This window comes from Ascaphus truei, chromosome 2, assembly GCF_040206685.1.
Source record: "Ascaphus truei isolate aAscTru1 chromosome 2, aAscTru1.hap1, whole genome shotgun sequence".
Taxonomy (NCBI): Eukaryota; Metazoa; Chordata; class Amphibia; order Anura; family Ascaphidae; genus Ascaphus; species Ascaphus truei.
The window spans coordinates 226,011,918-226,156,096 of NC_134484.1; the positions used below are offsets into that span (position 1 = coordinate 226,011,918).

Here is a 144,179-nt window from a genome sequence, read left to right on the forward strand (position 1 = left end):
CTCTATTTTTCCCCTATGGAGTACAAATGTAATACATACTCAACACTCTCAAACAATCACATGCAAGGTCCTCGTCAATTTAAATATGAACCAAAAAATAATTATATGTCAGGAGAAAATAAAAAGTGATGGTGTAGCAATGATACCTTAAATGTTTTTTTTTATTGTATTTGTAGGAAGTCTACGTTTTACACTTATTCCTCTTTTTCATCCTACTATTTTAATTTTTAACTTGTTTGTTTTTTTCTTTACAAAAAGGATGGAGATGAGAGATGAGCAAACGGTTTGTGCGACTTCGCAAACATTTGCCTTTGTGACACAACAACAATTCGTGAAAAAGAGGCAGATTAATTTTTTTTTGCAGGCAAGTTCCGTGATCAATGTTTATGCCACATCGGTCATGTGACCCTACTTTCTTTTTTTTTCTCACTAAATGCAAATATTTGTCCGAAATGTTGAAATGTTGATATTGAAAACTGTACATTTCATGAAACAGATTTCCCAATGTGCTGTAGTGCTCCAACACCATTACACTAAAAATCATTCTCAAGAATGGGCAGAGAAGAGCAAAGGCAGATGTGCATCAGCTACTAAAATTACATTATTTTTACTATGTTTAATATGTATATATTTAATTTATGCCGCACACCTATGAAGCAATTGACCTATATGGCGCTAAAGATGCAATAATAGAAGATATGTTAAAGTCAAGCCAAACCTATAGGTGAATGCAAATGAACTCCGCCAACTTCTAATGTCCAGAATTGTCTTGATGCAGTCTCACTCGATCATACATGTGTATTAAAGACAAGAAAAGAGTGTACAAGACACCAATGCTGAATTACCCTTGATGATAATTTAAATTATCTAACTAGAATATTTAAAAAAAATGCTAACCAGTACAATATGGCAAGAAAAAACTCCTAATGGAATATATTTATTGATATAAAATAACAATATGATATGCTGCATAAGCTATAAAAGCTTGGAAACTCCTATTGGAATCAGAATTCTCCAAGATTGATTAAAACTGGAATCTTACTTATGATCCGTCCGGAGGACTTGTGCTTCTAAGTAAGAACCACTGTTTGAGCGTTCTCCCCTGGTGGTCTCTCCTCATTGCAGTGGTAGTAGTCCTAAGCGTTATCTCGCTGTGCTCGATACACAGAGCCTCGTGGCGATATGCCTTTGAACTTTAAGTACATTGGGACTTTCACTTTTATTAATATTTTGGTGTTTTATTAATATTTTGGTATATTGTATGTGTAGTACTACCGCTTATTCACTAATTTTTCACTATGCCACACACCTGATACCATTTACGTGCCTTATATTAGCATCCACCGAACAAAGATCTTACTTGCCTGGCTCTTTGCCTTATATGGTACATTATATTGTATCTCCCCCTAGAAGATACATTGGTAAAAATGAAATCAAAGCACTATGTACAGTAAAGCATCAAATCTATCATTTTCTGTGCTAAATTAATTTTCTTTGATGCTACTTCCCTATAGTTATCCATTGATCAACTTCATCCTATATGTGTCAAGACTCACTGTCTCAGGTGCCGTGAAAGTCCATGGTGCCAGAGGCCATGTCGGGGGGACGGGGGGGTCCATGATTCCGGATCGGATCCCTCCCCCACAGGGTTAATCCTTTGTTGCTGGGTCCACCGCGATCTCGGTGTTGCTACATCTGTACTTCTGTGGCTCAACTGTAGTTTGAGGGATACTATAGTTTGAGAGATAGTGTAAGGTAGTTGTACATGCTTATGTCACAAACATTATGTGTTGCTCTGATATGTTTTAAACTTGTGACATGCTTGTGACTAACGATGTGCAAAATGTTTGCAGAAGCTTGAAAATGAGATGAAATTTGCCTGTTTGTTGCGGCTAAGAGATGCACCATATTGTTTGGGCAAGCATTAAAAGTCAATGTGCAAAGTCACGTGGCCTTCGACATATTGCAATTTTATGGCTATTTTTGCTAAATGCCGGTGAAAAGTGATGAAATCCTGGTGAAATGTTAAAATGTAACATTATGTGAAAGTTTTAAAATATAAGAAAAAAATGTAATCAATTCCATTAGGAAAGTTTGAAGATATTTTCACACAGTATGTCTACTTGTGGGCTTCCAAAAGTTAAGATTAATTTGGGAGATGATCTTTCAGTTAAGGATGGAAAAATGTGTTAATTTCTGTAAGCAGGGTCTGTAAACTGTAGAATGAAAGTTGTAATGAATAAATAATACTACTGTGGCATTATTATTGTTAAAATATATTTTACCAAGAATGATGCACAGAGGGTTAAGTGTGACGTTGAGCAATTTTCTCAATCTTGACAAAGCAAAAGTTTTAGTTTGAGTCATGTGCTCATTCTCCATAAGTATGAAGCTACACTATCTAAAATCTGACAGATTACATTTATAACTCTACTCCATTATATTGACATACAGTATACATGATACACCTCACTATAAGTTTGCTCAAAGCAATTCCCCCGGCAAGTGCTCTAAAACTTCTCCCCAAATTGTTAGCTGATGCAAGTAAAACAAATCTGATGCAAAACACCTTCATAGATTGATGTAAAAGTGACACACTGTCAAAATGGTGCAATGTGATAAATTATTTGAGCAATTATCAAAATTTACTCCAATTGTGACACGTTACTTTATAATTGTGCAAGTCAATGGGGAATATTGGGAAACAATGGTGGATTCGGCGCAACTGCGCATGTCTGAGTCAGAGAGGCTCCTGGAGTTCTTCAACAAACTTTATTGGCAAAACACACAAGGGCTAACACGGCATTCTCCCCCTCTATGCGTTTCACCCTCAAGGATAGGGCTTCGTCTTGGAGTGGGGAGAAGCGGAAGCTGCCTGATTAAATACAAAAAAAGCCCGCGAAAACGGCATAAAAGATTAAAACATTAACCCCCTCAATGCCTATGCCTGTTGACAAGTTCCCCATATAAGGTGATCCTATAAATAAACTGTTGTTGGGATACCATTTCGTTGATTCTTGGAATGTCCTAGCATTCATAATCTAAGTATGTATTGAATTAGGCTCAGGTTACTCATTAGGGTATATAAAGAAAATTAAAAAACTGCTGAAAACACTGCTAGTACCTGGTTGAATCCCTTAAATCAATATTATATATTGCTTAGCAGCCTCATACTTATATAATGTGTGCATGCATTTCATTACAGAAAAACCATAAACCGCACACTCATTAAGTAATGAACATATAAATTTTGCTGCTTCAACATTGTATATTAAGCGCAACCAGGTAAATAAAAAAAGAAGAGAACAAAGGAAAGAGGGGCTGGGGGGGGGGAGGGGAAGGGGAGCTGCAGGAAGGTGGGGGGAAGGGAGGGAGAGAGGAAAAGAAGGGAAGGGGAGAGGGGAAGGAGGGGGGGGGGAGGGAAAGGGGTGGGTAAAGATGGGGGGGTGTGTGTGGGAGATACAAGTTAAGAAACAGCCACAGAGGCTCAAGGCATAATGAACAAAATAATTGCATAAGTTTAAAGCAATCCTATCATAGGATATACTAAATGCACTCCCCCTAGAAACATATGATCCTGATAATCTTAAAGAAAACAGCGCAGATCCCAATCAATATTGAGTCCGTTGGGCTGTAGAGAGTTTAATGTATATATCCAATGGGCCTCTCTCTGATGCAAGATCTTTATTCTATCCCCTCCTCGAGGGGGTAATGCAATATGTTCAATGGCACAACATTGAAAATTCTCTACAGAACCCAACGGACACACATTGAAATGCATTGGTACCGGATGTGTCGTGTCGTGATTTTTAATAAGTCTAAGATGTTCCATGATGCGGATTTTTAGGACTCTACTTGTTAGCCCTACATATTGTTTATTACATCCGCATTTTAGTAAATAAATCACAAAATTGGTCTGGCATGATATAAAGGTTCTGATGGGGAATCTACGTGTTTCATCGTGGTTTGAAAAATGTTTTGTCTTAAGCATATTCGGACATATTTTGCAATGTCCACATTTGAATGAACCAATTAATTTTGGAAATAAAGACATTTTTGTTCTGTTGCGGTTAGTTGGTTTTAGCATACTGGGTGACAAAAAATTACCAAGTGTAGCTGCCTTGCGAAACACTACTTTCGGGCCTACACAGACCATCTTGCGCAGCAAGGGGTCCAGAGATAGTGTGGCCCAGTGTTTGTGTATTACTGCTTTAATGCAATTGGCTTGCTCACTATAGTTCGTGACAAAAAAGGGGGTTTCAGTGTCCTCGACTTGAGTGCCCTATTTTTTACGGCTGACATTCATATTTATGAGCCGTTCTCTGTCTGTATCTAACGCATTCTGAAATGCCAGATCTAAATCTTTGATGTCATATCCCCTTGACAGGAATCTCTCCCTCATCTCGTTCGCCCTGTGGACAAAGGACTCCAACGTGGAGCAGTTCCTGCGTAACCGCAGGAACTGCCCCTTCGGAATACCTCTGACCAGAGGGCGAGCGTGACAACTTTTTGCGTGAAGCAATGAATTCCTGGCATTTTCTTTCCTGAAAATATCTGATTGAATTTTGTTCTCTAAATCAACATACAAATTCAAATCCAAAAATTGTATTTGGTGTTTGTCATATGTGTGAGTAAATCTCAGATTGAGTGTATTGTTAGCCAGGTATTCAAAAAACTTCAAAAGCTCTGCCTCCCCACCACTCCAGATCAAAATCAGATCATCAATGTAGCGCTTGTAAAACGCTACATGATGTCTGAATGGATTGGAATCTCCAAACACGTGGGACATCTCCCACCAACCCATGAATAGGTTGGCGTAGGAGGGGGCAAATGACGTCCCCATGGCTGTCCCACGTGTTTGGAGATAAAACTGGTGATCAAACAGAAAATAGTTGTGCGTGAGTGAGAACTTAATACTATCTAAACGAAAGGCTACATGTGCTGGAGAAAGGGTGGAGTGATTGTGCAGAAAAAATTCAGTGACAGTAAGGCCATGTTCGTGCTTGATAATATTGTATAGGGAAGCTACATCTAGAGTCACCCAGATGTAGTGTGAGTGCCAAGTGATGGATGTGAGGAGTGATAATACATGTTTGGTGTCTATGATGTGTGAAGGTAATGAGTGAACAAGTGGCTGTAAATAATGGTCTATATATTGTGAAAGGTGTTCACCCAGTGACCCTATACTAGAAATGATGGGTCTACCCGGGGGTGCAACCAGTGTCTTGTGAATTTTGGGTAAGTGGTGGAAGATGGGTGTGATGGGATCTGGAGTGGTGAGGAAGTCTCGATCATTGGGTGAGAGAACGTGTAACATCTCACCTTCATCCAAGAGATCCAAAAACTCTCTGCTGAATTGGAGGGTGGGATCCCCGCCAAGGGTACGATAGGCTTCTGGGTCACCCAGCTGACGCTGTGCCGCTGCTACATAATATTCTCTGTCGAGCACCACAGTAGCGCCACCTTTGTCCGCCTTTCTGATAAGAACAGAATCATTGTCAATTAGTGATTTTAAAGCTGCCCTTTGTTCCACTGTTAAATTATTCCGCTGAAGTCCCCTGGTTCCTATGCCTTTGGCCAGGAGCGACAGATCTCTTTCAATGCCTTTTTGGAAGATATCAATGTACTGCCCCCTCACAAACGAGGGGTAGAACACGGATTTCTTTTTGAACCCAGAATTGGTACTACCCAGAAAATCTATCGGGTCATCTATTGTATTATTTTCATTGAAGAGATCTATGAGATCCTGCTCTCTGCACTGGTCTTCAAAACCTAGGGGAATTGGGACAACAGGGTTAGTATCAAATATGGGTAACATTGCATTGGGATTGTTGTTCCTAGAGGAAAAAAATCGTTTCAGGGTTAATTTGCGTGTAAATTTAAACACGTCCACCATAGTTGAAAACAAATTGAATTGTGTACTGGGTGCAAAAGATAGTCCAAGGTGCAAAATGGACAGTTCTGATTGTGTCAGTTCATGTTTCGAGATGTTAATAACATTGCTGGTCTCCATATTTAAATCTTTAATCTCTTGGATGGCATCCCAATACACGTTCTTTTTCCTGCCTCTTCTCGTCCTTCCCCGTTTTTTGAGGACTTCTGCGTGGCCGGTCTGTTCGAATGGGTCATCTCACTGGATCCCGCCATCTCATCCCCTGATGAGGGGTTGAAGTCACTCTCAGAGAATGAAAAGGACACAGCATGTGAGGTTGATTCACTGACTTTGTTTCCCTTAAGGATGGATTTACCCCCTCCTTCTTTGTTTGTTTTCTTGTATTTGGGTTTACCCTTAGATCTAGAAGGTAACTTCTGCCACATGTAAATTTGGTGCAACTCATAGTCAGCCTTATCTCGCTCAAATTTTGTCTGTTTATTGAGCATGATCGTTTTTTCTTGCTTGTTAAGCTTGCTAGCAGTTTTCATATTTAGCTCTTTAAAGTTATCCATAAGTGAGAAGGCATTCAACTTGTCTTGTAATTCTAAGATTTGTTTGGACACTAATTTGTATTCTTGTGATTTATGTCTAATGATTAGGTCCATTAGTTTAAATGAGCAGTCCTCAAGAATCTGGCACCATTGCTGCTCAAATTCTACATTGACAAAACCAAAAGGAGGGTGTTTTAGTATGGCGTAAGCCTCTGGGAATGCGTTTCACACGATTATAGTTTTCCATGACGCATTCCCAGAGGCTTACGCCATACTAGAAGTCCTCAAAAAACGGGGAAGGACGAGAAGAGGCAGGAGAAAGAACGTGTATTGGGATGCCATCCAAGAGATTAAAGATTTAAATATGGAGACCAGCAATGTTATTAACATCTCGAAACATGAACTGACACAATCAGAACTGTCCATTTTGCACCTTGGACTATCTTTTGCACCCAGTACACAATTCAATTTGTTTTCAACTATGGTGGACGTGTTTAAATTTACACGCAAATTAACCCTGAAACGATTTTTTTCCTCTAGGAACAACAATCCCAATGCAATGTTACCCATATTTGATACTAACCCTGTTGTCCCAATTCCCCTAGGTTTTGAAGACCAGTGCAGAGAGCAGGATCTCATAGATCTCTTCAATGAAAATAATACAATAGATGACCCGATAGATTTTCTGGGTAGTACCAATTCTGGGTTCAAAAAGAAATCCGTGTTCTACCCCTCGTTTATGAGGGGGCAGTACATTGATATCTTCCAAAAAGGCATTGAAAGAGATCTGTCGCTCCTGGCCAAAGGCATAGGAACCAGGGGACTTCAGCGGGATAATTTAACAGTGGAACAAAGGGCAGCTTTAAAATCACTAATTGACAATGATTCTGTTCTTATCAGAAAGGCGGACAAAGGTGGCGCTACTGTGGTGCTCGACAGAGAATATTATGTAGCAGCGGCACAGCGTCAGCTGGGTGACCCAGAAGCCTATCGTACCCTTGGCGGGGATCCCACCCTCCAATTCAGCAGAGAGTTTTTGGATCTCTTGGATGAAGGTGAGATGTTACACGTTCTCTCACCCAATGAGCGAGACTTCCTCACCACTCCAGATCCCATCACACCCATCTTCCACCACTTACCCAAAATTCACAAGACACTGGTTGCACCCCCGGGTAGACCCATCATTTCTAGTATAGGGTCACTGGGTGAACACCTTTCACAATATATAGACCATTATTTACAGCCACTTGTTCACTCATTACCTTCACACATCATAGACACCAAACATGTATTATCACTCCTCACATCCATCACTTGGCACTCACACTACATCTGGGTGACTCTAGATGTAGCTTCCCTATACAATATTATCAAGCACGAACATGGCCTTACTGTCACTGAATTTTTTCTGCACAATCACTCCACCCTTTCTCCAGCACATGTAGCCTTTCTTTTAGATAGTATTAAGTTCTCACTCACGCACAACTATTTTCTGTTTGATCACCAGTTTTATCTCCAAACACGTGGGACAGCCATGGGGACGTCATTTGCCCCCTCCTACGCCAACCTATTCATGAGTTGGTGGGAGATGTCCCACGTGTTTGGAGATTCCAATCCATTCAGACATCATGTAGCGTTTTACAAGCGCTACATTGATGATCTGATTTTGATTTGGAGTGGTGGGGAGGCAGAGCTTTTGAAGTTTTTTGAATACCTGGCTAACAATACACTCAATCTGAGATTTAATCACACATATGACAAACACCAAATACAATTTTTGGATTTGAATTTGTATGTTGATTTAGAGAACAAAATTCAATCAGATATTTTCAGGAAAGAAAATGCCAGGAATTCATTGCTTCATGCAAAAAGCTGTCACGCTCGCCCTCTGGTCAGAGGTATTCCGAAGGGGCAGTTCCTGCGGTTACGCAGGAACTGCTCCACGTTGGAGTCCTTTGTCCACAGGGCGAACGAGATGAGGGAGAGATTCCTGTCAAGGGGATATGACATCAAAGATTTAGATCTGGCATATCAGAATGCGTTAGATACAGACAGAGAACGGCTCATAAATATGAATGTCAGCCGCAAAAAACAGGGCACTCAAGTCGAGGACACTGAAACCCCCTTTTTTGTCACGAACTATAGTGAGCAAGCCAATTGCATTAAAGCAATAATACACAAACACTGGGCCACACTATCTCTGGACCCCTTGCTGCGCAAGATGGTCTGTGTAGGCCCGAAAGTAGTGTTTCGCAAGGCAGCTACACTTGGTAATTTTTTGTCACCCAGTATGCTAAAACCAACTAACCGCAACAGAACAAAAATGTCTTTATTTCCAAAATTAATTGGTTCATTCAAATGTGGACATTGCAAAATATGTCCGAATATGCTTAAGACAAAACATTTTTCAAACCACGATGAAACACGTAGATTCCCCATCAGAACCTTTATATCATGCCAGACCAATTTTGTGATTTATTTACTAAAATGCGGATGTAATAAACAATATGTAGGGCTAACAAGTAGAGTCCTAAAAATCCGCATCATGGAACATCTTAGACTTATTAAAAATCACGACACGACACATCCGGTACCAATGCATTTCAATGTGTGTCCGTTGGGTTCTGTAGAGAATTTTCAATGTTGTGCCATTGAACATATTGCATTACCCCCTCGAGGAGGGGATAGAATAAAGATCTTGCATCAGAGAGAGGCCCATTGGATATATACATTAAACTCTCTACAGCCCAACGGACTCAATATTGATTGGGATCTGCGCTGTTTTCTTTAAGATTATCAGGATCATATGTTTCTAGGGGGAGTGCATTTAGTATATCCTATGATAGGATTGCTTTAAACTTATGCAATTATTTTGCTCATTATGCCTAGAGCCTCTGTGGCTGTTTCTTAACTTGTATCTCCCACACACACCCCCCCATCTTTACCCACCCCTTTCCCTCCCCCCCCCTCCTTCCCCTCTCCCCTTCCCTTCTTTTCCTCTCTCCCTCCCTTCCCCTCCCCCCCCCAGCCCCTCTTTCCTTTGTTCTCTTCTTTTTTCATTTACCTGGTTGCGCTTAATATACAATGTTGAAGCAGCAAAATGTATATGTTCATTACTTAATGAGTGTGCGGTTTATGGTTTTTCTGTAATGAAATGCATGCACACATTATATAAGTATGAGGCTGCTAAGCAATATATAATATTGATTTAAGGGATTCAACCAGGTACTAGCAGTGTTTTCAGCAGTTTTTTAATTTTCTTTATATACCCTAATGAGTAACCTGAGCCTAATTCAATACATACTTAGATTATGAATACTAGGACATTCCAAGAATCAACGACATGGTATCCCAACAACAGTTTATTTATAGGATCACCTTATATGGGGAACTTGTCAACAGGCATAGGCATTGAGGGGGTTAATGTTTTAATCGTTTATGCCGTTTTTGCAGGCTTTTTTTGTATTTAATCAGGCAGCTTCCGCTTCTCCCCACTCCAAGACGAAGCCCTATCCTTGAGGGTGAAACGCATAGAGGGGGAGAATGCGGTGTTAGCCCTTGTGTGTTTTGCCAATAAAGTTTGTTGAAGAACTCCAGGAGCCTCTCTGACTCAGACATGCGCAGTTGCGCCGAATCCACCATTGTTTCCTGATCATTTCAAGACGGTGGCACGCAGGAGCAGCCGAGGTGAGCGGGTCCCAGACCGGAGATGCAGGTGAGGTAAGTTAACAATATCCCCCTGCACCGGTCGATTCTGTGGCCAAGCGGAGCTCCCTCGTGTTATGCCCCAGTGTCTGACATTATCAGATTGCTGCTCTGCACACGGAAGCGCAGGACAGACTCTTTGACAATTCAATGGGGAATATTGATCTATTCCTTGTTTATTTGCAGTGTTTCTTACATAACAATATTGTGGCCATATGAAAATTCAATAATGTGTAAAATATGAAAGATTTTGTGAAATATGGACAATGGCACAGTTCTTATTTTGTCATATTAGTGTAGCCAGGTATCCTTCTTGGCTACTTATCTGCCCTGCCTAACACATAAGCCTTGGTACCAGTGCAAGCAGTGTTAGGGTTAATCCGGGCTTTCCCCTGCAGTAAGCAGCTCCTTGAGTGACATGGGGGCGGGACTAGGCCTGTGTTCTGCGCTACCAGGGATCAGAACTAAGGCTGCGGTCCCAGTAACAGCCTGTGCGCACGGCGCAGCGTGCACTGTGCGTGTAAGCACCTCCCCTCAATGGGGCCAGCCCAGTACGCACCGTCACGCAGAAGGTGCAGCCGCGCCGTGCTGCAAGGTTTTTCCCAACTCAATAAAATTGAGTTTACTCCTAGCGACGGAGGCATGGCCATGCCCCCACCGGCGGTTCACCCAATGAGGGCGAACCAACCGCGTGATGTAATGGCCACGCCCCGCAAATCCCCGACCACGCCCCCTCCCATCTCAAGATTCTCCTTTCCCTCACAGATCGCGGTTAGCGCTGTGCACGCGCCGCCCCCCCTGCTGGGCGCGCTTGTCACAGATATTACTGGGACCGCAGCCTAAGACTCTCCCTCTGGGTACATAAGGGGCTGCACAGTAAAATTAGGAGGAGTTCTGTGGAGAGATCCTCTCCCTCAGTGGAGTGGTATAACTACCCTTCATTCCACCAGGAGATGAGGGAAGAGTAGAGGTATGACCCTTGGGGTCTCAAGTCTCCTGGGTTGATTCCAGGGACCATCCAGAGGAGGGAAGAGAAGTGTACCATGTATGCTGATACCCTGCTGTGTGAAGCATAAAGCCACTCCTGTTGTTTTATACTCCGGTCTGAGACAGCAATTAATCAGGGGGAGTAAGAGAAAGAGAGTTCTCCTGCAGGGATTGCATCCAGTGCTACTGGAGCCTGCTGGAGATGGAGGCGCCGCACCAGTGAGAGAGAACCAACCATCACCCCAAAAAGCCTGTCCTGTCTTCCCCATTAACAATGGCGGAAACTCAGTGATTCTGTGAGCCAGCAGGTAACCAGCACAACACACCATGTAAAAGTGAGATCTCCCAGAGGGTGGGGGAAACCTGTTACATTAGACTTGTGCGAAATGGTGATTACTGGCTCTAGACAACACTCAGTGGGGAAATAGATTAAGATTCATTTTATGCTACCCTGAATGATGTATATTTAAGTGGCTAGAGAATACAGTGTCTTCGAGGGCCCAGGTCAGCAGGAGGTGGAGGAGGGTGGCCTAGGGGTCCTGCGAAGGATAACAACATCAAAAGTAGGTTGGGCACGGCCTGTCATTCTGATTCTGAAAGTCTGTTCCGACTTTCGGTCTCTGCCTCCCTGCTCCACATATAGGAACTGTGGGTGGTGGTGACTTTTGCATGTGAAATGGAGAATGGGGCTAGAGAAATAAAATGACAATATAGAGTGAGAAAGGACGAGAGAGAGAGAGAGAGAGAGAGAGAGAGAGAGAGAGAGAGATAGAGAGAGAGAGAGAGAGAGAGAGAGAGAGAGAGAGAGAGAGAGAGAGAGAGAGAGAGAGAGAGAGAGAGAGAGAGAGAGAGAAGATGAGAAAGAGAGAGAAAGGACGAGAGAGAGAAAGGAAGAGAGGGAGAGAAGGGGGTGAGAGAGAGAAAGGGATGAGAGAGAAAGGAGCGAGAGATAGAAAGGGGCGAGAAAGAGAGAAAGGAGGAGGTGAGAGAGGAAAGGGCGAGGGAAAGGGGCAAGAGAGAAAAGAGGGCAAAAGAGAGAGAAAGGGGTGAAAGAGAGGAAGAGTGAGAGAATGGAGCGAGAGAGAGAGAGGAAGGGGTGAGAGAAAGGGGTGAGAGAGACAGACAGAAAGGGGGCATGAGAGAAAGGGGTGAAAGAAAAAGAGGAAGAGAGCGAGACACAAAGGGAGAGAAAGGGTCGAGAAAGAAAAAGGGGGAGAAGAGAGGTAGGGAGTGAGGGAGGAGAGAGGGGTTCTATAAATTGGGACTTCTCCCCGGGCACAAAAATACCTAGTTCCAGGTTGGAATTATACATTTTTTGCTTTGTAGATGTGAGATAAGGAGAATATGATATCCATTTTAAACCAGTGAGAGTTGTGTGTGTTTGTTGCAACAAGCAAAATCTCCAAAGATTTTTTGTTTGTATTTTCTTCAACAGCCAGTACATCCCTTCATGGCCTACCATTTGTTATATCTGTGTTCAACCAACCACAAAATCATACTCTCTTCTCATGTTATGTAACCGCAATATAACTGAATAATAACTAAAATCCACAGAATCTTATGGATGTTATGAAGATGTGGGATCTATTCTCCAGACAGAAAAGCAACAACAGCAGGAATAGGAAGAAAATAATGTCAGCAATAGAGAGGAAAATAGATATTCTATATTAAACAATGAAAAATGTTGCACATATTTATCTGTTTCCGTTTACTTAATTAAATAAAATTAAGATTTTCCTTCACAAATCTGTGGATTTTTTCCCCAAGCCAAAACTGATATAAACATTCCTTTAATGCACATATTTACTAACCATTTTGCTAATAAGTTACAGTTTTCTGTTGTAACAGTGCATTTACTATTATTTAGTGTCAAGGTAACGGTCTATAGCAGGGGTGAGCGGCACTTACAGTGGCCCCGCACTCTTCCCCATGACATTTAATTTAAATGCCAGGGCAGGGCTCGAGGCCTCTAAGTCCCTTACCTCGTCTCCGGCGTCTTGGTGATGCATCACCATGGCAACGCAACGTCACATGACATTGTGAAGTCAGAGAAAAGGTAAGGGGGATGGGGTGAAGCGAGCATGAATAGGCAGGGGGGCCCAGACCAAAAAAGTTTGTACACCCTTGGTCTATAGTAGAATTCTTATGTATTCTTCCAATAATTATGTACTCTATAGTGATGATAATGTGATTATAATTTTGACTTTTATTTGGCTGCTGCACAAATGACCTACTAAAGATTCCCAGTCTTTTATGCTACATGTTCCATATTCATTTAAGTACAGAAATTCATCGTTCATCTTAAAGTCAATCCTAGTTTTTACGTATGTAAACTGTACCAGATGACAAAATTAATGTTTTTAATATTATTCTTAAATTCCAGCTTTATTATCATTTTTAGTGAACCGACTTATATAAAATCTGAAACCACTTTTTAAAATAAAAATTGTGAATTTTTGTTAGTTACATAACATGTTAAATTCCAAGTATAACTTTTCTTCAAAGCAATACTTATTCAGGTACCACAAAGAACTGGGTGAAAGAAACACCACTAATGTTTGAGTTTAGGAGTTGTCGAGTGGTGTTTAAAACATAAAACATACAAATATCCACAAGCTAAAAGAAAAAATGAATACAATAGTAATCTGCATTCATCTGAAATGTACATAAGAATTATTTAAAAAAAATATATATATAAATAATAAATTCACTCACCAGCCTCCGACAATCCTTGTTGTTCTTTTAAGTCTAGCATTGTGATTTACATTGTACTTAGGCCATGTAAGTCAGTGCTAGGCCAATAGGCTATAAACAGAGTTGCATCATCAAAAGGTCAGTGCTGAATTTGCAGGAATATATAGAAATACATGACAATCCTGAGAAAAGCCTGTTCATTACAATGCAATACATTATACTATAAATATAAAAAAAAAAATCTTGAAGCTCTTAAGGTAACTGCAATTATTTAGAAAATAAAAATTGCGAGGTGATGGCCATTTCATTTGAAACAAAAGCGGAAATTGTACTCACTGATAGTTTATTTTCTGCTGGTCCATCCATGGCAGCATGTGACATGAGAGGAATAGGCTCCACCCATCTGGAGGCAGGACACAGACTTCTGACCTGTTCGCAGCTTTATTAGTCCCTCCTATGCCTGCTTCAGGTCAGCTGTACAGCTATCCAAGCTTAACTATATACATACACAACCAATGAAATATCTGTGCAAGAAAGGCAAATAGAGGTGGAACCAAGCATACGCTGCCATGGAGGGACCCGCAAAGAAATGAATTATTGGAGAATAAAATCTCTGTTTTCTCTCCTGTCCCTCCATGTCAGTGCACTTTCCTTCCAAAGACAGCTTCTGCTGATGTGAATACATTTAGCTTGTAATGTATATAGAGAAGGCCAAGTTGCAACTTTGGAGATGTCCTCTTCTGAGTCCTGCTGTTTCATAACCAAGGAAGTTGCGATCACTCTGGTAGAGTGAACATTCAAAGAAATTGGTGGTGCGTTCCCTGACACTCTATAAGCCTGTATAATGAGGTTTCTTATCGATCTGGCTATGGTTTTCCCTTTTGTTGCCATGAAGAGAGGAGAAATACACTTCTAGGTCTTCTAAAGGATTCAGTTCTGGAGATATAGCCCTTTAGCATTTGCACAACGTCTATGGTGCAGACATTCTTCCTGCTGATTTGTGGGGTTTGGACGGAAGGAAGGCACCACAATTTCTTAGTTAATGTGAAATGATGAGAACCTTTGAGTGAAAATATGGTAGTGTTCTGAAAATAACTCTATCCTGGTGGAAAATGCAAAATAGAGGGGGTCACATGATAGTGCTCCCAGTTTGTGCACTCTTCTGCCTGGTGTTATTGCCATGATAAAAACAGCTTTCAATGTTAACCATCTAATTGGTATTGAAGGTAGAGGTTTGAAAGGGTGAGTCTGAAATGCCTGTAGCACAAGCTTTATATCCCACAGAAGGACTGGATCTATGACCCTACTGTAGGTCTTATTTTTCCAGTTGGCTTTAAGAATTGCTGAATATATACATTTGGTTTGCAATTTGATCCTGAAAGAAGATGTGGAGTGCTCCACTTGGACTTTAAGATATCAGTGACTAAAACCCATATTGAATCCCTCCTGAAGAAAATCTAAGCTGTTCGGAATTGTGTGTTCATGTTATTGTTGACTTTGGAGAATATCTACACATGTAGTCCAACCCTCTCTAACTGGGTGGTTAGCTAAGCTAATTACCAGCCCCAAATATATATACATTTATACAGATATACAACAGTCCAATAAGAAAGTCTTATCTGTTTCCTGTAACTGTAAGGGAAGGCCTCTCTGTTCTCCTAGGTCAGCACCCTTGTGTGCAAAAGCAATGTCTGTCCAGGTATAAGGTCTGCTCCCCTTTGTCTTGCCCTCAGCCTGCAGTCTCCTTGCTGCTCAAGACATCTGTCCTTCCTTGGTTCAGCCCCCAATTGTGAGACTCTGGAATCCTCTTCCTGTGTCTCAGAACAGGCTTTTTTTGACAGAGTTCTGATTAGGCGGGTGGATTGGTTGATTGTAGGTGTGCAATTAACAGGGGTAAGTCCCTGTTACATTAACGCACCAGGATCTGAAAATTAACCAAATTCTATCATTGATTTAGGATGTTACTGGTTTTCTAGCCTTGATCAGAGTGTCTGATACTTGCACAGAAAAATGTTATCTTCTTAGGATCTCTCTTTCAGTCTACAAGCTTTAAGGTGCAACATTTGTAAGTTTGGATGTTTGATTATGCCCTGAGTGAGACTGCCCGGGAAGATTGGAAGCGGCAAGGCAAGTCCACTGACATCCCTTTTAGCTCTGTGAACCAGGATCTTCTGGGCTATTATTATGGCATTTATGCCCTCGACTTTGATTTTCTGCAATATCCTCTAAACAGAGAAATTGGAGGGAAGACATAGACCAATTGCAACTGCCACTTGCTGGTGAGAGCATATACTGCTGATGCGGTTGTTCCCTGTGTCTGGAAAATAAGGTGTGGCATTTAGTGTTGCGACCTCTTGCCATGAAAGTCATTGCTGGTTGGTTAACCACCAGTGAGCAATGTTTTAGGAACATTTTCTGATTTCGAGACCACTCTTCTGGATCTATAATTTTTCTGCTTAATATATCGGCTTGGACATGTTGGTGCCCTGCTATGTGAATCACTGGGATGGCTGGAGTATTGAACTCCACTCATCTTGTGCCTCCCTGATGATTTAAGTAGGAAATCACTGGGATATTGTTGGAGTATTTTTAGCGGATGACCCTGCGAAAGATGGGAAAATGACAAATGAGCTTTGATGATGGCTCTTATCTCCAGACTGTTGCTTCAGAGTACTGCCTCAGTTATCCAAATTCCTTGGACAAACGTTTCTTGGCTGTTTGTTCCCCATCCAAACCACCAGGCCAAGCTACCAACCTTTTGCTAAATTGCCTTCTGCTGTCCATGTCAGTTTTTGATAAGTGTTCTGGTAAAAGTGTTCCATCTGGACAGAAAGTTGGCTTGAAGCTTTCTTAGGAGGAATATAGCCCACGATTCTGTTTTTATCAATGCCCCTATCTTTCCCAATACATATAGTATTGTGCAATAGGATGTTGTAGGCATATTATTTTTCTGCATAAATGACCTATATAATGCTTCTTTTTTGCGGGTAAGTGCATTACCAGAATTCTGCATGTCTGAAAGGGAATGAGTCCGCTCATTTTTTTAAATGAATCAACCGTTCATGTTGAGATAATGTAAATTACTGATGTCACCTGTCTTTTTGCTCTCTCTCTGGAATTGGCCCTTATCAAAATATTATCCATATTTGGGATTAAAAATATTTGTTGCTCCCTGATGTGGGCGATAAGGGCAGTTATTATTTTAGTAAATACCCAGAGTTGTTGCAAGGCCACTATGAAGGGCTATGAATTGGTAGTGTCCATTGAATTCACGCCTCCTTGAACACTTTAGCCTGCCCCCTACCGTCTCCAGGAAGGGGATCAACTGGATTTCAGAAAGGGGCATTTGGGGAAGATGGCTGGCCTGTTGCATAGCGTATTCTTTCTTTACCGAATTGTCTGTCTAATGTGATCTTTTCCCTGTTTGATGATTTTAATCCTTTGAATGATTGGTAACTTCAAAAAGGACAGCCTCTGTTATCTAGAAGAAGTTGGAAAACAGGGTCTTGAGGTAGGAATTAAGCTGTTCTCCATGTATTCCTCATGATTATGGTCTCCAATTCTGATATCCAATATGAAATTATACGTTTTTAACTATATCTGCCTCTTCTCATAAATAAGGATCATTTAGTCTAATCCTTTGGCCAAACTATTTTTAAGCCTGTAACCATTCCAAGGTGTACCATTTTTACAGGTCCTACCACTATCTGAATAGTAATCTTAACCTCTGTAATGGAGAGAGAAAGGTCTTAATAGACTGGTCATTTACAGCTGCATAACAAGACCCCGCTATTTAAAAATGGTATACCTAGACGTAGTTACAGGCTGAAAAATATTTTGGCTATAGAATTGGGACTTTTGTCTTTTGTTGTATATATTAGGTCACAATCCCAGGAGCACGCCTTTTGACCCCAAATATATATGGTGTGGTGGGTTTGGGTTCTGAGCTTGCCGGGGTTGTGTTTTTGAATTCGGGAAAACCAGAGCTTCATCGTTCTTACTAGAAAAGATGATGCAATCATCGGCTTGAGGGATGCTCCTAAAGTGGAAAACTGTCTCTTTTTGTTACATTTTGTCATAGTTCAACTTTTGTGGTCAGGAAATTTTAATTTCCTTCCAATTAAATCCTTTAAAACCTCATGGATCGGAAAGATTCTGCCTTTTTTCTTAGATTCATAAAATATTTTTTCCAGGGTATTAAGGTCTTCCTTTTCCTCTGGTAATCCTAGGGTTGAAGTTATTTAGTCAGATTGTCAAGATTAAATCTGGAGTGATCTCTGACATTTGTCTGAGGATCAATGCAGATAAGGTGATGTACAGTACTTTCTTGGTCTGACTGCTTCATAGGATTTGACATGTTTGGGACTTTTGATTGAAGACTACAGGGCTTCTTCCTTGACTTCTTTGAACATTTCTACCAGGGAAGTTTTCAATTAATTGAAGAACTCTGACAACTGTGCAGGTGCTTCCTGTAATGCAGGTTTTTTCGGATGCAAGTCTGACATTATTTGCCTGGGTAACCAACAGGAAGCCTTTTGCCCCAGTCCATGCTATTTAGATGTCAATATTTAACAGCACACTTTTTTGGTCCAACTCCGTGGTGCTCAAGGAGAGACTCTAGTTTACTGCCAGAAGAAAATAGAAAAAAGGGAAAATAGCTATTCCACCACTAATCCCACTAGAGATAACCTACTTGTACCTCCAACACAGTATGAATCTGCCGCTCCTGTTAGGTTTGTGTGTAAGAGTTTCCTGTCTCAGCTGACACTTCGCTCTCTGGAGCGCGGTACCGAAGACATCATCAGCGCTTCTGCCTATACGAAATCTCCCCTCTCCACATGGTCACCAGCCACATGTGCAGCCTGCCAGCTGACTGAGTGGGTGGTGGCTGCACCCGGAAGGAAGTGTGTAGGTTCTCTGCTTCTGACTTCAGCAAAGGGAATCAGGTACACAACTGTGTGAAGGGGGCTGTGGGGAGAGAGAGTCTGTACCTGGTGCCAAACTGGAATGTATTTGTCCACTTTAGTGGTACCTTGGACTGACCAACAGAGTAATTAGAGCAGATCCTGGGTGGGTGTAGGGCTGTGTTATTTTCCTCAAACACGGTTATGATTCTCTGTGTATTATATTTACTGGGTTTATGGCACCCTGCATCTCCCCACTCCTCGAGCAATGTATCAGCGAGCGTGCAGAAACAGGTCAAGCTTTGCCGAACCCATGTCCGTGCAAGTTGGTCATGCCTGGTCATGTTGGTCATGCCTAGCACATAATATAGGCAGCTGTTTTGTGTTTCCAACTGTTTATTTTACCCAGCAATCATGTTTTGCTGACCCTATTGAACAGTGGAGTCAGTCCTTCCTGCTGTTTCCCGTGTGTGAAAACTGCACCGAGCTTTAGATCTGAATGAGAATTGCAAAACCAAGTCACACCTGCAACTGGTGATCGGGATCAGCCTTCCTCCACACCCCCTGCTGGCGATCTCCCCTCTTCAATGGCTCCCTGGTGCACCATGGGACGCGTCGCCGCACGGAAACACCATCCTGTTGTAGCCCCTGCTGGCTGACACGTAACAGTACGCAGTGAGCCAGGAGGGACCGGGGACAGCCAGGAAGAAGATAAGGAGCTGGTGGGATAAATAAATAATTATATATTTCTATTTCTTTTCTTTTTTTTTTTATGGACTCTTGAAATGCACTGCACTACACAATTGCAAAAGTTTCTGTATGAAAAAATAAATAGCAAAAACAGATGAATATTTTTTTGAACATTTTTACTGTGGTTTCAGAAATCTGAGAATGTAATGCAAAATAAGAATGTTTTTTTTTTTTTTTTTGAGTGGGGGGGTTGAGGTAGGGGATGCAACATTACTATTTATATATAGAACACAACACAAGATTAATAGTAGTGCAAACAACGGTCATGAATCACAGAGATACCACCACTCACCACAGAGTTGTTGGTGATTTATGATGCAGGCATTATTGTAAAGAAATTAGTCTTTCCCATGAACTGCAAAAGTGTTACTATTGAGAGCTACCGTGTGAATTCTAATGTGTTACACAATAATTAATGGCAATGAATCAATAACCGTTGATGGTGTGAAATCATAAATATATTCATGTGTGTAATTTGTACTACTCATGAAAATAACCAAATCACTGTGAAACAGAAATTCCACTCAAGGAAATAAGTTATTTTGGAAGCACACCATACATTATAATAACATTTTACATTTAATCCTAAACTGAAAACATCACTCTGAAAAACCATTAAAAAAATGTTATTTAATTAAAAGAGGAAACCACACAGATGAGTATCAGTATGGGTTACACACCTGACTAAACTATGCAGGAATGACCTGTATACTCAAATGCAGCGAGGTGAATTGTATGGGCTAACTCCTATTGGTTAAATACACTCTGAATGGGGATATATATGACAATGCAGTGGCGAGAATCAGCACACGAGCGAAAAAATTGCAAAGTTGAGTTAGAGGTGCAGGGAACCAAAAGGAGCCGCTGAATTCCTTAGTAACAGTGACACAACAAACATGGGAGGGAACTCGCACACTCATAGAAAGAGACGCTGCAAAGTGGGTAAATCAAAAATGGGCAAGTTTACTCAAAAAAGTGTAATATAAATATAAAGACACAATAGCAAGTGTATCTATACAAATAGTGAGCTCATAATGATGGCAAAAGGCTGTGAAAATGATAGCAATAGATACTTGCCTTGAGCTCATATGAGATGCTGCAGGACAAAAAAGCAAGGTGACTAGAAAAAGGGAACAAATATTGGTAAAGTGGTGGATCACACTGGGGGCAGGGGCAAGTCCAGAATAAGGAGAGAAAAAACTAAATGAGGCAAGAAAAAATGGGGAGGTAGTTTTGGGGTGGAAAAATAAAGGAATCAACAGAGGGGGCAATGTTTCAGAAAAAAAAACCATCTTCAGGCCTGTTCCTGTAGGTTGTGATCCACTACAGTACTTCCCTCAGAAATGCCTGTGTGATGATTCTCAAAAAAAACATTTGAAAAAAATATTACTAAATACCTTATACAGCAAATAATTCAGCAAATATCAGGAAGAAGCAAAGAAAGTCCTGTGCGGTAAAGAATCAGTCCAAACTGCAGTCTGTTAAATATATGGGTCCCTATATACTGTATATGTGAATTACTGCCTGGTCTCCGATTTCAGAGCTCACAAAATTGGTTCAAGATCAGCCTTTCATTAGCACCCCACCCACTCCTAAGGTTACCCTGCAGTATATTCAAACCAATGCAATTATACAATATATCCAGTCCCTAGAAAGCATATATCACTGAGCACCCGCTAGGCTGTGAGACATACAATATAGTCAAAGTAATGTAGTTATTTATCTAGCTCCTAATGGCTTTTCTCATTGGTATTCTGACTCAGCCCTGTGCTCAATATCTACGTTCCCTTGAAGTAATCAATTATCCACAGCACCAGATAGGTTATGAGTCATACAATGCCAGATATACATTATAATAGATCCAATATAACTGCATATCTAGCGCCTAATGGCGTGTAAATGTACTCACCTATCATGATGTCACACAAAATGCCCAACATGTTTCACTCCTATTACAGAGCTTCGTGAGGGGAAAAATCAGGGGTTTACGTCTGACAAAGCTCCGTAATAGGCGTGAAACATGTTAAGCACTTTGTGTGATGTCATAATAGGCGACTAGTTGTAAGAAGTGAAAGCACTACGGAGGAGATCTGACTGAGTTACTTCATACTTTAAAGGAGTTAAATATATACATTTACAAGCAAAGGGCCGAGTCTATGATATATATATATATATATATATATATATATATATATATATATATATATATATATATATATATATATATATATACATACATACATATATACATAAAGATAGCCATTAGGAGATAGATAAATAACTACATTGCTTTGAACATATTGTATGCCTCACAACCAATCTGGCGCTCTGTGATATAGGCTTTCTAACCATTAGGGGGCAATACTCCTACTTTGGTTTGAATATACTACAGGGTACCCTGTGGGACTTGGTGCTCTGCTGATATTTAACCAATTTTGTGAGCTCTGGACTCAGAGACCAGGCAGTAATTAGCATATGTAAGGGGGTCACTCTCGGTTCCCCTGATCTTCCCAAGTGTAAGGGGGTCACCCTAGGTTCCCCTGACCTTCCCTTGCCCCTGCATTACCTCTGTGGCAGTGGAGGAAGGGAACAGCGACTTCTCCCGGTTGGCGCCGCCATCTTGGCCATCACCTTCGGAGTCCTGGGTTACATGCATGCGTGTGGCGGGAGGCTCTGGAACACCTCCACTAGCGGGCGCCGCCATGTTGGTTGGCGCCACCACGTTGGGGATGCTCGCGCATGTGCGGAGGGTTGCGCGTGCGCAGATAGCCATGGCGGCCATCTAAGAACAGGTTTGAGAGGAGCGGAAGAGCGCGCGCGGCGCAGCGGCCCCAATAGTTCTCACAGGCATGGGGAGGCATTGCGGCGGCCATTACAGGTAGCGCAGGCGCAGAGAGGCATAGGCCGCCATTAGCTCGCAGCCCACACGGTCCTCATAGGCAAAAGCCTCACAGGGAACTACAACTCCCAGCAGGCTTAGAGGCAGATGAGTCATATGATTGCAGGCAGCCAATAGTGTTTGTAGCTTCCCTTGCAGAGAGTAGATACATTGTATGGGCAATGTGCAGGAAGTCAGTCAGACTGAGGAGACAGTTGAGGAAGGAAGGGGGCAGAGAGCTGCGAGCTTCTTCCTAGGCCAGAAATACCCCAGGCAAGAGTTAAGGCCCTGACTCCCCCACTAGTGAGGGTGGGTGTTCATAGGGACAGACCCTTAGGTAAGGATCCTGTGCCCCTTCAGCTGTGTGCTAGGCAGGGACCGAGTGATAGTGTCTGCTGCAGTTCCTTAGTGCGGGGACAGAGAAAGACCCTGCTGCAGTTCCTTAATGCAGGGAACCAGTATGGTGTCTGCTGCATGTCCCTGTATGCTGTGTTACTGATCCAGAGACTGTCCTTATGGTGGGACGTCCGGCTGGACCCCATCCCACGTGGAGGTAAAGATCAGCGCTGGACCAAGCGGATCCGGTAGACCCTTTGCGAAGACACCCAGGTGCCGGGGCCTTGCTGCTCACATGTGACAGGCCTGTTCACACACTTGGGTGGGCTTGGACTCTGGACACGAGGTTGGGTAGGGGGTGCGGGGGTATAGCCCAGTTAGGGGCTAAGAAGGTTACAGCCCAGTTAGGGGCAAGGTTATAGCCGCCAACTAGTGGCAGAGGGCGGCCTATACTGTTGTGTATGCTGATGTTGTTGCACTGTTATATTATGATACTGTGTGTTGTGTTGCTCGTCCAGTAAACCTTTTAGCCATAACCCTGGTGTATGTGGTTTCTGGGTGGGTTCCTATGCTAGGGCCATTCTACATTCCTATAGAATCCTACATAGATGGAGGCGCAGACCGACGAGAGAACGTTCCAGAGAAGCACCCCAGGTTCCAATTAGTGGAGGCTCAGGCCTCCTGTATACGCAGGTATATGCACCACACCTGGTAACATGTAATTCCTTGCACCACCCACATCTGCGATTACCGGGGGGGACAGGAGGGAAATGCGTTACACATACCTGTATATACAAGGAGCTATATATGTATCTCTATGCGGAGTGTTTTTACCAACAGGAGTTAGCCTACAAAATTCACCAAGCTGCATTTGAGTATACAGTTCGTTCCTGCATATTCTAGTCAGGTGTGTAACATATACATATAACAAAAAAAAAATCATATAAAACCCACCCAAATACATATAAACAAGACCCCAATGCATCTAAAAAAAATACCCCAATACATCTAAAAACGCGCCCAATCCATTAAAAAAAATAAAACAATACATATATAAAAAAAACAACCCTCCCCAATACATATTCAAAAAAAACCCAACTCATATAAAAATACCCCAAGCCCCTCAATATATATAAAAATACAGACTTACCTTGGGTTAAGCCGGGCTGGTGTCGGCGGGGGTCCGCTGGCTGGGGGGGCCTGGCCGACCTGCCGGCGATGCAAATTTCCCACGACCTCTGGCAAGGCCCTGCTGCTGGTCAAGGCCAGGCCCCGACTTGGCTGCCTGCTGGACCTTTACGCTCTCTGTCCCACGCCACTGAGCTTCCGCTGCCGGCACGTGTTGGGGCTCTGACATCAGCGCGCCGGAAGCTAGGCCAAGATTACTTCCAGCACTCTGACATCAGAGCTTCGTCACGTGCTGGCAGCGAAAGCTCGGCAGCATGGGACAGAGAGAGGGAAGGTCCTGCAGGCAGCCGAGTGTCAGGGCCCTGCTGCAACCGGCAGCAGGGCCTGGCAAGAGGTCAGAAGAAATTTGCAGCACCAGCCGGCCCTCCCCAACCAACGGGCCCAGGACCAGCTCCAGCTGTCGTCCCCCCCTCTCTCTCGGCGGCCCTGCCCATACTAATACTCCTCTGCACTGTTTCCTCTTTTAAATACCATTTTTTATTATTTTTAAGTGATAACATTTTAATTCTAAAATGAAAACATATAAAAGTTTTATTATCATGTATGTGGTGTGCTTCCAAGAGCACTTCTTTCCTTGAGTGGAATTACGTTCACTTTTTGTTTGGTACATTTAACATAAAGTCCCAGTCAATAATCACTGTTACTTATTCATCGTGTGAATATAGGGATCCATTTAGTATAACTTAAGAGTTCCTCATTTCCCATCTTGTGTATGTTATTATCATCTTATTTAGTCATGAAAATAAATCTTAAGATTTTGCATTCTTCAATCATGACTATGCAAATTCATTTTTTATATCCAAAAGGGTATATGTAAAAACTGTCCGCTCAATTTCCTGTAGGCAAATTATACAATGAATACAAATGGGAAAAGGTAGCTATTTAATGCTGCCAATGTTAGACACATCTTTAAAGGTCTTAATTAAGCGTGCAACAGTGTGTTATAGAAGAGATTGATGCACAGTCCAACTGCTTTGTAGTTTCTAGCTGTAAAATTGTGTTCTAGATGTACTATAACCTCCAGAATCAAATTTAAAACCCTAGCTCTGATTTACAAAAGCTCTATATACAAGTAATGCTGATCCCCCTCTCACATCCCTGCCCTCATCCCCACACATATCTAAATGCCCCCAAAATATATACCTAAGCGCCTGCCTACGACATCCTCCTTTCCTTCTGCCTGATCACCTCCTCTCACTCCTGCCTGCAAAAATTCCTGTGCTTCCCCCTCTCTGGAATTCCCTACCACGCACAATCAGACTCCCGCCCCAGCTTCTACTCTTTTAAAATCTCCCTGAAAATTTACTGTTCCAAGGAAACCTACAGTATCTAGCATACCCTCAATACCATCCCACCAACCCTATTGGTACCACCTGTGCTGCAAGACCAATCCCCCCTATCTATTTAACACCACCTTAACATTCACACTCCCAAATTTTATTGGGACCAGCTGTGTGGCTGGACCATACTCTATCCTGAAGCTACTCCGTCCTACAATGAGCCACTTTACCTTTTATTTTAACATTGTCCCTCATTCTTTCTAGACTGTAAGCTACACGAGCAGAGCCCTCATTGCCATTTTCTTGTGTTTGTCCAAATTTGTATTTAACCATTTATACAATTATCAAATCGCTGCATCCCCAACTATACTGCAGAATATGTTGGCGTTTTACAAATAAACTAAAATAAGACTCTTTTGCAGACAGCTTCTATTTTCAAATGTACCACAATATAAAACGAAAAATAATAAATATAATCTAGCCTCTGAAGAATAATGCAGAATACAGGGCAGGAAAATGATTCAACTATTAAAGCATTTTTTCTTAATTATTTAACTTTTATTACTGTTGCACCATTTATACAATTACATATATTTTCAATGCATCCATTTTACATCTTCCGTTGTTTTTGGGATTTTTTTTATTTATTTATTTTTTTACTTTTTTTTTTTTCCAATGAGTGGTGTGTTGGTGTCTGTGACATAGAATGGAAGAAAAACTGGAACTGCAAAATCAACGCAGACTTTTTTTTTATTATTATTATTATTTCCACTGACCAATAAAACAGAACTACAGGTGCACCCAACCACAGACATGCATTAATTCATCATGAGAAATCTAGGTAGACTAAGTAAGATGAGGATGCTTGTTACTCCCAAAATATCTAGAGCGGAATAAGAGACACAGCTAGAGTGGGTTCTGTTGTAAAAGTTTGGCCGTTATCCACTGCATTTAAAAAAAAAAAAAAAAAAAGAGAGAGAGAAAAAAAAATATTGGCTGCAAATCAAAAAACTATTCTTCTCTTAGGAAAGATTTGATTGCCTTGGCACAAGTCCTATGGGCAAATTCAAAAACATTTCTCCTGCAATCTTATTGCAGAAGCAAAAAGGAAAAATGTGTTGGGTTGGCTGGCGGTTTTTTGCAGTTGTTGTTCAGATGTAAAAGATTCACTTCGGTTACAAACATCTGCCTCTAAGATCCAAGATATTCTTGATTAATTATTAATTGACAGAATTGGTGGAATGTGTATTTTGTACATTTTCCCAAAAAAAAAAAAAAAACACTATTTAGATTCGTATATCCTTTCTGGGCATTACATGTACTCATTTCATCTCTAAATCAAGTTTGTTAGTATAGCTGAAAAACAAAAAATAATCAAAAACAAAGACGAAAATCTCATTGCAGGTTAAGTGGTTTTTTCAAACAGGCTGTCCATTTACTCTTGAACTGCTACGGTTTGATCAGAATTAGCTGCTGGAATCTCGGACACTTTAACTTCATCAGCCGGTCCTGCAGGCTCAGTGGCCTTAGTAGAAGAACTAGGTGCTTCTTTTTCTGGAGACTTCATGGAAGATGGAGCAGCCTCACTGCTAGGTTTTGAGTCTGAAGCTGGGGCGACTTCGCTTTTGGCTTCTGGGGCTGTGGGAGCCTCAGTCTTTTTGGCATCCCCATCCTCTTTGTTCTTTTCCTCCACTTTACTTGGTGCTGGTGCTTCTGAAGGCTGGGAAACTTTTGCCTCAGTGCTGGGCTCTGAGGCTTTTGGCCCTTCACTGTTGGTAGCTGGAACAGGAGCTGCAGCAGACGGCTCAGCTTGCTTGGATACTGGTGGTTCTGTGTTCTGAGGTTCTACTTTAGCATCGGCACAAGCCTCAGTCTTCTCTGACTCTGTTTTTTTAACTGCATCATTATTTGGGGCATCTTTCTCCCCTTCTTTGATTTCTGTTTTGTTCTCTGCTGCTTGGGAATCCTTATCATTCTTTTCATCTTTATTTTCTTTTGCCTCTGTGTTCTCTACAGCAGACTGGGTCTCATCGTTGGCTTTAGGTGCTCCTTCTTCCTCTGTATTTGCTCCCTCTGCTTTTTTGTCTTTATCTTTAGCTTTGTCATCATTTACATTGTATCCCTTCTTCTTCTTGCTCAGCTTGCCTCCCATATTCGGAGACCTACAATTAAAACAAGATTTAAAAAAAAAATGTTACCTATATATAAAATAAACTTTTATAAAAACATACATACTTTTATTGTTAAGAAAGCAGACATAAGGAAGAACATTCCAAAACATATAGGACCATGTTTACTAAGCAATGCTACGCTGCAAGACACCTTACTTGAATGGGCCAGAAGGGGTCTTCTGGTGCTGGATGCTGTCTTATTTCATAGTACTTCTTCGTAAACATGGGTCTATATATCCAATATTGGCATAACCAGTGATTTCTATATATAACACAGACTTGTGTTTATAGTATGTATATACAGTGTTACTAAAAGCTATATTGTAATATTGATGCACCGAAGAATAACATTCACGCGTCTTTGAGCGCCAATGTATAAAACCGGTGTGTGTTGTGCAGCAACATTTTTTTGCCCCTAAAAACATATATATGAGGCTAGGGGGTGGAGTTAGAGACAGAATGTGGAGGTTGTCAGTGGTACACATATGCAAATTATATGTATAAAGAAAAATGTAAGCATGAGCCACTTTTGTGCTGTAAAAATGCTACAAAATGGTTTACCAATTTTTTTCATGACGTAAAAGAAAAATTCCAGGAGACATGAACAATTCTTGAGGCATTCATATATACTGTATGGACCTCATGCACACCATACAAGGAGTAAGATTAACATGCGCTAAATGTAAAGACATGAATATACCAACATATGCTGCCAATGTCTTACAAATTCCATTAATTTTTAGGGATAATTCTATATACTTCGAAGTGGCTGTACTTGGCTGAAAAGCCCAATGCCATGCCAATGGGGATTTATAGACCAAAATGGCATGAACACTTACTTTGGAGTTACCCCCTTAAACTGAAGCAGTTGCTCTACTCGTTTCATTAATATGAACTATTCTGAAATTGACATACAAAATTACTAGGGAGTAAGGGAGTGATCATCCGAAATGTTAAGAGCGTGTGAGCAACACGGAAAGGTGAATCCATATGCCCGTTATAGCACCTAGAAACTAATAGTTTAATTGGTCTTATTTCATAGATGTTGATTTTGCCATTTCACCTCTGTCGCTGACCCTCCTGGATAATATTTGGTGACATATCTATATACTGGCAAACTTACAGCGATTTATCCCTCTTAAAAAGTTCTTCAACATTTAAAAGTGTCCTCATTCTGCCAGAGAATAAATGCTAAAGCAACCTTCTACAAACTCCAAGGCGGACTAACTGTCATCTCCAATAAGCAACACAACACAATTTGTAAATGTCAAGTGACAAGGAGGCTCAAGCTTTATAGACCTGGATTTGCTACATCAAGGGTTGCTCTTGGGAACTACGTTTTAAGACAATGAAGATAACTAGTAACTATTTTGGCCACATCTCCATTTCTACTGGTAAAAAGTAATGTACTGTATGAATAACATCCATTAGTCTACAATAGTGCTTCTTTTGGCTTTCCCTGTAATACTTTAGATATCTTTTGTTTCTTGGTTAAAAGCATAATATTTAAAACAATACATTTTTATTGCAAACAACATCCATAATAATTACAGACTAAACTGTTAAAAATCTAGGCATAATTGAAATGACTGCTCTTCGATTGGTCAAAATTCCAGCCATTATTCATTCAGTAATAGCCTGGAAGTATTCATTTCCAGCAGCCAGTCAGCTGTCAGAGCGAGTAAGACCATCTCTCAGAGAGGGGAGGTGATTGGATAGGGGCATCAGCATGGCACTGACTCCACCCCTATTGGGTGTGTGTGTGGGGGTACACACACAGGCGGCCCACAGCATGTTTATGTCTATAGAGGGGGGCTGCAGTGTGTGTGTGTGTGTGTGTGTGTGTGTGTGTGTGTGTGTGTGTGTGTGTGTGTGTGTGTGTAGCCCCTCCACAAACACACACACAGAGGGGGCTGCAGTGTTTGCTATTTTATTTTAATAAACAAGTACAGTAAAAGGACAAGAAAATGTAGAATATGTTGTAAAAACCCTATAAACTATACAAAAGTGTAGGCGAAAAATAAAATACATTTAGTTACATAGTAAAAATCCAGTAATGCCCTGTTCTTCAGAGATCATTACTTAAATATTGTCATATATATTGCACTGTGACCTCATAGGACATAATGAGATAGGAACTTGAACCTTGTTATTTATAAGTTAATTTTTTTCTGCCCGAGGTACAGCAAGTTAGATGGACTTGAGCAAGATCATAAGGTAGCACCAGCATTTTAACCAGACTAACCATTCCCAACTTCATATGTCACTGAAAAGTATTGATTATTTCTATTATTTGCAGGAGAGAGATTAAGATAGGGTTTTTCTTTCATATGGAAATTAAAAGGTTACCACATGTACCGGTTTGACTGGTTACAGTACCAGTTTTTGAGCACTTGTCCTGGTGTCCCGAATAAGCCAAGTACAAAACATTTAATTTATACCGATTTTGAAATTACTGCTCCAAACCTCATGGAGCAACAAATGTAAAAACTAGTACAAATAAGCCATTTTAGGCTCCAGCCCGGCTTCCACCAATACCACTGCTGTCGGCACCGAACGTTGGGCCCACCTGAAAGTCGGGCCCTATTTTCACATCTACCCGCATGTGTGGGTGGGCGATTGTGTGTGAAAAGAGGCGGCATTGGATGATTGAGCGAAAGAGGTGGTGTAAGAAAGGTGGAGTAGTGAGGGGAACACAACATGTAGGGTGAGGGAGATGAATGTGAGGGGGAGCTGTGCGAGAAGAGGGGAACATTGAGTGAGTGAAAGAGGGAGTGTAAAAAAGGTGGAGTAGTGAGACAGGAGAGGTGAAGGAGTGATGTGGGGGAAGAGTGGGGTAAGAGAGGAGGGTGGAGAGTGTGAAATGGTTAAATACATTTGTATTTTGATCCCGTTTATCACTAATGTGACTTGGCTATTATTTTTTTTAGTAAAAATCTGGTCACTGACTGTACAAGGAAAAAATTAGTGAGCAAGAAAAAGTAAGCACTGGTGCTAATGTAACCCTGTAAGGTTGGTCCTATCACTCTGGCAGCCTGACATCCTATAACATTGGTATAAACTAGGGGTCAACATACTGTGGCTCTTTCAGGAAAAACTGGTGGCTCAGTTCAGGGACCAGGCAGCAATTCCACGTCCGTTCCTCTGAGTCCAAGAACTCCCTTCACCTGTTAACTTGTCTGCAGCGCAAGTTGCAAGACCATAAGCATCTGCCCACATTGTCACTTCATGGACGTGGGACCAGAGGCCTCTCACCATTCCCCAAGGTAAAGTGCTGGAAGTGTGTGTGTGTTTTCCACTATAGCTGTAAGAATTGTACAGAGTGAAACATTTTCATGATTGTATGAATAGATCATGTATCTTTCTAAAGATCCTGGAATGTGTATATGTCCGATTTTGTTTTCCAGTATCACAACTTACAGGATACATATCCCCTTAAAGGGCATGTCACACATTCAAAATGTGTGGGGAAGGAAGGGGACATTTGAGTGTGTGTGGTGGGAGGGGGTGTAAATTATGAGTGTGTAGGGAGAATTGAGGTTGGGAGGGGAGGGTAAATTGTTGGTGTGACAGAATTGTCTGGGAGTGGAAGGGGGCATGGAGTGTGGTAAAGGGGGGGTGAGGGTTGGGATAATAGAGTGTGGGAAGTAGAATTGAGTGGGTGAGTGGGGAGAGTGAGGTGGTGGTGTTAGAGAGGGAGGGGGATTGAGTAAATAAATATGCACGACCAAGCATAATGTTGCAACTCTAAAAATATTTTGATCTAAGACAAAAAAAAAAAAAAAGACTCTTATTCATTGAAAGGTTGCAGACCCCTGGCATAGACGGAGCAGAACATCATTAAACAAAGGCCTAAGGTGAGTAATAAAGAAGCAAGTACCCACTATAAGCACTCAATAATGTATGATGTGAAAATTAAAAATAATTTTTAATGCTATACTAATTAAAATAATGGGTGTTAAAATTCAACACATGACACACATATATGATACCCTATGATGAATATATATGATATTCCGGGTAACTAAGTTTGAGGTTAATTGGATCAAACTGTCCCAGGGAGCCGGTGTACAGTATTCCCTATAAGTGGTTAATTAGGTGTACGCTGGTATCAGTGAGGGGCTGTTCAATACCTGTCTCAGGTGTCAGACAGGTCCCAGATGGTGAAGGTGAAATGTGAAATAGATCATAATATGCTAGGTACTTCCACATTCATTTATATGTACACAGGTATACTAATAACCACACTGCCTATAGGAGTCTTTGAGCCTCTGCACATTGTGTTCTGTGTTTAATAGCCCACTCCTTTACTATTTTGGAGCTAATTAGCTGCTGTTAGGTGACTACATGTATCCACCATGAAACCTTTCTCTGCATACTAGATAGGTTTCTTTCCACCATACACAGCTTTATAGTGGCATTAGCACTCCTGACAGAGGACGCACATTCATGAATATGTGCACCGGTATACTGACAACCACACTGCCTATAGGAGTCTATGAGCCTCTGCACATTGTGTTCTGTGTTTAACAGCCCACTCCTTTATTATTCAGGAGTTAACCAGTTGCTATTAGGTGGCTACATGTTGGATTGTAGAGAGAGTCTATACTTTCCATTTATGGATTCATGATTTGCAAAGTGAGCACACACTGGTTTGAAATACTGATCTTTTTGTCTGTACCTAGCATATTATGATCTATTTCACATTTCACCTTCACCATCTGGGACCTGTCTGACACCTGAGACAGGTATTGAACAGCCCCTCACTGATACCAGCGTATACCTAATTAACCACTTATAGGGAATACTGTACACCGGCTCCCTGGGACAGTTTGATCCAATTAACCTCAAATTGTCGCCTTACTTAGTTACCCGGAATATCATATATATTCATCATAGGGTATCATATATGTGTGTCATTTGTTGAATTTTAACACCCATTATTTTAATTAGTATAGCATTAAAAATTATTTTTAATTTTCACATCATACATCAGGGGGTATTGAGTGCTTATAGTGGGTTCTTGCTTCTTTATTACTCACCTTATATGTCACCCATTAGCACCTTACCCCCACACTATTACTTTGTACTTAGCTGAAGCGGGGTTCTTCTATATTGAACTTAACAAAGGCCTAAGAACAGCTTTATAATTTATTGAAACATCTAAACAGCAGAAGGGGGAATAACATTTCTGGGTGTAACCTCGGTCAGAAAGTCCCCAGTAAAAGTTCACAATACCATGAATTCACAAGTTTATTTATATATGTACACAAGCACCCTAGGAAATTTACTTTTATCAGGTGTTTATAGGTATTACTGTACATGTTTATTTGGTAGGCACATCAGAAGGAGTGATACCTTACCCATTATTTCCCAAATCCCCTTTATTCAAGTCTTTATTATTATTATTATTTAAGACCTGGGTTGTTAAGAAAACATAAATTTTGCTCGCACCTTCAGTCACCTCAATGTGCTCAGACCAATTGCCAAGTTTACATATGCCATAGCACCACTTAGACAATGTAAGGCAGGGGTGGAAAAATCCCAGACATACACATACAGTACAATTTTGCACTGGCGCCTGTGTTTTGCAGCGCAGTGCTGACTGACCAATCAGTCACCGCCATGACAAGTAACATTGCACCCGATCCTGCTTCACCAACACAACATCAAATCCGGATCAGGCGCGCTGTGACCGGCTATGGAAATGACTAACAGGTTAAGTCACAGCCACGATGCTCAGTAAGGAGTGCAGTTGGCACAGCCACTACAGGGGCAGGAGTGGGACAGAGCTCTCCAGGCCCACTACTACTCAATACCCAATATACACTGTGGCAGTGAGGATTATGTCTGCGTCCGTTTCAGAATGTCACAGATGCATACCGACACACACTCTCCTCTCGCAAACAGATATTTAATATGCATTTAAGTTTTCATCAGGGCTATTGCTCAAGCAAATGCAAACGGTTGTCATTTCTCAATCTATACACAGGCTTTTTTAAAGCAGTAAATAAATGTATTCAATTTGAGTTGCATCTTTTTAACAATTCAATTGATTTACTCAAAGATTGTAACATTTAATTTGCCTTTTTTTGCCATCCAAGCATGTTAATAGATTTTTTTTTTGGTATTAATCTATGGACCAATTATACCAATCATCTTAAACGGTCCCCATTAGATGTAATTGGCAACAAGTATACACCTTTAAAGTGATGACAGATAATAATCCAGACTAAACATTAATTGTATTCCATTACAAGGTTGTGTGTAAAGTTTGTTTGTACATTCTTCAAAACAGATTATGGGGGTTATTAAACTATTGTAACCCCCATCTCGGGGCTACTAGTTAGTGTAAGGGGTTAAAAGCCTTATGGGTTAACAGTGTGGGATCTCAGATTACTCCCCTCTCCATCATGTGATGTAGTTTGGCTATGCAGAAAGGGAAAGCCAATTCTTTGTATGTCTTGTGACCAGTGATGTCACTATAGGGAGGCAGAGTGGAGACACACACACACACACGTTCTAGAAACTGGTTCTTTGAAGTTCTAGTAAAGACCTCATTGGGAGTCCTATATATAGGTTTGAATGTATAGTTATGTGTATTAAGGATGTCCTGTCACCATTTGTTTCCAGTAAAGGAACGTGCCTTATAAAAAAAAAAAAAGTTAGTGCCTGTAGTATTGGCCCACAATTGTTCCAATGTAGGAAGAGTAATAAGCAGGCGTTCCAGTGCAGTAGCTCCAGAGCATAAGTGGATCGGCCACACAGAAAGGTCCTCAGTAAAAACGCTCTGACAGGTATAGGCTAAGAATGTCGTACAAAGAAACGGGATAGTGCTCCCCAACAAGGCTCCACCTGCGATGAGGTATTATCGAAGCTATGCAGGAGATTCCCTTAGTATTTGTGCTTTTTTGCCAATCTAACCGAGTAACCATGTTTGACACTGGGTAACATGTCTGAAATGCAGTTGGTCTGTTATATGCTGAGCATTATGAACAGGTGTGAATACAAGCTCTTGTTTGTACTATAAAAGTCATCATTATTCTATCTGTACATCCACACTGACCCTGCATGGATCCAGCACCCTGAAAAATGTATGAGAGACTGAGCAGAGCTTTGTATATCAACTCGAAGCTAAACGTCTTTAGAACCGGGCAATGAGGGTTATACAAAGATAGTGCTGGTCAGGAAATGGTTGCAAAAAACAAAAAAATACATTGACCTCAAGCCAATGGGGGTTTCCAATGGATAGTGCCCCAATCAGCACTAGTACAGTTTCACAAATAACACCCTTCACAATCAAAATTATATTGCAGCAACAAGAGCATTTGAAATGTGTAGAACCCATTTTTATATAATTACTCCAATAATCAGAGCAATTATTATTCATGTGATGGATTATGCCTGAGGAATACAGTAAACCATTGCTAATAGTTGGCAGAATGAAGACACAATCAGCATTTGTAAAGGGAGCAGGCTGTATAGAGAGGCATGGATTGTAGCATAACCAGTGAAAACAGAAACCTAATCCTCTATGACACATGATTGAGTAATCTGTTTTTATGCTGGTGAAGAGATTAGAAGAGGGGGGGGTTGTCGTTTTTGTCATAGTTATACTTTGTACATAGCATTTTTCATACCAAAGGGACTGGGTGGTGGGAGAAATGCTTACTGAGAGTGATACAGTTTATAAAAATGCCACTTGTGAGCACATTCATAAGCCTCAGATACAGTAGGTATGCAACCCTATCTTTCGCCATTATCGCTTAGCACATGGGTGTGCAAAATGGGGGGGGGGTCGCAGCGGTTGCAGAGGCCCCACACTCTTCCACAATGCATTTAAATTAAATGTGGGGGGGGGGGGGGGAGATCGCGTGAGGCCTCTGCAACTTCCCTCACCTTATCTTCTGCGTCTTGTCACCATGGCAACGTGACCCGTGGCGTCATTTGATGCCAATAACAAGGTAAAGAGGGGGCGCAGGGGGAAAAGTTTGTGCACCCCTGGTTTAGCATACATTTCATCCACTGTAGCCAGGCATTCTGGAAAATCACATGCAAATAAGCACACAGTGTGTCCCACTTTGCACATTTAAACATGAATCCCTATAACTTATGTCTGCCATGGTACACTGATTTTTCAGCACAGCCTGAGTTAAAGACGTGCATAGCCAGTAAACCTTCTCACAGCTATTTCAACCTTTTGGATCTCATCAGTGTGAGGTTGGTACCTGGCGATGTAATGTGATGCTGGATGTGGCTACAAACAGGCACAAAACAAGTTATGGAGAGCAAAAAAGTGACAAAAACCCTCTACTGCACAGTGTATAGCAAATAAAAATATCACTAATGCACACTGTGTCAGACTGGTCTGCAAATTGCCTTTCCCCATGATCTCCAATGGAAGTTTTGTATTTGATACAAAAGTTTATGTTGAAATTTCTTGAGCACCAGAGAATAAAGCTTATTTTAAAATAGGACAATCTTCCATGCAATACATTCACCACAAAAATGCAGATGGAGTAACAATATCCTGATGTGTATGTGGCCATAGACAGATTTCCCAGGGCCCAGAACTAAAGTTACGACATGGCCCCCATGTCAGCAGTCTTGCGAGTCCCCCCCCCCCCACGTCACACCTTACGAGCCCCTTCTATTTTCCACCGTCTTCCCTTGTATTTCTCTCCCCTCCATCTCACTCCCTCTCTCCTCTAACTCCCCCCCTCACAAAATACAAACAAAAAAAAAAAACAAACCCAGCCCCAAATACATACAAAAGCACACAAAAGCACACAAAAGCACACAAAAGCACACAAAAGCACACACACGATTGTACTCCTAAAAGGTGTATTGAGAACAGGGCAGCGCAAATCGACATCTCGGTGCACGGAGAGGGACCTTCCTCAGGTTTGTTCCTTGCGAGAATGGTGCTTTTATTTTTTTTAAATAATGCAATTTTAATAAGTATTATCTAATACTACAGAACTGATTTTAAGAGTTGAATATAAAAAAAAGTTGTACTGAACTTTAATATACTGATAATCCTTTGATTTCTATAGCAGGTTTTAGAACTTTTCCCCAGCAGTGCAACATTTTTGTAACACGTTCTTGTTTGTGATCATTTGTTGCAAATATTCCCAGCAGTTTGAGCTGCGAACTGTAACAATAGATTATGTTACCTTAGTAATACAAGAATACATTGTAGCTGCTGAGTACACTGACTGAAGGGTTGATTTGAAATTGAAAGGCGGCCATTTAGTGAACCCTGGAAAGCAGGATATTGGCTGATCGATCACGGAAGAACAAAACGATTGGCAGCTTAGGTAATTAGTTTTCAATAAAAGGTAATCAAAGGCTGTGTGTAACATATATACACACACACACACCTTTAAAAGAATATGTATGTTGTCAGTTATTTTTTTTTAGTACAGCAAAGGTCCAGAAGGTTACCCAAGAGACGAACCGCGCTATTTTTAGGTCCAGGGAGCTAACTGGTGAAGTTACCCATGTTTCTGCATGGGGATTTAAATAGTCATCCAATAGGAAGCTGCAAATGAGGATATAAGGACGTTGCTGAAACGCTCTGGCATTTGGACCACCTCCTTATTCACAAAACATATTAGCCGTTCACAGCTCCAAGAGTAGCTTAACAAAAGATAGAACTTACATAAGTCCCACAATATAATGTTGTATCATAGTTATATAGTCAGAGTCTTGGCAGCAGCTGTAACATGCAGGTAAGGCTGAGTCCAGGGTCAGCGCTTAGGCGCTGACCTGTGCTGACGCTGGTCAGTGAGCCCCTGCAGCCGCAATGAGAGCGGAGGTGTAGCTGTTAATTTTTTTGGTTTGAGCGTTCACGGGAGCGCAGGGCCGGTCACGTGAGCGGTTCGCCCAATGAGGGTGAACCAGCTCCGTGACGTCACTGGCCCGCCCCCCGACGGCGCGGGAACCAAGGCCAGGGAAAGCACCCGCTTTCCCTCAGTGCGCCTCCGCACGGCTGCAGTCACCATGGACTCAGCCTTGGTGAAATATAATAGGGACTTGTTATATTCAACATTTGTGATATGGGAGATGAGAATAAACAGAGGTGTATTCCGGAAATAGTAATTATCTAACTTAGAACACTAGGTAGGGGGTATGCACAACAGAGGACAGAGTGAATTACCTCTCACCTCCTTATTCAAACTAAATTGTTTCCCTAAATAACTAATTTATATTAGAATAGCAGGGGATTCAATAGTTAAGGCCGCGGATATAGTAGGCACGCGCGACTGAGCGCATCACGTGCGCCTGCCCCAGACGATCTGTAGCCTTTGGGAGGGGGAGACATGACGGGGAGGCATGCCCGTCACGTCACCAGTGGTTCCCCCTCATTTACTGAACCGCTCACGTGATCCAGCCGTTGTGCGAAAAAAATCAAAAACATTTTGTCAGCTGAAAATGCGTGCCGTCACGTGCTCTATGGCCTGCCTCAGAGGTACGGCCTTTTTCTGGCTTTGCGCACACAGAGTATGGACGCGGCCTAAGAACTCACATTTGATTGCAAATTTTATATTGGCCTTAATGGTATGCACTGCTATAGTGAATACTGTTACATTTACAGTCTGTGAGCAGGTTAGAGAATCAATTTCAGGTAGACATATGTCTTAATTTAGAAAGCATTAACAACTTCACTGCTGTGGTACATTGAACCCCATTACAAATCACATACTCGAACTTGGCTTTCATACCTTTCCGTGTACTGAAACTGCTCTGGTATTGAACATGGAGAAGCATTTTTTTTTAAAGTCAGTACGCTATGCTTATTGCATCTACTACTATGGACACTGTCGACCACTCTGCTTAAAGTGCAATTGAACAGTGTTTGTCAATCAAGTTTTTTCTTTATCCTTATCAAAGAGTCAACAAAAGTTAAGCGGCGTGGAAGGGGAAATTTGGCTGTACACAAGCACTTGCTGAGCACACAGTAACATCACACAAAAAGGGAGTGAAATAAAACACCTCCCAAGCCTAACTTAAAAAAAAAAAATACATTAAAAATACTTCTAGGTGACCATGCAGGCTTCTGCGCATGCGTGATCAACACCTAGGTCTGTGATCCCGGGAGCAGATAAGTGTTCTCGTTTGTTAATGGAGGAAGGGAGCAACATTGATTGGGAAAACCCTAGGGAAAGGTTCATGGTCCTGCAGCTTCAAACTGATATGATCTCATAAGAAACAGCACATGTGGGGGACTTCTGGTGACGTCACTCGGCATGGTCGGGTAGAAGAGGAGCTCCTGAGACCCACAAGCTAATCTATAATAATAAACGCACTTCCCCCCCCAAAATTGCCGGACTGAGAGGTTTCCTGAGAGGACAAACCAAGAGGCAATGTCCAGAGTAAAAAGAACGGGCAATCAAGGAGTTACAAAATACTTTTCGCCATCTCAACGGCCTGCTGAAAGCACAATGGTTTCCCAAGATGGTGCCAGACCACGAGGCGCAGCGGAAAATCGGGGAAAAAAGCCAGCCGAAAGAGAACCCTCCGACAAGCCCTGAACACCCTATAACCCGCTCATACCTGGAGCAGCTGCTCACAACCATGTCTTCCACGCTTCAAGCCTCCTTCCAGACGGAGCTTAGAACAGCGGTATGTGATATAAGGCAGGAAATCTCAGGGTTAACTGAAAAAACAACATCCCTAGAAAACAAACTCGCTGATTCCCTACAACGTCAGGGTGAAGCAGAAGAGGAGATAACCCACCTAAGAGAGAAGATCTCCCTACTCAAAGAAGGAATGGAGGAGGAGGAGAATCGGGACCGGCGACAGAACATACGTGTCCGGAATGTCCCTGAATCTATTCTCCAAGACCACCTCCGTCCCTACCTTCTGAGTCTCTTTACTTCAATCTGAAAAAAAGAGAGCTCGGGCTCACCGGGCCCTGGGACCTAAATCTGATGATCCCAACCAGAGAAGGGACATCATTATAAAAATGCACAGCTACTCTACAAAAGAGACGATCAGCATGGCTTGCCGCGACCTGGATAAAATAAACTTTCAGAAGGAAACTCTTCAGGTCTACAACGACCTTTCAAAAACAACAATCAAGAGGAAATGTGAGCTCAAACCACTGACCAGCTTACTCCGGGAGAAGGGGATCAAATATCGTTGGGGGTTCCCTTTTAAACTGTCAGTAAATAAAAACCGAAAGATCCTATCTTTAAAATATCCTGAGGACATGACTCCCTTCGCACGGGCGCTGGGTTTAACGCCGCCACCCTCCTGGTCACCTTCCCCCCCGACCTCGGAAGGAACTGAAGGGGATCCAATCCGTACCTCTGAAAGAATTGCGGCCCACCTCTCTAAAAATAAATAAAGTCACTGTGGTGTTTAATTTAAGTTATCTACCCCGCCTCATGAGACCTGCAGAACGAAGAAGTTCAACACTTACCATGAAGAGCTCTTTGTCGGGATTGCCCTCCGCCAGAGGTCTAACTGCTTGCTTTCCCTTGATGCTATTCCCGGATACCTTCCACGTGTGAAGCCCTCCGCCGCCTGTTCTCGCGATGGCTCCTGTTGAGAAGTTCCTCTCATCAACGGAGTAGACGAGGCCCTGGGAAGTTGGGCTCCGTCGAAGGAGTCGTCCTGTACCTCTAGCCCGTTGGTTTTCTTTTTGGTTGAGGGGAGGGGGGACTGATTTCGTCTTTCCTCCAGCAGCTTTCAGCTGACCGGTCCCTATGTCCCTTCTGACGGTGCAGTGAAGTTGATGATCCCGGCGGTAGGGATACGCCGCCCAAACAGTTAGTAAATACCCCACAGGGGTGCTACGGGGGGTGGGAGAGTGGAGGTACTCCTCAGGCTTGTCTTTAATGTCCCACGCTCAAGTTGCCAGGCCTCCAGTCCCCGACTCAAACTGGGCTCGCCTGACTATGATCAGAGGCGCACTGGACCGTAATCCCTGAGCCGTCTGTTGTAAGGTTCAGATAAATGACTATTGTCTGTTAGTTAAGCACCCTTTTTAGAGGATCCATCTTATAGTTCAAGTTTAAGAAATGTACAGTGTTAACTATTCATTTGGTTTACATCACCCCATCTCCCCCCTCCCCCCCCCTTCTCATCTCCCCAAGCAAGGACGATTACAATGTCATTATAAAAAAAAAAAAAGCAATAATAAAAAGAAAAAAAAACAAGCGTTTCTACTGCCTGTAATGCCTGCTGAAGGTGTGCTCAATGGTTGTCAAAGTGTTGAAGCTTGTCTATTTTGTTAGCTTGTATACCAAATGTATATCCAAGGATTTAAAATGTGATTCTGTCCCTCTCCCCCCTCCCTTCCTCCTCCCTCCTCCCCCCCTTACCTTCCCCCCCCAAGGTCGGTCATAATGATATCTGTTTGTAATGTCTGCCGAAGGGGTACTCAAGAGCTGACAAATTGCTTACACTCGTCTATCTTACTAGCCGGGACACAATGTATAATCAAGGGATTGAAATGTACCCTAACCCCCTCCTTTCTTATCCCCCTACCCCCACTATCATGGTTGCCCACAGGGTCATCTGTTAGTAATGTTTACCGAAGGCACACTCAAGAGGTGTCGAATTGTTTAAGCTCGCCTATCTTGCTAGCTGGAACACCAAATGTATACTCAAAGGCTTGAAATGTGAAACTGAACCCTCTGAACACCCACCCCTCCCTCGCCCTTCCTCCCCCCCCTCCTGTAATGTAGAAAAAGCGCTCAAATGGACAGGTCAGAGATATTACGACAAAGGTAACAAGGCCGACAGACTTCTTGCTAGCAAGTTAAGAGGTGTACAAAAAAGGTCACAAATAACAGTGATTAAAAATAAGTCTGGTGAGTTATTATATAATGGAAAAAAAATAGCAGACGAGTTTAACAAATTCTACACTAAGCTTTATAATCTGAGAACTAGATCTGCTAATTCAGAGCCTGCTGAATCAGAGGCAATTATAGACTATCTAGATGACTGCAGTCTCCCTTCCCTGACAGAGGAGGAAAACTCCTTACTACTGTAAATGCTAAAATATCGGTGGAAGAGCTAACGGCTGCAGTAAAATCATCTAAAACCTCAAAAACGCCGGGCCCCGATGGCTTTACAAATGTCTACTATAAAATTCCTACCAATACTGTCCACCCACCTTCTAAATTTGTTAAACTCATTAATGGAGGGGAGTCCAATTCCCCCTTCAATGTCATTAGCTAACTTAGCTATCATACATAAAGAGGGGAGAGACCCGACACAATGTGGAAGCTATAGACCTATTTCTCTCTTGAATAATGACCTCAAACTGTATAGTAAGATATTGGCAAACAGACTGAACCCCATCCTACCTAGATTAATACACATTGACCAAGTTGGTTTTGTCTCGGGCCGCCAGGCCTCGGACAACACCCGCAAAATAATTAATATAATTGATCATGTTCACTTGACAGTTTTGAAGGCTATGCTTTTGAGCCTTGATGCAGAGAAGACATTCGATAGAATTGATTGGCTATTTCTGCATAACACTTTAAGGAAATTTGGCTTTAAGGACTCATTTTTAGAAGGAGTCTGTGTGCTCTATCGGAACCCGTCTGCGGTGGTTAGACTCCCAGGTGGAAACTCTGAAAGGTTCCAAATTAACAATAGCACGAGACAGGGTTGTCCCCTGTCACCCTTCTTTTTGCCCTCAATATTGAGCCTCTAGCGACAAAAATACGAAAAAATACAAACATTCAGGGTATTTCAATTGGGAAAACAAATTACAAAATTTCTTTATTTGCCGATGATATAATTTAAACTTTGATCAAACCCCAAACATCCCTTCCTAACCTTCAAAGGGAACTGTCGGATTTTGGCAAAATATCAGGCTACAAAATAAATAACGAAAAAGCTGAAGCCCTGAATCTGAGTCTTTCAGACCCAGAGGTGAAACTGCTCAAACTGAACTTCAGCTATAGATGGTGCTCCTCATACATTAAATACTTGGGGGTAAATGTATCCAGGAACTACCGATCTTTATACCACGACAACTATCCAGCACTCTTGGAAAAGATCAAAAGACCTGGACAAGTGGGAAGGTTACCAGATTTCATGGATCGGAAGAATGATTTCAGTTAAGATGAATATACTCCCCAGATTATTATACTTTTTCCAAACGCTTCCAGTCCAGGTCCCTGGTGCTGAACTAAAAAACATTCAAAATAAGCTGGTTAACTTTATTTGGCAGGGCAAGAGACCCAGAGTCGCTAGATCAGTACTGCTGTCATCAAGAGCAGGGGGGGGGGGGGCTTGGGCATCCCAGATATATATATATATATATATATATATATATATATATATATATATATATATAAGTATTACCTTGCAGCCCAACTAAAACAAGCAGTATTGTGGAACACAGACCCAGCCCATTGTTGCTGGGTTGAGATAGAGTCACATTATGCCAAAATGCCTTCTCTGCAAGCATGCCTATGGAATCTAGATAGGGGAGACATGCAAATGCACAAATTAGAATTGAAGGCGACAAGATACACTTGGGAGGTCTGGTTGAAATGTAAGACCAGATACAGGCTCTCTACACCCAACTCACAACTTATGCCCATTTTCAATAACCCGACATTTCCTCCTGGTTGTGGGTCTAGACTGTTTGACCAATTAAAATCGAAAGGAATCAAGACGGTTGCGGACCTTTTGAGCCTATGGAAGCTTCTGAGCTACCAAAATTTACGTGCTAAATACGAAATTACAGAATTGGACACATTTAAATATCTCCAAATTCGGCACTTTATTCAAAAAATATCCCCAAAACCAGAATTCCCCCCCCCCCTCACCAAGTTTGAGAACTTGTGTAAAGTCAATACTCACCAAAAAGGTCTTATTTCAGAAATTTACGCTGATCTGGAGAAATCAGCGGACCTTCCAAACCATGACTATATGCTCAAATGCAGCAGATCTAAGCATAAGTATTGACAGAGAGGATTGGGAAGAAATTTGGGAAGCAGCCTCAGGAACTTCTATATGTACCACGACGAAGGAGAATATATATAACATTTTATTTCACTGGTATCTTACGCCGGTGAGATTAAAACAAATATACCCTCTGGCATCCGATCTCTGCTGGAGAAGCTGTGGACAAAGGGGAGACATGGCCCACATTTGATGGACATGTCCAAAAATTGTGAAATACTGGGCTGAGGTCCAAAAATGATAAAAGAGGTAATTGACCTTGAGATCCCCATTGATCCATTGACCTTCCTTCTGGCCAGGCCAATGAATGAAATTGACTGTCCAGTTAGGAAATTAATCTCCTTCATCCTTACAGCGGCAAGATGTGAGATAGCGGCCTCCTGGAAGAGACTAACCACCCCCTCTAAAGGGACTATAAAAAAGAGGGTCAATGAGGTGATGCTTATGGAGAAGTTAACGGCTCTCCTTAAGCAAAATTTAACAACATTTTACAGAATATGGGAACCTTGGATACTCTATATAAAATAAAAATAATCCACACATATTGGAGGGACATTTGGTATCCCCAGACAAGGAGAACTAAGACATCTCGAGCCTAATCCTAAATGGACAAAGTCAGAAGCTCGGCGACCAGGGGGCGTCCTCCTGTGCCCTTCCTTCCTTGCCTTTTCTCCTCGAAGGCCTTTCTGTAAGACAACTATGTTTGTCAAACTTTTCTTTTCTTCCCCTCAAGAAAAAGACAAAATGTTTTCCTGTGTATTAGGCTGTATATTGTGTATGATGTGTTTATGTTGTATAATTGCCCAATAAAAAATATTTGAAACAAAAAAAAAAATACTTCTAGGTGTTCGACTTGGGTAAAAAAAAAAAAAAAAAAAAAGTATCAATGACCCAGATTAGACCCTTTAAACATCACTGAAATTAGTTATTTGTTTTAGTGGGGAATATTTAAGGGGAAATCCACTATCCTGGTTTTTACCTTACATTTCTCATCTCTCCTGTTTCTTAAACTAACTTTTTCTTCCCCTATAGATCTATCTGTGGGTATTCCTCAGGGCCTGCTCATACAGATGCAGCGGCCGTTATTCAAACAAATCTCGAAATGGATTTCGATATCTCCCCACGATCCGCGGCAGACTATAATGGCCCATTGGATTAATACAGCAGGGGTCCCTGCTGGGAGAGTCCTACCGGGGTCTGCCTTTCTGTAATAGACACGCAGACAATTCGGAGTGTCTCTCACAGGCGATCGTGGGGGTTTTATTTAATTTCAAACATTACAATAATGTAGCAGGGGGTCTCTGGAGCTTTTTACAGATTTGCTTAGAGTTTTTATTTAATGATGTAATTTGTTGGCTAATGGTTTAATTTATATGTTGCCTAGTGGATATATTCATTAACTGATGTGTTGGCTACTGCTTTTATATATAAAATGTATTGTTTGGTTAGTGGTGTGAATTCTTTAATTGATTGGTGTGCCAGTGGTTTTGTTTATGTAATTGATTGCCTATTGCTTTTAATTTTACAGTTTGGGGGTTTAGGTACTTGTTGTATACTGTAGGCTTTATTGTGTATTTTGGATAGTCAGGCTTTTGTATTAGAGTGACCATTGACTGCTATAGTAGCTTATCATGCCATATTATATGGGTATGATGTACTACTATAACAATCAATGGGTACAGGTTGGGTATAGTGGGTAAGGGGTGGGTGGTTAGGCCTCCGGGTGGGTAGGGGGCAGGGTTGTTTAACCCCTTAATTCCTATAGCATTATTAACCACTAAGGTGATTAAGGGGTTGGGGACATTAGAATTTATTTTGCTATGTTTGCTTTCTGGCAACGAAGGACATGGGCCTGCAGTAAACTGACGAGGACGTCCTTCATATTGCCAGGGGTAAGTAGAACGGTTTTATTTACTTTAGTTATGCTGCATGGCTAATGTGTTTAATAATGGCAAATAATCTATTATCCATATCTGGATAATAGTTATTTGGCCATTAATGTACTGTATGTGTTTGGGGGGGGTGTGTATTTATTGAAATGTAGGCCATGTTTATTTATTTATTTTTAAATACAGGATTGGTACCGCAGGCCTGCGGGGACCCCCGGACACACACCCGAGGACCCCCGGACGTCCACGGGTACCACCTGAGGACTCAAGGTGGACACCCACGGGGAAGAACCGGGGACCCACAGGGATCACCCGAGGGCCCCCCCACACACCTGTGGGAACAACCCAAGGGCCCCCAGTACCCTGTGGGAACAATCCGGGGACACCCAGACACCCACGGGGACCACCCGTGGACCCCATGGGGACCACCCGGAGGCCCCCAGACACCTGTGGGTCCCACCTGGGGTGCACTGTGGGGCCTGCAGACACCCATCAGGACCACCCGGAGACCCCCGCTAGCCTGTGGTATTCATCCTGTGTCTATAAAATAAAAAATTGGTTTACAGTATGTGGGGGCACGGGGCTGTGTTGTGTATTGGTGCTTACTAGATATTTAATTTTAAACATTACAGTAATGTAGCAGGGGGTCTCCGGATATGAACCTCATTGTTGTTAGGTCAGGGACCCCCTGCTTCCCGAGATACAGGCCCGGTTATGGGGTGCCTGTATCTCCTATGCATGGAAATGTCTTGTGTCTCGTGATCGGGGCATTTCAATGCATAGGAGATACAGGCCCGGTTATGGGGTGCCTGTATCTCCTATGCATGGAAATGTCTTGTGTCTCGTGATCGGGGCATTTCAATGCATAGGAGATACAGGCCCGGTTATGGGGTGCCTGTATCTCCTATGCATGGAAATGTCTTGTGTCTCGTGATCGGGGCATTTCAATGCATAGGAGACACAGGCCACGTTATGGGCTGCCGGTATCTCGGGAAGTAGGTGGTCCCCGGACTTGAAATCAATGCTGTTCAGCTCTGGAGACCCCCTGCTACATTACTGTAATGTTTAAAATGTTATAAAAAACCCGCGATCACCTGTGAGGCGCTCAGTTAGAGTGACTGATTCAGCCTCTCTTACTGCGCGTCTATTACAGAAAGGCAGACCCCCAGTAGGACTCACAGCAGGGACCCCTGCTGTGTTAATCCAATGGGCCATTATGTCTGCAGCGGCAAAACTTGTGAATATATCTCGCAACCTACACACGGCACAATGTAAAATGTACCCAGGTAAATGTTCGGATAACGGCCACTGCATCTGTAGTTTCTCTGCCATTCTGTCTCTCTACAAATTAACTTCTTGTCCTCATCACTCCCCTGATTTAATTATCACCTTGAAGCTGGTGTCACACCCAGGACACACATAGACAGTACAGGCATCTCAGATTGCCTCTCTACAATATCATCCTGGATGGCTGTTCATCACCTAAAATGGATCTTGCCCAAAACCGAGCTCTTGTATGTATGCATGCATGTCTATTTATATAGCGCTTCACAGTAGTAATACACGATGTGACTGATATAAATAACAAATACCAGATCACGGGAATAAGTGCTTCAGACATAAAAATTACATTTAGGAATAGGAGTCCCTGCTCCGAAGAGCTTACAATCTCTTCACCTAAGCCTGGGTCTTACAAAATACCCTTTCTATGACTAAAACACTACCACTTATCCTGGCTCCCAAGCAAATTCACTCAGTTGCCAAGTGTTGCCTTTTCATTCCTTATGGTCACACTACAGCTAAAATTGTAATCCATGCCCTACTCACAACCAGGGATGCCGACAGCAAGGCCTCAATGACAGCGGCATGGAGCATGAGAGGCTGAGAAAGGTAAAAGGGCTAAAACATGGGGAGAAAGGCAGACATGAAAGGATGCGGGGAGAACAGACGAGGGAAGAACAGGTGAGGGGAAGAAAAATACATGCTGGGGCGGGGAAAGAGAAAGACATGCTCAGGAAAGGAGAGACATGCTAGGGGGAGGGAGAGAGAAACAGACATGCTGGGGGGGCGGAGAGACATGCTGGATGCAGGAAGAGGAGAGAGACATGCGGGGGGCAAAGAGAGATATGTGGGAGAGGGAAGAGGAGAGGAGAGACGTGTGGGAGAGGAGAGAAAGATGTTGTGGGGGGCGGGGCGAAGAGAGATGCTGGGGGTGTTGGAAAGAGGGAAAGAGAAACTTGAAGGTTTAAGAGAATTAAATAAAAGGGGAACAATAAGAGCCAACTGGGGGAAGAGAAAGACATTGGAGGAAATAGATGAGGTTGAAACTAAAATCGAGACAGATGGAAGGAAAGAATAAAAAGTATGACGGAAAATAATGAAATACATGCTGGGGGGTGAGGAGAGAGACATGCTGCGGGGAAGAGGAGGGGAAAGAAGATAAATACAAGGAGGATGGGAGAACAGAGACATCGAAGGGGAAAGGATGGAATGACAAAGGGTGTGAGAGAAAAACACTAGGGGGAAAAGGAGAAAGACACTAGGTGGGGAGAAAAATAGACATGATGGGGCAAAGTAGACCAAGTGTGATTATGTCACAACAGTTGCAGGGGCCACAGTATTCAAATTTTGTCCTGGGCCCTAAAAAAAAAAAAAATCTGTGGCCCTGCTCACAACTATTTATCTTATAATCTATACTAACATTTCTACAGCTATAATACTCTCTCATGAATTTTGACCCTCTGGTCCTTGCCTGTTAAGGGAGAGAAGATTTGTATGTTTGTTGCAGCCAATGCACACTATCTTTCAAGGAGCTGTCAGATGCTCCCCTCCTACCTCCCTTCCTGTCACTCTGAAGGAGATGGAAGTGCAGCCTGGGAGAGAGGGAAGAGGAGTGAGAAAATGAGAGCTTGCCTGACAGCTCTGCGAGAGACACACACTTATCCCTCTCCTACCACAGTGCAGCTCTAATGATCAGCATTGGCAGGAAGGAGGGAGTAACAGCAGCACTGCGCCACAATATACAGCACAGCTTTAGGTGCCAAAGCAGATATTGTAGATGCCGGGAGACAAGACAGCCTGGATTTTTCCATGCCTGCTTGTGTATGATACCTCTGTAAAGTAAAGTATGGTGCATACTGGCTGGCTCTAAATACAAAATCATAGTTAAAACTAGCCAAGGCCCAATGGGGTTAAAGTGAATCTACCTTTTATTAATCAGCTGCATTTCAATATTGTCTCTCTTTCCAAACAGTTGTTTGCTTTTCTAATTCACAGTAAGTTGTGGGTCCTAGTCTTATACCAACCCATTGTATGTTCTCTCTCAAGCATGTTAACCTGAACAATGCAAGGCTTTGTTTCAAATACACCTGGGCGCAGAGAGAAACTGGGCTAAAACAAGTCAGTATTAATAAAATGTATAATGATGATAATAGTAATAAATAATAATAACGGAATGAACAGAATACAGAAAGGAAAAGCAAAGTAGCATAACCTATGCAAATACATTAAATAGGGTCTGGTACCATGCATGTTAACATGTACAATTCCCAATGTGATAATTGTGGGTATAATAATGTTTCCATTATTTATTTTCCATTAAAATTGTGCTTAAATTAAGCTACCATTATAGTTTTTGAAGGTATTGGTCTCCTGCCTTATACTGCATGTCAATTCCCTTCGTGAACCAAGGAGGGGGTTGATACCAACAGTGGGGGTGGGGGGGAGGGGGTGCCTCCTGGTTCATATTCTGGATTACTTTAGCCAACGGTGACTATTTAGAAACTTTAAAAATGGATTAGGAGGATGTTGGTCAATATCCAAAATGGAGTTGCCTTGTAGCAAAAAAAGGCACAGTTCTGCTTTATCAGACCCTCGGCTAAGATTAAACTAAAGAAAATAGGAATGTCCCTGTTTTGTATGACGGTTACCTGAAAATAGTGACGTTAAAATAAGTAAATATAGTTCATTTTTACAAAATTAAAATGTAGCACTGTTCCCCATCCATTGTATATGTATATAAGGTATGTGTGTATGTGTGTATGCGTGTATGCGTGCCTTCAATACTTCATTGGAGGTACAGGCAGTCCTCGGTTATCCGACACAATGCGTTACTCAAAATGGCGTTGGATAGCGAAACGTTGTAAAGCGAAACACGTTTTCCCATAGGGACACTGTTTAAATGAAAGGTTCCGTTCCTGAAGGCATTTTTAATGCTAAAATACACAAAATATTTTACGCAGACAATAAGATATGCAGCACACACAAATGATATAGTGCATATACTGTATTATATATATAATATAACATAAAATATAATATATTATAAAAATATAATATATTATATAGTATAGTATAGTATAATATATATATTATATACACAAACAACTTTGCAAAGCGTTGTAAGAGCGTTGGATAAGCCGTTTTGGCGTTGTAAAAGTGAATATAGGTATGCATTGCATAGCGTTGGAAAAGCTATTCGTTGTAAAACGAAGCGTTGTAAAACGAGGACTGCCTGTACTGCTCATTATTTCCCACAATAGTGTGTAAATGTATGTATGAAAATTACCACATTTCATAACCAAATGTGTAACAAAAGGAACTTCATTGTTCCTCAAATAAATGTTGGGTAAACTGAACATATGGAGAAAACACGACTTCAAACACAAACTACAAGGATGCACAAGCGGTTTCCGCTCATACACAATACTGGGTTAATTAAAGCTGTATAATACAAGCAAAACACAGCTTCTAACTTTCTTGAATATTCATTGTGAATTAATGTTGTATAACATAGATTGGTAATAAAATTCCTACTGGTTTATTGCCTAGGTTGGGAAATAAAATAATTTGAATATACTTTACATATTTTAATTAGGTATAAATCACCACGTGGAGAATAGGTTAATCTATTAGGTCAAAGAAATATACACGTTAATTGTAACAACACCAAGGCTTAAATATCACATTATTTTAAGAAAAACAACTTTATTCGGAAATAAATGTGTGACATTAACCCTATTCTATTAAGCTCCCTTACAGCGGTTCTGAAAATAACGACCATTCTGTTTTAGGTATGGTTATATTATTTTCCCCGATTTAACAGAGCTTATAAAATAGCTGTGTACATTACTTATGCAATCATTGTTTACCATAGAGCGTGATTAAAGGGCTTTGCTTGACTTGCTTTGTTTTTTAAAAACACAAAAAGAATACATGGTTATGGAGAACTTGTCAATATTACAAACTTGTTTTCACATAAGATAGTTTATTTATACATACTGACATTGTATTTGTTTTTCATTTTGGAAACAGATTAGCAATGTTATTACTTTCTGTGTTCAAGGTTTCTCCACTCCAAGAATAATAAAAGGAGGCTATTCTACCTGCTTAAAGCAGCAAAATGTCACAAATACTATAAATATATATATTTTTAATGACTCGGTTCTGTAGTATTAGATAATACAGTCTGCATTTTTTTTTAAACTCCTAATGCCGTTATGATTTTTTTTAATGTACTAATCTTTGGTTGCTACAGCAATCATTTAGAAAATGATATCCATTGTCTCCGGACAGACACACACACACACACACACACACACACACTTTTTGAGCTCTGCCCTTTGGCAACAAAGTATCACAAACAGATCTGTACCAAACAGCAGACAGTCTATTGATATGAACGCTGTAAAAATAATGTGTTACATAACAGCTGCAGCATTTCACAGTGCAGCACAAAATTAAGGTGAACATTTAATCAGGCACACAATCAGGATTTTACAGCTTTATAACAGGAGCACCAAACGATTACCAGTTTAGGTAAGAGTGTAGAATTATACATTGTCACAGGCTTTATGTGGTGGGGGGGGGGAGAAAAGGAATATGGGAGGGGGGTGGGGGAGAAAAGGAATGTTGGTGGTTTAAGACATTACTGAATAACAGAAAGAATATAGGCACAAACCGCATGAACCGTTAGTGTTTTACACTAGATAAACTAACAGCTTCCCCATACTATAGGAGCAGATTACTGCACTGTGCACATAAAACAAAACCATCAAGCAGGATTGAAAAACTGGGTATACTCCAGGGCTGAATCCCATTATTTTCAGCTCCGGGGTCTACCAGGTTCCAGACATGCTCGCTGCTGAAGTCTCCAGCCCTACTTCCTGTTGTTTTTTTTTACGGGGATTTAAAATGGACGTCCAAAAAGAAGCTGCAACCGATGATGTAGCAGTTTCCCATTGGCCTCACATTTGGCAGCCATTTTGATGCAACTGGGGTGGGGGGGCAGATTTAAACTAGGTAACGTTTACCTTAATGATTTCAGGAATTGGAGGCCCCCTTGGAGCTGCAAATAGCACAGTTGAGCCTGAGGGAGGCGGGGGGGATGTACCGGGGGGGTGGGGGGTTGGAGGGCACAGGGAAGGACTACCCATTCCCAACTTGTAAATAAATGGTATAAAAAAAGAAAGTGTGTGATTGCATTCCTGCCTATCATGAAACTTTTACACACAGCCCCACAGTAGAAGCTGCTTCTTGTTTGTTTCTGCTATGACCAACAGAAAGAACATACCCTCCGATGGGTCTCGCGTATGAAAGTGTGGTAGACTATTAAGGCCAGTGCTGTATTAATGCATGGACACGCTGGGCAGTTGCCCGGGGGCTCCACGCTAATCTATACACAGACCAGAATTTAACACTAATTTTCCAATCACCCGCCTTGTTGGAGGTGCCAATAAATATAAGCTTATTTTATCGATAATTTACATTTTTATTCCTGTGCCTGGTTGTGTAGGCAGGGCCCAGTGCAATGCTTTGCCTGGGGGCCTATAATGCTGTTAAGACAGCCCTGATTAAAGCAACCATCTGTACTAATCATTTGGCTTTTTCATAATTGTTTTTTTCATATTATTTGAAGCCAGGAGTCCCCTTGAGTTACTTGTAGCATGTTTTTTTTTTTTGTTTTTTTTCAAGAAAATAACTTTATGAAAAATGTATACAGATATAAAATCAGAAATGATAAAAGTTTAGGAAAGTAGCTATGCTACGAACATACAGAACTGTAGGTCTTTAACCTCAGAGTTTTGTATATTTTTATTTATCAACCTAGAGTTCATTAGTCTTACTGATAAACCCTATTAGTGCCAGAGGCAACCGAGGAATAAACAAATATAAATTCTGTTTACAAAGATTGTTTTTATCTAAGCTGCGAAAATCCTTTACTCTGGAAACATTGTTTAGGGATAGTCTGCAACAATTAAAATCGAAACCTGAATCTATATCAATGAACAATTGGTCGAAAATAGATTAGACTGTGTGGCAGAAAAGAAAGAAAATGTTAACAGAAGGATAGTAACTAAACAAATCAATATAAACTTAAGTCAATAATCGTAGAGAAGCTATTCTGAGCATGGTATTTTTGCATAGAGAAACCTTATCTTGTACAGGAAATAAAATAAGGTAGAGAGGTTTTCATGAATAGAATCCCTACAGCCAAACATTTAGAGACAAGTGTAAAACTTGATCTATTGTAAATTGCTACGTTAACAATGTATTAATTCATATGGACTCTGGGGTTTGGCATCCAGACATTCTTGGCTCCTCGTGGACAAGCAAATCTAATTAGTACTTTGGACGCATAAAGAGACCATGGCAGAAGATGCAAAGTTCTGAATTTGGCAATTCGTGAGAGCTTCAATGGAGCACTGTCGGACACAGTTGAGAAGTTCACAACCTTGGTGCAACGGCCAAAATGTAATTATTGGTTAAGAAAAGGAAATATTACAGGTCTTTCAGTAGTAGGAAAGCACTGCTCTTCTAAGAAGAAAACACTACAATGATTACAAAAGTTCTCCAGTGAAAATCACCAATGTGAATGCTTTGTATTTCCCCGATTAAACATGTTTTGCAGCGTTAACAAGAATATAAGCTATGAAACAAATACATCTATACACATTGCTACATTGTTTGCCTTCTTGTGCATTGTGCATATTCATCACATTCATATTTGAGATGAGCTTTTATACAACAAAAGCCACTAGGGCATTGTTTATTTTCATTTGTTACCTGTGGGAGAAAGATTTTTAAAAAATGGCTTTTGTTTTGCTTATTAGCAGAAGACTAAAATAAACATACCACCCTCCTGCACATAGTGTACCTAGAACAAATTAGAGGTTCATTTTTTTTTTTGCCTTATTTAATGCAAGACCAGATTGGGAGACATTACAAGTCACTGCCTCACAGGTTAAAAGCAACACGTGTGGGATGTGTGCGAGAGTGTGTGTGGGGTGACTAGAGAGGGAGCGAGAGAGAGTGAGTCCAATTGAGCACAGCAGCAATGTGTGCGGCACTCTAATGATGGGCGAATGCAACAGTTTTAGATTTCTTCGCAAACCCACATTTTTGTTTGAACCTTTGGTTATTTACACACAAAAAAATGTGCATGAGTCTATTTTTTTTGCTGCAATGTTTTTTTAAGATATACAAAGCAAACGTTTGAAGAAAATGTAAATTATATATAAACATATATATTTTAGGGCACTTCAGATAGTAAAGTCTCTGGCCTGGGTGCACAAAATTGACATTTCTCAAGGCATGAATCCCTAAATACCTACAGACATCTCCTAGTGGGGGATATTAGTTATGTATCTCACTTGCACAGCGTCTTATGAAAGGGTCCAAAACGTGATAAAATTGTTTGATTTTGCATAAGTAGGAGGGAGTGGGGGACACACAAAATATAATATCACATTTTCATCAGTCTTGCTATTTGCTTAATTAAGTGAAAGAGAGAGCTAATGGAGATAAGGGGAGCAACTTCCCTTAAGACTGGCTCATATCCAACCAGGCAGCTGGTGTAAGAACTACTGAATGTAAATCAATTCTTAAAATGAGATCACTTGGTGATGCTGCTTCTGTTCCTCAGTACAGGGCAAACTTTACCCGCTGCGCCCCCCCTACTCACCTTGTCATCACATGACCCTGCGACATAATTTGATGCGTCACCGAAGACAAGGTAAGGGATGTTGCAGAGGCCTCACGCGATCCCCCAGTATTTAATTTCAATGCCTTGGAAGAAGAGTGTTGGGCCTCTGCAACCGCCATGCCCCGCCCCCACCGGAAAATCTTGCGTCCCCTTGTTTGCGCACCCCTGCCTTAGTATATACATACACTAGTCTAGGTAAAAAAAAAGGGCAATGAGGCAAACACCCCCAAAAACGAAATGTTCTAGGGATAATACTATATCCCATAAATTTCCTTTTATGATTATGATGATATATTTATAATATACACAACATTTTTCAATGTGTTGGACTGTATGTGTCCAACATGTTGTTTTGATTATAGTGAATAGATTATCATATAATCCTGCCGATGCATCAGACATACTTGCAGACTAATGAAGACAAAGATTATTTTCTATTTTAGGCATTGTAGAAAAACAGATCTTGAAGGATCGTGATGTGAGTCATCGCAGTATATTCTTTGAAAATCTGAGGTTTCTAAAATATTGTTAAAGACCCCTTAAACAGGGGACCCGGAGGTGGCGCTAGATTTCCTGGGGGGGGGAAGCGCAAGGCCTCTATAAAACTTCCCTTGACACGTCGTCGTGGCAACCTGGCGTCAAATGGCATGGAAGCATGATGTCACATGACCCCACACGTCATTTGACGTCAGCACCAAGCAGGGGGGAAAAGGCGCAGAGGAGAGCAGGCAGGGGTGCGCACGTGGAAAAATTTGCACACCCCTGCCTTAAACTATTATCAGTATGCATTTTTACCAATTTCATATTAATTTATGTTTGCTACAGACATAAATGTAGCATGCATGTAATTCTGGTTTTAAAAAGGCAATCCCACTTTGCAAAATTCCACGAAGCAAAAAATACAAATGAAATTTACAGGCCTCAATGAGCTTGAACTTTGAATTGTTTGGGAGTCAAAGTTTTCCTTCTGCAGATAAATCATGCTTTATGTTAAACTGCGGCCAAAAAGGTGGTGCGCATTCTCGTAGTGCACCTCACGAGGCTGAGCGCGTTTGTGGTCAGACAATTATTTGTGTTCTTGTGGTACAATGCGCACTAAATATCCTTGCCTAGGATACTCTGAATGCTACAGGACAGTGTCTGGAGAAGACAAAATGCACACATCTGTCTAATAACCTTGTACGGTACATCTTGTTCTACATACTGTTGCAGTGTCACACTTTTTAAAAAAAACACTATGCATTTACGGAATCCGTCTCATACTGTAACTTATGTACTGTGCATTGCACCTAATCCATACAGCTTGCAGTTAGGCCTATATGATATATTGTGCAATTCAAGTTGGGACAGATAAGAGGGCAACTCTATCTGAGATCTAGGAGTATATCACTAACAAGTACGAATACTACAAAGAAACGCCAAACCAAGATGGGTGGAGGAATTCTATTAGACAAAACTTAAGCATTAATGATTGCTTTATTAGAACACCTCCACATTACGGCAAGAAGGGCGAGTGCTGGGCACTTTACTGGGATGGGTATGTACGATGATGGCAATTTTCGATGGAGAAAGATTTGTCGGGACCAAGAGATTGTATAATAGACCTTCCAAAAATGGTTCCTCCAATCTGCCTCCACTTACCTGCTCCAACACCATTACGGACCAACAAACTTTGAAAACGAGTTGAACCTACATCCCAACTACATCAATACAAAAATCTACGCGCAGCACACCCCTTGCATCAACAATGAGTCGCTGCCATCCAATTATCAAGGTAAACATAACATTTACACAAGTTTACATTGTCACGGGAGACCAGATGCTTTACACCAGGATCATTCATAGAGCAAAACAAGGTAATGAAATAAATGTAAGTTTATTCTCACAAATTCGCTTACAGACATTGATACACAAAATACAGACAAAAAGACACACTAACTTTGGGATTGGGGTATAATAATAATAATAATAAAAAATAAAAATGTAAAAAAAACAACACATTTCTAGGTCCAGGGTACTCCAAATAAGAGTTTTACCCTGTCTGGGACTCAGCCCAGAAACTCCTGGTACCGAAATCGTCATAAAGTTCCACACGCCACCGGTATGTTCTCTTCTGAGAACTTGGTCCATCCTGACCACTAGTTACTCCAAATCCTCTGGAACTCAAAATTGGCCAGAAATCCCAGCCATGTCCGCTACGTTCAATTTTGAAAACTATGCCACAGAAAGCTGGACTTAGTCTCTGGCTGGCAGGCTTTCCTGACTTGAAATCGAAGCTGGTTGCTCTACTATTTGTGCAAGAGCAACTTTGAAAAGCCCGCACTACCGGAGAACTCAATATCATTGGCTCACCAGGTTCTTTATAGTATTCAGAGTTTCATTCTCAAAACTCAGCTAATCATCACATGGAAAAATTCCCAACAGCCAATCAGACCCCAGTCGGGTAGAAAAGCCGGATCAGCAGGAAATCTGAAACGGCCAAGAGACATGCGCAAGTTTGCCAACTCCCTCTCTAACTATCTCAATGCCACCCGCTGGGGCAGGCTCCACAAGGTTTGCTAGAACAAATGGCAGCCCAGACGACTGCCATTGTTCTCCGGACCTTGGTACTTCGCCTTTCGCCGCTGCCCATTTGCTTGTCACATCTCTGGCATCCTCTGACTGCTTTGAACTCCGATGTCCAGCAGACTTACCGGTGCCCATGGGTTAGCCCAGGCAGCCTGTTTGGACATTGGTTCCGAATGTAAAAAGCATATTACATTACAGTATATTTAATAAAGTATACTTTAATACACTAAAGGTACATGTAGGATATACTTCTGAGTCTTTGGGTATAGGAGCTGAATAAGAAAGATGCTGTACTTTTATTCGTGCCTGCCTTATTCCCGATGCACTATTTTGTAGACTCGGCTTCAAGCCTCTCAAGAGTCCCCCCCTCAACCTTATATACGATTGGGGCACCCACAAACCCTGCACTGGTTCTGGGTTAACTGGCAATTAGCTGGGCTACCCCCTTTAACCTAGGGATTCCCTCAGCTACAGGGATACCTATTCATCCTGTACCTCATTCTACTTTCTGGGCTATGCAAAAGCAGGGTACCCTAGTGGCGAGTCATGCTTGCGTTTTCAAGGGGAGATATTGACGGGACAATGTGCCTTCATGTATTCTAAAATCAGGCACGATTCGCAGGTACTTGTTTAGGGGAACTAACAACTCCGGACCCCAACAACCTAGGCATATTCTGACAACAATTCCTCCACAAAACCCCCTTGAACCTCATATCCTAGCAATCCCTGCTCGCTGGCATACCCGGAAAGGGAAAAAACACATAAAATACTTTTATTACAGGTAACACATTGAAATGTTACAATGTTAATGGGCCCAAGAACCAACTCTCTTGGACCATTATACAGGGATCAGGGGTAACCAAAAACAGGCTAAACCTTTGAGAGACTGGTTACCCCTTACCGTCACATACATACAGTACAACCGTACAGTAGAACTGGGATTCCCAAATTACCCACACGTGTTTCATGGACAACACATGTGCATACTGTACTTTAAACATTTGAATAGGGTACAGTAAATATTTTCACAATTATTTTACAGAATGGATTTCATCAAACAGTCAGAAGATGTCTAGACAATGGGCAGACAAAGTAGGCCAACTGGATATCTGTCGTTTGGTTTTAGGTTTCTTAAATTCTTCTGTGGTCTGGCTACCGGTTAATGCAATTTTAGCCTATTGGACCTGTGCCCTTTTTGACGTCACTAAAATTGCACTCACCGGTAGCCAGACCATAGGATCAAGCAGCGAGCTGTGAAAGAGGAAAGATATCTACAGTACCTGTAAATAGGGAGGGCACATCCTACTTCAACACAAAAGGAGATCACGTAGATAAAATGAAAGTGCTAAAAACAGAGGGAGCGGGGGGGAGAAATCATCCAAAATGTGTTCAATGGAATAATGCAAATACATAAAGAAATTACAATATTTTTGTTTTTAAGCCAACCAAATAGTTGTCAATCCATTCCATTTCTAATAAAAACAAATTAAAAAAAAGGGAGTTGCCAACAAAAACATAATGTTCAAATAAATGTGGTGCCATTGTATATAGACATGAGGAATCTACTAGCCCCTCACCACTCCGTAATCAAAAAAAAGAGGATACACACACACACACACACACACACACACACACACACACACCATCCTTATGTGATTTAGGACGATTAATTTGCCCAAAATTACATGGTTTTGTGATCTCACTAGGGGCCCTATTCAATATACTCCATAGTGGCACATTCAGATTTTTTTGTTTTTTTTTGTAAACAAAATGGTAAATGCCAAAAGTCTTCTACAAATTCAACAAAGGATAAATAAATACCCGAAAGAAAACAAGTCAATGTATTTTTGGCCAAACTGTATATCCCCAATAAAATGACTGCAGTGCTTTTTCCCCCCACTCTTGAACCATAAGGCAGAGTCCCCACTGGCGCTGAGAGGGCAGGGCGGTTACACACACACCCCCCACAAGTTCCCACGCACTTGGCGCTTTTGTAAATAACATTTTAAAAACTTTCCCACTCAGATAGTCCGCAATTGCGCACCCCACCCTGCGCGCGCAAGTTGCAGGACGATGGGCGCTGATGCTCTAAGTATTCACAGTGTCTATACTCTCCCCTCTCTCCCCCCCACTTCTTGCTTTGAACTAGGATTATGTGTTTGTGAATACATCATGTTTGCCTAATAAATATTTGTTGGCATCAATTTTTGTTTAGTGTGTAAACCCCCATTTTGGGGAGGTTACAAAAAAAAAAATGTAGGATTGTAAGAAAAGGTGAGAATTTTGCAACCGGTTCTGATACAAAGTTGGAAGATGTATAGATCAAAATAAAATCCATAAAACAAAGCTGTCCAACTAGTGGCCTGCAGTCAGATGATGCAGCACCAAGAGATTGGATTAGCTCCTTTCAGTGCCAGTAACACATGGATTGCAGAGGAGAAAAATGGCAGACGTAGGTTTAACAACATGAAGAAATTAAGCAATGAATGAGTCTTCTCTCTCTTCTGCCCCCCCCCCCCCCACCCCCCAACAAAAATGTAAACAGAAGAGTGAAATCATTTGCAAAAATGTATCAATTCGGCCAAGAAATGTACGTTTTGAATCTAGTATAAGAATGTATTATGTAGCATTAGAAAGTGATTAAGTGAACAGTCATCAAATCTTGCATTATTCATCCAACATTAGGAACGAAAGTATGGTCAAGATCAGAGTAATACAATAAACAATATATATAGTAGCCCAATATGGTCGAATGTTAAGTCCCTCTGGTATTTACCCAGAATAAATCCTTGTCCAGTGCAAAAGACTTTCTTGCATAGCTAAGCAGGCTGTAAAGCAGCTTGCAATTTAGTAGAAAATATTTATGACAACCTATTGGAAATGTTCCGTATTTTTGAAATTGGAGATGCGCCAAGGGTGAGTTCAATTAGACAGCTCAATACATTCTCCTAATTGGGAGGACACATCCCTCCTCATTAGCATACCAAGGTCCACCAACAGGGGGACGGGGGGGAGGGTTGGGGGCGGAGAGGGGGGCTTAGGCGATTACTGCCTAAGCCGCATTCCCACAGGGGGCTTTGCGACGCTGCGTGCACGGCTCCGTCCGCTGGGCGATGTGTTATCGTCCCCAGCAGACGGAATGATCCGACACAAGACGACATCCAGGAAGGAATGAAAGTGCTTTTTAAACTCTCCGAGGTCATATCTGTGGAACTGGCTGCATAAAGACATCAAAAGTGGAATGGTTGTATTTTAGAGTTGTGCGAACTGCCAACGTACTGTATATCTACGTGTATAAATACGTTTAGTTCAAAATGTAAACTCATTTGTGCTTACGTTCTTACATTTAGACGTTGGCAGCACTTTAATGATAATTTTTTCCCCCATAAGTATTCGTACTAGGCAAGGCAGAACACATTTTTGTTTAGGAAGCGGTTAAGTCTCACACCTAGAAGAGTGTATCTGTGAATAAAAACAAAAGCTTAATTTTAATACGCAAATCCATTCACTTTAGAGAAAATACAGTTTAAAAAAAAAAAAAAAAAACAGTATGTTATGTTGATTGGCTGCTGAAATGGACGTCGCGCTGCTGAAGCCAGAAATCACACATTCAAAGGTGATGCGCTACTGCAGCAGCATCGACGTCGTACGTTGCAGCCAATGGTAGTTTCAATACTGAACACTACCATTGGCCACCAGGAATCTGTGACGAACGCGCGCGCGTGTAGCGTGCTAAGAGAGTGGGCCTAAACTGCAGCCACAAACAGATTCCAGTATGACAATATCTTTGAGCATTGTTCTAATGACACTGATATAGATCATCCCATTCTATAACATGGGGATATATATATATATATATATATATATATATATATATTTTTTATTTTTTTAATTATTTTTTTATCGTAAAATTCAAGGGGTCCCTGGAGTGGTTCAAAATAAATAGAGTGACAGGGGAGTGAATGCCCTATAAAATCAGAAGATTTTTGACCGAGGTTCAAATGGTCTCTATAAAATGAATATGCTTTAGTAAATAGCAGAATTAAGTATATGCTGACAGTAACCCTTATCATAATTCAGCAATGGATCAATTTCCCAAGGACAATCCAGAGTAATTGCTAATAAAAGTACTCGCTAGCATATCAAGAGTTTGGAGTACATGGGAGTATACAATTTTGGAAAAAACTTTAAATATAATTTACATTTTGTTAGTCAGGAGTTTTGGGTAAGGTTAAATACATGGTTTCTATGGATCTAGGGATATATCAGCCACACACCTTCATTTTGGAATGCTACATTTGATTAGATTTTTTGACCATCTGTAGCTGCTAGAACAGATTCTCATGAGTTGCTTTACAGTATTCAGTAAAGTGACTCCCCCCAAAAAAAACCCTTCTCCTCAAGCCGTACAACACCACTATTGGCAAGACCTGCTGCTCAGTTAAGGCAAACTCTAACCCTGTCATTTTCCAGAAAAACATTTGGTGCGCATTACATTACTTAAGATGTGTCTGGATATATACGTTTCCAACCTATTTGGCACCCAATAAACTTAACCTTGCCAAACTAGTCAATCTTTTCTCGGGGCAAGAAAATCGTATCACTGCAGGTCTACAAATGCATGCATTTTGACATTGTAATATTTTGGAGTGGTTATTGGTGATTTATATGAAAGGCTATATTTAAAGTTCTTTTAAAGTTTATTGTTATAGATCATTATCTGCTTACAATATTTAATATGCAAGTTGCCAATTTCACAATTTTTTCACTGCAACACAGTCTTGTTAGTATATAGATGTAAAATGCTCCCTTAAATCTGAACACAATCTTATTATAAATTGAAGTAGAATGAATGTGGTATACAAATCTATTTATTAAAAAGAAACTAAATTCAGATATGTCTTAACCTCAATGGATGGGCCACAATGGAGAACATTTTTAAAATGTTATTACTAGACTTTCAATGACATGTTGGCCTGTATCACAATACGGATTACTCATGGGTTCTCTGAAAGATAAATTATACACCAACAGTTATAATATTATTGATTACTGCTTCATCATCTCTGGGCTTGAAACATTTTTTTGCACATGGTTTAAAACTGGTGGCAACTTTCAGTGCATTTTAGTTTCCTAGCAAACTGGTCACCAACAGATGATAAAATGATAACTATTATTACAGTAAGTGTTGATTCAATTAGCGCATAGGATTGCAGGAGGGTACCTCACCACCCTCATATATATCCAGTAAAGGGTTTAAACTAGAATGAGTGACGTACAAGCCTGGTTACATTTTCCCTTTAACTCTGGGAAGGGGGAGTCTTGGATATTTGTGACATCAAGCTTTATAGCAGCGCTCTATCCGATTTGATTTTTTTTATCTTAGTGGCTCTGGGGGGGGGGGCCTGTGGAGTTTAACCACAGGAATGCCATCGGGAGATAAATTTCCCCGCTTTCTATTGGTGACCCATGTGTGCCATAAACTGGCAAAATTTAAAGTTACATTTACCGACAACTGAGGGGGGAGCATCCCCGAATCTGGGAGCACCAAAGTTTAACTCAGCAGGACATCCCAGGTTCTACAAAATTATTTTTTTTATTTTTTTTAAGGCGATTGCTGCTGTACCATCAAATATACCAATTGTAAAGCCTGGCTTGGATAGATATCACATTGTAATCAGGAGCCAGCAAAACATTTATAAGGGCTGGGAACAAGAATGGCACCACCCACTGATCTGGCACAGAAGCTTCACCGCAATATACATACTGTAATATCCAGCATATCATGATGATAAAAATGATAGACCTCTCCCAATACCTTAATCTCAGTTCCTACTGTAGCTGCTGCTGTACTACAACCTACACGATTTAACATATCACCAGCATTGTTCATTTTGGTCGTAGCTGGTTCTGACTCATGAAAGTGCAACAAGTCCATAGGACTAGAGATATACAGGCATACCCCGGTTTAAGGACACTCACTTTAAGTACACTCGCGAGTAAGTACATATCGCCCAATAGACAACCGTCAGCTCGCGCATGCGCCTGTCAGCAAGTCCTGAACAGCAATACCGTCTCCCTACCTGTACCGAAGCTGTGCGCAAGCGGGAGACTGTAGAGCATGTTACAAACGCATTATTTACATCAGTTATGCACGTATAGGATGATTGCAGTACAGTACATGCATCGATAAGTGGAAAAAAGGTAGTGCTTCACTTTAAGTACATTTTCACTTTACATACATGCTCCGGTCCCATTGCGTACGTTAATGCGGGTTATGCCTGTACTAAGTCTACAATCTGATCACATATTAGCTGTTTTATCATGCAGGTTTCCTTCTTTGCAAATTTTCTTATCTGTGACCACCAATATACGCCAATGGGTTCCAGTGACTAATAACAGTTGTGTCAACAAGTGACATTGTTTAAAAAATAAAAAATATGCAACTGTGCAAGTTGTTAATGACCATGTATGTTTGACATATATTACATGAATGCAAAGCACCAAGCACAGATTTAAAGAAACTTGTTTTGCTCATGACAGTTTTCTTAATTGAGAAAGGTTGCAGATATGGCAAACAGCAGTACCAGACCCAATCCAGATTTTTACACATGCATTTTGGAACATAATAAAATACCAAGTTAATCAAATTCATATTATTGACAGTGTTCTGACTATTGACACTTCCATTCTGCACTCATTGGTTTGGGATGCAACAAGGGTGAATACAGAATACAAGGTCTATGAATTTGTTACTTCCTCTACAGAGATGATTTATAATAGGGAACAGATGTAGTTTATATGAAACAGATGTCTGGGGGGTCAACTTATGAAAAAGTCTCAACTACAAAAAACTGTGGCAAAAAGAGAGAACCAGAACATAAAGGAGCACTAAATGTATCAAGAAATAGATTTTTTTTAAATAAATAATTGAAACCAATAGCTTTTGCCTTGATAAATATGTTGCTGTGCCCTAGTTTTGAAGCCTGGGGCCTTTGATACCCAACCCTCATTAGGCCTATTATGTTATTTCAAGTCACAGGGATTCACTTACTATACCCCAAGTCCTCACAATTGCAATGTATTGTAAAACACCACCTGATTTTCCAGAGAAAATAAAAACCAATTGATTTCAATAACTTTTTATTATAGATCTGGTGCTATTTTTTGCACCACGTTATATATATAAATATATAAATATATAACTATATATAAATATATAAATATATATATATAGCCTGTGTTTTAGTTTATTGTTCCATTACTACAAGAAGCACAGTCATCCTTCTAAGCTGATCACATGAGGTATGATCTCAAGGTGTGTGGAAGCAAATACAGTATAAACATAGTCTTACATTCTGCCCCCACCTAGTTTTCATATCCTTTTGTATCGGTAATGAATGTGCAGGCTGGCAGCAGTGACACATGGCACTTATCATTGCAAATATGTATGGTACAATGCAAACATAGGTGAACCCTTCCAACTCGTTGCAGTTGCTGGCAAACGTGCAAAAACCCTTGGCTGCTCACACAGGATTTATAACATGTCAGCTTTTCAAAGGTCTTGCTGTGAATTTCCAGAATGTATGCCAAGGCATTGTACATCTCTAAGGCTATATGATACATATACAATGACCTACAAGCCAAGCATTTCCTTCAGAAAGGTCCGTTTTCCTATTTGATGCCAGATGGGAAATAATCCGTATTGGAAATCTCAATTGTACCTAAAAACCAACTACCTGCAGTAAAAGTACTTTAAACCGAGTGAGATAAATCACTATGGTGGCAGTTTGTCTGTTGGTAGAAATACTTCTTACTCCATTGCACTACAAACGTGCGCAATTTAAGATTTGACCACATAATTTCTATATTTCTGCATGTTTTTCACTTGGTTGCCAAACCTTCTCACTTCCTGGGGTAGTTGCCACCGGTGTGGTCAGACACATTTTGAAAAATGTTCTATACATTTGTTTAGCCAAGATTCCTTACTTTCTATGTACCCATGAAATAAATAAATATATAATGGGGTTTTTTCAGCACCAGTTGAGCCTTTCATCTGCGTTTATATTGAGTAGACTGCATAACATGTGGCCAAAATATATCTACTTATTTATTTGATTCATATTGTCTAAGATGTCGTAACAAACGTCATCTTTTCATTAAAACGAATACTAGATTGTATTTCCCCTGGTTCCCAGACACCAAATTAGGAATGTGAAAAGGTGCACACCATTATTGACCAGACAAAAAAAAAAAAAACAGACTACCCACTAGCATAGAAATACCAATACAAAAATTTATTTTTTTCTGAAAGTAAAGATGGAGTAAGAGTTAATGTATGTCTTAGTGCAGCTGCTCGCAGTCTCGACGATCGCAGCCCGATTAACACTGCGAGGTCCAGGGGGTCCGATCCAGAAGCATGGACCCCCAACCCCCAGCCTGATCACGGCACACTGTCCCTAGTGGCCTGTGCTGCTGGGGACAGCAAGTTTTGCGGCATCTGAATTTGCCCCAATGAATTCAAACATTGATAGCACGTCTTACTCCACAAACAATTCTGATTGGAATCTTAAGACAAATGTATATTTATGACACATATCAAGACCACAAACTTCAAACTTTGCATTAAAATGTCGATCATCCACTTGTGTAGTCATATAATGAAATAATGTGTTATAGCCGTGCATCTCCGGAGAACTCTCTCACACTCTCTCACACTCTCTCACACTCTCTCACACTCTCTCACACTCTCTCACACACTCTCACACACTCTCACACACTCTCACACACTCTCACACACTCTCACACACTCTCACACACTCTCACACACTCTCACACACTCTCACACACTCTCACACACTCTCACACACTCTCACACACTCTCACACACTCTCACACACTCTCACACACTCTCACACACTCTCACACACTCTCACACACTCTCACACACTCTCACACACTCTCACACACTCTCACACACTCTCACACTCTCACACTCTCGGCAAAGAGAGGCCCAAAATTATTAAAACATTATGTCTACATTTAGAAAATATAACAAATGTAATACATTGTCTTTGTTTAATTAGTGTCACTACATGAAAAAGGAGTGGCTAGGTCCCAAATTACCATTAGACAGATTTTAACGCACTGCTATTTTCTTACAGAGTGACAGTAACTAAGCAGTAATAGACCGAGACACAATTTAGTCTCTGAAAGTGGACAATTAATAGATTCCTGGGATTGGTTACTTAAAAAATAAAAAATAAACTAATATGAAGAGTTAACTTTATTGATTGTCCCTTTCTAGAACAGATGCAATGGAAATTGTTTTACTCTCTCTCATTAGGGTGGGGATGCATTTTTATGCCACTTACCAAGCACAGCTATAGTCTTACAAATGCGGGTAGTGTTAAATGATAGAATCCTCTATCAAAAAAAGTGCTTGTGGGGTCTTGTGAAATTGAAGTGGTCAAATTTCCACACCTCAGGAACAATTTACTCCCACAAATATAGAAGAACCTGGGATTGATGGGGGACCATCAAGATGTCTGTCAAATCAATGGTACCTACATTTTTATAAGAATTACATTGTGCCCCCATTCTCCCAACACCAAAGAAATATAAAGGTTTTCAATTGTTATGTGCTTCCAAAAGAATAAAAAGCAGTGCACACAAATCCCATATAAAGTTTGTGTGTGAGGGAGAGAGGAGAGAGAGAGGGGGGAGGGAGAAAGAGAGGGGGGGGAGGGAGAAAGAGAGGGGGGGAAGGGAGAAAGAGGGGGGAAGGGAGGGAGAGGGGGGGGAGAAGAGGAATTACAAACTTTGCATTATCACGAGAGGGGGCGGGGAAGAGAAGAGGAGGAATTACAAACTTTGCATTATCACAGAGTGATAACGGAGTTTACCCCTCCTACTGGCGTGAGAAGTGGAGGCACTTTCTTTACCAATGCATCCCCCAAAATCAAACTGGGCAGTGACCCCCTATTGGATTTACGGAGTTACCCTAATAATGCCACACTCCTGATCTACACAGGGGATGACAATGGTGCCCCCATTTTGTGCAGTGTGAAGGGGTAAGCTCCATGATCACCCCTTGGAATTGCTGAAATAGGAGGAGACAGAACCCCCTCTTGATTTTTGGAGCTTTTGTGACCAGAAACATTGTAAACAAAAAAAAGGAAATGTAAAATACTAGAACTAGAGGACATGCGGACACCACACGGAAAGCAGACTGGAGGTTGAGACCAGGTCCATAGTGCTTTCGCCCATGTGGAGGCGTGCACGGCTGTGACATCACCTGCTTGAAGCAGGTGCGTTTTTTGGCCGTGGTACACACAACCGTGGGTGTGTCTAGGGGTGTGCCAGTGATGTCACAGAGCTGGTTCGCCCTCATTGGGAGAACCGCTCATGTGATCTGTTTGTCACGCTGAGAAATCAGTTTAGCCGATTTCTCACGCAATGCGTGCCCCCTGCTGCTTCCGCGTGGACGCGACAGTCTGCAGTACCATGGCCCCACCCTGAGAGTTATAGGAGTGTCAGATTTTATAGGGGTAGGGATCATAGTGGATAGTGAGGGGGATGAGAGTTGCAGGGGTGGCGAGAAGGGAACCTCTCTTAGGGTGCGCTTATAGTGCTGGCAACACAACATCACTAGTAAAACAAAACAATTTACTCCTTCGCCAGCGCTTCTAGTAAGCGCGATGGCGACTGAGCGTCTGGAAAATTGGTAGCCGGGTCTATTTGATTTTTTAGAGACATTTGCCACATGAGACTGTCTCTAAACCAATCAAATTGCGCAGCCCGCCCCCTATAGTGACATCACTGGCATCCATCGCTAAAAAACAAATTGCAACTTTCGCGGGTGGTGACGGCATCGGTTGCGTCGCTATAAGCGTGGCCTTAGATTTATATCATAAATGCATTCTGTTATATTTTCCCTCTGATCACAATCTGGTGGTTGCAGGGCCGTCTTAACGTACGGGCACGTTGGGCAGTTGCCCGGGGGCCCCACAGCATAGGAGGGCCCCACGCACCCGGCCCATGCGTGTCCACCAATGCTCTCCCCCGGCTTGCGTCACAACCGCTCGCAGCCTAGCAGTGCAGCACTTCCGGTGCCTGCTGCTGCTAGTGAGCGCGTGGGAGGCTGGGAGCGACAGTGTAGGCAGGGCCCCGTGCACTCCTTTGCCCGGGGGGGCCCCTAATGTTGTTAAGATGGCCCTGGGTGGTTTTGGTTCCCCTCAATGTTTTATTGTATTTCATTGTGCAACTGGAACCTGTGCACATGGTATGAGGTATGGAGCCAGCAGGGGAGGCAGACAAGGAGATACTTTGTATAGTAGAGGAGCACACAATGGATTAATTTGCATAGATAAGGGTCTCCAATGACGTCTGATCATACCCCCAAGCCACAGGCAGACTTGCATGAGTAGGGCAGGATGGACCCGTAGTTTATTATTTATTTAATTTTTTTAAATAGAAATAACAGATTACTTTTAGGCAGTTATTTAGGCTAATCTGCACTTCCTTGGAGGGGCAGCTGGCAGGGGTCAAGTCAAAGCCTTGCAGGCTGCACAGTGGAGTGGGGGCAGAGTGCATTTATTGATTTGTTCAGGGGTTAAGGGGAGTTAAAGATTTCCAGCCAGGCTGAATAGAAAGAAAGCTACACAATACTAGATGCTTCATTCAGTACATATTCTGCTCATAGTGAAAACATATTGTACGGTTTTTTTTGGCTTTCATTTCTCGGTTACATGGATTCTGCACTCTCCCTGAATTTAAGAAAACTACAGCTTGGAAGAACTAGGACAGTTCTTAGGCGGGGAGGGGTTCGAGCTTCAAATATACAAATACAGTACCACTATTTATTATTGATTTAAAGATTTATCACACCTAATACAGTATGTATTTCACTTTTATACTTAAATCACTTATCACAATATATCATAATATTATAATAGGAACACCCTTTATGCTTCTCTGTGTGTTCATAGGGTTATCACTTGATCTTAAATGCAAGTGACAAGCAATATAAAATTTCCTTAGGGGGAAAAATGACTGAACTTTAAAGGGAGTCAGAAAATCAGGACAGCCTGATCCTACACGCAACAATCAAAGTCATGGGGTTACTCAACAGCTGAAATAAAGTATATGTAAAAGGCAAGCTCTCCATTTCCCAATAATGTATTCACTGGGTATTTAGTAGGTAACATAAAAAGGAATATACAGTGGAAACTGAACACTTACCTTGATCAGCCAACAATTTAACTTTATGTTGACACGGGGAGACAAAGAAGCATGTTTACCAAAGTCTCCAAGCTGCACAAATGTTTCAGTCCTGTCAATGAATCAGGTGCTGTCTTTTTGAACCAGTTTTCCAGCTGGGAGACTTTGAAAAGTAACCACCCCCAAGACTACAAGGCGCTTGCCCTGTGTTTGCACCAGCTATTACTGTTTAACAGAAATCAAAATAGATCCTTATCACTTTGAGCCATAGCTTTGTAAGCTCACGTTCTAATCACTTTCACTGCTACAAATTGTAGGTAACACTATTCTCTTCCAAACACAGCTAATGCATGATCTAATGCTGCTTTAGATTGAGTTATAGTCACATTTTTGTCATGCACAAATCTTTTCAATAATCCTGTTAGGAACATTACATCCGAGAATGGATTGCTTTATATTTATACATTTTCACAGAGACATAAGAAATGCGGTTGGAAATTTGTGATGGCAAAGTATCCATGTGTAACTCTGAATCATGCGAGGCTGTTGCTGTCAGGGAAATCACCATAATTAAAAGGCCTGTTGCTTAAAAACATGTGACACCAATTCCCAGGATATTTTAATCAACTGAATATGTCAAACAATTCAGGTGCATTTGCTTTTGGTTCACTTTCCCAAAATGTATAAACATGAAATTACTGGTATGTCCCTCATTACACAAGTAGAAAAATGTGTTCATGTCTTTGTTACTTATGGAAACCCTATTGCATTAATGTGTGTTGCAAGAAAAGCAACATAAACTAGAACTCTATTCTATTTGCTCACTAGTATTAGCACACACAGGGATTGATCTATGCCTCCTGCATTCAAATGGCTGTTGATTGTCAGTCTAGCAATGTGCTCGACTCCCTTGAGCATTAAAACAAACTTATAGCAAGCAGATATTTTTCTTAAAATAAGCAGTATTTGTGGTAAAACATTTGGGGAATTATGGGGAGACTTTATGGTGTAATCCCTACCAATTTTTTTTTTTTTTTTAAAGACAAAGCACCATTGTATATACACTGAATAAAACTATTATTTCCATAGACTCCAATTTTATTTATTTTTTTCAGTTTAAAAACGAGAAGTGGTTACCTCTTGCAAAAGAGATGTTCGATTCACTATACTGAACATAAAAAGGTTGAACAAGAAGTCTGACAACAATGTTTTTCAATGGGGGAGATTCACTAAGCTTGTGATGCAATACCCGGAATCAATGCTTAGTGAACCATGGAAAGTGTACACTTACTCCTACGGGTCAGCGTGATATTTTTATCAGTTCCTGTTTTTGCATTCTAAACCCAGTGCACTCAAGTTCTCAATAGCCCTACAAATTGCAAAGGAGACTTAGGAAAACCTGGCATGAACTGCACTCATAAACTGCTTTCAAATATGTTGCTTTATAGGGACTGGTGAGCACTATTATTGTGTTGAGAACCAGAACATATCAAAATTATATTAATATTTAGAATACCGCTACACATACCGAGACTGCTCCAAAATGAGAATTCCCCCACGACACAGACATAAATAAGCTCAGTAAAGACAATCTCCTGACCTGTGGACAGTGAATTATCTATTGACCAGTGACGGTCCACTGTGCTACAGCTTGAAATCACTTAACAGACCACCCAATGCTATGATTTGTGTCTCGTATTCCGACCACAATGATACTTGAGAACATGTGACATTGTCTCTATTGCTATAGAAGAAACAGATTAGTGAGCTAATTGGCATAAACTTGATGTATAATTTTGTTCTAGTATTACGCATGAACTTGAAATCCTTGTAGCTCATTGTTTTTAGAATGTTTAATATATCATTCCCTACAAGTCTACCTAAAGAATTACACATTTAAAGCAGCTCAAACCACTTTGTATATGATAATGGAAGCTAAAAGTTTTTCAACCACCTGTAGTGATGTTTTTGTTTTTTTAATTAAATCTCAATAAAATAGTTAGTGGATCATCCACTACATTTATACTGCTGCCTCCAATGTATGTATATTTTTTTATTTATATACCACTCAAAGTGTACTCGGCCCTTTACAAAATACAGGGAGTTACAATGCAATACTGTAAGTATAACAAACAAAATTAGACAATAGGAAAGAAAATCCCTACCCCTGAGTGTTTACAATGTAAGTGGAATGTTGGGAGACTTACAGGGACAGGTGAGGGAATAAGTGCAGTAGATGGCATTGCTTGGCCACAATGGTTGATAGAAGCGACTGTGGGTGTGGAACCGTAGCTATGAATCTAGGCTATTGCAATACAGTAAATTAAGTAAGTGGTGAGTTTTAAAGTTTGACTTATAGGTGGAGAGAGGTGCTTGGCGTATACTGAGTTGGAGGGTGTCCCACAGGTAAGGGCATGGAGGGAAAATGGTTTAAGGTGAGACAGCAGTAGAGATGAAAGGGGTGGAGAGAAGACAGTTATGGGTAGAGTGCAAGGCATAGTCATAATGAGAGTTAAAAGCCTTGAAGGCTTTGAAGGTGATTCAAAACTTGATGGGAAACAAGGAGAGGGATTTAAGGAGGAGATGAGCAGTAACGGTTATAGGAGAAAGTGAAATTATTCTAGCAACAGGATTTTGTATAGATTGCAAAAGAGGAAAGTTGTGATGAAGGGAGATCTGTTAGCAGTATAGTATGTTACAATTATCCAAACGGGAGAGCATAAGGTCATGCATTAGAGTTTTAGCAGTAGATTGACAGAGGAAAGGCTGGATCTTGGCAATGTTACAGAGAAAGTGACAAATTGTAGCCGTGCAGTGAACGGAGAAGGAAAGGGAGGAGTCAAATGTCACTCCTAGGCAACATGCTTTGGCGACAAGATAGATAATATCATTTACTGTGAGTCATTTATATAATTAAACTGATTGCCGGGGGAAGAGCGTGGGGCCTCTGTAACTCTAACACTCTTACCTTCTTCAACATCTGAAGCCGGGTCCCATCATCATGGCTCCGCGAAGTCAAATAGTGTCGCGTTGCCATGGCACTGCAGCGTCACGAGATCCCGTTGTCATGGCAACACAACACCATTTGATGTCTTGGAGCCATGAAAATGGACGCTGAGGAGATGCCACCGGAGAAGGTAAAAGCCAAGGTCCCGCAAACAACCCAGCCTGGCCTGGAAACAGTACCTGCATTAAGGCGGCGGGGAAATCCAATTGAATCTAAATGGGCTTTCTTGGTTGATAAATCCAGTGTAGTGTTTTTGCATCGTCTCACCCTTCCTCTCCCCCACCATGAACTCTGGTTAAAGTGTTGTTTTCTGGAGCTCAAGAGTAACAGACCTAAAAGCTCACAACTGATTTGGAGCCAGCGTCACTCATTTTTAGCATCAGCACCAGCATAAGGGGTAATTTATTAAGTCTTCTGGCTGCAATACCAGGGCAAAACCTATCTCAGATTTATCAAACAAGAAATTCCCTTAGGTTTCTATGTGAATGTTTTTCTTTAATGCATCTGCTGTAAATTATAAATAATCTCAATACTATGAAAATTAGACAATGTAAAACATAAGATGCAGATTTAGAATTGATCTATCAAGACAAAGAAATGTGTTTGGACACTGGACATTTCAACAATTGCATCCAATGTAAGAAATAGTTCCTTACATCTGGTAAAGACGATCACACAGAGGTTTACACTACTTAAAGCGGATCTTTATTTTGAAGGGGAAAAAGGATCAAGAAAAAAATGACACAAATGCTGAATTTATTACATGCCATTATTACTTGCGGTAACTTCTCCTGTTGATGTTCAACATTTGAGCAAAGTACATTGATGCATTCATGGATATGTCCATTTTGTTTCCAAACTGCAGATATGCTGTTCAGTGATATAAGCTTTACATGGGATAGGAAGACTGAGGTGCCACAGATTTAGAAGTTCAATGGGCCTTTGGTTGAACTTAGGACATAAAAACTTGAACCATACAGTACCTCCTTTGGAAGATACCGACTGCAGTGCCTGTGCCAACATTTCCGCAATAATGTTAAAACTCATACATTATGTTAAATGTGTTAGATGGAAACTGGAACTAGAGGGTGTGATATAAACATTGGGGAATTCTTACTTTTGACAGTCTGGTCTCCGCGGAAAACATTTTATGGGTCTTTCAACCAAAAAAAAAAAGAAAAAAAAAAAAAAAAAAAAAAAAATCGCTAAAACTGGCAAATAAAATCATGATTATGCAATGCTAAACAGAGCCCAAGTAACAACTGAGACAGCTGATTTATACTATAAGAGATTTTAATCTAAATTGTAAACACAAGCAGGGTCCTCATTAGCTTCTGTACCCGTTTGTGCTTGTTTATCCTTATTTGTATTTGTATGCAACTCTGTTCATGTAATTATCAAATCTCTGAACCCCCATTGTACTACACTGCGGAATATGTGGGCACTTTACAAATAAACAATGATCATAATAATCATCATTTTCATATAGTATGTGACTGTTTCTATTTTATGAAAGATTAAACTGATCTAAAAAATGAGCACATTTCATTAAAAAAAACACAACACTGATGAAAAGAGGGGCATTTTGAATGTTGAAGTATTAACATTTTTCCCAATTAGTGTCAGTAAGTTATTTTGTAAATGTGTATTTTGAGCAATAGGAAGAGCTTATTTGTTCTACTATAATAATATGCTTAAAATTCTGTCTTTCTTGGCCCCCTTTTCTTATAAAATCAACCTTTCTGGCTAACAGATGCCCCTTATAAATGTAACACTGATGCAAAAAATGTAATACTATTTGATTCATGTCATGGTATTTTCAGGAGATGTTGCCTGTATAATGTCAGAATATAAGGAGAAATGCTAGAAGGGTAATGTCTTTAGAAAAACACTTTCCATGCAATATATTTTGTTGGGCACACTTATTAAAGCAGCTTTTCCCAAGTAGTATGAAAGATCATCAATTATGGCCAAGTAAGTATGGTCAATCATTAGATGTTAACCCTCATTGCATGCAAAACAGTGGGGCTTATTCAATAAAATGCAACAGCGCGAATTCTGCACTACTGTAAAGAAAGTCCCATTGACTTGGATGATAGTGCCAAATTGGCACTACCACAATTTATTGAATAAGCCCCAGTATATATGCACAGCCCACCTTTGCCCCTCTCCCAATTTCTTTTGCTTTCTACTGCTGTGAGTTTAGTTCAGTAGAGGCAGCTCACAGTGCCTGCATTATCGAGATCCAGGCACAAACTACAGTGCTAAGGCATCTAAATCTAATGTCCATGGTTCATTGATACAGTGCGAGGTTTGTAGGGGTATAAATAGTAATGTTCCCAGAATTAGAGATGCTGTCAATCACAATGTACAATACTGGTGTGTTAAAAATGAAAACATGTTTTTTTATTGCAGACAACGGTAAACCAATGGAAAGCTTTGGGTAATTTGACTAGGCCTGGAAATGACTTGCTAATTGTTGCCCGATTTTCAATTCCTGTGGCAAGCGAAGGATAGGATCAAAGATTTAAGAGAAGCCTTGGACATGTGTTATCCGTCATGTCTCAATTTATTACTTTTTAACAATGTTTCTTTCTGACAACTGTGTGACCTTTAGCTCAGGACAAAATACTGCATTTTATTCAAACTTCTACGTCAAGACGGTAAGCATTGGGAGGGAATCCAAACCAATCTATTGGCAAAACATCAAGAAACAACACATGTTTTCTTTAACAACAATTTTGAAAGCATGGGCTACATCTCTAGTTTCCAGATCATTATTTTCTCTAAGGAATATCATAACATGGTTATACAATTCCCCAATGACAACTTGTCCTCTTACAGTCTGAACATAATTAGATGCTGTTTACCAAGTGTAGCACCTTTTCCCCCACCCTGTGAGATCATGTAGCTACCGGTGTATTCCGGTGCATACCTGTTAGGTAGAACAGAAGGCTTGAGATCTCCGCGATGGTATAGGGAGACATAAGGACAGGCTATCAGGATGGTTCTTCGGTCAGCGCAGCGCCTCCAGACCAGGAGGATCCTGGTGCAGCCAGGATGAACATCATAGGCAACGCTTCTTGGTATTCACACTCCAGACACAACACCAGAGATGGTATAACTGGTATTTATTGGGTACATCATAGATATTATAGGTTCCATTCCCTGAAGGCAATACCCCAGATCACCCCTCCTCAGCATACCTTACCCCCTAACAGGGCAAGGCCTCAGCCCACTTCTGCATCCTCATAGCAGGGAGGGCAGCACAGAACTAACTCCCAGAACCCTTACTCTAACCTCTAGATGGAAACCCCCTCCTTCCCAAGGGAGTGGATTGTAAGCCGGCCTATCATTCATAGGCCCCCCTTGTAATATCAGGCTACTCCTGAACTTTATTAGGTAACACACATAACAATACAACCAGGATTTTCACCCAACACTGCCCACTCTTTACTGGGACTTACAGTGCTAGAGGAGCCAGAGAAATAGTAGCCCCAGGGGACTTGGCTACATCCTCCCTCTGGTTTTAAAATCCCTCACAACCCCACATGAGGGCATAACATCCACCACATTTGTAGATGATAAACACACAACATGGTAATAACATTATAACATAACTGATTCCACTGGTAATGTGTTCACCCCTTCAGATATTTTAGCCGTCTTATTGGGGTAGCCATCACATGGTAAGTGGTCACAGTCATTACCGGGGACATAAGTCGAGAGGACCAGGGTCTTTAGCGGTGGTCACCGTCAGCTCTGCAGAGTCCAAGTTCAGGACTGTGGGAATGGTCGGAAAGGGGCGATGGGGCAAGTCCAGGACTTCAAAGTCTTGTTCCGTGGGGTATTTATAGTTCCGTACCCCAACTTGGGTGGCAATTGGAAAGGTAGTCCGTATTATGGCTTGCAACTGTCCGCATCTGGGAACAGGATCAGCAGCCGCCAGAGGCTTAGCAAGGCCTCCCATGCCCCGGATGGCAGAGGGGCTACTTTGCTTGTCCTGCCCCTGCACTCTGCACTGCTGCAAGAAAATGTTCTCTGTAGGAGGTACTCACCAACACAGCAGGGGTGGATGCAGGATCCGAAAGAGAAGTAGTACTGGACGGTACTGCTAGCGGAGATCCCTCCACTCTGATCAGCTCGCCCGAGAGCTCAGTGTAGGCAGCAGCCACATGGGCCATGACTCGATCTGGAGCATCGCAGATGGCTTTACACAGATACCAGAGCTAAGACATTCCTCCAGGAACATCGGTCCAGCGATGATCGACAACCCCTGGGAGAAGTTGCGGTTCGTGATGGACGAAGGAGTCATTACATCAGGAGAGTTGAAGGCCTTGTCTGACACATCATCGATGGACGCACACTTGCTGTCCTGCTGGAAGCTCATGTACCCAGCGGTGGATGGTTCCTCCTGTGGGGAGCGAGGCACCAAGACCGTGGCGGCCCTCGCTCAGCCGGGCCTGTCCAGGCACCGGCTCGCCACCTCTAATGTGCGGATCATAGCGGGAACTGACTGGATGTCAGAAGGGGACTCATGATGTCGCATACCGGCCAGTATGGACTCCGGTACGTCCGCAGATGTCAGTTCCCAGGACTCCAAGCGAGTCCGCTCCAGAATCCATACTTTGTGAACTGCGGCTCCCATTACGGATTTCGGAACCGACCAGGTGCGAAGCAATATCCAGAAATCGGGCTGGTAGGCCTTGAATGGCTGTCAAGCCTTTTCCGTCAATCTCTGGAGAAACCGGTTGACATCGGGAAGTTCCCCAGTGGCCAGCCACGTCTTGGAAATCTCCACTCCAGGGCCTTGGAGGCGGAGGTACAGTGCATGGCATTCAGAGCACAGTGTAGGTCTCACCCGTTCACACAACGGGCAAACCAACCGGAGCGAGTCCTCTCCATCATGGGGAAATAAAAGCAGACCTCATGGGAGGGCAAAGTGAGTGCCTTGCTTCTCATCCATCGTCACAGCTATCTGGGAGGGAGCGTATAGGCGTGCATCTGTCCAGAAATAATACCATGTGTGACGGTGGTTAAGTCCCCACATCCGCTGCTCGGCAGTAGGTAGACATGCCCTCAGCTGCTCCCTCTGGTAATTCAGTGGTACGGTTGAAGAGAACAGGGTGTGGCTTGGCTTTTGCGCCAAACCCAGAGATTTGCAAACAGTCTTGTAACTTTGCACAAGTTTCCATGCGGTCTCCCGTTTTTGGTGGGAACCGCCATTTTACATGGGAAAAGAACATGATGCTGCTCCCTTTGGCGGGAACCGCATTAGTATAGCTGCAGCTCCTCAAACAGAGGTCTTCGCTGCTTGACGGTCAAGTGCCCCTCAGATACTGAACATAGGTCAGAGAATCAAAACTGCATGGCGCAGATCACAATACCCTTTGGTGGAGCCTCTGGGAAAACTGCCCCTGCACCTCTCCATAGTAATAGCGATTACACACACACTGTCCATGCATGTAACTTGGAGAGGAGAGGTCCATGTTGTAGCTCCATTTTGGTGGGGAGCCCGGTCCTTCAGATCACATAGGGTCCCCTATGGACAACACCCATGGGCCGTCTGACTTGTCATACTAGAAGAGTCCCTTCTTTTCTTGTTTGCTGCAAAAGCCTGTCCTGATGCAATCTCAGCAGTGCCTCCAAATGTAGCACCTTTTACCCCACCCTAAGTGAAATCATGTAGCTACCGGTGTATTCTGGTGCATATCTGTGAGGTAGAACAGAAGGCCTGAGATCTCTGCGGTGGTATAGGGGGACATCAGGAAAGTCTATCAGTGATGGTTCTTCGGTCAGCGCAGCGCCTTCAGCCCAGGAGGATCGTTGTGTAGCCAGGATGAACCTCATAAGCAACTGTTCTTGGAATTCACACATCACACCAGAGAGGGTATAACTGGGATTTATTGGGTACATCATGGATTTTACAGGTTCCATTCCCTGAAGGCAGTACTCTGGGCTTGAGGCCCTGAGCACCCCTCCTCAGCATACCTTACCCCCTAACAGGGAAAGGCCTCAGCCCACTCCTGTCCAGGAGAGACTTACTTCTGTGTCCTCATAGCAGGGAGGGCAACACAGAACCAACTCCCAGAACCTTTACTCTAACCTCCTGCTGGAAACCCCCTCCTTCCCAGGGGAGTGGCTTTTAAGCCGACCTCCTATCATTCATAGGCTCCCCGTGCAATACCAGGCTACTCCTGAACTTTACTAGGTAACACACAACAATAAAACCAGGCCCTGCAGGATTTGCTCCCAACACTGCCCACTCTTTACTGGGACTTACAGTGCTAGAAGGACCGGAGAATTAGTAGCTCAAGGGGACTTGGCTACACGAGTATAAATATTAGGGTTGTATTTAATGCTTTGGGTTTGTAAATAAATAATAAAATAAAATAATAATAATAATAATAAAAAAAAAATAGTAGCACTCTATGCCCCATACCAATACACCATCACACCACAACAACCAAGTACTGTACCTAACTAATAATTTGAACCAAACAAACTGTTATTTGTTTTGCACAACTAATCAACACTTACTGTACCTTCCACTTCCAGTGCACTTTCTGTATAACAAAATTGAAACGGTGAAGTGACATATAGAACGCAGTTTGCGTTGATCGCCATATTTTTGCATTTTTTTTTTTAACTTCAAGATATCTCTTCCTGTCCTTTCAAACACATCTCGGGGCTGTCCCAGGCAATAGGGCTCGGAGAACAGGAGGAATAGGATATCCTCCGCGCACTGAAAGCCTGTGTTTGAGTCTGGAGGGAGCCAGCAAGGAGGACAGACATGTCCAGGGAGCAAGTAAGCCCCTGGACTAGGCCAGGACTTGCCCTAAGGCCCTAGTTTGGCCCTGACCCCTACTTAGAGTATTGTAGGGATAGACCTAGATAGGGACTCTCCCTTCTAGAGACCCATCACACCACTGCGCCGTCGAACGGGCATCCACGCGGCGACCTGCGGAAGTATTCGAAGTACCGAAGTACCGAAGTATTCCCTGGTCTGGAATGTTGACCAGGAAGGTACCACTGTGCACCTACACATCACCAGGGGCAGCGCTACCTCACATTTAGGTGTGGGATTGTTCTGTGGATGCCCAAGGCACCCTCAGCACTTGGAGAACTACACCGGGGTGTTGGGTATTGCACTAATGTGTATTGTACTATTGCCGATTTTGTATTTGAGTGTGTTGTATGTTCTATGCCATTATAGTAAAGCCCAGTTATCAATATAGTGTGGTATTGTTATTACTGAGTATTGGGTATAAGGAATCATCCCGCCTACACTGGGATCCCCCAAAGGTGGAGGCGTTGCACGCACGGAGAAAGAGCTTACCCCAGGCTCCCAGAGGCTTAGTTCTCCTGTGAGCAACAGGTACAGCAGCACGCATAGTTCCCTTAGGCATAGGGAAAGGGGGCTACGCTAGTGATTAAGAATTTTTTTATTATTAACACTGAAAAAAACATTTTTTAAAGAAAGAGCAGGACATGCTAAGGGGGCAAGATAATAACATGATATGAGAAACTAGTACAGTCTTCTGAGGGAATTGTTGCTTTAAGGGGTTAGATCTCTGGAATTGATTACGTTTTATAAAAAGTAGACACCTGTAAGCATTTGTAAATTGCTTTCCATTTACCGTAGTTTGTAAACATTGTGTGTTAAAATGTGGAAGAGATCTCATTTCATCTAGCTTTTCCCTTTTGTGTAATTCGCAGGCAAAGTTCCCCCTCTTCTCTGCCACATTCTCCTGATTGATTCTCTCTGTCTGGGAGGTTTCAGGGTAGATTAAACACTTTACCATGCAACTTCCAAAGAAAGAAAAAACAGTCAAAAGGTTTCCATTAACCCCTTTAATGCCAGCAGGTCGTTCCCCGACAGATGTCGCAACTATTCTTTGCGATCCAGCAGCGAGGCTTGAAGTTAAGGCAACGGGGATTCGCCCTCACAATCATTGCTCTGATCGGAGACAGAGCCTAAAAAAACAGCATAGGGCCATTGCGTCATAAGGGCCTTCTGGGTGGCACTTTTTATGATGTACACTGTACATCAATAGGGCACTGAAGAATTAATTAAAACAAGGACACTATTAAGTTGTTATTTTTTGGGGGGGAGGGGGGAGATCTAAGTGGTACCAAGAGAGTAACCAACTTTGAAACAAGGGAAGTGAGATTTTTTCTTGTTTTCCATAAATTATGCAAGGTTGTAACATTACAGTAGGATGTAAAACTCTGAAGAAGAACTTGAATACCCGAGAAGCTTGAGCAGCAGGTAAATAGCAAATTAGGTGTAATACAGTAAGTGTATATAGTTGGGAAATGATGCTACCCACAAACTTAATGAGATAAAATGAGGTAAATCCTAAGTGGGAAGTATTTAGGATCGTTTGTACTTGGCAATGGTTCCCAATGCTGGGGAGTAGCAGCAAAGGTTATCAGGATATTATAATGCATAATGTGCTATGTCGATGGGATGGAAAATAGCATACATTTGTCCCTGTATAAATCGAAAGTGCAGTTTTGGCACCATTACATTTAAAAAAAAAAAAAAACATTATGGTACTGGAAAAGGTTGAGAAGAGCCACCAAATTAATAATGGGGATGGAAGGTCTGACTACTGAGGAAACGCTATCCAAATTAGGTTTGTTTACTATTATAAGCAAAAGGTGACATTGTGTGATAATTTGCATGTCATTACCCAGAAACCCTAGTTGCAGTGGAAGCATTGTATATTTACAGATAATGGTGGAATGCAGATTGCAGGCCTGAGACCTGTGAATGTGCTCACAAGTGGCATTTGTATTCGATTTACAATAAGAAAAAGAGGCAGCAGAGAAGGGTATGATAACTATTTACAAGTATATTCAAGGTCAATATAAGGAATTGTCCATCCCAATAACAGTACAAAGGACACAGGGTCGCCCCTTGATAGTGGAGGAAAGGAGATTGCCTCAGCAGTAAAATAAAAGCTGGAAATGTGGAATTTACTACCCTTGGAGACTATCATGGCAGATACAGCAGATATCTTTATGAAAATAATAGAAAATTGGGGTATACAGGGACATGCCAAACAGGTTAAAACATTACAAGAACATTAATTCAGTGAGAAACCTATAATCTCCCATCATACAGTAGGAGTAAGGAGGGAATATTTGTTTTCTCCTTATGACATCTAACTGGCAAGTGTATCACTGGTTTATTGTCTTTTACTTTCTCTGGATCAATATAACTACAGTATACTGTACATGTAGGATTAGTACCTTTCCCAAATAGAACTTAACAAGATTGAACTGGGTGGATATTTGTCTTATTTCAACACTGTAACAGCTCTGTAGACTTGCTGCCAGCACAGTGATTTGACACAGGGATTTGAACCTGGCTGAGCCACTTTAAATGCAGTTTTCTTATCACTAAACTATTCTTTTAGCACCTACAAAGTAAGGACATTCGTGATTATCAGTAACGACCATTGGCTGGGTCTATTACATTGGCGCTGAGTGGAGCTTTTTCTGGCTGTCACTCAGAAACCTGTTTTTTTTTTTTAATCAAGTAACCTGCCTTCCCTTTTCCTCTTTCCATACATTTCACACAAAAGCAACTTAAAAAAAAAAAAAAAAAAAGTCCAATAAAAAAAATAAAGAGGTAAAACCCATAGGGGCCTATGCAGAGAGCAGCGCTATTTCGAAATTCGCCATTTTTTGGAGAAAATCGCGCAGAAAGCAGCAGAAAATGGCGAGTTCCGAAAAACGCGCCAATTTTTCTTTTCTATTTGTAAAACTCGCCTCGCGGCTGGCGAGAACCTCAATCTCGCCAGTTTTAAAAATATCCGTATGCAGAGAGGCGCGAACGGCATCTAGCGGCTGTTCGCGCCAATAAAATGGCGCGATTGTCTCCGTTTTGCCTCGCCAGAAAAAACTGCCGCTCGCGGCCATTGCAAAGGGAAAAAAAAAGGCGCGAATTTGTTTTAACACATTTCTGAAGCGCGCATCTCGCCAATTTAAACTCGCCACACGCATCCATGTTAAACATAGCAGAATTCGCACTTCTCTGCATATGGAGATTAAAACTCTCCAAAAAAGCTACTTTTTAATAAATTCGCCAATTTTAAAATTCGCTGCTCTCTGCATAGGCCCCATAGTCGTGTAAAATGTCAGTGATTCAGCTATTTGAATATAGTAGCTCCCTACACTCACATTTCCCCCTAAATATTTCATGTGAAAGGATGAGAGGGAAGCTGGTTATATGCTGTGCAGCAATACACAGAGTAAAAAGCAACTCTACAATAGTAATAGTATATTAGTCAAACCTGAAAAGTTACACACGTTCCGATAAAGTGTGTGGGGCCAAAACTTGATATCCGAAAAGCAGAAATGGATCCTGGCATTAAAGCCATTTGATCAATTCAGTACTAGGCCAAGTTTCTTTTGTTTTGTTAAAAAAAGTATTGAAACAGAAAACCAAAGCCACTGTACATGGATCATAGCTAATGTAAATCAATGTTGTGAACCGGTATTGATCATATGGTTTTAATATCCAGCATATCACCATTTCCTTCAATGTTATCATAAAAGAGTTACCTCATTAATGTAATAGGTATCCATTAGGTTGCATGTGGTTCCTATTTTCTAGTTTAAAGTTGTCAAGAATTTCTTGCTGAATTTCCGTGTTCTATTCTGTTGCCAATTACCATCTCTTATTTCTGAAATGTATTGGATTTCACCTCACTCTCTTTCCCCGTATGTGTAGTATCTCCATATATGCCAACAGGCTGCAAAACTGTGTTTTTGATGTTCTCAACATCAAAGGTGCAGTCCTGATAGTAATGTATATCCAAGTGGCAAAAAAGGAAAGTAGTGAATGGGTAGCCCCAAAATCAATATCTATATCCCACCAAACTGAACCAAAACCAACTCGCCTCCCGACCAAAAAAAAAAGTCACTCAAAACCCCCCTCCCCCCGACACTTACCTGCGGCGGGGTCCGATTGTGGGGTCCTGTCGGCATCTCAGGCCTTTTGCTGTCTTGTCGCCTTTAAAAATCATGTTTTCTCCTACAGCACTATTCAAAATGGCCACACAGCGTCGTGTGATGCCGTATTGCCATGGCAACGGGAAGCCGCACGGCCATTTTTAATAGTGCTGCAGGAGAAAAACATGATTTTAAAGATCAGGACGGAGAAGACCGGGAGATGCCGGGGTAAACCGCCGCAGGTAAGCAGTCGACAGTGGCCACAATGCAGTCACATTTGTTGAGATATATATTCATCATCATCATCCACTGCTGGTTTACTTCTTCTGTAGCCTGTCACATATATTATAAGTGTAATTACTTAAAGGGTCTACTTGCCATTTTTATTTTAGTTTTAAGAAATGTAGCCGTTTTATATTTTTAAGGAAATGTAATTCTCTAAGCTGTCAATCGATCGGCACAGATCCTGCTTTCCCAGGCACCCAATATGGTTGCCTGTTTAAAAAAGAGGAAGTGCTGTGCTTTTCTAAATAGTTGATTATAGCAACCTAACAAAGCTTACTAGATTAAACTCATTAAAAAAAAAAAAAGAGCATAACAAGTGTACGAGAACACCCAGTAGCTTCTTGTGGAAACCCAGAGATGCACAGAACACAAAGAGTTGGAGGAATAGCACACAGCCAGGAGTGGGTCAAAAATTGTATTAAAAAAAATTTGTGGCCTGGAAGTTCCCCCCAGATTCCCCCGCTATAGCGGGGGAACTTTCAGAGTGTTGCAGCAGCTAGAGCAGGCGACGGTGTCGCCGAAGGTTCTAGGCGGCGCCCTTTGCCGGGTGCCGCCATCTTGGATGTATTCGCACATGCGCAGTGTACACGTGTGAGGTGGCTATCACTCAGAGGCATCTGTAGGAACTACAACCCCCATAATACAGAGGGGCAGGGATCAGGTGACACAGATAGGCCAATAGGGCTGCAAGGATTCCCCTGCTCCAGGATAGATAGAATTTTGCACACTGCAGTCATGCCAGTCGGAGCTGGGACAGCAGAATGGTAGGGTGTGCAGGGTGTCAGTGACCCCTGCACTAGGCCAGAGACCCTCTTATGCCCCAACTCCCCTCAGCTTGTGGTTGCTGTAGGGACAGGCCCATAGATAGGGATATTGCGCATTGTAGCATAAGCGTGAGGGACACAGACAGGACGAAGCTCCATCCTGACATCAAGTGGTGGTCTTGGACCAGATCACAATCTACAGTAAAGAGACACTTCATGGTGGCAATGCCCACGCGGGACACCACCCCACGTAGAGGCAGGGGCTAATTCAACATCGCTGGGATCAGTGGATCTGCTTAATCTTCCGGCCATACCCGGGTGCAGGAGCACCTGGGCAGGTACTACAAAAGCACCAACTGATCACACATTAGGAGGGGCAGCGCTGTCTCACACTTGGGTGGGTTGACTATGTGGACACCAGGGTGGTTGGGTGCCCACGGGCAACGCAGTACTTTGGAGAAAACCCCACCGGTGTGTGGACACCGTGTTTGGGTGACACAGTGAAGGGGTACGGCCCTGCAAGGCTCTGTGTTATCGTTATCAGTTACCTATATTCAGTAAATCTGTTATATCATACCAGGGTGTATTTCTTATTGTCCTTCACGGGGTTATCCAACACTGTTAGGATCCCACGCAGGTGGAGGCGCTGTCAACCAATGGATCAGGTACACCCCAGGCCTGTGAGTTGCAGGTAAACCCTCACCTCCTGTGAGTTGCAGGTAAAGCACAACACACATACCATAGCTACCGTATCTCACAGAGGTGGGGGAAACTGTGCTACACATTTAAAAATGGAGGTGTAACAAAATGTATTATCACATATACCTATCACGAGACTCTTACTGAGTGGTCTTATGTTAGGAGATTATAAGCAATTTCTGTGCAACAAATTACTGTATTTCAGAGGCTATAACTGGATACGGTCATTGAACCGTGCCTCAGGGCACTAACTATGCACATTTTGTGCTTGTCCTCCACAGAAAGCTATATCCACACGCCAGGAATTTTTCCCTATGTTTATTATTAAATATCGTTCTGCGTGCTAGAGTATGTTCATTAAGTACATTATTCTGTTCAATCGATTTTGTGATTCTCACGCTGTTTTGCTTTTGATCTGCATCAACATGTGGGGTGGGCTATATACATTTTGCAGGTCCGTCTGACTGGACCTTTTTTTCCGCTAAGGCTATTAACCCCTTCAGATTCAGCATCAGCAGCCTTAATTACACGAAGACTGTTGATTTTTTAGTAAAAAGGGCATCCGGACTAAGGGTGAGCACCTTGTTCTGTAGGTATCTGTTATTGATGGCCGCAGCAATTTGGCCCACAGCTAGTTTATGCACTGTATTTAACCATCTTCAGTCTATAAGTATCTAGGAAGATAGTTTGGTTTGTCACTAGGGGCTGGCCCTGGACTTTATATACCATGCCCCTCTATATAAGTACTATTTTATCATTGTATTTTTGATTCAGGCCCAAGATGCGTATTCCGCAAAGTAAAACTATAGCTGCTTATGTTTCACCAAGCTAAGTCACTACGATTAAGAAATGTGTTGACAGTTTTGTCACGAAGAGTTCCTTTCAATGTGAAGCCTGCAATGTTTGTAGATACATGAAGCCATCCAATACCTTCTTTGCTCACAATCCACATACAACATATAAAAGTTAACAATTGTATCATACTTGATCACATGTGGTTGTGAAAAAAAGATATGAAGGAAGGACACCGAGAAATTTGAAAATAAGAATACAAGAATACATCAGACCGATCAAGAAAGGAGACTTATTACAGCCGGTTTCCAAACATTTCTGCGAGTGTAACAATGGGGGAATTAGGAACTTTGCGTTTATGGGAATTGATAGGATTGTTCGTAAGGAACATGGAGAGAACACTGTTAAAATTTCTTGAATGTAGGGAAGCACAGTGGATGTCTACTTAAAACTAAAATCCATGAGGGTTTGAATACAGAATGGAACCCAAGACATTTTCTTAGATGATCTGTTTCTATGATCTTGCCTTTCTGAAATTTTGAATGTAGGCGATTACATTCATATGGATATTCAGGAGGGCAGATTGTATCTCTTGGATACTTTGACATTTCTCTAAGAGATTGGTTTGAGTGTTCAGGAGTTCGATCTGTACTGTATAACATCAAGGATTGAATTAACATCCTTTTGTTCATTCATCGTAGTCTGTTTTTTGATGCATCTCATGTATATTTTGCATGTCCATTTGAGTATTAAATATTTAATGGTATCTTCATAAGGAGGAAGATTTTATTTTACCAAATGGTGATCAGAACCTTTTGCACACACACACACACCCTGGGATTTGGAGAGCTCTATAGATGAAATGTTGTGATTTAGAGATTCTTCTTTATGATTTTCTCTATACAATTTGCTCTATAGAATATAAGATTTATAATCTATCTGTAGTCTACAGATAACTCCGTATATTCCATATGAATGGATCCATATAAAATGCTTTTTATATTATAAAAAAAAAAAAACTATCTTCTATACTTTAGACCTTATCTATGACTACTAGACAAATCAGAATTGCATTGGATAGCAATCTCTGTGAGGCCTTTTGATATTTGAATATTCAATTTATAATTCTTTATAAAAACGAATTCTATATAAAACAATATCCTTTAAGAATCTATTTTGAATTTTGAACATTTATATGGATATGATTTCTCAAATGGTCACACAGTAACCCTAGATCAATGAGATTATGAATTTTCTATTGGAAATTCTGAATTGTTTCTATTGGCATAATACAAATGGACCAATAAAGCTGTATTTTTGACCCACTCTCCTGGCTGTGCGCTATGCCTCCCACTTTATTTATCTCCACTCTTCTGTTAGTAACACGCTTCGCCAAAGGCACAGGATGGAGGCATTCTAGATATGCGAGTATATTTACATTTAATCAACTCGTGGTTCTGGGACAATCCCAATTAGGTTTTGAGGAGTGGGTTTACCCCCTCTTTCTCTCTTCGTAAAGGGTCATTTTATCTCAAGAACTCCACACCACCTGGGAGTTCTTTTTTAACACACATTCATTATTACTAGCCCCATATTCTGTGCCTTTGATTATTTCTGACTATTACAAAAGTATGTCATATGTATCCCGTGCTAGAGCGCGTATACCACTAATTGTTTCTATATCCACAGAACACAGGTTGAAAGCCACCAAGCTAAAGCAAGACAAGTTGCAAGGGAAGGAAATAATAAACACACACCGAGTACAACTAATACTTTTTACATTTAAAAAGGTTACAAGTGACAGGACTAGTACAACATACATGCTCACCTGCCCTCAGACTAAAAAGTGATGCAGTTGTTGAAATTTGTGTTTTGATTTTGTTGTTGGCTGTTCGTTATGCTTAAAGCAATGTAAATGCTGCTGCATCACACATATTCAGATTTTTTGGTTTTAAAAAGAGACAACAGTAACGTTGATTGTTGAACATTAACCTTTATTGGCATTAACATTGGTACCGATTTGTAATAAGTAATCAAGATCCCATGGTTGACCCCATTCCTGTCACCTTTTTCAAACGTAAAAAAATAAAATATGCGAGTTTGGGAACAAGCCAATTGGCGCGTTAGAAATCAAAGTTCCCCCGCTGCAAAAGTGAAACAAAAAATGCACCAGATTTAATCAAGAGAAAACATTGCCATTGAAAGGAATATTTTCACTGCTTTACTGCAAGGAGACTTTAGCAAATGGTCCCTATTGTGTGTGGAGTTCATGCTTGATATATTCTAATTGGATGGGACATTGAAAGGGCTGGGCCGGCCATCAGGGGGGATAGCTGGGACAGCACAGCAGAGGAAGTAGGTGGCAAAGTCTGTAACAGTGGGTGGTGGGGGTCAGGCCAGCTACTTCCTATACCAGTACAGACTCCACCATCTACTTCCTCCTGCCACGGAAGGCTCTGTTCAACTAGCGAGCATCTCCCCCTCATCCCACCCCTCACTCAGCAACTTGTCCGGGAGTTATTTGAAACATAACAGGCTAGCGCCAAATATATCCAGATGTCCCATAGGATAACATGCGTGTTTTATTCTCCTCCCTGTTCCCCCACACTAGCGCTGTCTTAAGTATATTTCTTTCTTACTTTCCCATTCAGACCAAAAGGTATTAAATGATGCTAAACCTTTGCACTCCATGGGGCTTACTTTTCAAAATCTCCCAACAGCAAAAACGAGAGCAAAAATATTTGCACCACATTTATCAAAACAAAAAATTATATTATTTTCTGTGGGTCCCCTTTCCGCTGATAAATCTGGTGCATTTTTATTGGCTCCATTTTTTCATATGTGACACTTTGATAAAACCCACCCGCCTGTCCCCTCCCGACCCATATGTCCCATGCAGATGAATGAAAGCTTAGTACAGTTTAGTAGGTTTGGACCTAACTCACATATAATATACATGTCATACCAATTGTAACGATATAGAAAATTGTAGGTCTTAATAATAGTTCAAAAGAGCAGTTAAATGTGCTTTGATACATTCTACTACTAGGCCACAAAATCTGACACAATTGTTGAATGGTTGAGAGAAGATGTTACATGGCTTATTGAGTTCATTTTTATTGGAACTAGAGTTTATGTAAAAGCTACTGATGTTATCAGATGTGTCCACTGACTTTGATGGGAGAAAAGGTCTCTCAGTAAACACTGTGCAATGCTATATGCTGCATCTTCAATGATCACACCACATTAAAAAGCTTTGCAACTGAGTGGTTCCAAAGAGTACAGTATATATTGAAAAGCCCAGCCACTGGCGTGCTGTATGCCAATAAAAGTCACCAGGGAATAGATATAAAAATTAATTTATAGTTCTAAGGTGCAGGAAACCGTAAAATGTTCTATATGGCCATTTTATTTTGACATCAATTTGAAACAGTTCAGGAATGGGAAGGGTTTGATGAATGACACAGATGAACAGTTACCATACGTGTACTTATTTTGATTTGTGTTTTTGTTGCAAAGCAAAATTTGCCTGAGAGTTGGATTACTAATTAAATATGTCCTTTAAATGCAATGAAAAAAGTGCTACTCAAAATGGGTACACACTGTATTGGGGTCTCTAATTCATGCCCCAAAATTAAAAAAAAAAAAAAAACACTGGTTTAAATATGTATCACATTTGTTACTGATATCAAATGAAAATGGATCTTTCTGTCAACACGAAAAATGAAAGTAGTTTCATCACGGGACCGTGCGAGCTCTTGGGAAGTGAGTTAAAGGCCAGTGTGTTGTTTAACCAGATGTTTGACCAAAAGGGTCATTTATCAAAGTATCCTTGCTCTTTTGGTGCAAAGTCTCATCGCCAGATTTATCAAAGAGTTTCATAGCTCAAAGACTTTGCTAATTAACGACAAACATCCCAGATACAACCTGGAACTGTTGGAAATTGGGTACATCTGGAATAATTTCTCCTGTGGACCATAATTAGGACCATCGCTTAACCACCTACTGGAATGTCATCATTTTAATACCAGCGACATCTCATAAATCTTTATGCAATGTTGTGTGTGCCACACTGAGTGCCATCTTAATAAAACTGCAATGCAAATGTTAACAAATAATAATGTATTTAAAGCTCTGGATACCAAAATGTACATGTTCTGTAACAGCAGAATTACGTATATTTCTGTTTGCAGTGAAAAGCTAAGTGGTGTAGTCTGCTTTATTGGAACATTTTGCTATAGCTAGTATACACCAAAGTTCATTTAAACTTCCCTTAAGTATAAATTAAGGTCAAAAATAACACTTGCTGTCGACGCATAATAAATGTAAAAAACGAAGCACAAGTGGCAAAAGTGTGCTTCAAATGTTGCTTGTATTTGGTCATCTTGGTTCACTAAGGAAATTGCTTTTTTTAGACAAAATCGTGCTGTGCTTGTGTGTCCTAATTCTATGCAAATAGGCAAGAGGTTGTGTTTTCTGAAGATTTGTACGATAACGTAGCAATTAAAATGAATTTAAAGCAATTAAACAGTATGAGTTGTTTTCTACTTATGATTGCAACCTGTCCAACAACACAATCCATCAAATGAATCAAGCATTATTAAGACCAAGACTAATGTGGGAAAATAGAAGAAAATGTTGAGCTTCTTCATCAATGTCATTCGTAAATTACTCTAGAAGTATCCCAAAGATGAATGTATATTTTTATATTTTCATCTGCCCAGCTCCCCACAGAAATGGAAAAAAACATACGGTAAAGGAACGAGCCATAAAAATGAAGCAAGTGTTAATTATGTTTCGAGTGGCTTATTAAAGATACAAAATGACTAGATCAACTGTTGCACAGGATAAAACAGATTGTCATGAACAAACATGAACCACGCCATTATTATGCATTTGGTTTGGCATTTCAAACATTGATACAGTACAGCAAATAACTTGGTGTTCCTTGTACAGATAAAACGTACAGACCCACACAAGGCTGCTAACAAACAAACTCTTAATAATAAATTTAAAAAGAGCTTGTGTAATGAACATCACATTCCTCTTGTGTATTTTATGTTTTATTCTCAGAGTATCGCTCCAATTCTGCTTCTATGGCAACAATGCTTTACAAACAGGCACTTGCACTGCTTATATATGTATTTAGGTCATAAGCCAAAGTCAGCGTTGATATTTAAAGTAAAACGACTGCATTTAATGCACTGATGTTCAGATATGTTGTTTGCTTCCAATAAATAACATAAAACACTAATTGCTATGCCATCTAACATTCATCCAAGCGTCTCCGTTGCATCTCTGCAATCGAAACTGACACTATCAACCATTTTGTCCATGAGGCAATGTAATGGTCTCATTTTTAGTCCTCGCTAGTGAGAGACTCTGCATCATTTGCTCATTCCTGTATCTTCCATGTGTTGCAGCCAGCACATGGAATTATGATCGCAATGTGTAAAGCTCCCAAGACATACATTAGAGGTACATTAGACTTACGTTTAAAAAAAAAAAAAAAAGTGTTATGAAGACACTGTAAAGATACATACAATCAGCCTTCTGACAGTGAGAACATCTGTACTAGATTGTGTTTTGAGAACAGTCCATTTTACTGTGTGTGTGTGGTGAGTGAGTGAGTGAGGTTTTTTTCCCCATAATGATTATATACCTAATGGTGAAATTGTAACATAAAACAATAATTATGGGGGATGATTGAAAATAGACATTTACCAAATGCTTTATAATGTAGCAAAGAAAGGTAAAAAAGTAATTCATAGCAAGAAAATTAACCAACGACTGTTTTATGTGGATATATCTTGGTATTGGATATCTTTAAAAACAACATTTGGCCACAGCAAACAATTTCAATCATTTTTCTACCTTACTTGGTAAACATGGAAGGACTAAACTCGAGGAGGAGTTTGATTTCATGCAAGCTGCTTTGTGTGATGTCACTTTATATTGAGCAGGACCTGTCAACCCAATCTTGTTCTTCCCCTTCGCCTGTTTGTTCTCCGAGAGGAGAGCTGTGCATACAGTAAATAAGATGATTTCATTATGGGCACAGGGACAAGAAATTTATGATCCCATGTGAAAAGAAAAATACTTAACTTTAAAGGAAACTACAACATTGATGAATGTTGATAACCATTGGTAAGGATCGAGCACCAAAGTGTGTATCTGCAGGTCTTCTACAGGACCCCCAAACCTGCTTCATTCACCCCCTTACCACATGTCATACACTGGATTAGCTACAGGCAGAGATTCTGGATAGTGTCATGTGCCAATGAGTAAACCGGGCATGCCACTTTTAGATTAATTATCATTTTTACATGGGCTCTCCAGAGTTTTGTCACTGCCATTACTGACCATAACCTAATGTGTGTCTGGTTTGCAGCCACCATCAGCTTGACAATGCAGAATCAGTAACCAAGTCCAGACTAATGACGCCGAAAGAATGAAATCAATTTCTTTGAATGGGTCCACTAATTCTGTACATCCTCATCCCAGGCACAGCTGTACAAGCCGGACAGTTCTAGGGAATCCATATACAGTATGTCCACAGAAAATGTCTCATAGCCTTACATACAACGGTGACATCCACTGATAAAAACCAAAAAATAAAAAAAAACTTTAATGACCATAATAACGCAAATATTACTTCATATATGCTATTACTATTATAGTTAATAGTGATTCTCCATATCCGATTTGTTGCTACCCTTCTCCCACCCACTCCCCTTACAGGGGCATTTTAACATTATACACATTGTTTATTTTTATGTCACTTGTGTTTCGGCGTTATTGTCATTAAAGTTTTTTTATTTTTTGGGGTTTTTATCAGTGGATGTCACCGTTATATGTAAGGCTATGAGACATTTTCTGTGGACATACAGTAGAGGCAACTCTTATTCGAACAAAAACCAGTGGCAATTCCCCAAAAAACCCAGGAAACACCCAGGTACATTCTGAATACATGCCTTAAACTTTCCTTAAACTAGCCCCAGCATTTCTGCATTGATTAATGGCCTATCAGATTAACAGCGGGGGTCCCTGGCAGTCCCATTCAAACTGAATAGGAATGCCAGGGATCCCTGCTGTGTTAATCCTATGGGTCGTTAGTCAATGCAGAAATGCCTTAAACGTGCCTCAAACTAGCCCAGAACATACCCAGCACATACCCAGAATGTAACCCGGCTAGTTTACGGCAAATGTTAGAATAAACGTTGCCTCTACTGTATACTGTATGGTCCTTTTTATTGTATTATATGTTATTATTTCAGACATATCAGTCTTTCAGTGGATATTGTATCCCTAAGCCTTTACTGTATTTTCATCAGTCCATCAGTCCATACTGTGGATATTAATATCTTTATGGTATTCACCCTCATTTTGCCTTGAGTGCAATTAATAGGGGACTGTTGTGACCTCTGGTCACTTTCTTCTGTTATATTCATAGGTTTTTTCCCCGTGCACCAGGCTTACTTTATATTATTTGATAATTTGGCTTGAACGGCATCCCATTTTCTTGTTTTTCTAGGGAATCCATGTAATAAATTGGGAAGTGACAAGCATAGAGTTAATTTGCATAGTACTACCCAGAATCCTTATCTTCTGCTTAACCACTGTATGACATGTCACAACAGTGGAAATGAAGCAAGTTTGGGCACTTGGGGAAGACATGCAGACAGTAACAGAGTATTTCTACGTTTGCTGTACTTTGTACAGTAGATGTTTTTTGTCACCTCTTAAGTCACCATCACCTAAATTGTGCCTGGCTGGTAAGTATTGGTAAATTGTGAGCAGAGTGCAATTGACTATCAAAAGGTGCAGTTTCACTTAATTGGTATATTTAATGTTTTGAAGTTCAATATTGTGATGAATGAAAAAAAAATTTATACTGCAGCTGTAATCACTGTAGGGCTTAATTCAATAAGCTCTGAAGTGGAAGATCCCATTACAATCAGCTGAGAACCACCCCTGACCTGAATGGAAGTTTTCAGTTGATATACTGCAATGGGCAGCTTCAGAACTTATTAAATAAGCCCATGTGTCTTTGGAATTATTGCTGCATTCTTTCTTTTGTTTGATATAAGCCCTTTGATATGTCCTTGCCATGTTAATATATGATCACTTGATTATAATTTTGCTATTAACACTTAGTTAAGCTTTCTGGTCCGATATCGCAATGCTATTAACCTTATCATTAATTATGACGCAAACTTCAAGGAGCTACACAACTGATTGCAATCACATTTTTTGGACTGAACCTAAAGAGTATTTAATGTCAAATATATTTTTTAATCTGAAAGCATTTTTAATTCTGTATAATCATTGTAGTACATTTTGCAATGATTTGGCCATATCTTTCTACATTATATTAAGCAAAATTATTGTATGTAAAAAAATGTTTTACACTTTTGACCTTTTCAACAAAGTTGAACATTAGATTGAAAATAAATGATTGCACTATTGGCCAAGATGATTGGGTTCAAAATGAAATTGGGTCCAACTAGACAGAGGAAATAATGGTTCAAATGAGCCATTTAAAAAAAAAATGTATTGCTGTGTTTCCTGAGAAATTGCACAATTTAAATCAATTTTATACAGCCAGCAAAAATAGATCTCTGTTTTAACAATCCATTTTCTTTCATATTGAACTTCCGGTTAGACTGTGTTTTTAGATGTCTGTCTTCTCACATGAATCTGAGTCATTCCAAAAGATTTAAGATGTGTCATTTTTATATTTGGGGACAAATAAGCCTTGGGTTTGTGAGAATGAGAAAGGAGGACAACGTTGTGTAAAATATTGTTATTACATGTTTTATATCTTTTCATGCATTGTCAGTAATTAATATTATTTATGATTGAGTTAACATGTGCCCCTAATTTTTCTGCAGGAAAAATTATACACATCCTGTTACATTAGTAATTAGTAATTAGTCCCATTCACAAATAAAGCACTGTAGAAAGAGGGTGTGGTAACACTCCCCATTTCCACACCATGGTTTCCATGTTCTCAGTACCATTTTTTTTAAATACAATCACGTTGCCCTCCGTACAGTAGCTCTTTATTAATTAAATATTTATTAATATACTGCTTGGATTTGAACGGTTTTAGTTCCACAGCCAACAAGTTATTTTGCAATTTTTCGATGATGATGATGATGTGCATCATACAATTTAATCCGAAACAAACTGTTCATACTATTAATACAATGTGAATTCATTGCATTTGGATTGTGCTCGAGTCGAATCAAGTAAAAATAGGGGTGGGAAAGACTATATAGCAAGTATAAGATTTATATTCTTTATACTATTGAGTACCAGGGAGAGCTACAGTACAGTACATACGTGTATTTAGTCTAGAGCTACAGTACAGCGAGAGAGGGGGGGAGAGAGTCTCCACGCCCCATTCTTTTGAGCATGCGTGAGCCAAAGACAAAGGAATAGGTAATTACAGTACAGTCTCATTCATTTCCACTGCAGTGTTCATCATTTAACAAGAGACCAAAGTACTGTGGAGCTACTTAACAATCATCATACGTGACAATCTTTTTCCCTCCCCCAGATGCTTGTGCAGTCAAAATACTGTAGATCAATAGACACCCCATCAGATAACATCCATGCCCACTTATTTTAATTACACCAGGATCAGTCTGTCTTCACGTGCTCTACTAAAAAAAAAAAAAAAAAAAAAAAAGACCTGATCAATAATGCACGAACACACAATATATGCACTTTGTAATGGCTCTAGCAGATCTCCTCTGGACCGATGTGTCATAGCATACAGCTGTTGAATATGCATAGTAATTGCATCCCAAGTAATGCATGTGGTTTGGAGGAACGAGGTTTTTGGCAAAAGTCAGGATGATGATGTTGACACAAAACCATTTTCAGATGAAGCTGTTGAGGCCAGCAACAATTAGCATAACCAAGGCAGTAAAATCACTACGTTTTCTGTGTGGTGGTGGTGAATGCCAGTGTTTGGTTTATGACTATGATGGTGTTGCGTTTAACCCATTCCTGCTCTGTCAAGCAATCACACACAAGCAAGAAACGCCCAAATGGTTACACAGGAGCTTGATAATCCAAGTCTATAAAACGCATACCCCAGGACAAAGAACACATGAACAGTATTTAGGTCATTAATTCCTCAAATGGAAGGATTCCAGATTAATGCAGATCCCTTAACAAGTATGCAGAGCTTATTGTACTGAAATCTTGATAGTGACGTTCAATGACTAAATCCACTGAAAATTTCCTCTTTCAAATGTGTTCAGAATCTAGATCCAACAGGGCATTATTTTTGCAAACAAGTGTGTGTGTGTGTGTGTGGTGTGTGTGGTGTGTGTGGTGTGTGTGGTGTAAATGCATATAAATGCAAACGTAGAATATAATAGACATTTACATTTCCTTTAAATACAGATTACCAAGACATTGTTTTACATTGTGTGACAAGTTCCTCTTTTCTACAGAGAACTATAATAAGCCCCTAGTTTCTTGGATCCTGATAAACCCCCTCTTCTTGTATATTAATGGATCTCTTTGATTTCACTGGACAATCTTTTCCAACCCATTCCCTCTATAAAACAGCCATTTCCCATCCAGCTAGCTGGATTACAGCTGCTCAATCCATTCCTATTTTTTTTTTTTTAGAAATGTATCTAAAATATTAGATACATATCCAGTGTGTGATTATGCTGCCAATGATATTCTCCTTCTTACCTTGTTGAATATCCTGTATTTGTCCTTGTGTGTTTGTGTGCCTGGTGTCACAGAGATTCCTGCGTGGCTACTGCCTGCCTGGGTTAGTCTGGGTGGCTGTCTCCCTTGCTCGGTGGCTGGGACTGTAGTGATTAGAGCCCGTTGGAGCAATGCCTCTGCTGCTGCTGTCTCTGCATTTCTCACTCTCCCTCCTCCCCTCCTGACTTTTTTTTTTCACTCTCCTCCTCCTCCTTTCTCTCTCGCTACCCCCTCCTACTCCCTCTCTAGTCCATCAGGCACTCTTGGGCTTTTTTTTTTTTTTTTTTAAAGATTAAAGCGTGTGTGCTGTTTTTACTCACATTCAAATTTAGGAGGGCGCCCAGATCTGAGGTTTAAATGAAGCATGCACACTGGGGCTGAGAAGTTGCATGGTCACGTAGCTTGCAACGAAGACTCTTTGGAAAACACATAAGTGGTTGGCCTGTTAAAGGACATTTCCTATTCTCATGCTGGATCATAAACAGTGGATTTTATTTTGGGGTGTGTTAAACTCATCTGCTTGTTCTCCTGTGGAAAAAGATTGGTCTTCAAGAATGGTTCTGGATCTTGATTTTCCAGGCAAATGCAGTTTAAGTAGACATCATATATTGTTTTTGCTTGACATCTCAGCTCCATCCAGATGTAGAATATCCTGCATTGGTGCCTAAAGATAACGTGGCTAACACTGTGTATCACTCCTGAAAGGTGTGGTAGGTACTGGACGTACTTGAAGGACAGAAGTTGTCTATAATGGAAAGGAGTAGCCAGGTGATCAAGTTCACACCTTCAAACAGATTTTAGATTGCTTTTGGAAAATATGTTGGAGTGATAATGAGAACTGAGTAGATATATGTTGGTAAATGCCTAGCATATTTTCAAGTATCTTAGTTTGTTACAGTATGTTAATTGGGATTAAGAACTACCCTTTAAACAGAGTTGTGTATGTGTGTTCACCAAACTTTAATTTCCAGATCTTTGGCTCCCTCTACAGAGCATATTGCACAGTGAAATAAGACAGAAGATACAATTATTTGATTTAAATGTGTTTTTATCTTTAGAGGCACATTTCTCATAAAGTCAAGTATGTTATATGTACAGGTGCAATTATTGTACATTTACATTCACACACCTACTGTACATCACTAAGTACATACATGGAAATATATATTTTGAAGATCACTATGTGCAATTCAACATTATAGTATATAATTATATTATTTAGTATATAATCAATTATAGAATATACAACACTCGGTTTGCACATAGGCAATATTACATGGGTTATTGTAACATCCCATGAGTCATTTTGGTCTTGGAGAAATATAGGTTTGTTTTTGCAAGAATGAATACTTACTTTTAGACACATACACATACCTTTTCAGACCACAAAACGCCCGTTTTTCAGATTTCACTGCATTATTCTACAATGGTCTTAAAGTTGTCATGATCATGTCATACAAATGTTAAGATGTTCACTGAAACTCATGTGAGACATTTCCTACAATTCTCATTACATACCATGAGATATCTTTTATGTGTTTAACACTGCCTTAATATTTTGTTTTTAGAATACATGTGGAAATGCTTCTAATGTTTCTAAATCTGTTGTCAGTACTTTTAATCTAATCCGACTGGGTACTCGAAACATATATTAATTAACGCAAATTCATATGCTCAATAGATAACCAACGTTTCGGTCCACAAATTGAACCTTCATCATCATGTTGATTCTTGGGAGAGGACTCCTGCTTACCAGCTGGAAACACCATTTCTATACCTTTATTTTTGCTTATTGTTCAGATTTCATTAACTTGTGTGCTCAGTCATATTTCTGTTTTCAGTACTTTCAGTCCCACATCAGTTTCACAATACGCGCCAAGGATTGTGTTTCCATAGTAAATTATTTACTTTGTTGCATAAAAACATGGTAATGGCTGGGGAAAAAATGACCTATTTTAAGAGCATTGTCTAGTTACACAATGAAATGTTGTAAAATGTGCAGGTTTATTTGATCATAAATATGCAGAATATTTGTATTGTAGGCAGATAGTGCAAACACTAGGATCAAATAAACATGTACGTGAGGTAAAATATATGCTTCGTTAAAAAACCCATCATGTTGGTTTAAACATGGCATCTTAAAACAACAGCAGCATAGTCTTTACAACCTTCCTTATAAATGTATTAGTTTTAGATAAGGGTGGGCACTTTCACAGGTATTTTGTTTCTAAAAAGTGTTTGTTGTTTTGCTGAAACTTGATTTTAATTTGTATTAATTATTTTATTATTATTAGTAGTAGTATGGGGAAAAACTCAAAATAAACAAAGATTTTTTCGAACTTTTTTCCTCCCTAAAAGTTTGCAGGTTATATTCATAAGAAAACTTGGTTTGCCTAGTTTCTAAGAAAAAAACAAAGTATGAGCTTTATCTCATGTTTTTGTTCAAATTTCGCTTTGAAAGCTTGTATCAAAGTTCGACTTCAAAGTTCAGCGAACCTGCTCATCTTTAGTAGACATACATTACAAATGTGGCTTGATTGATGTCAATATAAAACCAAGATAAAAAAAAGGGGCAGAGACTAGGAAGTGAATGTGAGATCTACTTAGGATAGTTTGTCTAAGTACTGTACTGTGTTTCTGTTATTTGTTGTACTGTATCAGGCAAATGTCTGTCCAAAAGCTACCCAATAACAGAAGAAAGTACTTACTTAAAACATAGCATTTGAACATTGTAGCCCTATATGTAATTCTAATTCTCCATGTATAAAATATAAAGCAATTGTTACATTGAAAGATATGTTCTTTGTTCCACTTTGAGTCAACAGGAGTTTTTCACTGCTCACTAAATGCCCTCTGTGGTGTGTGTGCCTACAGTATATCTCAGGGGTGGCCAACTCCAGTCCTCAAGGACCACCAACAGGTCAGGTTTAAAGGATTTCCCTGGTTCAGCACAGGTGGTTCAGTCATAATAAGTGAGCCACTGATTGAGCTACCTGTGCTGAAGTAGGGATATCCATAATACCTGGCTTGTTGGGGGCCCTCGAGGACTGGAGTTGGCCACCCTGCACTGTGTGTCTAGAATAGTGATTTTGGGTCTGTTGTGTGAGAATACTGCATACAGTTGCCCAAGCGATGATGAATTGACATTTTGGAATGTGCAGAACAATTCTCAAAATGAAAGTTTTATTGTTATTCTTGCTTTGTAAGCTAGAACTGCTCTTAATCATTCACTGGGATTTTTTTGTTTGCCTTCCTCTGGATCAAAATACTGTAAATACAAATATAAGATAAGTATCTGTCATCTAAATTTAGTATAGGCCCTAGGTTGAACTTGATGGACATATTTCTTTTTTCAACCTCATCTACTATGTAACAATGTAACTCAAACAAACTGAATTGCAACACCTTTTTAGTTTTTTTTCCGTTTCTGTGCCATTTTTAGGGATCAACAAGAAACTCCACAATTATGAAATTGTAATGAATGTCCTGCCTTTTTTTCACTCTCCACCTCCTCCTCCTTTCTCTCTCGCTACTCCCTCCTACTCCCTCTCTGAAAATGATTCAGAACAGATAGCTTACAAAGCAAGAATAACAATACATCATACATTTTGAGAATTGTTCTGCACATTCCAAAATGTCAATTCATCATAGCTTGGGCAACTGTATGCAATAAATACAAATATAATGTAGCCAAGGTCCCCTTTCCCCCTCCCCCTTACCTTCGATGCGGGGAAGGGAGAGGCTACTACGGCTGCCGGTAATGTTGCAGGAGGGCTGTGGCTATTGGCGGGGCTCGGTTACTCGGAGGTGGATCGCCAGTGCAGGGTGCCGCCATGTTGGGTTTAGCGCATGCGCAGAAAACACCTCGTGCATGCGCAGAGCATTCTGAGGTCGCGGTGGTCATGTTAGAGAGGTGCGCATGCACATTGGCCTTAGAGTAGCAGTGACCATCTTAGGCTATGCTCCGCAGGGGAACTAAATATCCCAGGATCCCCTGGGGCGGCCCGATCACATGATGTGCAGCAGCCAATAGGGCTCCGAGGATCTCCTGAGGTAGAGGAGAGACAGTTTGGCATGAAGGAGTGTGCAGGGGCAGTTTGATCCAGGAGGCAGAGTGTGGGTGTCAGTGGCTCCCAGACTAGGCCTAGATTACCCATAAGGCCCCAGTCAGGCTCCATTCATGCATAGTTTGTGGCTGCTTCAGGGAAAGGCCTCCAGATAGGGACATTTCCCCAGTAGCCTTAGAGTGATAGGCATCAGTGACAGGACGCCGCGTGGTGACTTGAGTCCGGTGATCTGGGATCAGACCACACACTATAATAGACTCTTAAAGGTAAGACCCTCCAACAGGAGTTAACCCCATGCAGAGGCGGACGCCTTCGCGGTCCGACGATGTCGCTGGATCAGGCGGATTCCTCGTGTTATTCGGCGTACCCTGTACTGGAGTGCCCGGGGAGGTAGAAGTGCACCAACAGTCATCAGGGGCAGCACTACTCCCTACACTTTTGGATGGACCCTGACATTGGGGAAAGGACATCAGGGATATTGGTACTTTGGGGACACTCATCTGGTGTGTTGGGGTTGTGTGTGATATATGCTGTGGGGTGCAGGTTGCATATTATATGTTCAGTAAAACCCGTTATTGTGTGTACCCGTGTGTGTGTTTACTACTGGTTTTGGTTCCTGTGAGGAGTGTATCCCGCTACGTTGGATCCCTCGCAGGTGGAGACGCTGCACTGAGGCGAACAAGAAATCACCCTAGGCTCCCAGAGGTGGAGGCTCAGGCCTTCTGGTAGCCAAGCAGGTAACGGCAGCACAGGTAGTTCCTTTAGTTATGGGGAAAAGGGGCTACAATAGGATAAGTATCTGTCATCTAAATTTAGCATAGGCCCTAGTTTGAACTTGATGAACATATTTCTATTTTCAACCTCATCTACTATGTAACTATGTAACTCAAACAAACTGAATTTCAACACTTTTTTTTTTTTTTTTTCGTTTCTGTGCTTTTTTTAGGGATCAACAAGAAACTCCACAATTATGAAATTGTAATGAATATGGCTGGAATTCTAACTGGGAGTTGAAAAATGCTTCTTTGACACATTTCCTTATTTTAAGATGAATCAAGGATTTTAGTTTAGATATTAATGACTGCTTCTTTGCCTTGTGTTACTGCACCTTTTCCCTACAAAAATATCACTGACCATCCACCATATTTCCTTAAGCTCGATTTTTCAACCACTATGTCTAAGTTTATTTTTGAAAATTTCTCACCAAGGTAGAAAATCCCAATTGAATGATATCCAATGTTCTGATATTATAAATAAAATACCCTATGAAGCGAAATGTATTATGGGTTTAAAACTCATCTAATATATAATGCATATTGTGAATGATATTGTGCATATTTAAAGTAATCATTTGGTGTTATGGAACTTATTTGTGTGCAGATGGCAGTGGTCCGAGCATGACTCTCAGGGACTTACATAGTCCAGGACATCAGTAGTAGTAGATCACTTATGGAAGAGCTGTTGGTAAAGTAGTGTCATAGTGTCTGGTGGGTCTCTACATCTGTGGAGTCAGCAAACATATTGGGGACATTTTGTTCCTACGTTGGTTTCCATATACCTCTGATGTAGATCCTATATACTGTCCTGTAGTCACTCTAGTAGAGCAAAATGTTTGTGTGCTGCAGTTCGCAAACCAGGCAAAATTAACCCCTTTTGCAAAAATTTGAAAATCAATAAAGCAGCAATCCCGGCTGCTTGTTTTTTGTTTAAACATTTTTTTAGTCGAGTTGGAACCAGATGGTCCTGTGAACCGTAACCGCGTTATTGTCAGCTCCAGGGACTCCTGGTTCCCCAGATACGTACAGTACCAGTGAAGTCTTGACAGGAGGTCCACATTATTCTGTATTCTGATGTTATTGTTACTATTTGGGCTAAATGTATTCTTAGACTTATTTAATTTTAATGTATTGTTCTACTGAGCATTCCTGGTACTTTAGAGAAGATGATAAATAACAGTTTTGCCTTATTTTGAATAGTATGTGTTGGAGGAAAAGGTAAATTGTCTGTCACTGCAATGTTGTGTCTCAGCAGAAATGCTTATACCCCAGAGCCCTAGGTTCAGAATGTTATCACTAAAAAAAATCAAAGTTCTTCCTACATTCTGATTTCATTAAGAACTATAGTTATCCCCACAGACAAACTGTAGTGTTTCAGGAAATGCAGATCGGCTGTGTGTGAGCTGTGCTTCTTTTCTCTGATCATGAGGAAAGCCGAGCACCAGGGATAGTGTGATTGGAATAATGATCCTTTAGTTGCTATGGAAACTGGAGCGAATTCAGGAGCAAAAGTACAGGGGGGCCCTCAAGACGTGTCTTGTGTGTGTGTGTGTGTGTGTGTGTGTGTGTGTGTGTGTGTGTGTGTGTGTGTGTGTGTGTGTGTGTGTGTGTGTGTGTGTTCCAGTGTTTATCTATTTCTGTGTTCTCTAACAGAAGACGACTAGGAAATATTGACCAAGTGATGAATTCAGCATAAATATAAACAGTTGTGTATGTGATTTGATGCTTAGCTTTATGAATTTAACATGTGTTAATCACAACTACATAATTGGCTAATTTCCAATGATCTTGAATCATGTTAGCACTTGCTCTAAGAAATGTTACTAGATTTACAAATGTGTTTGTAAAATGCAGTTGTGAGCTCATGTATTAATTACTTCTACGAAGGACTCATGTTGGCCTATTAAAAGACATCACTGTTTGCAATAGCTCCCAGTTTCCTCTACAAGCAATACAACTAGCACAGCAATACATTAAGAAAAGAGAAGTTCAAAAGAGGAAGATGTTGTACAAGATATGCTAAAATTACCAAAAGAAGAAATACAATTTAAAAAAGAGGAATCAATCTATTTTTGTTTTAGCTGAGTAAAAATGATTATTTTTTTGCAATCATCACATTTGCGTAGAAATTAAAATGCTGTTGAGTCCAGCAGACAGAGGGGGTTTGATTTTATTAACCTATTACATACATTATGCTTTACCACAGTATAAATATCAGTTAGATATAAATCATTAGTAGTGTAGTGAATTGCTCCCTTCATGTCTGCTGAGGTTATAAAGCATCCTAAAATTCAAGTTGAATTTACATTATTTCACTATGTTTTTCTGTCGTGGTCTTAAACTGTAGATTACAGTAAATGCCATTTGTCCTTGAAATATATTGCATTAGAAACGGTTTCACGTTTCTAAAATATTCCACATTTGAAAATAGTATCTTTCTAATAATGAGGCATGGGGGTATAATTTGTGATCAACACCATATACACATGTTTCAGTTTGTCATATCAGGCTGGTCATCAGTTGTAATTATAAGAAGAAGAATTACATTAAATATATTTTGTTTATAGTGCTAAAATGCTCTTTAGATTTTGAGAGTTTTTCTAATTCAAATATATATATATATATATATATATATATATACTGTATATATAGCAAATGGAAATATTACTGTATGCTCATTTGCATGTCTTAGACAGTTCTGCAACCCCGCCTTTCACCATTATCACACAGCACTTTCACCGCAGCAAGGGATTCTGGGAAATGACATGCAAATGAGCACAGTGCCACCTTTCACTTCAAAACCATCTAACATGGTCCCCTATAAGCTTAAACTTGCTGCATTTCACAGCTTTGAGCACAGCCTGGGTTAAGATGCATAGCTAGTGTAGCCGGGACCCCTTTTACCACCAATTGTTGATGTGGGGTGGGAGTGGCTGCACTTAGGGAACGCTCCGATATCGGAGGTTCCGCGTAGAGGGAGCCGCCATGTTAAGGTTGGCGCAGGCGCAGGACTGGCCTGGCAGAAGGTTGTGCATGCGTGGGCTTAGTGGCAAAAGCCCACGAAGGAGGAGAGCTCAGATAGGAGGGAGGCTAGGGAACTACGGGTCCCAGCAGCCCCGCGGACCCCCCGTGACGTGCAAGGACCAATCAGGTGCGAGGAAGGAAGGAAAAGGAGTAGGGGCGCGCACGTTGTGTCAGAGCTGGCTGTAGGAGGAAGGGAGAAGGAGCTCCGGTGTAGGGAGGCAGTCCGCCCCTACCTAGGCCCCATACCCCAGGCCCAGTTAGGCACTGAGCCCCAGTAGTGTGAAGCTGAATTAGGGACTGGCCATAGATAGGTTCCGGATTCCCTTACTGTTGTGTAATCTCTACCGGGACAGTTCTAAGTCGGCGGGAGATCTGGGCTCAGACCCCGCTACCGAGTTGCTGCGTGTCTGGGTGGGATCACCTACGGGTGACGTCATCTAGACCCACACCGATCCTTTGTGAAGACTGTTGCAGGACCGGGTACTGGAGTGCCCGGCAGGTAAACTTCAAGTGCACCAACGGTACCATCATTCACTCAGGACACGGTGGCTGCGCAGTCACATACATATGCATTCACTGTCTCACTTGAGGGTGGGGCACTTATTCAAGGAGGGAACTGGACACGGGGTAGGACCACCCGGTGAAGGGAGGGGGAGGGTGAGCATTCGGCGAGATGCTGAGTTTAGTGTCTCCTCAAAGAGGGACACGTGTTGCTGATAGAATAAGAGAGAGGTTGTGTCATTGTGTTCATGCCAGTAAAGTTAATTCGTTGGTTATATCGCTGTGTGAGTGTGTTAATGTACATAAGGTCCTGCGAAGAACCACTTCCCCTCTGGAGGAAGCTGCCGCAGGTGGAGGCGCTGCACCAAGTAATAAGTATTGCATGTAACCCAGGCTCTCCGTGGCAGAGGCTCAGACCCTGAGAGCTTACAGGTAATGCAGCATATGGTAGTGATCTGTGTTCGCTAGGAATCAGGGCTACATTTGGAGGCGCTGCTGAGATCTTAGACCTTAGACCCCTCAAGCCAAAATTACCGCCACCATGGCCTTTCCCTTGTGGCAGAGAGTACGCGACTGGGCACGGCAAATGCAAACGCCCGCCGTGCTGTGGCTGTGACCCAAGTACCCATGGCCCTACCTTTAGAGACATTGCAAACGGCCCTACGACAACTACCGGGTTTTACCAAAGCCCGCCTGGTAGATGTTCTCATAGACCAAGACGCCAAGTGGAACACCTTGCTAGTATATTGCCGGCGAGATCTAGTAGTTCTTGAACCGGCAGTTCCTCAATATCTGCCGCTTCCCAACTCTCCGCCCGGCGGCAGCCTCTTTGTCTACCCACTCCAGGACCCCCCTGTGGAGGAACTGGGTGACGACGACCCTACCCTCCCCTTTGCTCACTACCCCGTGAGCGAAATGGGCAGCTGCCAGTCCGAATCTAGCTATCCAGGGTCTAGCGTATCTGAAGAAGCGGGATTGCGTAGCGACATGCTGCAGAAACTAAATGACAAGATAGGTTAACCACCCCATCAAGTTTACCACCGTTAGTAGCAGCACTCACCCAAGCCACACATTCCCAGAGCTACAGGAAACTGAAAGCCTTCTCTGGGACTCTACCTGTACCTACGGGGGAAGATGGGATAGACTCCTGGAAGGTACACACTCGGGGGGTAATGGAAGAGTGGTCCTGTACGGACATCGTGAAATGGCAACGGCTCATGGAGTGCTTGAGACCCCCGGGGTCCACCCTGATCAGCATTCACCGAGAACAGTATCCCGACCTGACCTCTCGGATGATGATCGAGTTCCTCGTCGAGGCCTATAGCGCGACCGAGGATGATGGAGCCTTGTGGGCCAAATACTATGCCATCAACCAAAAAGAGGGAAAAGATTTGTCTGCCTATATCCACCGTGGGCAAATTTCACTAGGGCCCCTGCTGCACCATATGTACATGACCGCTTCACAGATGGACGAATACCTCCGCAAACAATATCTACGGGGGTCCAGTCCTAGTCACCCTATTGCGATCCACGATAACCTCACTCGAGGACCTCCCCCTCGTTTATTAAACTATTACAACAGGTCAAAGAGCACGAAACACATCTTATGCTTCATTCCCCACCGAAGTCTAAAGCGGCCAGCAGCCCCAAACCCAAAGGGGGTGCTGAAAAGAAGGAGGATCCTCCGGACAAACCAGGTCCTGAGCGACCGAAGTACGCCGGACGAACCTCACCTCCATATGATCGCCGTACCCCGCCCAGGGATATGTCCTGCTACAAGTGTGGGAAGAAGGGACATATCTCCTACGATTGCCGGATGGGAGAATCTCGGCCCCGGAGACCGTCGCCCTAGAAGTTCACACCCAATGCCATGATATGCGGTGTTTACGCGGCCAACGGAGAAACCCCTGTCTCCACCCAAAGTGGTGATGGGCCTGATGATGAAAATAACCGCGTGGGACCGGTAGCGCTGATACGGGTACTAGTAGACGGTATCTACTCCTCCGCTCTACTGGACACGGGATCTCAAGTGACCATCATATATCGGGGATTTTATGATCGACACCTCCAGAAGCAGCCTCTGAAGTCGGCAGGGCATATCAAAGTAAGAGGGCTACGTAATGAAGACTACCCCACTGACGGCATAGTAACCGTGAGCCTGGAAATACAACAGCTCAATACTGGAAAGTCTCACCCCATGAATGCGGACGCCCTGGTGTGCCCAGAACCCAAAGAACCCCCAAAATATCCAATCATCCTAGGCACAAACGCGGACATTGTACAAGTCGTCATCCGGGCCTATCTACAAGAAACCAATGAGTTGCCCATGTCCAGTCTACAACTGCAGCTTGTCCAGGTGAATCCGGATCCCCATCCGCCACCCTCAGACGACTATGGGCTGTTATTCTGCAGCCGCGCGGGGCTGACCAGGCTTTCACCAGGGGAGACGCAGAGGGTACCCGCCTGGTGTGCATACGCTGAACGAGTAGATGAGGAGCAACTCTTCTCCCTAGAAAGCGCGCCAGAAGAAGATGTCCGCCAAGGATACCGGCTGGTACCGGAATTTAGGGATTGGCCAACCGCCATTCCCCGTAAGATCTATGTGATGGTCCAGAATCTTTCGCCATTTCCCATGGACATCGACGCCGGACAGAGAAAAGGGAGAATTTACCTTGTCAGCTCGGTAGATGAAGCAGTGCAAGTACATGCTACTCGAGTGGAATGTCCCGGTTCAAACCTAGATTGCGACTTTAGCTCATCCGGCCTGTCCGACGCATGGAAGGAATGGCTGCGGGTTCAACTGGAAGAGAGACGAGAAGTATTCTCTACCGGGGAGATGGACGTGGGGTGCAGTTGCAGTGCTCAAAACACCATTCGGATGAGTGATACAAAGCCCTTCAGGGAACGTTCCCGTCGGCTCGCTCCTAGTGACGTAGATGATGTACGGGCGGTCCTCCATGAGATGGAAGAAGCCGGAATCGTCACAGAGTCACGGAGCCCTTACGCTTAGTAGTAGTGAGGAAAAAGAATGGGACCGTGAGGTTATGCGTAGATTACCGGACACTGAACAATCGGACGGTACCGGACCAGTATAATCTTCCCCGCATAGAGGAACTCCTGAACGCCCTACATGGAAGCAAAGGGTTCAGTGTACTGGACCTCCGGTCCGGCTACTGCCAGGTACCCAGGAGTCCCCAGGACCAAGAGAAGACGGCGTTCATTTGTCCACTGGGGTTCTACCAATTCACCGTATGCCCCAAGGTATGCCCCCGCCATCTTTCAGAGATTAATGGAGAAGACCTTAGGTGACTTGAATCCCAGAGAGTGCCTAGTGTATTTGGACGACATCATCGTCTTCGGGAAAACTCTGGAGGAACACGAGGCCCGGCTCCTGAAAGTACTTGACCGATTAGCTCAAGAAGGACTCAAGCTCTCCCTGGATAAATGCCGCTTTTGCAGGACATCGGTGACTTATGTGGGGCACATAGTGTCCGCCGAGGGGATTGCCACTGATCCCACCAAAATAGAAGCCGTCGTAAATTGGCCCGACCTGACAATGTGGCGGAATTGCGGTCATTCTTGGGATTCTGCGGATATTATCGCAGGTTTGTAGAGGGATATTCCAGACGGGCCAAAGCCCTGAATGGTCTTCTCAAAATATATCCGGAAGATACCGGCTGGAAGGCCACGCTTGCACGACAGCCCTTCGGGGACAAATGGACGACAGAGTGCGAGAAAGCCTTCATGGACTTGAAACAGAGTTTAACCACGGCCCCTGTATTGGCCTATGCAGACCCCGAACAACCGTATATATTGCATGTGGATGCTAGTCTAGGCGAATTAGGGGCAGTGTTACATCAAAAGTATCCAGAGGGGCTGCGACCTGTGGCTTATTTCAGCCGCAATCTTACCATCAGTGAACAGAACTACCCGGTGCACAAACTCGAGTTCTTAGCCCTCAAGTGGGCCATCGTAGACAAGATTCGTGATTACCTGTACAGGGTGTCGTTCGAGGTGCGGACCGACAACAATCCGCTCACCTACATCATGACCTCCACCAAACTTGACGCGGCCGGACACCGCTGGCTGGCCGCCCTCTTCAACTACAATTTCACTCTGAAATATAAATCAGGCCCCTTGAACATTGGGGCTGACGCCCTGTCTAGGCGACCAGGGCTGGCCGCAACCCTCGACGATGACAAATGGGAAGAAATTCCGGGACCTGGGATAAGAGCTCTGTGTTGTACTGCTGCCATAGTCAATGATCAAGTAGCGTTCTCGGAATTAAGGGTGGCCGACTCTCTAGGATGCACATCCAACGCTATCCCGGAAGCCTATCGAGACCCAAGTGGTATGCACGTTATGCCTGACAAAATCATAGCCTGGAAAGTTATGGTGCGCTACCAAGAACAAGATCCAGTCGCGGGAGCCATTCGCTATGCTATCCGGCAAAATCGCCCGGCCCTCCTCAGACAGGCTCCTGGTGATGTAGGAGATATATTGATGCGAGAAGCTGACAAATTCGAAATACGGGACAATTTGCTATACCGAGTTGTAGAGTACCATAACCACCCGAATAGGAGGCAATTAGTACTACCAAAAAGACTACAGTACTTGGTACTGAGGGCCCTACACGATGAACATGAACCTTTAGACTGGTGAGAGATCGGTTTTTCTGCCAAAAATGAGAGAAGCAGTAGAGCATCACTGTCGAAGGTGAGTGCGGTGTATTCAGCGGAAGACATTGCCCACCAGGGTCGCCCCAATGGGACACTTAATAAGCACAGGGCCTATGGACTTAGTATGCATGGACTTCCTATGTATTGAACCCGATAGCCGCGGCATAAGCAATGTGCTGGTCATCACGTATCATTACACTAGATACGCCCAGGCCTTCCCGACAAAGGATCAAAAAGCCATTACGGTGGCCAAGGTGCTCTGGGAAAAGTACTTTATGCATTATGGGCTTCCGCAACGACTACATTCCGATCAAGGGAGAGACTGTCACGCTTGTGCTCTCCTCACAAGCGCAAGGAGAAAGGGAAGGACCCGTTAGCAAGGTGGGGAGGCCACAGGGGATACGAAGGGAGTAAGTTACCGCGCAGCTGGGGATCGGCGCATGTAGTCACGTGACTGCGCCGCGCGCATGAGAATGCGCGACGCATCCGGAGGTGCGGAGCCAATCTCAGAGACACGAGTGATCCAGCTGCATGTGCGCGCATGCTCTGACAGCAGAGCGGGAGTGCGCGCGTTCTCAGGCACCAACGCGGGGGTTGCTGGGAAGCCAACGCTTCAGCACAGGAGTCTGGAAACAGAAACCAGGAACATGGGCATGGCATGGGCACAAAGTAACATCCAGAGAAGGATTGCTTCTTGGAGAACGTCCAGATTTCTTAAAGGCATAGTACCAAAAACAGCAAGGTGCAGCGAAACTAAATAAACATAAGGGTTCTTAGTCTAATCCATTGGCCAAGGAATTATAAGCCTGCTACCACGTCAAGGTGAACCCTACTTAGCAGGTACCTACACTACCCGACGGTAAACTAACCTCAGTAGTATAAGAGTGACTGTCCAGTCTTCCGGAATCCACAGGAGATAAGTAAAGGTCCCAAGGAGGTCCAGGCAGGAACAGTAAGCGATGAGTACCAGCAGACACCAGGGCAGGCAGCAAAAGACTAATAGCAGAGAGAAAGTCAAAGAGAGGCTTACTTCCTGTCAGGAAGAAGAGGGCAGGGTTTGCCAGAAAGCAAGATGGCGTTGCTTGCTTCAGAATCCTTAAAGACACAAGATTTTGACTCGCAGCTAGAGGGCGGCGATGAGAAGTAAACAGGTAAGGAAGGGACACGCCGCAGGGGGCGTGTTCCACGCATCGTTACAGTACCCCCCTCTTAAGGATCGAACTCCGAGCGATCCAAGAGACTTAGGGGCAGCGATGCATAGGAAGGTAGGCTCGCAGCTAGAAGGCAGCGCCCGCCACACAGAGAATCAACAGCGAATCTAGACTCGCAGCTAGAGGGCGGCGCACACCATACAGGGAGACATCAGGGAAACTAGGCAAGAGGGCAGCGCCCGCCACACAGAGAATCAACAGGGAATCTTGACTCGCAGCTAGAGGACGGAGCATTCCATACAAAGAGACATCAGAGAAACTAGGCATGGGTAGAGAATACGCCACAAGGGGGCGTGAAGTTGACTCGCAGCTGGAGGGCGCCGCACGCCATCACGTGTACGCGCCTACTTAGCAGGTACCTACACTACCCGACGGTGAACTAACCTCAGTAGTATAAGAGTGACTGTCCAGTCTTCCGGAATCCACAGGAGATAAGTAAAGGTCCCAAGGAGGTCCAGGCAGGAACAGTAAGCGATGAGTACCAGCAGACACCAGGGCAGGCAGCAAAAGACTAATAGCAGAGAGAAAGTCAAAGAGAGGCTTACTTCCTGTCAGGAAGAAGAGGGCAGGGTTTGCCAGAAAGCAAGATGGCGTTGCTTGCTTCAGAATCCTTAAAGACACAAGATTTTGACTCGCAGCTAGAGGGCGGCGATGAGAAGTAAACAGGTAAGGAAGGGACACGCCGCAGGGGGCGTGTTCCACGCATCGTTACAGTACCCCCCTCTTAAGGATCGAACTCCGAGCGATCCAAGAGACTTAGGGGCAGCGATGCATAGGAAGGTAGGCTCGCAGCTAGAAGGCAGCGCCCGCCACACAGAGAATCAACAGGGAATCTTGACTCGCAGCTAGAGGACGGAGCATTCCATACAAAGAGACATCAGAGAAACTAGGCATGGGTAGAGAATACGCCACAAGGGGGCGTGAAGTTGACTCGCAGCTGGAGGGCGGCGCACGCCATCACGTGTACGCGCCACGCGTGAGAGAATGCGTGATGCGACCGGGGGTGGCCAGGCTCCATGGTACGAGTAGGGAATCGCGGGTGCGTGCATGCTCTATAAGGAGAGGGGGAACTGAGATGCGGCAGGTAAGGAGGGAGCACGCCGCAGGGGGCATGTTCCCCGATTCCTTACAGTATCCCCTCCTTCAGGATCGGACTCCGAACGATCCTTACTAGACTAGGGGGGACTATAGGATCTCCCAACGTTATAGGGGTACAGGAACGGGCCTCTGCATCGAGCTAGCAGCAGGCCTCAGGAACTAGGAACATAGACACGAACATGGCATGGAACATGGAGACAGGCGGGGCCACCTCTGGGGGTCCGTTTGTTTGGCCAAGCATAATGTCACGCTTGTGCTCTCCTCAGAAGCGCAGGGAGAAAGGGAAGGACCCGTTAGCGAGGTGGGGAGGCCGCAGGGGATACGAAGGGAGTAAGTTGCCACGCAGCTGGGGATCGGCGCATGTAGTCACGTGACCGCGCCGCGCGCATGAGAATGCGCGACGCATCCGGAGGTGCGGAGCCAAGCTCAGAGACATGAGTGATCCAGCAGCATGTGCGCGCATGCTCTGACAGCAGAGCGGGAGTGCGCGCATTCTCAAGCACCAACGTGGGGGTTGCTGGGAAGCCAACGCTTCAGCACGGGAGTCTGGAAACAGAAACCAGGAACATGGGCATGGCATGGGCACAAGGTAACATCCAGAGAAGGATTGCTTCTTGGAGAACGTCCAGATTTCTTAAAGGCATAGTACCAAAAACAGCAAGGTGCAGCGAAACTAAATAAACATAAGGGTTCTTAGTCTAATCCATTGGCCAAGGAATTATAAGCCTGCTACCACGTGAAGGTGAACCCTACTTAGCAGGTACCTACACTACCTGACGGTAAACTAACCTCAGTAGTATTAGAGTGACTGTCCAGTCTTCCGGAATCCACAGGAGATAAGTAAAGGTCCAAAGGAGGTCCAGGCAGGAACAGTAAGCGATGAGTACCAGCAGACACCAGGGCAGGCAGCAAAAGACTAATAGCAGAGAGAAAGTCAAAGAGAGGCTTACTTCCTGTCAGGAGGAAGAGGGCAGGGTTTGTCAGAAAGCAAGATGGCGTTGCTTGCTTCAGAATCCTTAAAGACACAGGATCTTGACTCGCAGCTAGAGGGCGGCGATGAGAAGTAAACAGGTAAGGAAGGGACACGCCGCAGGGGGTGTGTTCCGCGCATCGTTACAGAGACTTTGAAAGCAACTTAATAAAAGAACTACTAAAAATCTTACATATCGCTAAATCCCGAACTACTCCATACCACCCCGAAGGGGATGCACTGCCGGAACGATTCAACCGCACGTTACTGGACATGTTAGGCACGTTAACGGGAGTAGAAAAGACTGAATGGAGTCGTCATGTGGAAACACTAGTGCACGCTTACAATTGCACGCGTCACGACTCCACTGGGTTCTATCCGTACTTTCTAATGTTTGGCCGAGAAGCTCGACTACCTGTGGATATACAGTTGAGAGTCTCCACGGATGGGGTGCATAATACTACTCATTTCCGATATGTACAGCGGCTACAAGAGAATCTGCAACGGGTCTACCTGCAGGCCGAGAAATCTACTGAAAAACTGAATGCCGGGAATAAACGGCGGTATGATCATAAAGTTAAACACAGAGACATTAAACCGGGCGACGCAGTTCTCCTCCATAACCTGGGAGTACTGGGAAAACATAAATTGGCTGACCGATGGAGGGAGGGAGTGTACGAGGTAGCCTCACAAATGCCTGGTCTTCCGGTTATCGCATTAAGGACTCGGAGGGTCGGGTGAAGACATGGCACCGAAATCATTTGCTCCCTATTCCACGGGTGGAGGAGGGGGATTTGGAGTGGCCTGCATCCTCATTGGATGGGGGTGACATTGGAAGATGACGAGCCAGGGAACTCAGTATTTCAGGAAGACCCACAAGAGGGAACCTCTCAAATGGGCCCTCAACAGAGAGTACCTCCCGGCGGAGCTATGGGTAAAGGGCTCGGGGAGCAATAGCCCCATGGGGTGGCTTCGGAAAATTCGGCACTAGACCCGCTGAGCCCGTGCTTTGTACCAAGTCATGATAATTTAGAGACTGTAACCCCCTCAAGGGAAGAACTCGAGATTCAAGACCAAGATAGTCACTCCCCCCAGGGCAACAGTTAAAGCAAAGTCAAAGGAACAGGCAACCTCCCATGAGGATGGCCTATGATCAGTTTGGGGCACCCCACTATGAGGCTCAGCAGTGGGCTCGCAACCGAGTGAAATCAGTGATTGTGATGTTTAGCGAAATGTACAATCTGATTTAGAAGAAGAAAATGTTTTATGTTATGCATTTTTCATTATATAATGTTGTACCAGTTTAAAGGTATCGTCCAAGCGGGGCCGTTGGAATCCACAGGGGGGAGGATGTAGCCGGACCCCTTTTTCCACCATTTGTTGTTGTGGGGTGGGAGATGCTGCACCTAGGGAACGCTCCGATAACGGAGGTTCCGCGCAAGAGGGAGCCGCCATGTTAGGTTGGCGCCGGCGCAGAACTGGCTTGGCAGAAGGTTGCGCATGTGCAGACAAGGGGAGCAAAAGCCCGCGAAGGAGGAGAGCTCGGATAGGAGGGGAGTTAGGGAACTACGGGTCCCAGCAGCCCCGCGGTACCCCGTGACGCGCGAGGGCCAATCAGGTTCAAGGAAGGGAGGAAAAAGAAGTGATGGGGTGCACGTTGGTACAGAGCTAGCTGTAGGAGGAAGGAGAAGGAGCTCCAGTGTAGAGAGGCAGTCCGCCCCTACCTAGGCCGCATGCCCCAGGCCCAGTTGGGCCCTGAGTCCCAGTAGTGTGAAGCTGAGCTAGGGACTGGCCATAGACAGGTTCCGGATTCCCTTACTATTACACGATTGCTACCGGGACAGTTCTAAGTCAGCGGGAGGTCTGGGATCAGGCCCCGCTACCAAGTCGCAGGGTGTCTGGGTGGAATCGCCCCGGACACCTACGGGGGACGTCATCTACGCCCACACTGATCCTTTGTGAAGACTGTTGCAGGACCGGTTACTGGAGTGCCCGGCAGGTAAACTTCAAGTGCACCAAAGGTACCATCATTCACTCAGGACACGGTGGCTGCGCAGTCACATACATTTACATTCACTGCCTCACTTGAGGGTGGGGGGACTTATTCCAAAAGGGAACTGGACACGGGGTGGGATCACCCGGTGAAGGGAAGGGTAGAGTGAGCATTCGGCGGGACGCTGAGAGTAGTGTCTCCTCTAGGGAGGGACACCTGTTGATAAAGCTTATGGTTGCTACAAGTAAAGTATATTGGTTAAGGTATATTGCTGTGTGTGTGTATTAATGTGCATAGGTTCCTGCGAAGACCCACTTCCCCTTGGGCGGAAGCTGTCGCAGGTGGAGGCGCTGCACCAAGTTATAAGTATTGTGCGTACCCCAGGCTCTCCGTGGCAGAGGCTCAGGCCCTGTGAGCCTACAGGTTATACAGCATATGGTAGTGGTCTAAGTTCTCTAGGAACCAGGGCTACATATATTTATATATATATATATATATATATATATATATATATATATATATATATATATATACAGTGGTTGACAAATCACCAAAAAATCTACTCGCCACACAAAAAAATCTACTCGCCACCTAGTACCAAACGTGTGCTGCTTGGGCCAATATTTGCTTGCCCGGGGGTTAAATCCACTCGCCCGGGGCGAGCAAATGTATAGGTTTGTCGAACACTGTATATATATATATCTATATATATATAGATATATATATATTATATATATATATATCTATAGATATATAGATATATATATATAATCCAATGCACAGCCGGCACACCATATGCAAGTAAATAAGTTTTGGTGCTTATCCCATAAAGCAATAACAGACCATACGATACCGGTTGCAACACGACATCAAGGGACAGCACGCAGGTAAGTAAATCAAAAATGTTCTATATTTGATAGAAGACACAAAAACCTGCGTGCTGTCCCTTGATGTCGTGTTGCAACCGGTATCGTATGGTCTATAAATATATATAAATATATTTTAATGGGGAGGTTACCACATACAGGTCTCCAAACTAGAAATGTTTATATTTTAGATTCCCTGATGGTGTGTTCTGTGAGCATCACTTATTTTTCTTAATTCTAAACTGCTTCTATGGTCATGTTGCTTTGTCACCCTGACATTAGGATACCTCTAAAGCAGAGCTGCTCAATCATATTCCTAGCTACACATAGACTATTAACACATATTTTACCCATTAACCTGGCCTTCATTTTCACTAAACCAACCTGCGCAAGTATGTGTTGCCCTGAAAACCTGACCTATTGGTACTTTAGTACTCCAGGACTGAGCACCCTACACTAAACCTGTTGACCTAGCTACCTGTAAGGGTCCCTTATCATACTCCACTGTCCTGACCACCTATAAAACCAAGTGTTATAAGTGCACAAGCGCACATAAGCGCAAGTATGAAAACCAAAGGAGGACATTTTAAGCAAGAAATAACACTAGCATAGTTTGATTTAATATTGTGAAATTCTGGTAACAAATCATTTTTTTAAAACTTTCCAGACTGGATAGCAGTTGAAAGATTTGGCCTTGTTTCCTAGATTAATTTGCTCTAAATTCACATCTTATTATTTAGACCACATTTATGTTTTATTATTACCTAACAACAAATGATAACTCTAGTCTACTAACTCCAGACAAAAACTCTTTTTTTTAATTAGAGCAAAGTAAACCACAATATTTTAAAAAACATCTTATTACTATGAACAATATTTATTTATCAATACTTACCCAGGTATGCAGCAGACACTAATATGACACAGCTGAGTGGGTATGTAGACTCTTTCATTGAGGCATTCTTGAACTAACGCCAAATTTTAATCAACTCCCCCAACCCATACCTGTCAGATAAATTATTGTAATTAAATCTAATTTCTCTTTTCATTGGCATCAGATTTTGTTTTATCTTTAATTACTAATCAGCTGCTGGTGATAGGAACCGAGTAAAAGTTGTCTGGAGGGAAAGAATTGATCGATATGCGGTAATCCTGAATTTGTTTGAAGAGTTCATTTAATTTTTTTCATTTAAGAGCATGAAACAACTCATCAAGTAGTGAAAGAGAAACCTGTCGATATATATTGTACCAAAGTTTTAACGCTATACAATTTATATACACAGTTTTGTATAGTACTCTGCTAAAGTTAAATTGGTTCTCATCAATCAAGTTCTGTTTTTGGAAAATACAGATACAATCCCAGAGACTTCACAAACATTTATGTGTTGTCTACATTGATCCTAGCTTTTTTTTTATGTAGGACTTGTACCTGCTTTTGCTATGTAATAATTAAACCAGTACAATATAATTTCTAAGAAGAATTTTTTTTTATATTTACATTTAGTAGATTTGAAGCATAAAATAAAAAAAAACAATATACTTTGTTTACATTCATTTTGAATATACACAATTGATGACACACTGTGATGGCATCAGCAATATTTAGGTGGCATTGTACACAATAATAAGTAAGTTCTGTCCTCAATCATTCCAGTAATTCATATAGATATTATGGGATATTTTACTAAACCATTGTATGCCATACGACATCTCCCAGCACCAAAATACACTTTATAGCCCATTCAATTAAACAATCCATAAAGTGTCTTCCAGCACTGAAAATTGACTTGTGGAGTAGTGCCACTTTGGAAATTTGACCCTATATTTCCGCCATCCAAAGATGCATATTTATAGTTGTAACAGGGTGAATTCCGTGTTCCATAGTGAGACAGGGAAATCCTGTCCACCGTGACTGATACAGCATTGAAGAGGTTCATCCAAAAGCAGGCTAAATTAATCTCTTTAGGGGACTCATTAGGATTATAAAAACCTACAGGGACTCACTGCAGAATCTCTAGCAGAGAGGAAGAATATGTGCTGCCAGAGAGATCCCAGGGGAAGAGAAACTCTGTTACAGGTAACACCGGTCCCTAGAAGCCAACAGAGGGAACCCCCACAGACACCACAACAGTCCCTGGACTGACGTGGAGAGCACCGAGCCTACAGTTACCTCATGTCTGGACTTGTGTCACAAGCTTGGCAAGAGGCCGAGCCTTCCAGCCCTCAGATAGGGACTGCTGAATGTTTGTCAATCCCCTATATGGGATTAGGCCTGGTTATTGTTTTCTATTCTTATGAGTTTTCTATTTATAGCTTCTGGCTAATAAAGCCTATGTTTATTTTCATCTAAAAACCTCTCCGGTGTGTTACCCTCTGCGCACATCTCCTACAATAGTGTCAACTATTAAGGACAATTCATTCTTCTAAAATTTTAATAACAATCATTCCCTAAGAAATATTTATTTTCTTGTAATCTATAAAACTGTGTGACCCTAATCTAAAGTGATAAATGTGACGAATTGTAGAAAGAAAAGGGATTTTATTTTTTATCTTTGGCTATTTTTGCAAATATGGTCAGTGGAAATACAGTATATGATTATGTGGATGTTCACGGTGCAATCCAACTCAAAATTAGCTTGTATAAAGGAATAATATATTCTACTGACTTTTTATTTAAGGCTTGCTAATGTATCGGGAACACTTCACAGCAGCAATTTAATTCTCCATCCCCAAAATCCCTGCTTGGTACATCCTCAGTCCTCACTGTATATTGGCTTTCTGTCCCAAGAGAACAGTGTTATCAAGTTCAAATTTCACAGCTTCATCTGGTTTAGTTCCGCCATGTTATTCTACCCCAGGCTATGGGGATTTGTAATTTTTTGAAATCTTGTTTAGAAAGGTGCAAGTAAATTTAGGAGGAATCTACAATAATGCATCTTATAGGTTTTTTTGTTTTTTTTCCAAAGTAGAAAAGTGTTACACATTTCAGAGCATTACTTCTCGACCCTTATTCCCTTTTAGCAATTGCAACACACTTTTGGTTGGTTGGATTGCCAGAATAATAGAAGTTAAGTAGAATTAGCAGTTTCACTTCTCTTGCAGTTGCACTGAAGCTAATTCTTTTCACAATAAGAAAGCCCCAAACTGACCAAGTGCAGGGTTGGTATGACTACGTGCCGAGGGTCACCTCTGAAGGGTTAAGATCTAAAGGAGGTTGGACGTTAGGCACAAACTGAGATGTTAGGCTTGTCAATGGGGGGTAGCGATGGCTAGTGTACGTACTGTATATATTGTGACGCTTACCTTGTTCCAGCCTCTCAATTCAGAACACCAAGTGGAAGAAGCCCCATGTTCCATCCATGTGTTTGGGTATAATGTTAGGGGGTTATTTGTCGGGTTGTATATTTCCGATGAGTGAAGTGATTTTGAGTGGTGGCAGTATTCTGGTGTGCTGATAATCATTATCATCACAGCAGGGTGGATGGTGTTATGTTTGTTGTGGCGACCTTGTGGGTTTGGCTCTCTTAGTGGAGGTCAGTGGAGCTCTTGTGGTGAGTTCATGGAGGAGGCGGTGCCATTTGAGGATAATGCGGCAGGTATAGAAGTGACCTCCCAAGTAAATTTTACAGTATCATCAGGCTTGTGGTGGCGATAGCAATTTGGGCTTCAACCCACAAATATCTTGTCGGCTTTTTGTGTGTAATGTTCAGAGCAAACTGGTGAGTTCCCAGGGAAGTAAAATGTTAAGTTGTGTATTGGTTTTTATAATAAATGCTGTGAGAATTTATATCCACTAATTCTGGTGTCAATGTGATTGTACAAGGTTGGAAAGAGGGAACAAAATCCGAGACTAGGTAAGTAATGCAATAAATAGTGTCCTTGGAATACAGGAGACCTTCCTTTTGACAATAGTAAGAAGTGTTTATGAATAAGCAGTAAATAAGTAAACATAACTCAAACATTTTCATTTTAGAACAATTGATTTACCCATTCCAGGGCTTACTGTAAAAAAAGTGTTTATATATAACCAGTGTGGGCATGACGTTATTTTTACATTTTGGTCCAGGTGGAACATTATTATTGGACCAGAATTAACTAACAGCAGTGATATGTTTAATAGATTCCATTTTGGTGGTTGTTTATTTTAATGCTTTAAACAATGTAAATTTTCAGAAGCAACTTGTTTTACTTCCTTTATTCTCTGCCTTTTTCTTACTGTATGTTAAGTTGTTTTTTGTTTTTTATCCTTTCATATGCAGGGAAGGGAGGTGTGCACAACTCTAGTTCCGTTGGCGTGCAGGAAAAACCCAATTTTCTCTCAGTCCTCACTGTAAATTAAAATGTTCCCCACAGCGGCGAGTTTCAAAATCTGCTGCCCCCTGGGCACAGCTGTGGTGGCTGTCTCCTTACCTGTTGCCCCCCTCCTCCTTCTGAACCGCAGCATCAAATGACGCAGCGGACGTCACCAACGTGATGACACATGGCGCCACATCGCAAAGGTAACGCAACATGATGACATCATATGACGCTACGACGTCGCAACGCCGTGACGTTACGTTGGTGATGTCCGTGGCGTCATTTGATGCTGTGGTTCAGAAGGAGAAGCAGGTTGGGCAACTTTTTATAAAGGAAAGGTATACAGGAATATACCAAATAAGTAAACATGGGATGGATGTTAATCCATGGGAGTCATCTTATTCCCTCTTTGCATCTGCATGGCATGAGGTTCCTTGTCCTCCTTTCCCTTTTTATGTTTATGTATTTTTGAGAATGTTTTGAATATGTCTGCCTAAAAAAAGAGAAAAGGAAAGTAATAAGTATATAAAAAACAAAGAAAGAGGGGCATCTAGTTAAGACGATGATGTTTGGTGGTTGGTTTGGTAATGATGTTTGCATTGTTTGTTAGTCACAGTTGGCGTTGGGGTAGTATTCAAATTGCACTTGGAAAGGATGGAATAGTTTCCCAGTAACAAATAAGGTGGGGATGGTATTGCTGGGCTGTGGCTCGGGTGGCCGGTCTGATGTCTTTACGGTTTGCCAGGTGGTATGATACATATTTCCTTCTTGTCTTGTATGCTTGAGGGTTATTACCAGTGTTTGTGGAACAGGGAATATTTGCACCTGGATTTAAATCTGGTTGAAGGATAGACAACAGAGAGTTGTCATACTGTAAATGGAACCTTTTCAGGTTGGGCTAAACTTGTGAGTGAATACCTCTGGGAACGGTACTGGGACCCCTGCTGTTTATTAATGACCTAATTATGTAAGGTAGTAGAATTAGAGCAGGATGTAATTTCTCTGCAGAAGGACTTGAATAGACTGGAAACTTGGGCAGATAAATGGCAGATGAGGTTTAATATAGATACATGTAAGGTTATGCATTTGGGAAACAAGAATAAAAAGGCAACTTACAAATTAAATGGGGATAAATTAGGGGAATCCATGATGGAGAAGGATTTAAGAGTTCTTGTAAACAACAGGCTTAGCAATAGTGCCCAAAGTCGTGCAGTACTCTAGCTGCCAAGGCAAACAAGATCTTATCTTGCATTAAACAGGCAATGGAAGGAAGGGAAGGAAACATAAATATGCTCCTTTATAAAGCCTTAGGAAGATCACATCTTGAATATGAAGTACAATTTTGGGCATCAGTCCTTGGAAAAGACATTATGGAACTAGAGAGAGTGCAGAGAAGAGCCACCAAAATAATAAAGGGGGTGGATAATCTGATTTATGAGGAGAGCCTAGCTAAATTAGATTTGTTTACATTGGAGAAGAGGCGACTAAGAGGGGATATGCAACTTTATACAAATATATTCAGGGACAGTACAAGGAGCTTTCAAAATAACTATTAATCCCACGGGCAGTACAAAGGACACAGAGGAAAGAAGATTTGACCAGCAACAAAGGAATAGATTCTTTAAAGTAAGGGCAGTTAAAATGTTGAATTCATTAACCATGGAGACTGTGATCGCAGATACAATACATATGTTCAAAAAAAGGTTGGACATCTTTTTATAAAGGAAAGGTATACATGGATATACCAAATAAGTAAACATGGGACTGATGGGAGTAATCTAATTGCCAATATTTGGAGTCAGGAAGGAATTTATTTTTCCCCTTATGAGATATCATTAGATGATATTTCACTGGGGTTTTTTGTTTGCCTTCCTCTGGATCAATATACTTTAGGTCGGGATAAAGGATAAAGTATATGTCATCAAATTTGGCATAGGCTGAACTTGATGAACGTATGTCTTTTTTTCTACTTCATCTACTATGTAACTATGTAGCTGGGTAACACAGTGTTGTATAATCTGAGTCTGCTAATAAAGGTATGTTATTAATAAAGGCTGTGGCCATTTGACTTCATGTAATTGTCCTGAGTCTTTATTGGGTAAAGGTGGGTGTTGGGTTGTATGGAGGGGTTAACTTGAGAACTCCAGTGTCATGTTGATCCTTTAATGGGTTGCTCAATGTACAACAAATATACCCTTCTCTGGGCTCGTTACAACAACTTAAACAGTTTGCTTGAATGTATTGTGACTGTGTAACAGACACAATAACTCCAAAATGGATATATGTTTATTTATTATGAATACACACACTTCTCTAATTCTTAACACTAAACCTATTTCGGTTCCACTAACACTTATTTTGCTAGCTAACTCTAACTCTACCATTAACTAACCCTCTCACTGTCTGTCTCACTCTCCAGCTAACTCTAACCCTTTAAATCTAATTTGTCATTCTTAATATTCTGAGCTTCTCCTCATTATTATTCATGATGACATACAGAACGTGTACACTCCTCTTACAAATTGTACCTGTATAGATACATTAGTCATCTAATCAAGGAAAGAGCTTGGTTGAAATAGTGTAGTTTCTGCAATTTCATGTAGAAGCTAATGAAACACAAAATATACAGGAAGTTTTACTTCCCCATACTTCATTCCTTAATGTGTGTAGATACTCACTGTTATTTTTTTTATTAGAACAGACTAGGTTAATGCAAGTTTTCCATGTCGACAATGTAGCTTCTTTCAGATTCTGCTGAAATCGGCTTGTATATGCTTAAACCACTTCTTTTGAAAAGATTGTAAAAACTTTATTTATTTTATACTGAATAAAAATATTTCCTATATCTATGCGACCTATTCACTAAACTTTGATAAGTGACTTAACACTTAAGTGCACTTTACAAGTAGGGTTGCCAGGTTGCATCTCGAAAATACTGGACACAATGGTGAAAGGTGCGACATGCGCAAGAATCGTTGTTGGGGAAGAATGTTATTTATAAATGACCTGACTGTTACATAATTTTTTCTAAATTTCACTCCAAGTATTCACCAATTTGCACAAATTTATATTCTATTTCATAAAAAGTCCGGGGAAGAGTCTTGGGAGGCAGTGCCCTCACTAGGTTTTTTTAGGAAATAGAATATGAATTGATGCAAATTGGTGCATGCTTGGAGTGAAATTTAGAACAAATGACGTAATGGTCAGATCATTTATAAATAACACCTGTAGTTATACAGGCCCATGGCGAGCAATATTGATCTTAATGCTCCTCTCCCACAAATTCCAAGATTGTTACCCCCTCCTCCTCTCACCCCCTCCTCCTCTCTCCACCCTTCCCGTCCTCCTCTGTTACCCCTCCCCTCCTCCTCTCTCACACCCCCTCCCCTCCTCCTCTCTCACACCCTCCCCTCCTCTGCTCTCACACCCTCCCCTCCTCTGCTCCCACACCCCTTCTTCTCCTCCTCTCACACCCTCCCCTCTTCTCTCACACCCCCTCCCCTCCTCCTCTCTCACCCCCTCCCCTACTCTTCTCTCACCCCCTCCCCTACTCTTCTCTCACCCCCTCCTCTCCTCCTCTCTCACATCCCATGTGAACATTCCCTCCTCCTCTCTCACACCCCTCCCCTCATCCTCTCTCAAGCCCTTTCCCTCCAACTCTCACCCCTCCCCTTATCTTCTCCCAACCACCCTCATCCTGTCTCACCCACACTCAATCCTCTCTCATCCCCCTCATCATCTTTCACCCCCCTCCTCCGCTCACCCCCCTCCCCTCTTCCTCTCTCACCCCCATCCCTCCTCCTCTCTCACCCCTCTCCCCTCCTCCTCTCTCACCCCCCATCCCCTCCTCCTCTCTCACCCCATCCATCCTCCTCTCTCACCCCTCTCCCATCCTCTTCTCTCACACCCTTCCCCTCCTCCTCTCTCACTCCTTCCCGTCCTCCTCTGTCACCCCCTCCTCTTCTCATCTCTCACACCCTCCCCTCCTCCTCTCTCACACCCCTCCCCTCCTCCTCTCTCACCCCTCCCTCCTCCTTTCTCACACCCCTCCCCTCCTCCTCTCTCACCCCCTCCCCTCCTCCTCTCTCACACACCCTCCCCTTCTCATCTCTCACACCCTCCCCTCCTCCTCCCTCACACCCTCCCCTCCTCTGCTCTCACACCCTCCCCTCCTCCGCTCCCTCACCCCTCTCCTCCTCTTCTCTCACACCCCTCCCCTCCTCCTCTCTCACCCCCTCCCCTCCTCTTCTCTCAACCCCTCCCCTCCTCATCTCTCACATCCCATTCCCTCATCCTCTCTCAAGCCCTTTCCCTCCACCTCTCTCACCCCTCCCCTCATCTTCTCTCACCCACCCTCATCCTGTCTCACCCACCCTCAATCCTCTCTCATCCCCCTCATCATCTTTCACCACCCTCCTCCGCTCACACCCCTCCCCTCTTCCTCTATCACACACACCCTCCCCTCCTACTCTCTCACCCCCACCTCCCCTCCTCCTCTCTCACCCCCTCCCCTCCTCCTCTCACCCCCATCCCTCCTCTCTCACCCCTCTCCCCTCCTCCTCTCTCACCCCCACCCCTCCTCTCTCACACACCCTCCCCTCCTCTCTCACCCCACCTCCCCTCCTCTTCTCTCACCCCCACCTCCCCTCCTCCGTTCTCACCCCCTCCCCTCCTCTCACCCCCACCCCTCGTCCTCTCTCACCCCTCTCCCCTCCTCTCTCACCCCCCATCCCCTCCTCCTCTCTCACCCCATCCATCCTCCTCTCTCACCCCTCTCCATCCTCCTCTCTCACACCCTTCCCCTCCACCTCTCTCACTGCTTCCCGTCCTCCTCTGTCACCCCCTCCCCTCCTCCTCTCTCACACCTCTCCCCTCCTCCTCTCTCACCCCTCCCCTCCTCCTCTCTCACCCCATCCCCTCCTCCTTTCTCACCCCTCCCCTCCTCCTCTCTCACCCCTCCCCTCCTCCTCTCTCACCCCATCCCCTCCTCCTTTCTCACCCCTCCCCTCCTCCTCTCTCACCCCTCCCCTCCTCCTCTCACACACCCTCCCCTTCTCATCTCTCACACCCTCCCCTCCTCCTCTCAAACCCCCTCCCATCCTCCTCTCACCCCCTCCCCTCCTCTCCTCCTCTCTCACATCCCATTCCCTCCTCCTCTCTCACACCCCTCCCTCATCCTCTCTTAAGCCCTTTCCCTCCTCCTTTCTCACCCCCTCCCCTCATCCTCTCTCACCCACCCTCAATCCTCTCTCACCCCCCTCCTCTCTAACCACCCTCCCCTCCTCTATCAGCCCACCCCTCCTCCTCTCTTGCCCCTCTCCCCTCCTCCTCTCTCACACCCCCTGCCCATCTCATCTCTCACACCCTCCCCTCCTCCTCTCACACACCCTCCCCTCCTCCTCACTCACCCCCATCCCCTCCTCCTCTCCCACCCCCACCCCCCCTCCTCCTCTGTCACCTCTCCCCTACTCCTCTCTCAACCCCCTCCCCTCCTCCTCTCTCACAACCTCCCCTCCTCCTCTCTCACACCCCCTCTCCTCCTCCTCTCACCCCCTCGCCTCCTCCTCTCATCCTCTCTCACATCTCATTCCCTCCTCCTCTCTCACCCACTCCCCTCATCCTCTCTTACCCACCCTCAATCCTCTCTCATCCCCCTCATCATCTCTCACCCCTTTTCTCCGCTCACCCCCTCCCCTCCTCCTCTCTAACCACCCTCCCCTTCTCTTTCACCCCCACCCCTCCTCCTCTCTTGCCCCTCTCCTCTCTCACACACCCTAACCCCCTCCCCTCCTCCTCTCTCACATCCCATTCCCTCCTCCTCTCTCACACCCCTCCCCTCATTCTCTCTCAAGCCCTTTCCCTACACCTCTCTCATCCCTCCCCTTATCTTCTCTCAACCACCCTCATCCTGTCTCACCCACCCTCAATCCTCTCTCATCCCCCTCATCATCTTTCACCCCCCTCCTCCGCTCACCCCCATCCCCTCCTCCTCTCTCACCCCACCTCCCCTCCTCCTCTCACCCCCACCCTCGTCCTCTCACACCCACCCCTCATTCTCTCTCACCCCTCTCCCCTCCTCTCTCACCCCCCCATCCCCTCCTCCTCTCTCACCCCATCCATCCTCCTCTCTCACCCCTGTCCCATCCTCTTCTCTCACACTCTTCCCCTCCTCCTCTCTCACTCCTTCCCGTCCTCCTCTGTCACCCCTCCCCTCCTCTCTCACACCCCTCCCCTCCTCCTCTCTCACCCCCTCCCCTCCTCCTCTCTCACCCCCTCCCCTCCTCCTTTCTCACCCCCCTCCCCTCCTCCTCTCTCACCCCCTACCCTCCTCCACTCTCACACACCCTCCCCTTCTCATGTCTCACACCCTCCCCTCCTCTCTCACACCCCTCCCCTCCTCCTCTCTCACCCCCTCCCCTCCTCCTTTCTCACCCCCCTCCCCTCCTCCTCTCTCACCCCCTCCCCTCCTCCTCTCTCACTCACCTGCCCCTTCTCATCTCTCACACCCTCCTTTCCTCCTCTCTCACACCCTCCCCTCCTCCGCTCTCACACCCTTCCCTCCTCCGCTCCCACACCCCCTCTCCTCCTCCTCTCACACCCTCCCCTCGTCTTCTCTCACACCCCCTCCCCTCCTCCTCTCTCACCCCCTCCCTTCCTCTTCTCTCACCCCCTCCCCTCCTCATCTCTCACATCCCATTCCCTCTTCCTCTCTCACATCCCATTCCCTCTTCCTCTCTCATACCCCTCCCCTCATCCTCTCTCAAGCCCTTTCCCTTCACCTCTCTCACCCCCCCTCATCTTCTCTCACCCACCCTCATCCTGTCTCATCCACCCTCAATCCTCTCTCATCCCCCTCATCCTCTCTCAAGCCCTTTCCCTTCACCTCTCTCACCCCCCTCCTCCGCTCACCCCCCTCCCCTCTTCCTCTATCACACACACTCTCCCCTCCTCCTCTCACCCCTACCTCCCCTCCTCCTCTCTCACCCCCACCTCCCCTCCTCTTCTCTCACCCCCACCTCCCCTCCTCCTCTCTCACCCCAACCTCCCCTCCTCTCACCCCCACCCCTTGTCATCTCTCACCCCTCTCCCCTCCACTCTCACCCCCATCCCCTCCTCTCTCACCCCATCCATCCTCCTCTCTCACCCCTCTCCCATCCTCCTCTCTCACACCCTTCCCCTCCTCCTCTCTCACTCCTTCCCGTCCTCCTCTGTCACCCTCTCCACTCCTCCTCTCTCACACCCCTTCCCCTCCGCCTCTCACCCCTCCCCTCCTCCTCTCTCACCCCCTCCCCTTCTCATCTCTCACACCCTTCCCTCCTCCTCTCTCAAACCCTCCCCTCCTCCTCTCACACCCCCTGCCATCCTCCTCTCACCCCCTCCCTTCCTCTCCTCCTCTCACATCCCATTCCCTCCTCCTCTCTCACACCCCTCCCCTCATCCTCTCTCACCCCTCCCCTCATCCTCTCTCACCCCCTCCCCTCATCCTCTCTCACCCACCCTCAATCCTCTCTCACCCCCCTCATCTGCTCATCCCCTCCCCTCCTCCTCTCTAACCACCCTCCCCTCCTCTCTCACCCCACGCCCTCTCTTGCCCCTCTCCCCTCCTCCTCTCTCACACCCCTGCCCTTCTCATCTCTCACACCCTCCCCTCCTCCTCTCTCACACCCTCCCCTCCTCCACTCTCACTCCCCCTCCCCTCCTCATCCTCTCTCACACCCTTCCCCCCTATCCTCTTCTCTCACATCCCTTCCCTCCTCCTCTCAAACACCCCTCCCCTCATCCTCTCTAAAGCCCTTTCCCTCCTCCTCTTTCACCCCCTCCCCTCATCACTCTCACCCTCCCTCATTCTCTCTCACCCACCCTCAATCCTCTCTCATCCCCCTCATCATCTCTCACCCCCTCTTCTGCTCACCCCCTCTTCCATCCTCCTGTCTAACCACCCTCCCCTCCTCTCTCACACACCCTCCCCTCCTCCTCTCACCCCTCTCCCCTCCTCTTCTCTCACCCCTCTCCCCTCCTCTTCTCTCACCCCCATCCCCTCCTCCCTCACCCCCACCTCCCCTCCTCCTCTCTCACCCCTCCCCTACTCCTCTCTCAACCCCCTCCCCTCCTCTCTCACACCCTCCCCTCCTCCTCTCTCACACCCCTCCCCTCCTCCTCTCACACCCTCTCCTCCTCCTCTTATCCTCTCTCACATCCCATTCCCTCCTCCTCTCTCAAACCCTCCCCTCATCCTCTTTTAAGTCCTTTCCCTCCTCCTCTCTCACCCCCTCCCCTTCTCTTTCACCCCCACCACTACTCCTCTCTTGCCCCTTCCCATCCTCTCTCACACACCCACCCCTCCTCCCCTCCTCCTCTCTCACACCCTCCCCTCCTCCTCTCTCATCCCACTTCCATCCTCTTCTCTCACCCACCCCCATCCCCTCCTCCTCTCACCCCCACCTCCCCTCCTCCTCTCTCACCCCCACATCCTCTCACCCCCTCTCCACCTCCTCTCTCAAACCCCTTCCCCTCCTCCCTCCCCCTCTCCCCTCCTCTTCTCTCTCACCCCTCTCCCCTCCTCTTCTCTCACACCCCCCTCCTCCTCTCTCACACCCTCCCCTCCTCCTCTCTCACCCCTCTCCCCTCCTCTTCCCTCACCCCCATCCCTTCCTCCTCTCTCAACCCCTCTCCCCTCCTCCTCCCTCAACCCCCCTCCCCCTTTCTCACCCCCGGCCCCCACATCCTCTCTCAACCCATAGGACAGCCATAGAAAACACACACCAGGACAAAACAGTACAAGTACAGGCACACCTGGACAAAACAGAACAAATACACAGGACAGAATGCTTTTCCTCTGCTCTTTGGCCCCACACCCAGGCTCCTGCCACCTCATTCTGATTGGCTGCATTACACAGCAGGAGAGGAATTGGATTGGAGGAAGCCAATCAAGATGGAGGAAGCTGCCCAGTCCCCTAGCAGCAGCACCCCTGCTCTCTTCCTTCTCGGGGGAAATATTCAATTCCAGCCCCGCAGCCGGCAGGTTACTAAGTCCAGAGAGGCAATAACGGGAACATACATGTCCGGTATTATCTCTCATTTTTTGCCGGACAGAGTAACCAAATACCGGGCAGTCCGGTTCAATGCTGGACACCTGGCAACCCTATTTACAAGTGGTTTTGCATGTGTAGCTATTCACAAAGCTTTGATAACATGGCAACATCGGAAATGGCTTTTTAATGATCGTTATCACTATTGCTATGACAAGCTGTGCGGCAGCTAAAAAAATGGTGAAACTGAATTTTTTTTGCCAGTAACTACTGTTCACGAAGCTCCGAGATGCAAATGTTAAATACTCTAATTTTTTTATCATCACCTAAAGGTTGGCGAGATTGAAATCGCGATTTGCATCAGACGGAGTTTCTTTTATTTTTACTACATGAGATTGAAGCAGGGATCTCCGGAACTGAACCGCATTCATTTCAGCTCCGAAGACCGCCTGCATCAATACTACAGTATGTAAAAAAAAATGTATAAATAAACTGCACGATCGCCTGTAAGAGCTGTGCAAGGAGATGCAGTTTTTCTCTGTGCATCTCTTCCAGACTGCAGGAGTGAAATCAAACGTTAAGTTAATTTCGCTCGTAAAGCCACTACAAACTAGTGCGGCATGTCATTTTTGTACCAAACTGTAAAAAACAGTTTTAACACAAATTTCATACCGTTCAGAATGAACATGCCAACATGTTTGATGTTACAATTACATTAACAATGTTTAGTGAATAGGCCCCTGTTTCTGTTTTCTTGATATGTGTTTTGATCCATGTCAATTTTTAACCTTTTGTTTAATAATTTTATTTTGTTTAAGAACTTTTTGACATCATTTTCTACGTACAAACTTTCTGTTAAGGTGCGATTTGAAATTAATAAATAATGAGGATGATTGGGACAATGTTGTTTGAAATAAAATGGGGTCAGCGCAGCAGTGAGTTTAATTGGTTTTACTTCCTTTAATCAATAAATAATTTACTGAAACAGTCTGTGTTTTATTTTCGAGTGCAATTGTCTTGTCATATAGTTACATAAGCCATCTGTCCTCTTTTTGACCTACATGGGGACGTGTCTGATAGAGATAGCACAGGCATGAACAAAAAATAATGAACCACTTCAGTACTGGAGGGGCAATAACTAGGATCCTCTACAATAACTTTTAGGAGGAAAAGCCGCAGTTCCACTTTGTATGTCATATATATTTTTCTTTTTATTGGAACAATAGTTCAATAGTTTTTTTCCCCCAGAGAAATATGATAGTAGGTGTGGGATGAAAATGGAATCAACATTGCCTTCTGTGCTCAGTTAAGGTATGCGTCACTGAAGTAGCCTATAACGATACCGGTACATGTGTTTGTCCTCAAGATGCTGTAATAGAGTTAAGCTTTCCGATCTGAATTTGACAAGGTGTCGCAAATATTCAGAATTAGGGCATAATTGCACAAAAAATGTGTATATTGTTGACTGCAGTCTGACGGCTACAACGTTATTGTAAAAGTGGGACTGCATCTCTTTAGCGTAATTTTAGTAAAACATACTCAAAAACTTGTCTCAAAAGTTACAGGGTTTTTAGAAATGTCTCCCTAAAATGATTTGTTATTTTAAAATCCACTGAAGCCTTATGGGAACAATTTCAAGATGAAGCTTTAAAATAAGTGTAGCAAGGATTGGTTTCTGTCTACCAGTCTGCCCTTCTCCTGGCAGCAAGCCCTGGTAAGAGCAGGCCTGCCAGAACTAATCCTGGGGTTTCCCCACCCCCAGCAGTTTCAGTGAGTCACAGGGGAGGCGGTGCAACTAGGCCTATGTGTCCAATCAGGGACTCAGACCTGGTTCCTGCTTTTCCTGTACTTAAGGAGCCATGGCGGTACCCAGTGCATCAGAGGCGGTACCTGACAGCGTTCCAGACGAACCGCCAGCGGAGCGGTGAGGCACCAACCCTTTACTCCCTGCAGGCTGCAATGGAGGTATCCAGAGAAGGGCCCTGCCCGGCGCCTACTTCTATTAGGAGGAACACCATGTACTTCCGGCGCATCCCCTGACCAAGGACGAACTTCCAGTGCGGGACATGGCCCTGTACCGGGTTCCCGCGATGTCTCCACCAGATGTCACTTCAGCGTCAACTGTCGGAGGGGACCGGGACTGTGCTGTGACCGCTCCGGTGAGTAGTGCCCTCTCCAAGCACGAAATGGAGCGCTGTATTCACAAGGTTGTGGACCGAGGAAAATGCCGGCCTGCGGACACATCCACCTAGAGGGCACCACCAGTGGTAGGCCGTGGCATAGCCAAAGCCAAGGACTTTGCCCCAGGCACTGTTGATTCCAAGGCCCCAGACCCCGGCCCCATTGCACTGCTATTGCCACTGTCCCATCTAGTTCGGGGTCCCGACACAGTCACCATGGGTTACTGGGTGAACAGAAAGTCCTCAAGCCATCCACTGATTACCGGGACTAGGTGGGTCAAGTTCAGGACTTGGGAATTCTGATAATTTGTTCGTCTTGTACCTGTTGCTCGGGTAAAACCCTATGTGGCCCCGGTGTCTGAGAGAGTTGCCAGAAAGCACCAAAAAGCCTTACTCTTTTTTCACCAACCCTGGGAGGGGGAAATTGAGTTTGAAATGGGTTCCGCTGATGAGGAAGAAAAGTGGGATACTAATAGTTCCATAGAGAATTGGGATCCTGAAATATCAAACGAGAATTGCTATAATGTAGAAGAGGGGAATTACTGCTCTAGGAAGGGTCTTAAAGAAGTGTATGGGTATGACCCTCTCAGACCACTAGCATCCATGTCTAAAGTATTTACTGTCTGTGGGTGTCCAGTATGCCCCCCCCCCCTGAGTGTTATTGTACTTCCGCTTTAAACCCAGTGGACCATGCTGTGCGCAGGCCACCCTAAGAGGGTATCTTTTGTGCAAGTAGCAGACTTTGAGGATAGGATAGTAAAGAATCCTGACCCCAGGCATTACAATTAAAATAGGATTCTTCAGGTTGGAGTAATCCATATTACTGTTGTCACCATCCCAAGGTGGGTGGGTAAACACCTATGTGTGCAAATGATGGTTTGATAAACTGTATACCACTATTTGGTTGTTAATGTCCTGCTGTGCTATTGTTTCAGGTTACTCATCTACAGGATGGACCCGCACATTTGGATCCAAGTGGGGACCATTGGATTCCACCAGAGGGAGAGTGTAGCAAGGGCTGGTTTCTGGCTACCAGTCTGCCCTTCTCCTGGCAGTAAACCCTGGTAAGAGCAGGCCTGTCAGGAGTAATCCTCGGTTTTGCCCACCCCCAGCAGCTTCAGTGAGTCACAGGGGAGGGGGTGCAACTAGGCCTATGTGTCCAATCAGGGACTCAGACCTGGTCCCTGCTTTTCCTGTGCTTAAGAAGCTGCACACCCCAAATTCAGCAGTTGCCTCTACCCTTGAGAGAGGCTGATCTACCCCAACAACTGTGCAGGGCTCTGTCAGTTTGTACTCCCTCCCCAAGGGGAGTGGAGAGGGAGACTATACCTCTTAATTCACCAGGGAGTAAGGGAAAAGCAAGGACTGGAGTGAAGGTCCAGGGTACATCCTGAGGATGAAGGCCCTAAGAATTACCTGCTGTTGTGAAGCTGTAAGATCTGCAGTGTGCTAATTAAGTGTTCCAGTGTTTTACTATACCTTCCTGCCTGAGACTGCAATCTATCAGGGGAAGGGTAAAGATGTTCTCCTGTAGGGATTGTCCCCCACATCCCTGGGGACTGCAAGAGATGAGGCGCTGTCACCATGAGTACAAATCAGTTATTACCCCAGAAGCCTGTTCTAACATCTCCTACCACCATGCGGGAGACTCAGATCTACTGTGAGCCAGCAGGTATGCACCACCACACTCCATGTAGCAGCAAAATCTCCCGGGGGGGGGGGGGGTATATGGGTTACATACATTTTTGACCATTATGTTAATTTCCCTGAGATTAATATTCATACAGCTAACTATACTGTATGCAAAAATTGCAGTTCTATATTTTATTAGCATAGGTTTAGCATCACATTATTGTAGTTTAACAGTGCGTTACCTGCTAATAACATGACGGTAATTATGAGTGTGGGAGAGATATGCTGATATGAATATTCACTATATATATATTGTGATATAATCACTGTCTCTAGGTGCTGGAATAGGGCAGCTATGGGACTTTCCACCATTCAGAGAGTTAATCTCCCTAGAGTAGCCAGCAGCAGCTGCAAACTAATTGAGTGGGCAGAACTCCTGATTGCACAAGGAATTTTAAAAGTCAGGAAGTGACTACACACAGAGAGAGACTGCTGTTCCCAGATAAGGGGGACAGAGAAGAGTTGTCCCCAGCTGTGGAAGCTGGCACAGTCCCCTAGACCCGCTGGACAGTGGTCGCAGAGTTTGTTGGGACTGCCTGGGTCTTAATCCCAAGAAGAGGAAGGAAGGACGCAAGACCATGCTGAAGCGGGGATGTAATGTCCATAACATTGGATTTGCAGAGGAGAGATTCTCTGAGCTCTCGTGGAGCTGAGCTCCCCTAGGAAAAAAGGACACAAGACCATGCTGAAGCGGGGACATCTACTCCATAATCTTGGAGTAACAGATAAGAGAAGCAGTATATTGCAGTGTGCAGAGACTGCATATGTTTAGCTATAATAGTACCTGTTTTGGGGTGGTAACCAGCTTAGCTGTCCATCCAGTTAGTAAGGCTTCTAAGAGGAGTAGGCATATATTTTATTATTTGTTTTTACTTAAAGGGACGGTGGGCCTGTTAGTGTATTATTTAACCCTGTAAATAAACCACATATAGAGAAATACTATGTTTCCTGCCTTAATCTGGGACATAGGATCCTACACATTAAAGACTTAATGATGACATATTAAAGACATAATGCAGACATATTCAATGATTAGTAATAAAGAGAATTGATCAAAACAAAACCAAACAATAATGAAATGGAGAAAGAAGATATTCACGGCACGAATGATCATAGAAAATGAACTATATTTTCATTTCATTACTTCATTATTGTTTGGTTTGATCAATTCGCTTTATTACCAATCATTGAATATGTCTACATTATGTCTGTAATATATCATCATTAAGTCTTTATGTGTTTTGTTTGAAGTGTCCCATTGCATGTTTACCATGTTTGTCACTCATTATGTGGACTATTTGATGAAGGGACTTCTCATGAACATCATGAGACATTTGCAGTAGATTGGCATTAAAAAAAAACAGCAAAAGGTAGCGCTAACCAATATATGATAGTAATAACACAATTTATAACACCTTATGTATTGACAGATAATCACACATAAGGGGCTGCCTGGTGATACAAAAAACTGACCCCCTGGTCAGAACAAGTACATAGAAAGGAGATATGTATCTAAAGGCGCCTAGAATAACAATGAAATATATAAAAGGATATATAAAAACCAAGCCTGTTGGATGGTCGGGAGTAGCTCCTCAAGGTGTGCTTAAAAAAAAGAAGAAAGCACAACACATAGCATAATACTGTTGGTATAAAGACAAACAACACTTAAGACAACATACATCAGCTGAGAGATCAGATAGGTGAAATTAAAGGTAAAGACATTTAATAACAATTCATAGCATACATAGACATATAAAACAATATGGACAGAATAAAATATTAGAAGATGATTAAAGCACACTGCAGCACCGGTGGTAACAGATGTAATGCCCACTCACCAGATGGATATTGTAAGCAAGCAGTGGATAAATCGGAGAGTATCCCCTCTCGATGCTGTTAGCTGCTTCCTGCTTGTGGGCGTCTCTGTTGGTGTGTGTACGCCAGCTGGCGTGCAGGATCTCACACAGCGCACTGGAGGGGACGCACAGCTAATCCAGATCAGCAGTAGTAGATTCGGCTCACTGTCACGAGCGACCAGCTACAGTATCTGAATAGCAGCAAACGCAGATTCGTCTTTTTCGTGGAGGGAAATCGCCAAACACAGTGGTGCAGAGGTGCTAAAATCGCCACCCTACGCGTTTCGAAAGCTATCCGCTTTCTTCCTCAGGGGTATATAATAATAAAAGTCCATCAAGGTCCCTCAAATAGAGCGTCCGTAATTAATTAAATTAATTTCACCTGCAGACTCATGCACATGCGCAAATGAGCAAATGAGGCAGTTCTTAAGCAATGTTATGTGCTCGAGCACATGCGCAGTGAGGTAGTTCATGTTGGTATTATATTGTGCTGCTGCGGTCTGGGTACTCAGCTGATTCACGAACAAGACACACAAATAGACTAATACATGACTGACTAATACAAAACAACAAAGTGTAATATAAGAATAAAGTGATTTAAGTGTAAATATATACCTTTATATAATGTGGCTACATAGAGTGATGAACAATCCACCAATATGTGTGTGAACGTTAAATAAACAGTGCTTAACACTATAAGTGATCTATAAAATAGGATAAGGAATAAACTATGCTATTGCTGAATAACTCAATATGAAAAATAAGGAATATTTATGAATATACATTATAATAAAAGTGAGTGAACTTAGAATAGTGCATACAATAAATGCTCAAAAATAAATAAAATAAAAATATATATATATAAATACAGAATGTACATATACCATATTAAACTTGATATTATATGTGTAGAGGAGTATCTTGCAAATAATCAATAACAATGGAAAAATTGCAAATATTGATACCATACAAGTAGAATGTATTGATACTGTGCAGAACTATCCAACTAGGAAAGCCTTCAGATCGAAATCTACGTTTAAGCCCATTGGGGATAGGGTACGTAATTCGTAGATCCAAAAGGATTCTCTTCTCCCCAACAGGCTCACCGCGTTACCTCCTCTCCAATGTGGAGTTATACTTTCTATTGCGATGCATTTTAAACCTTTAGGATCCTGATTGTGCACTTGAAGAAAATGATTTGACACATTATGTGCAACTAAACCTGTCTTAATATTATATATATGTTCATACATATTATATATATGTTCATTTTCTTCAAGTGCACAATCAGGATCCTAAAGGTTTAAAATGCATCGCAATAGAAAGTATAACTCCACATTGGAGAGGAGGTAACGCGCTGAGCCTGTTGGGGAGAAGAGAATCCTTTTGGATCTACGAATTACGTACCCTATCCCCAATGGGCTTAAACGTAGATTTCGATCTGAAGGCTTTCCTAGTTGGATAGTTCTGCACAGTATCAATACATTCTACTTGTATGGTATCAATATTTGCAATTTGTCCATTGTTATTGATTATTTGCAAGATACTCCTCTACACATATAATATCAAGTTTAATATGGTATATGTACATTCTATATTTATATATATATTTTTATTTTATTTATTTTTGAGCATTTATTGTATGCACTATTCTAAGTTCACTCACTTTTATTATAATGTATATTCATAAATATTCCTAATTTTTCATATTGAGTTATTCAGCAATAGCATAGTTTATTCCTTATCCTATTTTATAGATCACTTATAGTGTTAAGCACTGTTTATTTAACGTTCACACACATATTGGTGGATTGTTCATCACTCTATGTAGCCACATTATATAAAGGTATATATTACACCTAAATCACTTTATTCTTATATTACACTTTGTTGTTTTGTATTAGTCAGTCATGTATTAGTCTATTTGTGTGTCTTGTTCGTGAATCAGCTGAGTACCCAGACCGCAGCAGCACAATATAATACCAACATGAACTACCTCACTGCGCATGTGCTCGAGCACATAACATTGCTTAAGAACTGCCTCATTTGCTCATTTGCGCATGTGCATGAGTCTGCAGGTGAAATTAATTTAATTAATTACGGACGCTCTATTTAAGGGACCTTGATGGACTTTTATTATTATATACCCCTGAGGAAGAAAGCGGATAGCTTTCGAAACGCGTAGGGTGGCGATTTTAGCACCTCTGCACCACTGTGTTTGGCGATTTCCCTCCACGAAAAAGACGAATCTGCGTTTGCTGCTATTCAGATAGCTGGTCGCTCGTGACAGTGAGCCGAATCTACTACTGCTGATCTGGATTAGCTGTGCGTCCCCTCCAGTGCGCTGTGTGAGATCCTGCACGCCGGCTGGCGTACACACACCAACAGAGATGCCCACAAGCAGGAAGCAGCTAACAGCATTGAGAGGGGATACTCTCTGATTTATCCACTGCTTGCTTACAATATCCATCTGGTGAGTGGGCATTACATCTGTTACCACCGGTGCCGCAGTGTGCTTTAATCATCTTCTAATATTTTATTCTGTCCATATTGTTTTATATGTCTATGTATGCTATGAATTGTTATTAAATGTTTTTACCTTTAATTTCACCTATCTGATCTCTCAGCTGATGTATGTTGTCTTAAGTGTTGTTTGTCTTTATACCAACAGTATTAAGCTATGTGTTGTGCTTTCTTCTTTTTTTTAAGCACACCTTGAGGAGCTACTCCCGACCATCCAACAGGCTTGGTTTTTATATATCCTTTTATATATTTCATTGTTATTCTAGGCGCCTTTAGATACATATCTCCTTTCTAAGTAGATTGGCATTAAGTATAAATAGTAGCCAGTACAGATCAGCAGTAGTACCCCTGACGAAGACACAAGGTTTTGAAATGCGTAGGGCATCTTTTTGACTCTCCAATGACCCCGTCGCTAACTTCCATAGCAGAAATGTCATCTGCAGCAGTCAGATGGGCATCCGGGCAGGCAGGAAGATACCCGATCCACGACCGCATTACAGCAGACACGAGGTGCAGCAGAGGCAATCCCGAGATGCCAGCAGCACGCCGCCACCACATGTGGAGAAACAGGCGGGGACAGGCACAAGTCCGCAGGATTGATCGTGAGTAGGATTCCAGTTTAAATTTAAACTTGGAGAGTCGATTCCAATAGGAGGATTTGGGGCAAATACAATCCAGCTCATTTCCAAACTTTTTAGCATATGCAGCATTTTATTGTATTATATACATTGTAAAAAATTGTATCCTCAAGGAGGTTTTCTAATGCCAAACTGCACTGGTTAGAATTTGTTTAATCTCAGTCACAGTCATCTCCTTTAGTGCCAAAGGTAATTCACCATTGGTGCTTCTGCATGTTTTTCTCTTGTCATCCACATATCTTCATGATTGGATGAGACTACGAGCAGAAACGCTTGGACACTAGAAACCTGCTAATCACATCTGGAATCATCTAAGGGTTTAAATGGCTTTAGGACTGTCATCACTGGTGCCATATAAGTCATTTGCATATCCAAGTCCCTTCTGGTTTTGCAGTTAACCAGCCGGACCAGTTAGGCTGCCATTGTACTTCAAGGATATTGGCATTTTAACACCAATAATATTTACACATGTGTATGTTGCTTGTATAGTATTTATAACTAGCGCTTATTCGCTAATTTTCCATGGCATGTTTTCAATGCTTTTAACCCCTTCACTTAACCTACCAAAGGGGTTAAAACATTTTTTTTTTTTTGGATAATGCTGCAGTGTTAGTAGCCATATTGGTCCTTGTTGGACAGACCCCCATAAAAGACCACCATAACAAAAGAGACTGAGTAATGTGATGAGACTGTGCAATCAGGAACCAGCAAAAGATGGGCTAATGTTTTAATGCAGAATGGGGCTATTTTGAAGACGATAAGCACAATATTTAATTAAAGTATAGGCAAAAATTGCTGCAAAAATCTTGCATGAATTGCACAAAGTTTACTGCTAAATTGATCTTCCCTATAGACAAAGATATTTGCTGCATGATTACCAGATTAACAAAAAATCTGCTAACACAGAATCAGAATTAAGAACACCCAGCCCTCTACACACTAAGCCACAGAAGGAAGATAACAGAAAAGTGCTGACAAAAGATAAGGCCAAGGAAGTGGGAAATAAATATGCATGGGCAAGAATGATGTGGAGATTTACAGTTAGGTCCGGAAATAATTGGACACTGACACAATTTTCATAATTTTGGCTCTGTACGCCACCACAATGGATTTGAAATGAAACAACCGAGATGCAATAGAAGTGCAGACTTTCAGCTTTAATTCAAGGGGTTGAACAAAAATATCGTATGAAACGTTTAGGAGTTGCAACCATTTTCATACACAGTCCCCTTATTTCAGGGGCTCAAATGTAATTGGACAAATTAACAGAATCATAAACAAAATGTTCATTTTTAATACTTTGTCGAAAATCCTTTGCAGGCAATGACTGCTTGAAATCTGGAACACATGGACATCACCAAACGCTGGGTTTCCTCCTTTGTGATGCTTTGCCAGGCCTTTACTGCAGCTGTCTTCAGTTGTTGTTTCGTTGGTCTTTCTGCCTTAAGTTTTGTCTTCAGCAAGTGAAATGCATGCACGATCGGGTTGAGATTAGGTGATTGACTCGGCCATTGCAGAATATTCCACTTCTTTGCCTTAAAAAACTCCTGGGTTGCTTTCGCAGTATGTTTTGGGTCATTGTCCATCTGTAAAGTGAAGCGCCGACCAATCAACTTCACTGAATTTGGTTGAAACTGAGCAGACAATATATCCCTATACACTTCAGAATTCATCCGGCTTCTTCTGCCTTTTGTCACATCATCAATAAACACTAGTGACCCAGTGCCATTATAAGCCATGCATGCCCATGCCATCACACTGCCTCCACCGTGTTTTACAGATGATGTGGTGTGCGTCGGATCATGAGCCGTTCCAAGCCTTCTCCATACTTTTTTCTTCCCATCATTCTGGTACAGGTTGATCTTAGTTTCATCTGTCCAAAGAATGCTGTTCCAGAACTGGGCTGGCTTTTTAGATATTGTTTGGCAAAGTCTAATCTGGCCTTTCTACTCTTGAGGCTTATGAATGATTTGCACCTTTGGTGAACCCTCTGTATTTGCTTTCTTGAAGTCTTCTCTTTATGGTAGACTTGGATAATTATATGCCTACCTCCTGGAGTGTTCTTCACTTGGCTGGAGGTTTTGAAGGGGTTTTTCTTTACCATGGAAAGGATCATACGATCATCCACCACTGTTGTCTTCTGTGGACGTCCAGGCCTTTTTGTGTTGCAGAGCTCACCAGTGAGTTCTTTTTTTCTCAGACTGCACCAAACTGTTGATTTGGCCACTCCTAATGTTCCTGCTATCTCTCTGATGGATTTGCTTTTTTTTTGCAGCCTAAGGATGCCCTGTTTCACTTGCATTGAGAGCTCCTTTGACCGCATGTTGTGGGTTCACAGCAACAGATTCCAAATGCGAATGCTACACCTGGAATCAACTCCAGACCTTTTACCTGCTTAATTGATGATGAAATAACGAAGGAATAGCCCACACCTGTACATGAAACCGCTTTTGAGTCAATTGTCCAATTACTTTTGGTCCCTTGAAAAAGAGGGGACTACATATTAAAGAGATGTAATTCCTAAACCCTTTCTCCAATTTGGATGTGAATACTCTCAAATTAAAGCCGATAGACTGCACTTTAAGCCCATATTCATTATTTAACTGTAACTTTAATTTATTTTGTACACAGCTGAAATAGCAAAACTTGCATCAGTGTCCAATTATTTCCGGACCTAACTGTATATATATATGCCCCAGAAGAAGTCTAAACTCAGACGAAACTAGTAGGGTGAGGGTCTCTCAGTAGATCTCCCTATTTTCTGTTATAGTCAGGACTTTTAACTGTCTTTCTATTTGCTGCAAAGCCTTATTTAAAGGCTATTGGGACTGTTATATCAATTTCGTAATTGAACCCTGTGGCTAATGTCACCGAGTGAACGGAGCCAGCGGTACCCCGTTTAGGGGAGTGACGTCACCATCAGGCGACCCCACACCTGTCCATCAAACAGCTTTTGAGTCAATTGTCTAATTACTTTTGGTCCCTTGAAAAAGAGGGGGCTACATTTTAAAGATATAGCACAACACGTTAACTCTAAGATTAACGAAAATAACCCAGTTAACTGCACTCAAAGTAATATTAATAGCTAAAGTAGCCTGGGATACCAATTGTCCCACTATATGAGGTAGAATCACCCCTACCTAGTGACACACTAGAGTGAGTCAGAGCTCAAAAAAAACAATCATTCAAAAAATAAAAATAAAAAATATTTATTAATTATGGCACCCGCGACAACTTAAAATTACAAAACGAACAAATACTAAAATCCCCCATGGGGTGTTGAATCGAGACCTGTCTGGTGTAAGTCAATTGATGAGATAAGACTCAAATAATAGGATTATTATCCTCAACATACACCAGTTAATAAATGCAGTGGTTGGTACGCAATGGAAAAAATCCCCTGTTGGTGTAATCACCTAATAGGCACATAGTATACCAGGTATCAGATGACATATAAACCCCAATGTAACAGCATAAATGCTCAGTATATCACAAATATATACGTGGGTATGTGCAGTATGGCCACACAGCACGAATAGTGGAGACCTGGCTACACAATTGCTAAATAGTACATCTGTAATCCTGTATAACTACATAAATTGGTGACCTAAGAAACAGCTCTTACTTCAATCAGAAACATAAATGTTATAATCAGCATGCTTAGAATAATGTTGCCTCATGTATTAGCTGCATCAAAACTATCCTGTTAACCAAGGCTGTTGAAAAATAAACCTCAGCAGCATGAAAGCGCTAGATCTATGACACAATAGGGTAAATCCAACAGATAAGTATATCCCAGTATGTGATACAACGTTACCAGCCCCAGATAGTTTTTTATAACCCTTTGCACCCTAGTCTACAACTCTATAGGTATTGGGTTGAGCGTTGAGCCATTTCTTTAGTTGTTTACATTTTAAAAATGTAATTCCTAAAACCTTCCTCCAATTTGGATGTGAATACCCTCAAATTAAAGCTGTAAACTGCACTTTAAGCCCATATTCATTATTTAACTGTAACTTGAATTTATTTTGGTACACAGCCGAAATAACAAAACTTGTATCAGTGTCCAATTATTTCCGGACCTAACTATATATACATATACAACAGAAGGGTTTAGGAATTACATCTCTTTAATATGTAGCCCCCTATTTTTCAAGGGACCAAAAGTAATTGGACAATTGACTGAAAAGTTGTTTCATGGACAGGTGTGGGCTATTCCTTCGTTATTTCATCATCAATTAAGCAGGTAAAAGGTCTGGAGTTGATTCCAGGTGTGGCATTCGCATTTGGAAGCTGTTGCTGTGAACCCACAACATGCGGTCAAAGGAGCTTTCAATGCAAGTGAAACAGGGCATCCTTGGCTGCAAAAAAAAAAAGCAAATCCATCAGAGAGATAGCAGGAACATTAGGAGTGGCCAAATCAACAGTTTGGTACATCTGAGAAAAAAAGAACGCACTGTGGGCTCTGCAACACAAAAAGGCTGGGACGTCCATGGAAGAAAACAGTGATGGATGATGGTAGGATCCTTTCCATGGTAAAGAAAAACCCCTTCACAACATCCAGCCAAGTGAAGAACACTCTCTCAGAGGTAGGCATATCATTATCCAAGTCTACCATAAAGAGAAGACTTCATGAGAGCAAATACAGAGGGTTCACCACAAGGTGCAAACCATTCATAAGCCTCAAGAATAGAAAGGCCAGGTTAGACTTTGCCAAACAATATCTAAAAAAAGCCAGCCCAGTTCTGGAACAGCATTCTTTGGAACGATGAAACTAAGATCAACCTGTACCAGAATGATGGGAAGAAAAAAGTATGGAGAAGGCTTGGAACGGCTCATGATCCGAAGCATACCACATCATCTGTAAAACATGGTTAGGCAGTGTGATGGCATGGGCATGCATGGCTTACAATGGCACTGGGTCACTAGTGTTTATTGATCATGTGACAGAAGACAGAAGCAGCCGGATGAATTCTGAAGTGTATAGGGATATATTATCTGCTCAGATTCAGCCAAATTCAGCGAAGTTGATTGGACGGCGCTTCACTTTACAGATGGACAATGACCCAAAACATACTGCGAAAGCAACCCAGGAGTTTTTTAAGGCAAAGAAGTGGAATATTCTGCAATGGCCGAGTCAATCACCTAATCTCAACCCGATTGAGCAGGCATTTCACTTGCTGAAGACAAAACTTAAGGCAGAAAGACCTATGAACAAACAACAACGGAAGACAGCTGCAGTAAAGGCCTGGCAAAGCATCACAAAGGAGGAAACCCAGCGTTTGGTGATGTCTATGCGTTCCAGACTTCAAGCAGTCATTGCCTGCAAAGGATTTTCGACAAAGTATTAAAAATGAATATTTTATTTATGATTGTGTTAATTTGTCCAATTACATTTGAGCCCCTGAAATAAGGGGACTGTGTATGAAAATGGTTGCAATTCCTGAACGTTTCATACAATATTTTTGTTCAACCCCTTGAATTAAAGCTGAAAGTCTGCACTTATATTGAATCTCGGTTATTTCATTTCAAATCCATTGTGGTTGCCTACAGAGACAAAATTATGAAAACTGTGTCAGTGTCCAATTATTTCCGGACCTAACTGTATATATATATATGTAACCCATGTTCTTCCCCCCCCCCCCCCTCTGGGAGAAGGACTGGATTACTGTCTAGTGTGGTGCTGAGGTGTACCTGCTGGTTCAGTAGAGCTGAGGCTGCCATGGTGGTAAGGGGCAACAGGTCCGGCTTTTGGGTGGTCTCTGGGTTCATGTTCATGGTGTCAGCACCTCCGGCTGTGATGGGATCCTTGTTGTATGGATGTCAGTCCCCACCACTGCACTCCTTACCCCTCCTGCCCAGGAACTGACACCCAGGCAGAGGTATAGTGAACAGGTAGCTTTATTGAACATGCTGCACAGCTCTTCTTACAGCATAGATGTTAGGGTCCAACGACCCAGGACTTCAGTAGGGTGCTGCCCCAATAGTATGGGGCCTTGAGCCTTGATGAGTGTATAATTCCATTATCCTGGCAAGACTATCAGTGGGTTTGCAGTACTTATCGATTTTCTTTTGTTATTATTGTCTGTACCATTTTTTTAAAAATATATTTTAGGAGTCGGACTAGCAGTTCCCCTTTGTGTAAATAATCCAGTAATTGTACAAAAAAATATATACCTGCATGTATATTATACAAAACAAAGATATTTCTTTTTTGGACGGTACAAAGGGGAGACAGCTGCTCAACAATGTTACTGAGCTGAGGAAATATTATTACAAAGCATTAAATGAGTTCAGAGCTATAATCTATCCTTAATTCAGATGGGCTGGGCAAAGAGCCAAATATCCAGCATCCCACTGTTTTTTTGTCAGGTCAGCAGCCATTATAACTCACAGTCAGATGAAATACATTACTCGAAACACATAAATTGATCATTGTATCGCTGTATTCACAGAAACAGATTAAACAACATGTGGATTAAAGCAAATTTGTTTGCCATACATTAAATTACAAGATCATAAATTTCAATTACAATTGTTACATTTTAATTGAAAGTTCAAAAGTAGGAGATGATGCAAGAACATTGACTTAGGGATTCTAA

General features: G+C 42.5%; 1 protein-coding gene across 3 annotated transcripts; it reads right to left on the minus strand.

Moving 5' to 3' along the window:
• Positions 1–25,684: 25,684 nt before the first annotated feature.
• Positions 25,685–96,333, minus strand: BASP1 (brain abundant membrane attached signal protein 1). Of its 3 annotated transcripts, none has more exons than XM_075585922.1 (2): positions 96,161–96,333; positions 25,685–27,310 (listed from the first exon to the last, which is right to left on the minus strand). In XM_075585922.1, exon 2 carries the CDS (start codon positions 27,298–27,300, stop codon positions 26,584–26,586), a length of 717 nt encoding a protein of 238 aa, XP_075442037.1. In that variant the 5' UTR covers positions 27,301–27,310; positions 96,161–96,333; the 3' UTR covers positions 25,685–26,583. The 3 variants fall into 3 exon arrangements, with proteins under 3 accessions (XP_075442037.1, XP_075442036.1, XP_075442038.1); XM_075585921.1 differs by lacking the exon at positions 96,161–96,333 and adding an exon at positions 91,318–91,339; XM_075585923.1 differs by lacking the exon at positions 96,161–96,333 and adding an exon at positions 68,945–69,071.
• Positions 96,334–144,179: the final 47,846 nt, after the last annotated feature.